This window comes from Pteronotus mesoamericanus, unplaced genomic scaffold, assembly GCF_021234165.1.
Source record: "Pteronotus mesoamericanus isolate MK-2021 breed Mesoamerican mustached bat unplaced genomic scaffold, CSHL_Meso_final contig_2, whole genome shotgun sequence".
Taxonomy (NCBI): Eukaryota; Metazoa; Chordata; class Mammalia; order Chiroptera; family Mormoopidae; genus Pteronotus; species Pteronotus mesoamericanus.
The window spans coordinates 18079562-18200519 of record NW_026555084.1 but is presented as its reverse complement, the minus strand read 5'-3'; the positions used below and the strand labels follow the sequence as shown (position 1 = coordinate 18200519).

At 39.4% G+C, this 120958-nt stretch overlaps 2 protein-coding genes across 5 annotated transcripts; both read left to right on the top strand.

Moving 5' to 3' along the window:
• Positions 1 to 10684: 10684 nt before the first annotated feature.
• RBM27 (RNA binding motif protein 27) lies at positions 10685 to 72683 on the top strand. 4 transcript variants are annotated; one of them, XM_054568232.1, is made up of 21 exons: positions 10685 to 10920; positions 21440 to 21558; positions 24689 to 24813; positions 29848 to 29939; positions 30641 to 30834; positions 31571 to 31831; positions 33316 to 33609; positions 34481 to 34615; positions 41946 to 42110; positions 43752 to 43901; positions 46500 to 46644; positions 47220 to 47373; positions 49571 to 49849; positions 51124 to 51264; positions 53981 to 54100; positions 55225 to 55299; positions 55446 to 55610; positions 56814 to 56918; positions 57041 to 57232; positions 70201 to 70311; positions 71589 to 72683. In XM_054568232.1, the coding sequence occupies exons 1-21, from the start codon at positions 10862 to 10864 to the stop codon at positions 71670 to 71672; spliced, it is 3165 nt and encodes a 1054-aa protein (XP_054424207.1). In that variant the 5' UTR covers positions 10685 to 10861; the 3' UTR covers positions 71673 to 72683. The 4 variants fall into 4 exon arrangements, with proteins under 4 accessions (XP_054424207.1, XP_054424206.1, XP_054424209.1 ...); XM_054568231.1 differs by having other exon boundaries at positions 31568 to 31831; XM_054568234.1 differs by lacking the exon at positions 41946 to 42110.
• A 45855-nt stretch (positions 72684 to 118538) lies between these two features.
• Positions 118539 to 119869, top strand: POU4F3 (POU class 4 homeobox 3). Its single transcript, XM_054568235.1, has 2 exons — positions 118539 to 118658; positions 118973 to 119869. Exons 1-2 carry the CDS (start codon positions 118539 to 118541, stop codon positions 119867 to 119869), a joined length of 1017 nt encoding a protein of 338 aa, XP_054424210.1.
• Positions 119870 to 120958: the final 1089 nt, after the last annotated feature.

Below are 120958 nucleotides of genomic sequence, written 5' to 3'. Positions count from 1 at the left end.
TAAATAAATATTAAAATTAATGGGAAAAATAAAATAAAAATTTTGGGTAAATTCTAGTCATGTTGGATTAAATTGCCACCTCTTTAAAAAAATTAAATTAAGCTCTTCAATCGCATTAGCCACTCTTCAAGTGCTCAATAGTTTATGTGCCTGGTGTTCACCGTACCATCCGTCAGCAAGGCAATAGAACAATTCTATCATCAAAGAAAGATCTATTGAAAAGTGGCAATCCAAGATTTTTACTTTCTGGTGGTCAAATTAGCTACTCTTAGTTCGTGTATTAATTCGGTACGCATTTATTAAGTATCTACAAAGCCCCTTGGGAGACAGGGCAGCCCGTAAGTGTGTGTTCCCAAAGGACTAAGGGGGAAATTTTTTACATGAAAATTTTTATAAAAATACATTTAAAATCATATGTAATATGTATACACATTGTCAAACGAACTCAGAAAGAGTCTGAATTCCCCACCACCTTGCACACAGCCTGCGGAGGCTGCTGGGAACAGGACTCCTGTAATGACAAATGTGTCTGGAAGGCTGTGGCCCAAGGCCATTTTTGGCGACTATAAGCAGGGACTCTGGAACCAGAGGGAGCACACAGCTTTCCTTAAAATTGAAGGTGTTTACATTCGAGATTAAATTGCATTCTACCTAGGCAAGAGAAGTGTTTCTGTGTACAAGGCAAAGAATAACACAGTGACACCTGCTGGCAAACTGAACAAAACCAGAGTCATGTGGAGAAAGGTAACGAGATCATGGAAACGGTGGCGTAGCTCCTGTCAAATTCCAAATCAACCCTTTGCTAAGGCCATTGGACACAGAATCCATGTAATGCTGTACCCCCTCAAGGACTTAGACTTATTGAAAAGTAAGTAAACACAATGGAATTTTTTCTCTAGTGAAAAAATAGTGCCTAGAGGTTTTGGCTAGAAATAAATGATGAAGGTTTATCTAAGGTTCACAAACCATAGACACAAGCAGACAATACCCAGAGTGGTCAGAAGAAGAAAGAAAAGCTAAGTGTTCTTCTAGTAAAAAGTACATTCTTGAAAAGAACCAATCCTGTATTCTTAGCTTCTGGGTTTGTCACATCCTCTAGATGATCAGGGGTCTAGATAATGGGTGTCAGGTGGCCTGATATGTGAACATTGTCTCCTTAGTCCTTCAGGGGCAATCAGAGGGTTATCTGGATGGAGGTCTTATGTGTATCCAGGTATTGATGCAGGACTGGAAAGTTCAAAATCTAAGCTCCCAAGGTAGTTCAAACAGGAATAGGACCATTTCCTCATGTCTCTGCCTATTTGATTTTAGTAATTTAGCAGCTTAACTATACTGATTTCACTGTATTTCTTCACTCTATTCATATATTCATTTTTCAGCACCTAATATTGAAATACAAATCTATTGATGGCCTAACACAATGCCTGGCACATAGTATGGGCTCAATAAAAATCCGTTGAATTAAATGAAGAAGGAACCTTAGGCTATGTAGAGAGCCTGCCAGTGGCATTCCTGCTCTGGGCTCATACACAAATAAGTGCTCTCCATCGCCTTCCACACCCTCTATCTTTAGCCACTAATCATTTAGATGGCACTTCTGACAGCCAAAGTTGGGGTTAAACATCCCCTCCTAGATGTTCCCTGAAGCACCCCCTTCCTGCCCTCCCCAGGGAAATATATCTCACTGAATATTAACTGCCTGTTTATTTATCACTAGACCATACGCTCCATGAACAGCAGAGGCTGCCTAGCACTGGGTCTGGCACATAGCAGGTGCCTTATAAATATTTACTCAGTGAATGAAAGAATCCTCATCCTCCACAGCTCTTATAATTATGATTATAGTTTCCTGTTCCAATTCTGCCCTAACCAGTACTATTTGTCATCTTTGATTCGTCAGCTTCCAATCCACATTGGTAATTAAAACTATTCATACAGCAAATATTTATTAAGCACCTCCAAGGAACCTGAGATAGATCTAGGATATAGTAGGGAGCAAGACATCATCCCTGTGCTCATGGAGCTTACAGTCTCAAGGGACATTAAAAAATAAACAAGTAATTAGGTAATTACAAATTATAAAAAACCTACTTCCATACCTCCAATGTCATCATTTTTAATTTTCCCATTTAAGAAACTAATGTTCTTCTCTTAAGCATCATTTGGATTCCACTCATTCAAGAAAAATTATTTACCTTTTGCTGTGTGCAAGGTACTGTCCTGGATGCTAGGATACAACACTTGAACAAGACAGGCGCAGTCACCTCCTTGCCATCTAGAGGAGGAGGCACACAGGGACACAATGGGAGTGACAGGAGGTCGTGGAAGCATTTTAGGCAAGGAAGGAACTTGGTTCTACTTGTGTTTTATAAAGGTCATTCTGAAGATGGATGGAAGGGAGCAAAAGTGGAAGTAGGAGGCTCTCGTAATTGTCCAGGTGAGAGGTGATGGTAGTTTAGACTATGGTGGTGGCAATCAGGGTGGAGAAAGGTGAACCGATTCAAGAGAGGTTTGGAAAATGAAATTTATTATAGTAATATGGCTTTTTAATTAGGACTTGTTGGTTATTTGCTAGTCTGTGTGGGATATCCTCTCTAGAGAAATGAAATTAGGAAGGTTACATAGTGAATAAGGGCTCAAGCTCTGAATCAGACAGACCAAGTTCATCATTTACTAGCTAGGTGACCTTGGGCAATACAAGTAACCACTCTGTAAAGTAAGGGTAATCATAGTAAATACTTCATAGGGTTGCTATGAGGGTTCAAGAACTCATATGGGTATAAATCACGTATATCTATCTGGCATATAGTAAGCACTTTAAAATGTCAGCTATTTTTATTACTATTCTAGGAAAATTGGTCTACAAACATTAGTCTCACTAAAATAGGACAAGCTTACCTGTGCTCCATAATAATCTCTTCCATGGCCTAACTGAGCTAGTTATCACAATATAGTTGTGTGCTATACCTTCCCCAACTGTCAGATCACATCACGATCATTTTTCAAAACTCCACAACGGAACTCACTTACTGGTGTTTTTTTTTTCCCCAAAACCCACCCGAAAGTAACTCTACACAGTTCAATTGAGTCAGCATTTCTAAATTTAAATCCATAAAGCTATAATTAGCTTTGGCTTGTCTTTGGGTACATTTGTATTTGTTTTTCATGCATATTTACCTAACTTCCCCACTCTTAGATGACACAGTCAGGGAAGAAATTGCAGGCACTTCTGGTACTTCTGTTCCATATGCACGGGGCACTCAATCAATGTGGGTGTCACTTCCCTAATCTATTAGACACCCTTTGTTTTTAAATTATTTTTTCTCCATTTGTGTTCTACCTTTATTTTCTATGTATCTTGAATGGTGAACAGATTTTTTTTTAATGATGCAAGAAATGAGTATAGAGAAGAAAGATGAATTCTTCCAGGACTTATGGGCTTAGCTGATCCCGGGGTTGCTCTGCGTGTAACCTCCAACAGTTAATGGGCCTTAGAGGAAGAGGGCATGCCGTGGCTGAGCTAGCACGTTTTGGAGTAGGAGGCTTGGGCCTGAATGAAACTGCCCCGTATTACAGCTCTTTTCCCTCAACTTGGGACTCTGAGTCCTCAGGTGTAAAAGGTACATGATCATAATACCTACCTCTTAGGCTCGCTGTGAGAAGATGAGCTACATCAAGCCAGGTGATTAGCCCAATTCCTGGTTCATGGTAAGTGCTCAGGAAATATTAAGCTAAAGAAAAAAGAAAGAAAAACAAAATGGAAGCCAGTGGAAGCCAGTTGGATCAGCTCTATGTTCTGACTGTTTTTGTCCCCTCAAAGTTCTATGTTGAAATCCTAATGGTCAATGTAATGGTATTAAGAGGAGGGGCCTTTGGCAGGTGCTCAGGTCAAAAGGATGGAGCCCATACAAAAGAGATTAGTGCCTTATAAAAGAAAGCCCGCATTTATGAACCAATGTTATCCCAGTAAAATTCAATAAAAATAAATAAATAAAAATTTAAAAAAGGGAACCCCCATACCTCCCGCCCCCTCACCTTGTGACAATACAAAGAGAAGTGTGTGACCCAGAACAGGGCTCTCACTTAGCCATGATGGCACCCAGATCTCAGACTTCCAGCCTCCAGAACTGTGAGAAATAAACTGCTGTTGGCTATAAGCCTCCCGTCTGTGATATACTCTGTTACAGCAGCTTGGACAGACTAAGTAAGACATTTAATGGAAATTCTAAATCTGACTGCTGTGAGCTAAGAACAAGCAGCCATGTTCATTAGGGAGACTTTTTTATATTTAGACAAATGTAACCAAATTAGAGAAATTGCACTTCTTAGGTACCAATATTTTGAGAAACCCTTGTTGCCTAGGTTTCTTCTAAAGTAGTAATAGTTGTCATGCTCAGGAATTAGAAATCACTCACCCCAACACTCCAGACTTAGGATCCACAAGCTTCAGCCAGCCACCTTGTCAACATTCCACAGAGCATTGCCAGCCCTCTCATAGGCTCATACGGAAAATGTGACACCTGAGTCATCAAAACACTGCTTGCCACCACCATTACCATCACTATTGTGAAACAGTCTAAGGGCTCCTTAAGAAATGGAAGGAAGGAAGGAAGAAGAGAAGGAAGGGAGGGAGGAAGGGGAAACAGGTAAAGACAACCAATGACGTTATTGAGATTCTAATTCCAGTGAGTATATTTATTAAATTTATTTTGCACATTTATGATGTTTACGATTCCCATTTTATAGTATCGATGAAATTAGAGAGGTCTAAGCTATATAAATTGGGGGCACAACCTTGGTTCTACCTTTTTTTTCCCTCTTAATTGGTCAGGTTCCCAATATCTCAGCAGCCAGAAGCCAGTAGCGTCCTGGATCTGTTGCTCCCTATAGTGCCTGAGAGTGTGGGCTCCAGCGTCAGGTTGCCAAATACCTTGGTGTCATCCCTGATTCCTCTTTGTGCTTCATAAGGACAATTAATATGTCAATAAAACTAATTGACTCTACCTTCAAAATATATCCAGAATCCAACTTTTTCTCATCCTCTCATTTATTGTGAGTCTAGTCCAAACTGCCATCCACCTTTGCTTGGCTTATTGCCTCCCAAGTGGTTTTCCTGCCTCTACTTTTGTCCCTTCCAGTCTGATGGCCATAAGGCAGCCATAATGATCCTGTTTGAAAAATTAAAAATGAGATCAGATAACTCTATTCCTCTGCTTGAAACCTCCATTGTCCTCCAGTCTCAGAATAAAAATTCAAAGCCCCCACCACGACCACCAAAGTCCTCTGTGAGCTGGCCTCTAACTACCTCTGTAACCTCTTGGACTGTCACTTTCCTCCTGGGCTCACTCTGTGCCAGCCCCATTTCTTCCCCCTCTTTCTTGAAACATACCAAGCTAGTTCCTGCCTCAGGGTCTCTGCATGTTCCTAGAAAGCTCTTCTCCCAGACCTCCACGTGAAGAACACCCTGCCTGTCTCCAAACCACTGCTCAGAGTCCTTTTTACTTCCCCCTCCCTATCTTCTCACTTTGCCTTATTTTTCTTTATAGAAGTATTCTCCCTGACATATTATAGTTATTTATCTGTTATCATTCTTCTCCTGTTAAAATCGATCTCCAAGAGAATGCCTGCGTTTTTTACTGCTATATCCCCAGGGCCTATAACAGTGCTTTGTCTATGATGAGTTTTTCAATCAATATTTCTTGAAAGAAAGGCTGAATGCACGCACTGAATAAGGCTGATCCTTGCAAAGTTGCTGGACAGAGTGCCTGGCACACAAGGAATATGAATTAGTATTTGATGTGTCCAAATCCCAAGGGGCTGTTCAATCCAAAGAAGAGAGGGCAGTTTTCCCCCTAATTATCAGAGAGATAACCAGGGAGAACTAGAGTCTGGTCAGTCCCCTACTGTTGCTGTTTCCTGCTGCACATAAAAATCATCACTACTGAAGTGGAGCTTTGCACATTCCTCCTGAATGCGTTTCTAATCTCGAGGATGTCAGACCTGGGTCCCCACACAGGTTCAGCAGGAACCCATGAAGGCCTAAGCGAACCGGGCAAGGACTGTTTCTGGTGTGTGCATGCCCAGATCTGCCACTTTGAACCTTTTCTTCCTGTTGACACTGCTCCCAGCTACGTAAAGCAACTTTTTTTTTTAATTGACATACTTCTAGGCATACGCAGTTGTAAGAAATAATGCAGAGAGAACTCTTCACACTTTTCCCAATTTCCCTAATGGGTAACTTATTTACAAAACTATAGTACAATATCATGGTCAGAATACTGACAATGATACAGGTTTTACTTGTATTCATTTGTGCATGTATAAACTTTTCTATACATTAAATTTTATGTATAAATTAAATTTTATACAATGTTATCACTACTGTGGTCCCTATATCTACCACCACAGAAAAGGTACAGAACAGTTCGAGCAGCACAGGTTGCCCTTTCATACCACACCCACTTTCCCTCCAACCCCCCCACCCCATCTCTCTCCTCTGCTCTTAAATTATGTCATTTTCAAAATGTTGTATAAATGGATATATATGCATACAATATGTAACATTTGGGGTTTAGTTTTTCTCCTCACTCATCATAATTTGTCCAAATTGTTGCATGTATCAATAGTTCCTTCCTTTTTGTTGCTGAGTAGCATGCTCTGCTACATATGTATCACAGTTTGTTTTACCACTCATCTGTTTAAAGTCATCTGGGTTGATTTCAGTTTTTGCCTATTACAGATAAAGCTGCTATAAACATTCACGCATAGGTTTTTCTATGTGAATATAAGTTTTCATTTCTTTGGGATAAATGGTCATGAGTGTAATTGTTGGGTCATATGGCAGTTGCAGGTTTAGTGCTTAGAGAAAATACCAAAAACATATGTTGTTTTTTCAGAGTAACTGTACTATTTTACATAATGCCAGCAAAGTATGCATGATCCAGTATCTTTGCATCTTTATCAACATTCAGTGTTGTCAGTTTTTTAAACATCAGCCATTTTTATAGTTATGGAGTATAAAGCAATTTTAAAAAAACCCTTATAACACAGTTCTTCTAGGAAAACAAACCTACATTTCCATAGCAAAGAGGGACTATCAGATTGACTCATTTGCAGGCCAACTCAGCTTGTCTTTGTATAACTAGGATTCAAGTGACTTTTATTGAGGTGACTTTTCTCTGAGCCAGTTGAACTGCTCCAGGAGACCCAGACTCAGGAGAGACTCATATTTGATCATTGTATTGTTTAATTAAATAATCATCTATAAATGTACAGGAAAGAGAGGGCCTGTTTATAAGTATGAGCTTTCTGGTTTGTAATTCTACCAAAACTTAGTTAAATTGCATGTAAGGGAAGCACATGGTGATTGTAAATTTCACAGAGAAAAACTGGAAAATGATTCTCAACCACTCTTACTGTACACCTGGAATAGCCCTTGACCTCAGGGTGGAGAATAAGGACAAACAAAACAGAAGAATTTGTGGGCACTATCTACTCTGATCCTGGAAAGGCCTATCTACTCCTGTCAACACTTGTGTGAAATTTCATTGTTGACAGTTGTTTACTGGCTGAGGCCCAGTTATCCTCAAACCAGGAAAGGGAGCTTGCTTTAATAAGGATGGTTTAGACACCTGTTCTTCTTGTAGTCAATCTCTTTTTAATGCCCCATATTAATAATCTCTCTCTTCTTAGGTAAATTGGTGTCTCTTTCTCTATCCTCTGGGAAGATAAACTGAGGAAAAAGTCAAGCTTTGTTAAGTATCCTCCTTAATTAAGCAAAGCACATTTATTTAAAATCAGTCTTACTCTCTATTAATCAAGAACAGTGCCTAAGAAATGGTGAAGGGCTCAATACATATTTCTTGAATGACTTTTGAATGAACCACATATTTCACATTTCACTGTGTGATAGCAAGATGGCTAAATAAAGGTTATGGCTGTGGGCTTTGTAGTCAAACACACATGGTCAAAGCTGGTTCTTTCCACAGATGATCTTCCTGGGATGCAATTTTCTTTTCTGTAAATATTGTTTACTACCCAGGGGTACTGTGAGGATGAAAGGCAATAATACACTAAAATTTTCAGCATAGGGCACATGCTCAACAACTTTGGCTATGCTTATTATTTCTGATACCTGACTATTTATTAAACCACCAGAAATCTGAGTGCCCAGAAGGCAGTGAATGAATGTAACTTCTCAAACTTTTGTCCCTGCCCCAGCCCAGAGCACAGAACCTGGCACATGGTAAGCAGCGCTCAATGTCAGTGTGTTGAATTAATATGTACATGTACGCATTGCATGCAGGGTAGTCCAATAACTATAGCTGAAATCAGTACCTCATTCACTCATGGACTGTGAATTAATGAATTCTGTGCATAGGACAGATGCTAGTGAATAAAATATATGGAAAATTCTGGGCCATGGCTATTGACCAAATATGAACCTGCTATTTAGCAAATGCAGTGAGTCAGGCATGGGAGTGGGATTGACTCTGTTGTACCCCCTCCCACTTCTGGAGAAGCGACTCTTCTACGTATGCTACTTTTTCATCTGTAGATATCATACTGGCATTCATATTGGGATTCAATATCTACATTCAAAGCAGTAGTCCTAATATGTATATAATGTATTCAACCTAGAAAAGTAATATACTAACATCACAATTTGGAAAATAAAGGAAAGAAAAAAGATTATCAGGGTCCCCAAGCCCAAAGATTACTTCTGTAACCATGTCTGTTCTACTCCCTGTAAGATGCTTGGTTAAATGATGCCCTTGGTCACTAGGAAACCAGTGTCACAACACCCTCACCTCTGAAATAAGGCCCTGCAAAATTTGTTCTATAAATATATCTGAAAAGTACTGTACTTTGAAATTATTGCAGGAGAGTGGTTTATTGTGATAAATGCAATTCCTTTTCCATATCTGTCATACTATCAAGTTCCCGTCTAGCTTTAGGCCTAATTTTCGCTTTTACATTTCTCTTTTAAATTTGTGTTATTTTGGTATAACATCTTATCTCCTTAGGGGAAATAAGTAAAGGAGAAATGTTGATAGGCATCAAGCAAGAAGGAGAGGAGGAGAGAGGGAAGAAGAGGCAACAGTAGGGTGTGAGAACGCTCTGGGCTTGTCAGAAAACCTGAATTGAATGCTACTCAGCTCCATTTACAGACGCTGTGATTCTGGGTACACCACTCAGTCTCTTTGTACTTTTTTCCCTCTTTTGCACATTTGGAGAGAGATGTCAGTGAAGGTGGTTTATTAGGTGATTTCTAAGTGAATTTTGTTTTTATTACTTTGTGTAATGGGGACACAAACTGAAGCCAGCAAGCCAAACCATGTGGCACTTGTCCTGTGGGGTAACGATGGCTTTTACACTTTTAAATGGTTGAAGAAAAAGATCAAGACAATAATATGTCATGTGGAAATTATCTAAAATTGAGATTTTCATGTAAATTTTATTGGAACAAAACCACAATAATTTGTTTACATACTATCTGTGGTCTGTTTCATGCTAAGAGGGCAGAGTTGAGTAGTTGCTAGAGACCTCAGGGCCCACAAAACTTAAAATATTTACTGTCTAGCCTTTTACAGAAAAGTTTGCCTACACCTGCTCAATATGCATATAGTGTATCTGCTTATTTTGGGTAGACCCACCTCTTTTATACGATATGTGTGCTCAGCAGATATTTTTCAAAATGTTATTATTATAATTCATAATCTCATAAACTGCTCAGCTCCCTAAGAAGAGGGACTCAGTTTGTTTTGATCAGAATTAGAATCCTAGTGCCTTACACACAGTGCAGGCATATAGCAGGTGCTCAGTATTTGTTGTTGAATAAACATTTTAACACCAGTGCCAAGCCAATTTCAAAACTCCAAAAGGAATTTCTCATCTAGTACAAACTAAGTTGCCTATTTCAGTAAGTGAGATCTTAAAAACAGTATTTTAAAAAACTTTTTTGCCGACCAAAATTCTTCCTGCAAAAAATCCCCAGTGAATTTTAGATATACAATGAAGAGAATTAAAAAAAAAAAATTGGAATAGTTTTTCCTGCCTAAATAAGCGTATACGAAAAATACTAGTAACGATCGAAATGGCCTCAGCTTTTTACATCCGTGCCACGTTTTAAAAATGACGATTATTGGAATCCAGGGCATGGTTGTCAGAAGCATTCTGCGTTATTTAAGCAGAGCGGCAAAAAAAAAAAAAAAAAAAATGCAAGCCATGTGCGCCTAGCAAAACGAGTGTGTAAAGAACAAGATAAAATTTTGCATTCCTTGTAGTGTGATCGTGTTGCATGTTGTTTTGCAGATTTATTACAGTTGAGTCATTACGGGACACTAGTGTCCAGAAAAAGAGAAAGGAACCAGGCTGAGGGGGTTCCCCCAGGCACTCGCAGCAGCAGACACCAGTATTCCACGGCGGGCGGCGGCATGGTCAAAAGAGGCGCAGCGGTCCCTTTAAGAGGCACAGCACCTACTCCAAGATACCATCTTGCACCAGGAGTTCACGTAAGCTCTCCACCTACCTTGCTATATCCCTTCTTAACTGGGCACGACTGACCGGCGGGGCGAGCGAGCCTTCTCATTGGCTTTGCGTGCACGGCCCTCTCTCTTCTATTGGCTCTTGCACCCGCCACTCGGCGCTGTCTCCCGCCTTCCTGAGCCGTTGTGCTAGGTTGAGTGAGGGCTCTTGGGTTAGTTCCTGTTAGGCCCCGGCCGGGGGAGTAGGTTGAAGTCTCGTAAGATGCCCGGTGGGCTGGGGCACCGGGAGCTGTGAAGAAGGTGTGAGGAGGCGATAAGGGGAGACCGCGGCAGGCCCAAACGAGAGCGGCGGCCGAGCCCGCCTTCCCTGCACCATGCTCATAGAGGATGTGGATGCCCTCAAGTCCTGGCTGGCCAAGTTATTGGAGCCGATGTGAGTGAGCCAGGCTCGGCCAGGGCCGGCGAACGTGGGGCGTTGGGGGCCTGCGGGGGTGTGGGGGAGGGGAGGCGGCGTGAGGGAGGGCGCAGCGGAGGGGCGGCCGTCGGGAGGTCCCCGCGTCGTCTTGCCTGTAGTACTATCACCATTGTGGGGGGGGAGGGGAGAGGAGCGAGAGCTAGGGGCACAGAGACCGTGTGGCTGTGGGGGCGGGGGGGCGAGGGCTTTTTAAGTATAAATCTTGGGGTGCTAGGAGCGGTGGCAGGATCAGTGAGGGAATTGAAAATATTGCTATTTGAGAACTGCGAGCGATATCAGGGCTATCGAGGGATTTAAAAATCTGAATATTGGGATCTTGAAAGGAATAGCAGGATATCGAGGGCTTTACAAACAATATTATTCCCGGGACTAAAAGATCTAGAAGCAGAGAGGATATCGAGGGCCTTCTCAAAACATGAGGGCAGGTAGGGGTAGTAGGGACATTGAGGGCCACATAGCGATTTTTGATGAGCTCGAAGAGTTCAGGAATATTAAAGTACTTGAAAAATATGGGGTAGTTGAAAGGGAGATGCAGGGAGTGAAGTATTTTAGGAGTTATTGAGAAGCTGATAAGTATGGTACGGAGGATTTTAAAGGACTTAAAAGTATTGAGTTAATAGTACCAGGAGAACTGATGCTTTTTAAATAATATTTGGGGTTGGGAAAACATTTAGATTTTGATATGTTTGATTGGGAGTTCTAAGGGCTGCCTTGGTATCTAATTATGTTATTGGAGGAGAGGCTGAAAGGGGTATACCTTGCAGCATCTTGAGATTTTTAGGTAGGGTGGAAAAAATAAGTTTTGTAAATATTGTTGAAAGATTGAGAGGGTAACTGAAGCTGTTGAGATGTAGGGTTATTGTTGAGGGGCTGAAAAGAATGAGGAGCTTGTTTTAAAATATTTTGGTTAGTATTAGGACCCCTGAAAGGGGGAGCCGAGGTATCAACTTTTGTTTGTTTTGTAACCATTATAAAGCGGTAGGAGTGTATATTTGGGACACGGATTTATATATAGCTGGTGTCTGAAACACATCTCTTAGAGGGAAGGCTGGAGATTGGGGTGGAGAGAGGTGATAACTTGAACCCTCTTGGGAAAGAAGGCTTGGAAAGGAAAGAGAAAGGATAATTTCCTGCCCCGCCCCCCCTTCTCTGCTGCTTATCTTCCTATTGGAGGTGAGTGCTTTCTGGCCTCCGGAGAAGGGGTAGAGGAGGAGGTGGGCAGGCTTTGATTCATTAAATCAGATCACGTTAGTGGAAAAATGGAGTTTTTCAGAGGTGGATAGGGAGGGGTAGTTTGGGAGGTGTGGAGGTTTGGGAAAGTTGGGGCTGTTGAGAAAGGTACTCTCCTGTTTACTTTTTGGTCCTCCTGAGAAATCTAGGTAACTAACTTCTGTTGTTTTGCGGTTGCTTGAGGTGGGATGGTAACACCTAGGAAAAAGTCACCTGTAGTCCCGTGTGTCGGCCTTGTGAAGGTAGGATGGGCCAGGGAGGCAGCGTTAGGGGAATTTTGATGTCTGAAGTGGTGTTTGCATTCTGAGGATGAGAAGCATGTGACAAGAGCACAGGAAAAATAAATGTACACTAAGGGCCTTGGAGTTTTACATTAGTGATGGTCTAAAGTGAAAATGACTTACTGACACACTTGAAGGTTGGTAGAAAAGTGTGAGCCTCTTGGATATACATCATACTCTTTCTACAGTAAAAGTTTTGGAGCACAAAGATGGAGGTGGATTGTGATGAAGGTGAGGAATAGTGAAATCGATCATGTATGGAAAAGACTGAAAACAGAAAGAAGTCTGTTTAAAAATTCTTTACCTTTATGTTAACTTTTAAAAAAAAAAAAGCTTACCTTCTACTTTTGTACACCTGCTATTCATGTTGCCTTCTGTGTGTGTGACAGTTTTTCATACAAACTCTGATTGTGTTTGTTGGTAGAGATCCTTTAAAAAGTATTGAATGTGTGTTTTATGTCTTGGGTAGAAGGTGACAAGTTTAATACTGTAGTTAATTGCTTTATTTTTAAAGGTCCCGAAAATGTTTTACTCTGGGTAATGTTTTTTGTTTTTTATTCCTTAATGTCACAATTTAGTTTGAGTAGGAACTTAAATCTTCTGAAGATCTTTTCACTCAGCTTTTTTGGCTACTTAAATGTTTTTGGATATTTAGTAATTTTTATGGGTAAAAGTTATCTTTCAAAATGATATTTTGAGTTTAGCATCCCCATTTGTTTTGAGTTTATGTTCAACTTAAAGCATACATTATGCTTCTTTCCTTTCTGTTTTTTTGGGTTTTTTTTTTAACTTTTTTAGGATTAAAAATGATCTAGAATTACTAAACAGACTTTAACAATATAGTTGCATTCATAGAATTAGGAAATAAACAGTTACTTTTAATTCATGTAAGTAGTAGTTTTGGATGGAAGTGTTAAGAAATAGTGAATGTAAATACAGATAGTACATGTATTTTCATTCTTAATATGTTGTCATGGGAGGTTATTTTTTGTTTGTTTAGACATCCTAAATGTAATAAATGATATGCTAAAGAGGGTTGTATTTGTAAATTTACTTTTTGCATATTCCAGATTCAAGAAAATTTTCATGGCTGATTGACATGTTGCTACAACATAACATTTCAGAGCAGTTGTTAGGCTTTCAGATAAATGTAGTTGCAGTGGATTTATTGGAATCATGTTGTGGTACATGATTTCTCACTGCACTTTCTTACTTAGCTTAATTTCCAGTTAACTAAATTTATAAACTTTTATTTTAGGGGTTTTTAAGCATGTTGTATCTTATCATTGGTGAAACAAAGACATGTAGGAGGTTATTTCTAAACCAATCCAGTTTACATATGATTATTCTCTATGGACAAGTTAGAAGTATCATGTGCTGTTAAGAGTTCACCTATTACCTACCTCTCCTTTTGTATGTAGACATCTCTATTATTTGTACTAGAGAAAAGACAGAAGCAGGGACCTTGGAAGAAATGACTCCTTAACTGGTGGGGGGAAACCCAGTACCATTTTTATTGGCAATGTAGTAAAGGAGAGAAAAACCATCTTAATTAAGAAGTTTCTATCTCTTTTCCATCTCTTTTCCTACTGCTGCATAAATAGACTGAACTCACTGATCTTTTGGGGGGGTTCTCATCTTTACTCATTTCAAAGTATCTTAGAAGCCTTGGCTGGGTAGTTCAGTTGATTAGAGCTTCATCCTGATACACTAAGGTTGTAGGTTCGATGCCTGATCAGGGCACATATAAGAATCAAACAATGAATGCATAAATAAGTAGAACAACAAACTGATGTTGTGCATACTCACGTGTCCTCGCTGGCGCGCATGCGCTCTTTCTCTGCCCCTTCTCTCCTCCCTCTCCCTTCCTCTCTTGCTCTAAAATCAATTTTTAAAAAAGTTCAAAACAGCCTAGATATCCTAGTTATAGAGGTTATGTAGAGATAATGCACAATTAGGAGATGTTATGGTTACATCCTATTAGAACTAACTTTATTTTAAGTATGGGAACCCCTTAAAAAGTAAGGTCCTAAGTAAATCTCCAGGATAAATGAATTACTGAAGAAATTTCTACCAGTTTAGAAAAAGTTAAGGCAAGCCTTTTCTTTTCTTTTTTTTTTTTTTATTTATTGATTTTAGAGAGAGAGGAAGGGAAAGAGAGAGAGAGAAACATTGATTTGTTGTTCCACTTATTTATGCATGCATTGTTTGACTCTTGTATGTGCCCTTACCAGGGATCAAACCCTCAACCTTGGTGTATCGGGACCATGTTCTAACCATCCAAACTACGTCGCCAGGGCCAAACATTTTTCAATAACATGCATTTCTACCCAAAATGCCTTTCATGGGGAATGTTTTAAGTTATTTATATTAAATATATAAACATACGCAATTTACTGCTGCTTGTTTGGCTTATTGTAAAAATTAGTCTTTTTTTAAAAAGTTTAATATTTTTTGGAGAGCTGTACTCATCTCTCCGTCCATCCTAGTTGAGCAGCATATGAATCAGGGCATTTAGTTTCTAGTTCTGTGTCTCCAATTCATCGTGCACCTTTGGAGAAATTGTCTAACCTCTTCCTGTTGAACAGAGTTAATTTTATTAGCCTTTTACCTACCTCACAAACATGGTTTGAATATCAATGATACAGACTTAATAGTGCTTTGTGTACCTCAGAATCATTAAATATAAATGACATTTTATGGTTTTGAAATATGAAAATATACTAAACTCTTTCTACAAAAGTATTTCACTTACTGATGTTAGGCACCACTGCCACTTACAAAATAATAATCGACCTTGTGCATGACAGACCTAGAGTCTCATAGTGAGCCGAATAGGTAGGAACAGGAATTGCTGGTGAAAGCCATAGACTTGATGTGCAGTTTTTGTGAGCACAGGCCATATCAAGGTCTTTGTAAGTATACTAGGAGATTGAATATTGTATTGTCATCTCTGATGGAAAAGGCAGCAGTAAGGTTCACAGACTGAGATTATTTTAGTGGTTGATATTTATTGGTTCAGTGGTCATGGGGGCTATACTTTGGTTTAAGTCTGTAGAGTTGACATGCTGCTCTAGGTTTGCACTTCTTACCAAGTTAAACTATGACTAGCTCAAATGGTAGGAAAAATGATCACCTTGCAGCTGTTAGACCTGACCTCTGTGATAAATACATTGCTAGGGTGAAATGAGCATTTTGGAGATATGTTTGTAAAGTTGAAAAGTCCTGATAATTTTCTAACAGGTACTTAGTGGCTTCAAAGAATCAGTGTGCCTTTAAAGAGCTATGGCACTTGTTTAAGGAAACCATTCAGTGTTTCATAGAAGAGGACTTATTTTGACCAGAAGACTTCTTGGCAAATTTTAGTGTACTAAGTTAAGAACATATTTGTTCTTATGTCTTCCAGTATGCCTCTTAAATATGTCTGACTTCATTCTTCCTGGCCCAATTACTATAAGTTAGAAGCCAGAAGTTGCTTTGATAGTTCTGTGTTTCCTACTGCTGTCTTTTCTTATCCTCTCATAGTGTTGTTACTTACTAATCACCCTCCCCCCCCCTTTTTTTTAAATCCTCACCTGAGGATATGTTTTTTGATTTTAGAGAGAAAGAGGAAGATATGTGAGAGAGAAACATCATTTGGTTGCCTCTTGTACATGCCCTGATTGGGCATCGAACCCGCAACCTTTTGATATTTGAGACAGTGCTCCAACCAGCAGAGCCAGCCACCTGGCCAAGGCATTAATCCCCTTTTTAACTATTTGTTATTTTGTATGGTAATTATTTGTTTTCACACATATCTCTTGGGCAGTGACTACAGGGCAAAGTCTGCCTTGCTCAAAGTAATTCCATTACCCAGAAAGATGGCTTGGCACTTGGTAAACTTTCAGTAAATGGTTAAATGAATCCATGTGCTCATATGTATATTTAGGTTGGTGGACAACTAAAAAAGTAAAAATTTTTTTAATTGTCCAATATTCTGGGTATGCTTAGTTGCTGACTTCTGCTCTAGGAGCCAGTCCGAATATCAAAATAATATTTGCAGCTGGCATATGTATGTATATATGTTTTTTCCCCAAAATATAGAGGTGTTTTATTTTATATCATGTTCATTCATGAAAGCCCCTAATTAATTAAAGGAAAGATGAAAACTTTTATTTGCAAAGAAGTAGAGGTACCAATATTTGTTTATCTTTAATATGTGTTAACAGGTTCTTAGAACTTAATAGTTACTTATATACTCTTTGATAAAATAAGCTCATATTTTACTTATTTTTCCAGTACTGTCTTATCAAAGGAATAATCTGAACACAGATCCCAGAGGCAGACTTTTTGTTCTTTTATTTACTGCTCTTTTTTATAAAGTAAAAACAATAGCATTATTGCATTACAACAAATATAGAAAGGAGAGAAAAGAGTAAATTCTTTTGTGTATATTTATTTCCAGTTTCTCTTCAGTGTATGAACTTCCTTGTAGCTGTAATCAGACTCAAATATACAGTTTTTTTAATCTTGATTTCTCCAGTTGGCATCACATCAGAATCATTTTTCATATTTGTGCATTGTTTTTATAACCATCACTTTGTTTTTTTTGTTGTTATTGTTAAAAAATATGTTCATTCATTTTACAGAGAGGAAGCGGGGAGAGAGAGAACATCAGTTGGTTGCCTCCCATACACATCTGACCTGGGATCAAACCCGCAACCTTTTGGTGTACTAGACAATGCTCCTACCACTGAACCACACCAGTCAGGGCTATAACCATCACTTTGGATGCCTAATGTTTCATAAACATTCAACAGTCAGAATGGTTACCTTGACTTTACCTTTTCTGTTTAAAAATAATGCTGTTTGTATGCAATAAAAATGTATATTTTTAGTGTCTCCTTAGGTACCAGTATTGTTTTCTATATTTGGCTTTATCCTGAGTCTAATTTCCCATAAGTACAACTACTATATAAGTCAAAGAATGTGAACATTGTTTTTAAAGATTTTATTTATTTATTTTTAGAGCAAGGGGAAGGGAGGGAGAAAGAGAGGGAGGGAAACATTGATCGGTTGCCTCTCGCACGTGCCCCGATGCATCCTGACCTGGGACCTAACTGCAACCCAGAGAACCAGCTACCTTTCACTTTGTGGTGACACAGCAACACTAGTCAGGGCTACGTTTTATTTTTTAAATAACTTAAAAAGATAGATAATTTAGACATGTTCTTAGAACATTATTATGCAAGATGTGAATTTTAAGGTCCTTACATTTGTAATTTCCATTAAACTTTAGGAACTTTATATTTTTTAAACTGAAAGATAACTGTTGGTTGAGACTTAAGATAAATTAATTTGACATGTAGATCTACATTAGAAAAGTGATGTGCTTTAAAATAGATTTTACTCTTGTGGAATTGCAGCTAATGTTTAATTGTATAGATGTGCTGTCTGGCTGATCTTGATTGGATTACTTAATTTGTCTAATATATGCAGTTTTAGTTATCTGTAAAATGAATAATAATTCATTGATTATACTGTTAAGGCCTTTTAAAGACTCTAGGAGAATAGTAATTTTAGATATGTATTATTATCTTTTAAAATCTCTGTTGTAATATAAGCCTCTTTTTGTCTAGAAACATGTATAACATGATCATGAAGCCAAAATTTTCAAATCTTTTTATTACAAAATATGCTTTGTAACCAAAGAAATGAATTTTCATAAACTTTGGTTACAAATAAATAGCTGAAAGGTTTTACTCGTCTTAGGTATTACTTCTTGAGTAAGAGAAATAAGAAGTGGCCCTGCATTTGTCTTGTACTCTATGAAGGATCTTAGTCTTTGATAGATTTTTATTGTGCAGATTTTTATGACCCACTTCTAAATGTCGTGTTGGGCTACTTTAGCATGCTACCATAGCTACTACAGAATTGTAATTGTTTTTCAAGGTTATGTAGTAGGGGGTGGTGAAAGAATAAGTAAGAACGAACTTAAAAGTAAAGAAAATTACAACAAAACTCCCCATTGTTTTTAAGTTTCACCATTCAATTGGTGCCAGTTTTCTCTTCTCTTCTCTTCTCTTCTCTTCTCCTTTCTTCTCTTCTCTTCTCTTCTCTTCTCTTCTCTTCTCTTCTCTTCTCTTCTCTTCTCTTCTCTTCTCTTCTCTTCTCTTCTCTTCTCGATGTTATTTATTTTGACAAGAGAGGAGAAGGGAAGGAGAAAGGGGGAGAGAAACATGGATGTGATGGAGAAACATCAGTCTGTCTTATTACCGCAGCTGCGGACCAGACCCTCAATCCAGGCACGTGCCCTGACCAGGAATCAAATCGGTGACCTCTCACTTTGCAGGACAAGGCCCTACCAGCTGAGCTACACTGGACAGGGCCTGGTGCCATCTTTTCAGACTGGCAGTTTCCCTCCTAGGGCTCGTTGTGGGTATGTATTAGGAGCTGTTAATTTAAATGGTCCTATTCCTTTGGCAATAAACATACTTTTATATTTGGTGCAGAATTCTATTAGTTACAATTAATTCACTCACACTAAATAAGTATTTAGAATCTATGACCACTTTCTTTTCTTGTTGTCTAGTATTCTTTTACTCTTGTACCTCCTGTAATTATTTATCTTGCGTTTTAACACCATCACATCAAAATGTATCAGGAGTAGCCTAACTCTGCATTTGTTTTTCAGAGTCTGAATACTTAAGAGTGTGTATAAGGTATCTGGATATGTTTAACCCATCTCATTTATCCAGTACTGTGAGTGTGTTGCTTCTTTTTCACCAAACCCCCGTACTCCCATATCCTTACACAGCATTGTATTGTTAGGTCATGAGTCTTCTTGAAGATTCTCATGACACCAGAAAAAACAGTATTACCTCTTTATGCCATTCTTACTTATTTTTTCAAAAAGATTTATTTATTTACTTTTTTAGAGAGGGGAAGGGAGGGAGAAAAAGAGGGAGAGAAACATTGATGTGCAAGAGGAACAGTTGCCTCTTGCACGCCCCCAACCAGGGACCTGGCCCCCAACCCAGGCATATACCCTTACTGGGAATCAAGCCAATGACTTTTTGGTTTGCAGGGGGATGTCCAAACCATTGAACCACTCCAGTCAGAGCATTCTTGCTTGTTTTTAAATATCCGCCCTCACTGGTATGGCTCAGTGGATTGAGCACCAGCCTGTGGACCAAAGGGTTGCCAGTTCAGTTCCTGGTCAGGGCACGTTCCTGGGTTGCTGGCCAGGTCCCTGGTTGGGGGCAGGTGAGAGGCAGCCAGTTGGTGTTTCTCTCATATATCAATGTTTCCTTCCCTTTCGTTCTCCCTACTTTCCCCTCTCTTTAAAAATAAATAAATAAAATCTTTTAAAAATCCTTTTCTATGTTTAGAATATTTTTCTTATCTAGGATCTGAACTTTCTAAGTAAAGATAGAAATGTAATTCCCTCCTCCATTTGAATGTTGATTAGAATTATGCTGATCAAATGTGTTCTCAGGAATGAAATTAAGTCTACCTACGTACCTCTATTTTGAGATAGTTACAGGATAGCTAAGGTGGACATGGCATGTGTAGCCTTTTTTTTTTTTTTTTGATGGTAGAAATGCTACATATCCATTTTAGAACTAAACACCTGGATCTACTAAGGTAATTTGTTCAAAATGCTCCAAGTTGTAATGTATATATTTTACTTAAGAAAAATCCTAGTTTTCTTTTAAATTGCATGTTTTTATTAATCTGTAACACATCATCTTTGACACGCCTCTCCTAGTGCATTTTGACCTCTGTCTATAATTTCTTTGTATTCTGAGTTTTGTAAAATTGACAGTCAGTGAAATTTGCTTTCTTAGAATTTGGTGCATATATGTGCACGGATGTTTTAAGAACCAGCCTTTCCCACAAAACATTAATATTGGCAATGAAAAAACTCTATTTTACTGAATTACGAACTTTAAAAACAGACTAAAAGGAAATAAAAGTGCTAGTGCTTGGTCTTTCTTTTATTTGCTAATCTCATAAAGTTGTTGGAAATGTGATTGATACCCTTGAGCTGAAACTAACTTTCTGGTTGATGGAGGGGACCCGAAGATTATATAGAACAAGGTTAGTTAGATTTGAGTAATGTTTGACAGGGATATAGTCACTTTGCGTTCATGTTGATTTTAATTACTGTCATCCTGAGATTTTTAATTTACCTTTACAACAATCTTATGAAACCTCAGAAGATGTTACTTAAATGTACATTCATGAGGAAAATAGCATATAAAAAATATGTATTTACAACATAAAACTTTCAGTTTCATGTAATGTAGATATAGTGTTAAGTCTGACAGATCACTGTATGTCAGGAGCTGACAACTTGAGGATCATGTGTTGCCCTGGCATAGGTGATAATTTTGGATGTCAAAGTTGGGTTACTACTGACTGGGAAAAAATCAGGAAGCAGGTCAAGGTTGTCTCTGCTGCCCTACCACTTTCCTTAACCTTTCTGTTCTAACTCCCAGATCTTTTCTCTCTTGCTTATAGCTACTAAAGTGATTGCCAGTAATAATTAAGGTACCATCCTTTTTGTGTTCTCACTTTTTAAAAAAGATCCTTAAGATACTCACTGAGAAGATGAGCAGTGTAGTTGATTGCCATTTTTGGATGCTGGTGCCGGGGATATAGGGAATGGGGAAAATTGTTCTGTCGCTTTTGCTCCTTCTTTCTCATTGGTCACATGGCTGCGGAAGACATTGAGATTTGGTTCAAAATTCTGGGTATAATTAGAACATTGAAAAGAGACGAACTATTTTATGAAAATAAGGAGAAAAGGATAAATCTTACTTGTACTACATGTATGCTGTTTGTTACAATAATTGCCTGTGTTTGCAGTCACTTTAAAATAAAGTTTTTCACCTTTAGCTTTTCAAAATAGGTGTGACTTCATTAAGGAGACCACATTTGGGAAAATAAAGTTTAACAATATTTATTTTCTCTCTAACTAGATGTGATGCTGACCCTTCAGCCTTAGCCAACTATGTTGTAGCACTGGTCAAGAAGGACAAACCTGAGAAAGAATTGAAAGCCTTTTGTGCTGATCAACTTGACGTCTTTTTACAAAAAGGTAATTATTATGGGCCTTCCTTCAAGTATTTAAGATTTTCGATTTAAAATTTCCTGATAAAATCTTGAAGATACAAGCTTGAAAGGAAAGAAATTGATCAGTGTCCTTTAATACTTGAATATACCCATCCGTGCTTAATTATTTATCATGTATTTTGGCAAATTGTTTTTCCCTTTCCTTCCCTGTTTCTTTCCTATATTAAAGCAGTGGTGGTAACTAATACTTTTTAGGTGAACAGGTCCTTTGCAGCTGGTAACAGAGCCTACTTGACTTGGGAAGGGGGGTTCAATTTAAGGATAATGAAGCTGCTTATACTTACTATTTATTAAGGCAATGAAGCTGTCTGATTTTCCCCCCTCTTGGCTGGGGCTTTTTGCTATCCAAGAGGAGATGGGCATAATCCTCTTCTCTTTGTGCCTTTAACGTCCCATCTTCTTACCGAAGCCCTTCCCGTGGTTCACAGAGATTCCTGGAGTTCTCTCCTGCTGCTTTTCTGACCACATTTCCTACCTGTCCCCCTAATGTTTGTTCTAGCCACATTGACTACTTGGCTGTTGTTTTCCACCATGGCAACATGTTCCCAGTTCAGGGCTTTTGAACTCTCTTTAATCTTCCTCGGAACATGGTTTCTCCCTTATGGTTTCTGTTTTCTTCTCAAATGTCACCACAGAGTAGCGATTTTCAACCTTTCTTCATCTCATAGCACATATAAACTAATTACTAAAATTCTGTGGCACACCAGAAAATACATTTTTTTGCTGATCTGACAAAAAAAATAGGTATAATTTTGATTCATTCACACCAGACGGCTATTGTGTTCGTCGTTGCCATTTTTTTAATTTCACAATCTAAGAGTAAAGAGGTCAGTGCCTTTAACTAAGTAGTCAGATATTGCATGTTTTAAAAATTCTTGGGGTACACCTGTTGAAAATCTGTTAGAGTAGTTTTCCCTGAGTGCCTCGTATACAGTATAATATACCTCATGCTTATAATTGCTCTCTCCTCTTTCCAGCCTTGCTTTATTTATTTTTTTCATGGCACTTGTCATTCCCTGTCATCGCATATGTTGATTTTCCTGTTTATATGTGTCTCTGTCCCCAGCCCCATTTTGTCTTTCCCTTTGTTGAGTGGAGACTTGGAACCTGCAGTACCTGGTACATAGAAGATTATTCAGTAAATGTTGCTGAATAGAAGAACAGGAATGTGGATTATGTACACTTACTGATTGATCTAGATATCGGTGGTGGGAAGACATCCTTTAACTCATATCTACTGAGAAAGAAAAGATAGTAATTGTGGCTTCTCAGTCTAAAACACAAGATTACTTTTTTGTGTGTGCATTTTAAGGTTTTCTGTAAAAAAAAAATTACTGATATTTAAAGAATTCCTCCCCAGTACAGATGACTATTTTCTTTCCTAAGTATAGTAATTTGTACTATTCAGTTTCCATTAAAGATGAGTCATGTAAAATGTAGAGCCATGAAAAAAAAATAAGTAAAACATTGGAGATAAGAGGCAAAAGTATGTTTAGGCATCTAAGAATTCCTTGTTATAAAGCTTTCCAAATTTTTAGTAACTTTTAAAAACGAACTACAAAAGCAATATACAAGAAGAAGAATTTTAAAGGAAAAGAAAACAAATTGCCATAAACTTCCCACCAGAGAGAAAATAACTGATCATAAAAATAAAGGCTTTTCAAGGGTTTAATTTACTTTCTTAAAGTTATCTGTAACAATTAAGATATAACAGTTTTATAATCATGAAAAATAAATTAATAGCATAAAGATGTTTTTCTGAAGGAAAATTAGACATTTTAGAAATAGCTGTTTATGTAAAATGTGTGATAATTACAATATAAACAGTCTGTTTTACTTTTAATATGCTCTTTGACTATTCCTTAGGATAGGACTGATGAAAGTTTTTAAAATTTGATTTGAATAACAAATATTTTGACATATTTTTAATAAATTCATCTGGTTTTCTCAGTCTGAAAGTGTTACATAATAGAGCTGCCTTTAAATAAAACACAAAAAGATACTTTCATATAATTCTCATGCCTGAAAATATTTTTAATTAAACTTTTGAGTAGGCAGTGCGTGTAATCCAGTAATATAAGAGTGTACTGTGAAAAGTGTCCCTCACCTGTTCTTTATCTGCTCTCTTCCCACCTCCAGTACACATTTTTTGTGTCTTGTCAGTTTTATGCAAATATAAATGTACAAATATTTATTATATCTTTGAGAACTGATATCAGTACTCATTCTTTTTACCTTTGCTATATATTGTTAAATGTTTGTCATGTAATTTATTTAACTAGTCTCTTATTCATGGAAATTTGGGTTTTTTCCAATTGCTTACTATTATGTACTCAAAAATATCCCTGGAATTATCTTCAGGAGGGTGGGCCCCTTGTAGTACAGGCTTCCCCTGCTAGTTGAGTGTTCTCGGACCCCATCTGTATCAGTGTGCCGGTTGTTGTGTGAGGCTGCGTTCAGCCTCAGCGAATTTTTTTTTAAGACTGTTTCAGTGCATTTGCTTATTTCATGATGGATGATTTATGAGCGCACCTGCCCACACCTTGCTGAGTGTTCAGCAGTTTTTGACCAGAAATGGCATGGACCCCCCTCACCCCATGCCCCAACCTCCCTATTCACCCCATCTCGCCCTGAGCAACTTTTTTAAATTTCCCTGGATGAAAAAAGTCCTCAAAGGGAAAGGTTATGCCAGTGTGGAAGAGGTGAAACAAAAACAGCACAAGTACCAAAAGGCATCAAAATCAACGAGTTCAAAACTGTTTTGAGCAGTGGGAAAAATGTCTCAGTAGGTCTGTTGCATCAAATGGAGAACACTTAGAAGGTGATTGAAGTTTTAAACATGTAAGAATAATTTTTTATAAATAAATTCCATTTTGGGGGGATGTCCCCCTGCATATATCATTTTGTACGTGTGCAGGTATGTGCAAAGGATATAAAAGCCCAGAAGTGGGATTCTGTCCCCAAAAGGTTAGACTCATTTTTAGTCCCATCAACAGTGTATGAGATATTTTGTTTTCCTCAGCTTTGCTAATAGGGTGTAGTCATATTTTTAGTTTTTGTTTATGTAACACTTAAATAGTACTTCTTTTCTTCAGAAACTTCAGGTTTTGTGGATAAACTATTTGAAAGTCTCTATACTAAGAACTACCTTTCACCTTTGGAACCAGTTAAGCCTGAGCCAAAACCATCAGTCCAAGAAAAAGAAGAAATTAAAGAAGAGGTAATGCAAAGTTTTTCTTTTGCTTTTGGGTCATTTTAGGTCCTATTAACTAATATCCTTAGTTGGTAGTTGACCCCTTCTGAAGCGACTATTTATTGATTGGAATTTGTGAGGCATGGGCATGGTGCAGAGTTGCTTTCAGGGCTTCTTAGTTCCATGGACTTGAAGAGTTGGAAGAATTTTCATTGCTTGTTTAGAGATCCAAGAAATATTTTAGTAACATTGAGGAATTCAGAGAAGTCTTATCCAGATTCAAAATTTGGATCCAGACTACCTGTTCCAGACATTTAGAAAAAGAAAACTTGGGTAAACATGGAACCTTAACTGGATGGTAGAGTAATAATGAAGTCTCAAGAGAACTCATTAGGTAAAACATGTTCATATGAATGGAGAAATCATTCCCTCTTTTTTAACCACAGAGTTTTTTTATAGTTAATGTAATTATGAATATCACTCATAGGAAAGAAAAAAAAGTTTTTACATTGTTTAAATATTAAAAGGTGCTTATAGGTGATTTGAAGTTTTTAATCAAAGAAGAAATTTTATAAAGTTCATTTGTAATTCTTTTTGTATATATGAAATAGTGTTATGATAAGACTATAAGTTATGAAATCAAGCTGCATGAGTTAAAAGTATTAGGTTGGCCACAAAGTTCATTTGTTGTTTTTTTTTTGTAAGATGGCTCTAGTAGCACTTGATTGTCCTAATTTCATTCAAAACAGTTTTGTTAGATTGTATTGTGACAGTTGTCATATCAGCATACATTTTTTTAAAAACTTATGAAAATGGTGAATTTTTGTGTAGCCATTTTAATATTGAAGATGGAAGAAAATAAGCAACCTTTTCTGCATATTATGCTTTATTATTTCAAGAAAGATTAAAATGCAACTGAAATGCAAAAAATGATTTATGCAATGTATGGAAAAGGTGCTGTGACTGATCAGACATACCAAAAGTGGTTTGCAAAGTTTCATGCTGGAGATTTCTCACTGGATGATGCTCCATGGTCAGGTAGACCAGCTAAAGTTGATAGTGATCAAATCAAGACGTTAATTGAGAACAATCAATGTTGTACCATTCAGGAGATAGCCAACATACTCAAAATATCCTTATCAATAAGGTTATTAGAAAATGATAAATGTGTCTTTTATTTTACCGAAGAAACCATATGGGCCTTTTGGCCAACCCAACAGTCGCTCTAAACTAAGTTACTTAGCTGTTTTATTTGCACATCAGCAAAATGATGATCATAGTAGTACTTATCTCATTAAGGATTAAATGAAATATTCCACACATACACACACACATCCTAGTCCAGGGGTTGGCACAGAAATGCTGGTTATTATACAGAGATATTTTTCAACTTTTGTTTTAATTTTTTGTTTTTTATATTTTTTTCCCTTTTCATTGAATTTATTGGGGTGACACTAATTAACAAAATTATACAGGTTTCAGGTGCACAATTCTACAATACATCATCTGTACACTGTATCGTGTTCACCATCCCAAATCAAGTCTCTGTCCAACTTTTGTTTTTATTAATTATTTAATAAACTTACTTGGGAATAATTTTTAATGTATAAAAATTACAAGAGTAGTACCACAGACACCTATATTCCATCTACCTAGATTCACCAATTGAAAATTTGCCCCATTGCTCTCTTTATGCATACTCAATTATTTTTTTCTGAATCATTTGGGAGTAAGTCAGATCATCACGATCCTTGACGTCTAAATATTCTATGTGTGTTTCATAAGAAGAAGGATATTCTCTTACTAGTTGTAGTACCATTATTAGTTTCAGGAAATTGAACTTTTGATAAAATACTTTAATCTATCTGTATTCCAGTTTTGTCAGTCGACCAGCAATGTCCATTCATTTATTATTGCCTGGGTTTTTTTCCCTCTTTATTCTAAGGATCTCATGTTGCACTTAGTTATCATTTTTGATACATTTTTTTAAATGCCAGGATGATAGAACTGAGTCAACATTAAAAGAAAACAAAATGTGACTATCCTTAATTAAGATCGGTTGAAACCACTATCACTTTTTTTGTTTTGGCTCATGCCCTTTATCTCATATAGTCTTTAAAATTAAAAAAAGGCTCCCTATATGTTTTTTTCAAGTAATAGAAATAGGAAGACAATTTTCTTTCATACTTGATAGTGTGTAATTTTGGTCTGTGGCATATAGGTTAAATCTTTTATAGTAAGTGAAAATTTTTGTCCATTTATATTGTCCTTGAAGGTCAGGGGATTAGAAATGTCTATTTGAAAGATGGCTGGTTTGAATATAAGAGAAAAATTGCATTATCTTGAGTTTTAAAAGAAGTTATTTTTTAAATATAATCATTTTTTATTGGCATTTAGACCCCTTATACCTTCCACCCCCTTGTAGTCACCACATGGTTGTCCATGTCCATGATTGAAAGAAATTTTTTTTAAAAAGTTGCTTTATTTCGTTTTGTATCTTTGTAGTAAATCCAAATTTTGAAAATTAAGCAAAATGGATATCAGCTTCTTTGTTTTGCTACATCAAATGACGCTGTCTGGCATTTCTAAAATTTTATATGTAATTTAATTTTCATTACTGACATAAATAATAGCTCCTATGGTAGTATAAAAATATAATAGTTTGTAGTAATTCTGCTGGAAAATGTGGAAGGAAGGAGGTTTGAGGTAGCACATACCTTTGGCTAATTGTCTCTTTTTTGTTCTGCACTCAGTTATGTAGTTGTTCTGAGCTGGGTACAGAGGAATAAACCCATGTAAAGACTAGGCATTTTGACTCTCTCTGACTCTCTCCCTTGGTCCCCAGCTATGTTATAACATCAGTTAGTTGTTTTACAGTTAGACTGTTAGTCACGGGGGAACCAGGTGAGAGAATATGGATCATTGGAGCAATTCATCCTGATGCTAGAAAAACACTTGGTAGATACGTGCCATGGTTTATGAGGAACAATGCATTTTATATGTAGTTGGAAAATTACTTATACATTTGCTGTAGTTATATTTTGTTATTAAACCCTTTACCCTGAGTTCATGAACATGCAAAGGAGCAGTCCAAGAAGATAATAGATTAAAATTCCTTATTTACACTCTACCATGATCATTTTCTTTGATCTAACACATGGACTTAGGACTGGAGATATGACAGCCTCTGGCACAGTTCTCCCCCTCCCCCTTTTCTTTTTTCTGGAAATACCTTTATTTAATTTTTAACTTTTTTAAAAAACCTATTACAGAAAACTTTCAGCAGACATCAAAAAGAGACAGCGTATCATAGTGAATTCCCATGTATTCATCACCCTACCCTCAACCCATCAACCCAAGGTCAGCCCTACCCCATCCATGTAACTGTTTAGTACACTTTTATATCTAAAATGATGCCATGGAGGGGGCTGTCAGAATTGTGTAGCATGGTAGACTAAGAAATTAAATAATAAAAACTTCTTAAATATGTGTATAATGATCAGACTACTAATAGATATGAGGTAGAAAAATTTAAGTCAGGTGGATAACAAAGAATAAGTTAAAATTAGCATGCCTGGTTATAATCTGACTCTATAAAGAAATCTACTTTTCATGTTCTTAGAATAGTAGAATGAAAGCAGGTAAGAGGTTTCGGTATACGAAGTCTACATACATATATTATGAATTCAAGAACTCTAAGTCATTATAATGCCATATAACTCATTTCAGAATAGAAGTTTAAAATAATTTGGGAAAACATCCTTATCACAGGAAGTTGTGTATAAATGCGATGGCTTTTATTGTACTCAGAGTTGTGCAGTTACCACAACGATCCATTTTAGAACATTGTCATTATCCAAAAAAGAAACACCGTTCCTGTTAGACATCACTCTCCAAGGCCCCCTTCCCACCACCCCAGCCCTAGGTAACCATTAATACTTCCTGTCTTTATGGATTTGCCTATTCTGTACATTTCATATAAATGGAATCATGCAATATATAATTTTTTTGACTGGCTTCTTTCAGCTATTTAGCATACTGCTTTCAAGCTTCATCCAAATAGTAGTGTATATCAGTACACCATTTTTTTTCTTTTTATGGCTGTATGGTTAGTGTATAGATTTATCACATTTTCTTTGCCCAGCCATCATTGATGGATATTTGGGTTGATAGACAAGGGGTTGTTAATTTAACACTTTTGGACTGTTATGAGGAATGCTGCTGTGGACATTTTATTCAAAAGTTTTTATTTCTCCTTGATTCTTTGACTTTTTAAGAATAGTTTTTCCCATTAGGAATTAATGCATGTTCATCAAAAAAGTCTGTGAGGAATGCCGAAGAGCAAAAAGATTTCCAAGTTGATGTCTTTTAAGTTTCAGTCTTTAAATTTTCATACCTACCTATGTATCTCTTGTTCTTTTCCTTACCCTCTTTTTAAAAAAATTTTTATTTTGTTGAAGAAATTTAGTCATTTGTCTTAGAGAGTTTTTCACTGTCTGGATTTTTCCGATTGCATCCCAATGGAGTAATATATCCTTTGTATTCCCTGTAAATTGGTAGAGAGAATGATTTTCAAACCTAATCTGAGGATTGGGTAGTGTTTTTGCCAGCACCATATGGTTGCCATATTGTGGTTGCCATTTTATAGCATTCGTTAACTTTTTCTTCCTCAGACCTTTTCTATGAAATAAATCTAAAGTTCTCCACAAATGAGTTATATGTATACGAGTGTATTTTATAATTAGGAAAATAGCTCCTTTTATTAGATGATGCTTAGAAACAGAGCTTTGCTATTTCTGCTGTTTGAATTTAAAGGATGAATTGTGTTTTCCTCCTACACTGCTATTTTTTATCTTAAATTAACATTTAAAAATTAATGTATTGCTAGTAATTTCAGCATATTTTTTATTTCTCCATTTCTAAACTTTTTTGGATATGATTTAACTTTAGTATATCAGTTTATTTATTTGTGCCCTCTTTGTGCCAGAAGGGTTATCATCAGGTGGATGTGTTTTGTAATTTGTAGGACTATTCTTGTTTCTAATAAGTGTTTTCATATAGGTATTTCAGGAGCCAGTAGAGGAAGAACGAGAAGGCAGAAAAAAGAAATATCCTAGTCCCCAGAAGACTCGTTCAGAATCTAGTGAACGAAGGTTTGTGTATATTTTTAATTAAGAGGACATTGGTAACTTACTTTTCAGCTACATTACAAGGGCACTAAAGGGATTTTGATCCCTTTGAACTGACTTCTCTCTCTCTCTCTCTCTCTCTGAACTGATTAAAGAAAGAGAAAGTTACCTTTCTTCCTTCTAGTCTCTTTTTTTTTTGTCTTTTGTCATCTTTTATAAACAATCATTATTATGTGCTTTCCCCAAGAGCTCAGAGGTGGGAGCAGTCTCCTTAGAGAATAATAATGAAATGTTCCATTTGGTTAGGGGTGCTTACTATTAAAATAATCCATAGCATTTTTATATTTCAATTAGTGCATTTTATATTTTGAATAATCAGCCTACCATCAAAAAATTAGTCTTTGCTTAGGAAAACTTTGTTTTGAGACTTTTTTTCTTTTCTAGTTTTAAATGATCTCTTTTCCCCCCACCCCTCCCCATACTTTGGATTCACCTCTTTTTTTTTTTTTTTTTTTTTTTCATTTCTCCCCTTCCAGTGTACACGAGAGAATGTTGTTTCTTTCTATGTAGTGGATTCGAGAAATTATGTAGTGGTTTTACGGCTTTCTAAAAAAGTATAGATGTTACAAGTTTTGATGCATCAAGGAGGGCATTTCATACCACTAATGTGTTTACAGCCTTGGTTTTTATAGTGTGCATATGGCTTTTATATCTGTGTATTATAGAACACGTGAGAAGAAAAGAGAAGATGGCAAGTGGAGAGACTACGACAGGTACTTTGAGCGAAATGAACTGTACCGTGAAAAGTATGATTGGAGAAGAGGCAGGAGTAAGAGCCGGAGTAAGAGCCGAGGCCTGAGTCGAAGTCGGAGCCGCAGTAGGGGGCGCAGCAAAGACCGGGATCCAAATAGGAATGTTGGTGAGTAGATGAAGTTTCCCCTTAAAGGCTCCCATAGTTGCTTCTCTTCTTATATCACAAGAGTACCAGAACTTCTCTTAAAGGCAAGTATACCTTTAATATGTCTGAGCAGTGTAAAATCTGTAATTGTCTCTAAAAACTTAATATTGATTTTGTTACAAAGACAGGGCTCTATTCTCGGAATAGTGTCAAAGGAGTTGAATTCAAAAGAAGTGATTCATAAGTGTATCATAGTGTGTACATGTCTAGATAAATATCCTTTAATCAACAAAACTACCTCTGGAGGAAGAGGATTGCTGGTCCTGGCCCCTTATCCCTGCAAAAAAGAATTGATTTGCTTTTAGGTTGTCTAGAGTTTATAAAAATTAAAAAGAAAAAATTTAAGTAGATTACTGGGATCCCAACCCCTGATCTGGGATGTCAGGTTGGAGGTCAGTTCTCAGGTAGCATTTTTATTAAATATGAGAGAAGAAACTGGCCTTTCTTCATTATGTATTGATGTTGGTGTTATAGAAGATGATTTTACCCAAGTCATTGGTCAAGAGATGTCACTCTGTTGATGTTCCTGCTTTAGGATATGTTAATAATGAAAGCATTTTGAAATATTGATAACTCAGTAAGTTTATTGCTCTTCAATATTCTCATCATTCCTATTTTTTAAGTGAAAAAAATAAACATTTTAAGAATACATGTCCAGTCTAACTTATTTTTTTCTTCTGTTTTGTTTCTGAAGCAGAGCACAGGGAAAGATCCAAGTTTAAGAGCGAGAGGAATGACTTGGAGAGTTCATATGTGCCCGTGTCTGCACCGCCTCCCAGCTCTTCTGAGCAGTACTCCTCTGGGGCACAGACGATCCCCAGCACTGTTACTGTGATTGCACCTGCGCACCATTCTGAAAACACAACGGAGAGCTGGTCTAATTACTATAACAATCATAGCTCTTCCAATTCTTTTGGTCGAAACCCACCACCAAAGAGGCGATGCAGAGATTATGATGGTAAAAATTATCTTTTATGCTGTACCCAAAAATACTAGTAAAGTAGATGTTGCCAACCTTGCATACCTTTTTGTTGTAGTTCAGATTTTATTAAAAGGGATGAGTGAGGGGGTGAATCTCTTTTGGCATATGCTTATTGTTTAATATTGTTTAATTTGGCTCTTGTTAAGAGAATGTTCAAATTGGACCTTTTGTTTTTTGTTCTTGTTACTCCAAACACTCTTCAGTATACCACAGAATTTGGTAGGATTATAACCTCTTTGTATGGTGTTGGGTTCTGGGACTTTGTTATTTTGCTGACATTCCATTTGAATGAATGAAATGGTGTGTATTTGTTTTAACTTTTTATTAAGAAAATATTTATTTATTTAAGTACACAAAATAATATAATTAACCCTAGTGTGTCCATAACCTCACATCAACAGTGACTAACTTATTTTCATCTATATCCCATCACTTCTCACCGACCTGTACTATTTGAAGCAAATCACAGACGTTAGTAACTTTTTTCTATAAATACAGAATATATATGGTTTTACATTTTATTTATTTTAAAGAACAGAATAAACTCATAATTCGAGCATGACCTTACTTTCATCCTAGTCTGCCCCAGCCACAGAGCTTCCTTCCCAAGACCTATTTGTTATTAATTTCTTGTGCATCATTCCAAACATAGTCTCTTCATATGTACATAAACAAATATGTATCTTCTCTCCCCTTTTTTTACACAAATGTTAGTATACTATTCACATTCTTTTTTTAAAAAGATTTTTAAATTTATTTGATGTCCACTTGAATATTCTTTTTTTAAGATTTTATTTATTTTTTACAGAGGGGAAGGGAGGGAGAGAAACACAAATGTGTGAAAGAAACATCAGTCAGTTGCCTCTCACATTCCCCTAACTGGGAACCTGGCCCACAACCCAGGCATGTGCCCTGGGTGGGAATCGAACCAGCCAGCTTTCTTTTTGCAGGCTGGCATTCACAGGCTGGCACTTAACCCACTGAGCCACACCAGCCAGGGCTGACTATTTTAAACTAAAGTCTCAGCTTGCAAATATAGCAAGAATGGTTGCTCTAGAATAATAATCATGAAAATAGTAGTGAAAATTAGATCATCTAATTCAAGCCTTTTATTTCCCTCCACCACGCTCCCAGCCTTTGTTAAATTAATACTTGTTTAAAATATCTGTTTTTATTATGAAAAGTTCATAGCAAGTGGGTTAATAGTGACTAGTAGTCTGTTCTTGACTCTGTTATTTGCTGACTCAACAAATCATAGTTTCATGGTGTAGAAAGCAGAGTACACCGCCTTGACCTCAGGGATATGTGATGATTAACAGAATAACACTCAAGGAGGGTTTAGACTCCTTGGAGTAAAAAAAAACCCTATAAATCAGATTGGTGGGTTTTTCAGGGACTGACTTTGTTTGTTTTGGAACGCTTAAGTAGATCATAGTAAGATTCTTCTTTTACTCTTACAGAGAGAGGATTTTGTGTGCTTGGCGACCTTTGTCAGTTTGATCATGGAAATGATCCCCTGGTTGTTGATGAAGTTGCTCTGCCGAGCATGATTCCTTTCCCTCCACCTCCTCCTGGGCTTCCTCCTCCACCACCTCCTGGAATGTTAATGCCTCCAATGCCAGGGCCAGGCCCTGGCCCTGGCCCTGGTCCAGGCCCTGGCCCGGGTCCGGGTCCGGGTCCTGGTCACAATATGAGACTTCCTGTTCCCCAAGGACATGGCCAGCCTCCACCTTCTGTTGTGCTTCCCATACCAAGTAAGTATATGTTCATTGACTATTTCTTTCTTTAGTGCAGTATTATATTTCAAAGAACCCATTTCTTTCAGCTAACTTGATACTACAGTTAAAGTTTTTGAAAATAAATTAATAGAATTTAGATGCTGTTTCCCTTTTTTCATCGATTTTTGCATTGCATTACTTGTAGTATCTCCAAAGTGTAAATTTTATCAGTAGTGGCCTTTTTAAAAGTTAAATCCTAGACTATCATTTCCCCCTAACATTTTTATGTGAAATATTTTAAGCAAACAGAAAAGTTGAAAAAACCACACACTGAACACCCATATACTCACCATCTAGGTTTTACAATGAACATTCTATTATGTTTGTATTATCACGTATCTTTTCATCTCTCCATTTTTATATTTTATTTATTTCACAGTATGTTGTATTCAGTCATTAACATATTAAACCATGTTTATCGTTATCTTAAGAGTTCTATAGAACATCAGGTGGGGTGGGATGGGTGGAGAAGGGCTAAAGGGGGAAAAATTGAGACAACTCTAATAGAACAAACATGACTTAAAAATAAAAATTTAAAAAACATTTAAAAAGAAAAAGAGTTCTATAGAACATCACCATCACCCCAGAATGTTTGTTCAAGCCTCTTCCCAGCCATTTTCCACTCTGACCCCCTACCCCCGAGGCAACCAATACTGCCTTTTTTCACCCTTGATCAGTTTTGTCTATTGTAGAACTAAAATGTCATTTTAATTAGGTAACTTCACAGTACTTTAGTCTTCATATGTATAATTCCTTAATTCTGTTCTAAGCCAAAGTAGGTATTTTAATATGAATATCCAAATTGGTACCTGTATGTTAATGTTCTTTCACTTTTTGTTATCTGAAGGACCACCCATAACACAGTCAAGCTTAATAAACAACCGTGACCAGCCTGGGACAAGTGCAGTGCCCAGTCTGGCACCCGTGGGAGCAAGACTACCTCCTCCTTTACCCCAGAACCTCCTTTATACAGTTTCAGAACGTAAGTAAATGTTTGACTTGAACTTGCTAGAGTATAGAGAAGCCAAGTATTTTCATATCAGTATTATACTTTTAAAAAATATATTTAATTTATATTCTTATGGATTGTGATTTATAGAGTTGTATTTGTATTTACAGAGTAGTTTATTGTGTAGTTATGCTAAATAGCTGGGTTTTAATTTAGTGTGATAATGGGAGAGAAAAGCAAGGCCTTGTGTTTTGGAGAAGTCTACTTGACTGTAGAGTAATAACATCTAGTTTTTTTCTAAAATTTATTTTGAAGGCTTCTGTTAAAAAATTGGTTCTCTGATTGAATTTCCAAAACATAAGGCTTATCTCCTAAGAAGATACAAAAGATAGCATAGTATATGCCTAGTAATTATTTAACTTGTATGCTGAAATGAAGATAGCATAATTTAAACTATAATATTTAGTGGATAGGCTATTTGTGGTATTTATGTATAACTGTAGTAATGTTTTTGTTGAATCCTGTTTCTTTTTATTTATCAGGTGCTTTTTTTGTTGTTTTTAGTTTACTGGGGCTTTTAAAAAACTCCTTTCTCTAAAAACATAAAAATAAGGTAGTTGGTAACTTTATGAATACATTTATTTTTTATGTAACTCTGTTTATCATAAGCATTTTTTCATTTCTGTCACGTTATGGACAAGCAGTTCAGCAAAGTAATTAAGCCCAGGTTCAAATCCTGGTTTCATCTCTTCACTGTTGCTGTGACATTCGGCAAGTTACTTGTCTGTATCTCAATTTCCTGTTCTCTAAAATGGAGATCATCATAACATTACTCACGTCATTAAGGTTGTTTTGAGGAATAAATGAATTAATACCTATAAAGCAGCTATAACAGTACTTGACATCTAGTAAGCTGTATATAAAGATGCGTTTTATACTGTTGTAGTTATTATTGCTCCTAAGTTTCAGCCTCACTGAAATCAAACCTGTTATCATTTCCTTAAGTCTCTACCTCCGCCATCCTTGTTTTTATAGTCTGTGGAAATGCCACCCACGTAATCACTTGGAATTGAAACTTTGACATGACTTTCTCATTGCTTTGCTTTTGTATATCTAGTTATTCAAAAATGTTTTTCTTTCTTTGTTTGAAGTAGCACTTTCTCTCTGTTCCTACTATGGCTTCTACCCTCAGCCACCCTTGAATCACCTCACATTTGGATTACTGCTACGGGTTCTCTTCACTAAGTTACGTCACATAATGTTGCTAAACTAATTTTCCTGAGAAAACCAACAATGAGTTCTCCATGAGAACTTGTCAGTGGCCACTTATTTCCTTCGAAATCATAGATGAAGCTCTCTCTCTGTGGCTTCTAACTCTTTCTATAATTTACCTCCCCCTTTTTGGTAATGAGTTTTCACTCTTCCCTGCATCTTCTCTGGTCAGGCTGGTTATGCCCTTGTATGGGTCAACTTTGTTTTCCTATCTTCATTCCTAGTAATATCCTCTCCTATCATTTTAATGGCCAAATCTCTTACATGCATGGGGAACATGATTGTTCTGTTCTAAACTGTAATTTCAAAAAGCCCTTATTACATAATGATAAACAGTTTCATATAGGCCTTTTGTTTGATTTCTTTTCACATATATAATAAATCTTACATTCAGTGGAGCTTCAGAACAGAAACCGTACCTGATTCTTAAGTAATTGTTCTTTCTGTTTCACACTTAGCATCTCACGTGAGAAGAGAAGTTACTCTTCTAATTACTTTAGTGTCTTTTTACAGTGCATGTTTGTTTTACTATGTCCCTCATTTTTTAATTATGGAAAACTTCAAACTTATATAAAAATAAAGAAGATAGTATAATTCATCCAGCTTCAACAGTTATGAATCATTTTCCCATCTTTTCCCCCTGAATCAGATCTTAACATTATTTCTTAATGCCTTTGAACTTGTAAATATGAACATGGATTATTTATCTGAGAGTTTAATCTGTTGTATGTAGCACATCTTCATACTATTAATTTAGCATTGTGACTCCTGATAAAAATTCCATTTGTGTTTTAATTTTTTTAAAAAATCTGGTAATTATTATTTTAATATTGTTTAACATTGGGACTTACTGTATAAAAATTTCATTTTCATTTTTAAAAACCTAGAAGTTACCATTTCATTGACTCAACTTAATATTCATTAATTCAGCATTTATTGAGGGCCTACTATGTGGCAGGCATAGTGCTAGACACTAAAGGGCCAAGATAAGCAAGATAGCTGAACTCATGTTTTTTGAAGACTATTTTTCTCTTGTTTTTTAAAGCACGACTATCTTGTAGTGTATCAGTAGAGGCATTTTAGAACAGAAATTTTAAACTTCTGTTTTACAGAGGCTGGAAACATTTCTAAGAATATTTGGGGGACCAGTATAATTAGCATCTTCTTATTTTGCTATGTTAAGGACTTTAGATGAAAACATCTAATATTTCAATTTTAAAAATACATTTTTATACCCCTAAAAGACAGTATCAAAATAAAGGACAATTTTTATATCAATTTTATGAAATATTAATTATATTTTTTCCTATTTTGTCTCAGACTAGTAAAAGGTGATAACTTCCCATTGGCATTTATGAATTATTGCTTTAAAGGGCAGTTAATATATCCTGTGTCAATGTCTATAAAGAGATTTAGTTTGTTGGCAAATGAATATTTTGAAAGAAAATATTTATATTGAACAATTTAAATCTCTTTCTACTATGCAAACTACTTTTTTTCCTTCTTGAAAGTTAAAATTTGATTCTGGTAACAATCTAAACATTGAAAGTTCTTTTTTCGGTGTAGCTTTTCATTCATACACTTTTTTTATCTTTTTATTCAGTTGACTTAAAAATAATTTTTGTGTTTTAAAAAGATTGCCTTTGAGAATTAAGTATACTTCTCAAAAAAAATTAGCACTTAAGTTCAAATGAAGTAAAAAAGCTGTATGTATGTTTGCATTGTAATAGAGAACTTGCGCTATGCTCAAACTTTAACAAATTGAAGAATTTAAAATTATGGATATTTTATTATTAAAATTACCATTAAAATTCACAGCACAGAAAATGGTGTAAGTGAAGAACAGTGTATCAAGTGGTATTTAGTAGTGAAAATTATGTCAACAGGGGCCTAAGTAAACATGGAAAAATGAAATCTGGATTTCTGGAGGTAAAAGTAGGACTGCTCAGTGCCAGCTATGTACTGAGAATATACAGATAAACAAGGAATACTTTTTCTCTTATGAAGCAAAATATTTAATAGTGGGAAAGAAATATACAAAAACAACAAAACCCAAAACCAATTATAATGTATTAAATCTATGTGAACAGAGTGCCTAAGGAACACAAATGGCAAAGGGGCTAATTCTGCCAAAACTGAAACCTTCATCTAGTCTATACTTATCAGTTGTTCTAGAAGAGGAAAATTGAATTTTAAAAAGGAAAAAACAATTAACCCACTGGAAAACTCGGTAGGATGTATGCTATTTAAAAGTTAATGTTAAATGGTTCTGGTTTAGGAGAAAAACCTTTGAAATTTTGTTATTTTTTAAAAAAATGTCACAGATACTCTGAAAAGGACTTAAATAATGAAATGTAATAGGAATTGTCTGGAAAGACAGCAGTGTCATACACCTATTAAAATGAACTATTTCTTCTGAGATATTTAAATGTTTTACTCAAATTTGAAGTCATCAACTCGGTGCCTGTTATTTTGGTTTTCACGGAAGCATTTTTGAATTGACCCTTTTCTGTCTTAAATTGGGTCTGTCTCTTTGGCCTTTTTGAAGAAGACAGAGTAGAAATATTGTATAACTGCTAAGCTTACTGTAATAGGTGTGTGGAAAAGTAAGAGTATAATATAACATGGTAGATTCTAGAGACTGATTCTTAGGTTGAAGGCAGTTATCCATAGTCAAATAAATTTACATAAATTATCTTTGTCTTTCCAAAAATGCATTTTCTGTTATCAACAATGTAAGGTTATTCAAACACTATATTCATAAACTCGAGATTTCTGATTTAATTTTCTGGAGTGTATATTATTTCTCTGTGCAGAATCATGGATTTTAAAGTTTAGCGGAGTGAATCAGTGTCCTGCAGAATCATTGTATATTGTCTAGAATTTTTCTCCCTTTGTGCATTACTTGGATTTGTTTGCATTAGTTGTCATTTTGCCCATTTCAACATAGCAATATTCATCCAAAGAAATAATTGTCATTGAGATACATCTAATAAATAAGCTCTTGTTTTTTTAAATGACTCTTAATATTGAGTTCCTACTACACACTAGGCCTGGTGTAGGCCCTAGAACTTCAGAAGGTACAGCAGGCACCTTGGGTTCACTAATAGAGAAGACACATGATAGATTTGGCCAACAATTGGAAGGTATAGCTTTATATTTTTTCTAATTGGGTTTTTAGTTTAAAACTTATTTTAGAATTTTTTCCCCTGTGAATATGCTAAAAGACAAAATGAGGAAAATTACAAAGAATAGCTAAGTTTTTAGTTTGAATAAAGACTATCTTCATCTCACTAGAATTAATAATAATAATGTGAAAATGTTCTTATCAGGCATATAAGATATGAACAACTTAAGATAGGAACATGACCTTGGCATATTTGACATTTGGAATTATTCAGTTACACTGTGCACTGATTAAAACTAAATTGATTTTAATATACATTGTGCATGGCTCATCTTCACCATTATTATAACCTATTTGATTTTTTTAAAACTTTTTATTATGGAAAATTTCAAATATACACAGGATAGCAAATGCTATATGGTAGTCTTTATGCACTCATTTACCAGCTTCAGTGTTAATCACCATATGGTTAATCTTGCTTTATCTGTAAATCACCCCTGACCTGATTATTCTGGAACAAGCCCCAGACATAACACTGTATCTGTAAAAAGTTAATTATGTTTCTTTGAAAGAAATAAGGATTAAACACATACAATCACAGTACTCTATGAAAAAGTTTGTGACCATTATCCCTTGTCAAATATTCATTGAGTTCGATGTTCATATTTCCCAATTGTATCATAAATGTCCTTTTACAACTGATGCATTTGAAGGTGGATCCAAATAAGGTTACACATTATATTTAGTGGATATGTTTCTTAAGTTTTTAAATCTATAACAATTTCTGGTATCTTTTCTCCCCCCCCCCCCTTGCTATTTATTTGTCCAAGAAACAGATCATTTGTTCTCAAGAATTCTTTTCACATTCTGGTCTTGGGACATTGTATCTCCTGGTGTCATTTAAAACATTCCTCTATTCCCTGTATTTCCTGAAAATTGGTTAGATCTAGAGACTTAATAGGTTCACATTTGGCTTTCTCTATTTTTGTCATGAATATTTTATTGATGGGGTTATATACTTCCTACTGCAGTACATTATTATATACATAATAACCCAGTTGTCTCCTTTCTATTATAAATATTCATCAGTGTGTACGTGTTTTCCTCCCAATCCATCCATTTTAAAGGTTGCTCATGGTTTTGGCAGCCATTGTGATTATTGCCTAGATCTCTTGTTTCATTAGCATGAATTTCATCTTTGACCATTGGGATCTTCTTCACGTTGGCTCCTGTGGGTGGTTTTGTTTTTGGCATGCTAGTTTTTGATAGCCATCTTGCTTCTGAAAGGACAAGGTATATACGGAGGTGCATCACCAGGCTCATCTAACAACTTGTCTACCCAGACCTAGAATCAGTCTTTTATCAAAGGAACTGTTTATTCTTGAAATAGTATTTAGGGACCTCAGTAGGTGTTGAAGAAATTTAGGCTTCATCCAAATAAATGGCTGTCTTTCTAAAGTGTTTGAACACATGTTCTTCATCAGTTGTTTTTAAAAAAGACTGTGCAAACTAGCCTTTTAGTTTCCAATTTACTTTGAGATAATTAATTAAGTATACTTGGTACATTGAGTACTCTTTCATAAATTTAAACTAGTCACATGGACTAAGATTGTACCTCTTGTTTTTTCTCTTTAACACACTACTTCATTCTGCAGGGAATTCTCTGCAGTAGGTCATCCTCACAACTATTTTTAGATCATTGAGGGTATGTTAAATTGTTTTTGCAGTGTAATGATTGATCCTTTTCAAATGTAAATTTTGAAAATATTGGTGCTGAGCACACAGTATGTATTTTGCTATACTACATATGTATCACCTCCTTTTTTCCATATATAGGAAGAGAAGGTAATAAAAGTTTAGCACATCCATCTTCCCTCTACATTTACTATGAGATCAAATGGTTGCTTTGTGGCTTGTCCTACTAAGTGTATTAAAAATCCTTTGGAATTTTACAAGTTTTGAGGTCATTTCATCAGGTGTTTGAAAAGATTCTAAATTCACTTTATTTTTTCTTGTGTCATGTAGTGAATGTCTAACTTTAGATATAAAATACTGAGTAAATCTTATAAATAGGTCTCATATGGGATAGTCTGTGAAAAAGACACTACTAAGTAACCAACCAAAGGGAGATTTCGCTCCTTGAGACCTTGTCTTTTTTTAATCTTGTTTTACAAAATTTGGCTTCCTTGAGTCAGACATTCTTGCATCTGTATATAAGACCTAAATGTGCTTTCTTTCATAAAATGGTTCTTAATATCTGAGATAATTTCATATAGACAGTGGCTTGTCTGTGTATCTGGGGGTTTGTCCTTTTTTTCTTTCGCTATATTTTTTATCCACCTGCTAATGGGATAACAAATTTTCACTATCTTAATTTTTTCTTTTGAACATTCCTTATTATCTGAGGTTTTGCTTGTGGTGGTCTGGTCTTGTCTTTTCTTTCTCTCTTTCTTTCTTTCTTTCTAGTTCTTTTATTACTGTTTCTTTTTTCTACTCCCAGATATGGGAGTATGTTTTGTGCCAACCTGAAATTATGTGAATTTGAGGAGGAGTATTTTTTTGTTTGTTTTTTAATGGGTGTGACAGCCTTTATCTCCACATACCTCATTGTATACAATACTCTACATGAATAATAACTCAGGGTTCCTTTGTCTAATAACTTGATATGGTTGATCAGTTTTGGGTAAAATTAGCACATAGTTATTCCACTTAAGCTTATAAAAGATGAAAATTATGCAGTCATACTACCTAATTCTTACTCTTTTTTTTATACCTCAGTGCATCCTAAGCAGTTTACATATCTGTTTCTTGAGTTAGAAAGAAATCTCAGCAATCTCTCTCTCAAATACTGTTCCTATTGGTGTACTTTCTCTGTTCTTGGCGTGAGTCTCAGGAAGTACATCACTACCTAAGAGAAGCTTGTGACTCTCAATCCCAGCTGCCCTCCTATTCTTTCCTCTGTAGGACAGCCCATGTACTCTCGTGAACATGGTGCTGCTGCATCTGAGCGACTTCAATTGGGGACACCGCCTCCTCTGTTGGCAGCTCGTTTGGTGCCACCTCGAAACCTCATGGGATCCTCCATTGGGTACCATACCTCAGTGTCCAGCCCCACCCCTCTGGTCCCAGGTAAGCTTTGCTACAGATGGCCACCCACCTCTCTGATCTTTTGTACCATAAGCTGGCCAGCCTAAGAGATGACCTGGCATCCCGATCTGCTGTCACTAATTCCCATTAAAGCTCTCAGGTGTTTTTTTTTCCCCAATTCTTCTGCTTCTTTGGTTTGTCCCTAGTGGCTGCTAGATGATTAGGCCTCGTGTGTGTCTATCATCTCTGGTGTCTTCTGTATTTACTTTCAGTGCCTCGGTAACAAAAGTTATGCTTGTTGCTTAAACTAGTTTCTAATCTGACAGATAGGAATAGAGTATCTACTTGTATGTTTTCTAATCAGTTATGTATTACAAGAAAAACTAGGTTATTTTTTTTTTAAACAAAATAAAAACATCTGGTTTCTTGCTGGTTGTGGATAAATGTGGTTTCCCCCCCTCCCCCCGTGCCCTTTGTTGTATGGACTGGCCGTATAATTTAGTGATATCTTGAAAACTCATTTCTCCTATTGACATGTACATTTTGAAGACCTGTGCAGTGCTTTGTGAGTGTGTCATGAAGTTTTTAATATTTCTCACTTTGCCTTTACATTTCAGTTTATTATAATTAACTAAAGGGCTTTTAGGTTTCTTGGGTTCTTTGGGTTCCCAGGAATTACAGAACAAAGTCATTTGATTATGTAACTTCTTTAAAACTTTCTGTAGCCTTAACAGTAGATTTTTTTTTTTTTTTTTTTTTTTTGTCAAGAGAACCAAATGGTAACTGAAAACTTTATTGTAATTTGATGGCCTTACATCCTGAATCATAGAACTGATTGGTCAATACTAAAGATCTTGTAGCTGAAAATTAATATGAATGACATAAAGAATTTTTCCATCAAGGGGAAAAAAATAGAAATGCAAGGACTTCTAAATCACATTTGCAAAAATCAGTGTCTTCACTCCATCTTAACCCTTTCATTTTATGTGGGATGAAGAAGATATATTCCAGTTGGAGATGAACATAGTTAAGAACAGTAACAAAATATTTAGTATTGGAATTTTAAAAGTTAAATTTTTAGTTGTAGAGAAAACAAAAGGGATGTGATGAAAGTGGCATTGATGAGGTTAATGGCAGTAAGATAATAACGATTACATCAATAAATGTAAAATTTATCTTATTTCTCTTTTTGAAATAAAACATTTAAAATATTATATATGAAACCAACTATTATCTCCCCAGTTTAAAGTGCAGATAACTTAATTAATAGACCTGTTTTCCTTTGAATTAAAAGAGTACCTAGAAATTGGTGAGACATAATAAAAGAGGAAACTCAACCAGTTTTTTATATAAGGTATTCCATGTATGTGAAAATTTCTCTTAAAAATGTGCATTGAAGTTGGAATGAGGTGATTAATATATAGGATAAAAATGACTAGTTAAATGAATCTGGAAATAGATCAATAATTAAGAATGGATCTGTGTGTCTACATTTTGTGACAAAGCACTTGTATTTCTTTTACTTCCAGTAGGTATATCTGTATACCATAGTTTAGAAATATATGTGGATTGATAAAATTATATTTATTGAAGAAAATTTATTTTTCCCAGTTTTATAGTTATGAGAAAGTATTTAAATACACTCTGACTTGTTACGTGTTTTGTTGTTTTATTTTTCCTCAGATACATATGAACCAGATGGTTATAATCCAGAAGCTCCTAGTATTACCAGTTCTGGTAGGTCTCAGTATAGACAGTTCTTTTCAAGAACACAGACACAGCGCCCAAACCTGATTGGCCTAACATCTGGAGATATGGATGCAAATCCAAGAGGTGAGAGCACCTTCAACTTTTTCCAATGCTAAGTGTTGTACAAGAGTTGAATATAACGTTTCTGACCTCACTGATGGTCTAAAAGTACTTACACACTATCTTTGAAGGGTGCTGTGTAATCGCCTCAAATAAATGTTTTTGAATAACTTTATCTCCATAGTTTATTTTAAAAGTATAATCAGAAAGTATTTTTAAATAAAAATAATACTAGTGATATTTAATTGCTTTTTTGTAGGACTTTAGATTGTTTAGCTATATACCAGGCACTGTGCTAGATATTAAGCATAGAAAGATGAAATGACATGGTTTCTTGTCCTCGAAGAACAAACTGATCATTTAAGGGCCTACTTTGTATCATCAGAGCTATACTCTGCACTGATAACAACTGAGAACCTAAAATCTTGCAATAAAATTATTTGATCATTTTTAGTGTTTGATTGTAAGGTCCATATGTGAGGACCTTTAGAAAGCTTAGTCACAAACCTTAAAAGACAAATTCAAGCATTTACCTTCAGTGTGGGTTGATACCTTCCTTTTTCCTTCTCAGAAAAGTTTGGGTGAAGAATATGATGAGATTTCAATTTTTTTATTATTATAGTTAGATTTTCAGTATTTAATTTTAATTTGAATGACTGGCCGTAGGCCAACCTAACAATATTTTTCTGCTTTAGTTATACACTGAACATTTTCCTAGTCTTTCCTATCTTGATTTTTTTAACTTTTCCTTACTGACACTTATAACACCACGGTAGGTCAACAGTTTGGTGTCTACTAAATCAAATACTTTTATGTGTATTACTATCTTTTCTATTCCTTACCAACAGATCCTTAAAAGAGGTACTATTTTATTCTCTTTTTACAGTTAAAGACACTCAGGCTTAGAGAGGTTAAAGAACTCAGCCCAGGTCACACAGCTATTAATGGCAGAACTGGAATTTGAACCCAGGTCTAATTCCAAAGAATATGCGCTTACTTTTTATGCTATAGTAAAGTATATAGTTTTTACCAAATTATTAAAATTAGTGTCAAGATCATATTCTCAGAATTTCAAGACTTTGTCATTGGACTCTGTCTGTATACTTATATACAGCAATCCATTAATCTTTCTCAGTGTAGACGTATGGTTTTTACACAGCGGGCTTTCTTTTGTCATCTTGGGCAAGCTGTGTCTCTTTTTTATACACTTCAGTCAAGCAAAGCATTAGGGACAACGTAGCGGTATCTTACATTCTAGAATGCTTTATGTCATCACAATTGTTTTCCATTATTCTCTGAAAACACAGGCCTAGAAGGGCAGCGATCATATTTATTTTATTCACTAATTTATATCCAAGGTGTAATACAATTGTTGAGCTATAGCAGATGCTTAAGAAATACATGAATTAATTTGCATAGTAATTTTCCTGTCACAAAAATGAAATGGAAAATACCATCAGCAACCCCCATTCTTACCCCAGTATTTAGTCCTATGTATGTCATTCTTTGCTGTTGATCTTTCTTTCGATGTAGTTGCAAAGGTAAGGGAGAATACTCAGAGTATACCAGGCATAGTTTTGTATTAATTTACAATTTTGTTCATCACCCTCTTCCCCCCACAAAATAATTGATTGTAAGGTCAGTTTCTTATAGTGTTTTAGTCTTAACTATTGTGGTTGAAATGTGCTGGTTTTTATTGGTTTTGGACTTTTCTTGTCAACTTTTAAGTTAAAAAACTTTTAAACCTATAGAAAATCAAAGAAGTGCATTGAATACCTAAATACCTTCACTTAGATTCAGCAGTTGTTGATGTTTTGTCATCCTGGGCACAAATGCTTGCTTGTGTGCCTGTACTCTGACTTCTCTCCTCTTCCCTCACATTGTTTTCTTTTTTAAAAGTTAAATTAAATTTATTGGGTGACATTGGTTAATACATTATGTAGTTTGCAAGTGTATGGTTCTATAATACATCATCTTTATATTGCACTGTGCAAAGTTCTCCTGTCACCTTGTATTTGACCCTGTTTATCCTCTTCATCCTCCCACTTTTTTTTCTCGAAACACTTGAAATTGTAGATTGTGACACGTTTGTATACACCTAAGAATAAGACATAGTCCTTTAGAAACAATATTGTCACACATAAGAAAATTAAAATTCCGTAGTAGTAGCCTATCCAGGTGCACTTTTTGTTTAATTACATCAGGAGCCAAATAATATTACTGTATTTATGGTGCTGAATTTGATTGTTTGCCTGAGTTGATAGTTGTTCAATCTCTCCATTGTAAATAATTTGTAGAATGATACTTTGGCACCAGATAAATATCTTGTTCTCTAATAACCTTTCACTAATTTTGTGTTTTTCGCATTCATTAATGATCCTTGACTGAATTATTTGTTACATTGGGGTTGCCTGTTTTTAAACTCAGATGTTGTGTTTTTTAAAAAGGTAGGAAAAAGAGGCAGTTGATGTTTTTCCTATTGCTTAGGTTTTTCTGAAAATGAAATGGTAGTGGTTGGGTGCTATTCATAGTCATTCTTAGTTTTTGGACTAAATATGTTAATCATCTGAAACTCCCGAAATGTAATGCATTGTCAGTAATGTTAGTTTTTGTTTCCAACAGCTGCTAACATCGTCATCCAGACTGAACCTCCAGTTCCTGTTTCAATTAATAGCAACATAACCAGAGTAGTTCTTGAACCGGATAGCCGAAAAAGAGCTGTGGGTGGTTTGGAAGGGCCACTCACAAAGAAACCATGGCTGGGAAAGTAAGATAATTTGCTAATTAGTAACATCTAATTGGTGTGTTTTTTTTGTTTGCATTAGTAAATTTGTATAATTAAGAATTGTCATTAATCAATAATTATCATACTATATGTCTCAAAGTTAGGGTTCCCAGAGATATCCTTAGAATGTGTTAAAAATTGAAAGGCTAACAGGATATTTATAACATTGTAGATATTAATAATTTATATTTACTTATTTCTAGGCTTAACCCAATATTAAGAATTGAGACTCGGGAAATGAATAAAAAAGAAAAAACTGTACTTTTGCAGAAGTTGAAAAATGTACCATAAAAAATATCTATTCTTGTTTTAATATTAGATTCCTTGATTATTGTGGTCGATCTTGTTAGCATGATTTTTAATCGTAGTTGGGCTTCTTCTTTTTGTGTTCTCCATTTAATAAGGAGGTGAAAATTTTTTAGTACTTTCTGAAGAATTTTGAGTGCTTACGAAAAATACTCTTAATAAATGTAACCTTACATTCTTTGCTGACATACCTTCTCTGGGCTAGGCATAAGGTGAGAGAATTAACCAAGATTTGTTATTTTTCCTTTCAGGCAAGGGAATAACAGTCAGAGTAAACCAGGATTCTTAAGAAAGAATCAGTATACGAATACCAAATTAGAAGTCAAGAAAATCCCTCAGGAATTGAACAACATCACCAAGCTCAATGAACACTTCAGCAAATTTGGAACTATTGTTAACATCCAGGTACATGTGGCTATGTTGGTGACAGAATCCATGTATTTTAGCATTTTTGAAAATATTCCTACCAGCTTACCTGCTTAAATGAGCCAGTGATTAGTCTGATCATCTCTGCTAACACTACATATCTTCACGTCTAATTTAATGATGAAATTGTTAAGCTGAATTTGTTCTTTTAAATTGATTTGGTTCTTCTCTTCAACCTCTTCCTGAAAGACAGTGGGCTAGTTACTGAGTTTTTATAGTTCTGTCTCTGGACAAATGACTATATTGCCTGCTTTAGTATTCTAACTAGGTAAGTGAGATTTTTGGTGATTTCTGATTGTAATTTTGTCTATTGACTGACTTTTATTTTGTGGTGAAGTAGTTATTAGTTAAGGATCATCCTCACCTTGGGAATTTTAAGCAGCACAACATGTTTTCTAACATCCAATTGTAGCTTTTGTATTTTGCTGTCTACTTATTAGATATTTGAAATTAGGAATTTGTGGTTGGGTGTTATGCTGTAATTGAGGGTACTTGAGAGCCTTCTTAAGTTGGAATTTCAGTCAGTTACCTCTGATATTTAGTGTTGCCATCAAATTAAAATACAATTTATATAACTGAGTTTAAGAAGGTAGTATTGGGGGACTTGGTATTTCAAAGAGTTGAGCCACACTATTCTTTTTGAGAGATTGTTAAGGAAGTTTTCCCCGTGAGTGTAGAAGTATTTCATATTTTATTTTACAGATAATTGGGAATACATTAAATAAAAGTAAATAAACAAATCGCCCAAATCTCACCCCTTAGCAATAACAATTATTAATCTTTTGATGAAATGACATACTGTATTATAATGGAAGAATACGTACATACACAGACACTCTTTCTCTTTTTGAAAATGCTTCACACACTTACAAAAATACAAAAGATATAATCATGCCAAAAGTCTCTAACTACCTTTTTTCTCCTAAATTTTTCCTAGGTCATTATTCTTTTATGGCATTTAGAAAAATTAGATAGCGTAGTGTAAATGGGTGTATTGGTCTACTTCAGTTGCCAGTAACAAATCCCATAAACTAGGTGACTTAAATAACAAAAATTTATTTTGAGGGAATCTAAGAATAAGATGCTGGCCAAAATGGTTTTTGGTGAGGACTGTCTTTGCGGCTTGTAGATGCCACCTTCTTGCTATGTCTTCACATGCTAGAGGGAAGATATCTCTTCCTGTAAGGCCACCAATCCTACCTGATTAGGGCCCCACCATTATGATTCCATTTAACCTGTATCTTAAAACTGTATTTTTGAATAGTCAACATTTGGGATTAGGGCTTCAACATAGGAACTTTGGAGTGGTCATTATTCAGTCTGTAGCAATAGGCTGTAATTTATTGAACTATTCCCTGTGGTGGGGAATTTATGTTGTTTCTATTATTTTATATAAAAACAGTGCCCTGGTGAGCCTCTGTGTGGATAAAGCTTTTGTTATTTTTTATGCTGCATTGCTGAATTAAAGGGAGTAAGACCTTGTATTTAAACTACCAAATTGTTCTCCAAAAGGGTTGTACCAGTTGATACTCCCAGATGCAATGTCTAAAACCTCATAAATGCTAGAATATGCATCCATTAAATTTTAAAAATTAGTTTCTTAAGGGAAAAATTCTTTAATTCATCTTTTTTTATTGCTATGTAAACTCTATATAGACCACTTACAGATCTTTTGGATTTATCTACCCATTTTTTATGAAGATATTTATAATAATGCTTTTTCAGGCCTTCGTCATATTTATTAAAAATACTTTTTCCATTTGTCTGTCATTTTGTTTATGGCATGTTTGGACTGACAGGTTTAAAATTTTATGTTGCTAAATCTGCTGTTTGTTTTTATGTATCCTACCCTTATAGATATGCTTACAAGAGCTTTTCAAACAGATTATACAAATACCTTTTTTCCTCTGGGTTTGTATGGGATGTTTCGTTTGTTATTGTACAGTACTTTCTCTCGAGTTAATTTGAGTGTGTAATATTATGGAAGGATCTAACATTCTTCCATATATAATTTTGAAATAGGCATATCCTTTAGGGGATAGAGAACTTTATTTACAGAGGAGTCACAACAGATTTCAGCGGGCTCTTTTCTACTTCTGAATTCTTAATTTATTTCTATTTAACTATTTGTTAATATCTGTGTTTCTGGTTTTGTTGCTTTTGTTTTTTCTTACAGGTTGCTTTTAAGGGAGATCCGGAAGCAGCCCTCATCCAATATCTTACCAACGAGGAGGCCAGGAAAGCCATTTCCAGCACTGAAGCAGTTCTAAACAACCGATTCATTCGAGTCCTGTGGTATAGAGAGAATAATGAGCAACCAGCACTACAGTCCCCAGCACAGCTGCTCCTGCAGCAGCAGCAAACACTTAGTCACCTGTCCCAGCAGCACCATCACCTGCCACAGCACCTTCATCAGCAGTCTTCTCCTGCAACGGTACATGGAGGTATCCAGAAGGTAACCTACTGTTCACAAAAAATCAGGGGTCTTCTAGTCCCACCCTCTAGATCAATGTTTCTCAGTATGTGGTCCTTCGGTCTTCTATGTCAGAGGCCTTCAGTTTGATCTGCAGACCAGCAGCATCTAATCTCCTGGGAGCAATTTCTTGGGCCTCACCCCAACATATTGAATCAGAATCCCTATGGGTAGGACCCAAGACCCTGTATTTTAAACAGGCTCTCCAGGTGATTCTTTTGTACCCTAAAATTTGAGAATCACTTACTGGGGTACAAATTCCTGGGCCTTATCTTTCCAAACCTATAGTTTTCTTTAGATATATGGCCCCTAAATCTTCATGTTTAAGAAATACCCTTAGTGGTTGTTCTCATTATTAAAAGTATAATGACTGTCGACCACTGAACAAATCTGAACCTAGAACTTATGAGTTTTGGTGTTAGAATCAATCACCCTTGTATCCAGCCTTTTTTCTACTTTTTTTCCATGTAGAAGAATTCTTTTCATTTTAAAACTGAAATGGAAGCTGCAAGGAATGGGATTTTTATCTGTCAGATTCATTCTATCCCTAGTTCCTAAAACAACGCCTAGCACATACTGCTCAAAATACATGCATTAAAGCATTTAGATATTGGTGATGGTAATTATTTCCTTCTAGGTGTTGTTTTGTTTGGATTGAATGCATACAGATTTTTTTTTTTAAAGTATTCCTTACATAGCCTTCCTGCTTCATTCACCATCCTGCTTATTTGCACCTATCTCTGCTTTTATTCTAGGTTCCATTTCATGTTAGGCCCCAAAGGTGAATGCTCCCCTAGACTTTGGCTAAATGGTATATAAAAGAGTAATTTCATCACCTCTGTGATCATTAGACCCTGTTACGTTAATGCAGTCTTAAGATTATATTATGTTTTCGGAGTGGCCATATGTTATTATTTATAGTAAGCTGCTGTCAGTTAAAACCCTTATATCTGTCAAAGCATTACATATTGAAGGGAACATAAAAAAATTATTACAAGTTTTTTTCTGTATGAGTATATACACTTGCATGCATGCATTTTGTTATGACGTATTTCAGACATCCAGAAAAGTATGAATAATAACAATCATTGGTGTATTTACACTTAAAAAATAAAATCTTAACAGATAATTAAAGTGCCTTTCCTTTCCATATTCTTTCTTAACTTTCCAGGGTAATCATTATCTTGCATTTGTAGCATTCTTGAGCATTTAAAAAACTTTTACCACATACCTATGTGTCTATTTTATATATACAGATGATGAGTAAACCACAGACACCGGGTGCATATGTTCTTAACAAAGTTCCTGTGAAACATCGTCTTGGACATGCAAGTACTAACCAGAGTGATACAGCACACTTATTGAATCAGTCAGGTGGTGCTGGAGAGGATTGCCAGGTATGTGTTTCTGTGGACATCAGATATGTTTAGAGTTGTTCAGTGACACAAAGAAATTAACAAATTGATTATCATCCAGATTTGTAATGTCTTGTTTCTCTCAGATTAGTGACAGCTAACATAAGTGTGGCAGATATACTTTCCTGATTTCCATGATTCAGCCAGAAATTTGCTAAAGCTTTTTTTTTTCTACTTGAAGCTAAGTAGGAATTTGAAATTTTTAGCCATTTATTAATAGGGTAGATGTCTTTATTAATTCATATTTTTTATAATTTTTCTCTTTAGTATAATTAACATCGTAAAGGGGATTCTGTTAAAATTAAAAGTCTAACATTGAAATATATTTTAAGTAGTTTCTTTTACTTTTAGGAATATACTTATAAATAGTGACTCTTCATCCAGCATAGTGATTATTTCAAATAGAGCTAGGAAAACTCTGAAAAAGAATAACAACAAGGAGGGATAACTGTACTATGCATTAAAAATACTCTGAAGTCTTTATAACTAAAACAGTTTGATACTGGCACAGGAAGAGACAGATCAGTGGACCAGAATAGAAGATCAGAAAAAAAAGATTCGCTTGCAAATAGGAATTTATTGTTTGCCAACACCGTATCTCAGATCAGTGGGGGAAATGTGGACTTTATGATAGTGGTGTTGGGGTAATTGGATAGCCATATAGAAAGATAGAATTAGATCCATTTTTAAAATGACATAATAAACTAGGATAATTTCCACAAGGATCTGAGATTTAGATGCTGGTAGAAATGCTAAATGGTACAGCCCCTGTGAAAGGAAATTTGGTAGTATCTGGCAGAATTGTGTATGCATTTACTCTAAATCAGTAATCTTCCTTCGAATAATCTATACCAAAGGAATGCTAGTCCATCTATGAAAAGACATGTTCAAGACCTGTAGAGTCTTTGTAATAACAAAAGATTGGAAACAATTCAAATATTCATCAGTAGGGGACTGGTTACTTAACATGTAATACATCTACATAACAGTGTATGTGCAGTTTTACAAAGGAGTGTATGTGTGTGTGTTGTCTATCTTCATTCCGTATGGTGATCATCGGGATGTATTAAGTTAAAAAGGCAAAATGGAACAGAAACATAGAATCAGCCACTTTTGGTATAAGAAGGGGTCAATGTAGTAGTTGTTTGTAATATGAAAAAAACCCAAAAAATTCATATAAATTTAATTTAGAGCTAGCTGGCCAGGGCTATCATTTTTGTGTTAATAAATAATAATAGTAACATGAACATTAGCTGTGCAGGATTTGTAATGACTTTCCTGTGTAGTTAAAGTAGCTCAGTTTTGAAGATAATTAAGTATTGCATGATTGAGAGTAGTTTTGTATTTGGATATAGTATTTACATGGTTGAGTTTTCGATGAATTTCTTATTATATCCTGTGTCCCTTACATCTTGTATTCATAGTTAATTTAAAAATACAGAGCAGGCTGTGTTAGCAAAGACTTGAACCAGAGAGAATGTAGTGTAACTTGGTAGCTAGCTAGCTCTGCTGTGCCTTAACGAAGGGAAGTTTAACTGGAGGGTCATCTGTTCAGAAGAGAAAAGGAATCTAAATACCAAAACTGGCACTGTAAAGGTGGCTGCCACTTTGCTTGCAAAGTCAGATCTGTGAGCTCTCATAAAGCATTTGATTAAATATAATAAGATTATGATTACCAAGTACCTTAATCCTTAGGATTGCAGTTATTAGAAACATGAGTTCTTATTTGGCATTTCACATTGTGGTACCCTTCAGCCAAAGACCACCAGGAACACACCTGTAGTAGAACAGGTTGAGTTTATTCAGCAAGAAAAAGTACACAATGAAACCACAGGGCACTTTCGCTAAAAGGTGTTAAAAAGGACTTATTTTAGTCCTGACCAGTGTGGCTAAGTGGATTGGATGTCGTCTTGCAAAGTGAAAGGTTGCTGGTTCAATTCCTGGTCAGGGCACATGCATGGGTTGTGGGCCCAGTCCCGCGAGAGGCAACCGATCAATTTTCCTCTTCCACTCTTTCTCCCTGCCTTCCCCTCTCTGTAAAAATGAATAAATATGTATTTTTTAAAGAACTTATTTTAGGTTTATTCTATGTTACATGATTTGGGTCAGGATTTAAGAAAACAGGAGTAAATCTTTGATCAGATAGCTTAATAAGTCTAGCTAGAAGGAGGGAAGATTTTATGAAGCTAAAATGTAATTGGTAAAAAAGCTGTGGTCATTTCTCTTAGCCAGGAGAGAGGTGTTTAGTCACTGTTACGGTTTGGATAACATTCATGTTTCTTTCTGTGTTCTGTTATGGTTATGGAGTGATCTTGTTATTGTCATGGTCCATCATGGTCACAGAGTGACCTTGTCTGAGGTTGATACTCTGTCAAACTGTTTATGTTTAATAGGAGGACCTAGCTGTGAGTGGCAGGCCAGCTCCTAGATGTCACAGCTTCTTGTTGTTTTTATCACAATTGAAAAAGAGAAGAAAAATATGTGATTGCATTCAGAAACAACATTATTGCTAAAAATTAATTTTTCTTTTAGTATTTGAGTGCCAATTGAATTAAGTATAAAGAACTAGTTTTATAAATGTAGTTTTTCAATGTAAAGTATAAATTAAACTGCAAAAAAGAGAAGTAAATGCAGTCTTTATTAGAAATGACTTTGAAGCATGTCTAAGATTTAATTTTATCATATTTGTGTTTTGCAGATATTTTCATCTTCAGGCCATCCAAAAATGATTTACAGCTCCTCAAACTTAAAGACTCCTTCAAAGCTTTGTCCGGGGTCTAAATCTCATGATGTTCAAGAAGTTCTTAAAAAGAAGCAGGTAACAGCTTTGATTCTTTTTTCCTTAAAGAGGAAAGGGACCCAGTGTATTCTTAAGTGATTATGTTAATAACCTTTGACAGTTGATGTTATGGAACTCCATCATCATGTTTATTTAGCTGCTGCTAGATGCAATGTCCATTTGAACAAAAGGCAAACAAAAATGTTTTATAATTACTTTTTGGTGGCTATATCAAGCACAATGAAAGACTTTTGTGTATAAAAGTGAAAAACTAAGCTGTGATGTTTTTTCATTCTCCAAGGGATAGAAGCAGACATTTTATTTCATTATTTATTGCCTTTTTTTCTTTCTGGCTTTGTAAGTTAGATAATGTTTCACATAAAATGTGATCTTTATGCCCTGGCTGGTGTGGCTCAGTGGATTGAGCACTGGTCTGGAAACCAAAAGGTTACTGGTTTGATTCCCAGTCATGGCACATGCCTGGCTTGCAGGCCAGGTCCCCGGTGGGGGTAGTGCAAGAGGCAACTATTCAACATATATCAATCACAATGATGTCTCTTTCCCTCTCTTTCTTCCTTCTCTTCTCTCTAAAAGTAAATAAAACCTTAAGAAATATATATATATATATATATAACCTTTATGTAGTTTGTATTCATGACTCAATTCTAAGTTTCATATTATTTTCGATTTAACTTTAGAGTTTTTCAAATAAAATATATTATTTCAGTATAATTTGAGATTTAATCAACAGAGGGGTGGGAGGCAGTTTTTTCCTGGCAAAAACCATAGATTTTGCTGTTGTTTTTAACCTGTAGCTCATCTCATATTTTTAAACTTCAAAAATAAGGATTTGGTTAATTACATGGGCAAGTGAGACCAGGTCTTGTTTTTCCTAAGAGATAACATTGAAGTCATTCAACTGAATAAACCTCACAGATACAGCTAGTGTTCAGCATTTTAAATACTTTTTAAAGTACAGTTATAAAAGTAACTCTTTTATATTGGAAGTGTTGGGAAAATATATTTAAAGGTTTTATTTCTGGTTTCCGATATTTTTTGATTAATGAGGAGGAATATCCTATTATAGGGATGGCCCAGAAGAAATGGGTTAGCAAATTTTGTTAATCCATTACTATTTTTTTTTTTTTTACCTGTTCATATAGGAAGCAATGAAGCTACAACAAGATATGAGGAAAAAAAGGCAGGAAGTATTAGAAAAACAAATAGAATGCCAGAAGGTAAGACAGAGACTCATTATTTGCACTTTGGAATTGATGTATAGAATGGATTTTACAAAGATACCCCCAGTGGTTAAAAACTTTTAAGTGTTGTTTGTTTTAAACTTTACTAAGCATAGTTTTACTTTTTTCTGTTTGCTTTATAGATGCTAATATCCAAGCTAGAAAAAAACAAAAACATGAAACCAGAAGAAAGAGCAAATATAATGAAGACTTTGAAAGAGCTTGGTGAAAAGATTTCACAACTGAAAGATGAGTTAAAAACATCTTCTGCAGTCTCCACACCATCTAAAGTAAAGACCAAAACGGAGGTATATGTTTGCATTTTGAATTCAATATAGGGTTATCAAACATCTATTATATGCTTGGCATTTTGAAAGTACAGTGGAACCCTAGGTGGCTAATAGTCTAATGGGGAGACGATTATAAGAACAAGTTTTAAAATATTTCTGTAAATGCTGTGTACTCTCTTTGAAAGAGGTGATCAAACCCTACTTGACTAAAGGTGTGTTTTTTTCATTGAAATTTTTGGTTTTCTGTGCTGAAGATGAAACTGCTAGAGTGATGGTGAGCAAACAAGTTACTTCCTGTCTCAGCAGTTTTTTTGTAATTTTTTAATGTAATAAAACAATTCATTTTAATAATCAAAAAGTATCACTTGCTTTATTATGTGCAAAAATGTGGCATTCTGTTGGAATGAATAATTGAAAGTTCGAGATCTATCAAAGTCTAATTGTGTTAATACCCGTTTGTTTTCTTATTGTAGGTATTTGCTTTACACAGTGGTTCCTTTATACTACAGCTCTGTAGTTGGATTTTAGATTAATTTTAAGTGCTTTGAAAACTGATGATAAATTTGTCAGATATATAGAACAAAAATTTTTATGTGCAATATTACTTTTGAAGTTGTGGTTCTCAGTATAGGAATGTAAACTGTTTTATTAAGATTTCTTTTTAAAAATATAATTAATAAGTTTTTATTGAAGTTTTTTACAATTATAGAGGAACATGTGCACATTTTGAAAATTAAAAAGAATATATATGGGAGAAAAATAATCTCTTACAGTTATGTACCTAAAGACTGATTATTTGTCTCACAGAAAAAAAAATGGCAATAGTTATACAGTTCATATCTGAAAGCAGTTATGTAACTGTTATGTTTGTACTATTAATGACTTTTTACTACATAATTTATTTTACCCCATTGTGTTTTATTTATGATGTTTTATTATGTGAAAATTATTCCCATCTTCCTCATCTTAGATGACTGTTTTCAAGGTCTGAATTTTAGGCCATCTTCAGCAGTAATACCATCTTCAGCAGTTTTTACTGATACCATTGCACTCTCTACACGTTGTCAGTATTACATCTGTAGAGAGACTTTCTCTAACATACCCACGTTTATCCTCTCATTCTCATTTTTTTCAAAAGAAATGTGTGTCATTCTGTGGGTATAATACTCTGAGTAAGATTTTGTAAATAATCTAAAAAATACACTTTTAATTTTTCCAAAGGCCCAGAAAGAACTATTAGATACTGAGCTGGACCTTCACAAGAGGCTGTCCTCAGGAGAAGACACGACAGAGTTACGGAAAAAACTCAGTCAGTTACAGGTCGAGGTGAGACTTAAGAGGAATTACTGACTCACTACATTTAACATCTCAAAAAATAGCTTTCTCTATTTCTATTTCCCAAGGTTTAGTCTAACAGTGTATATTTACCTTTGATTGTTGTTGTTCAGGCTGCACGATTAGGTATCTTACCAGTGGGTCGAGGAAAGACAATGTCCTCCCAAGGTCGAGGAAGAGGCCGAGGTCGTGGAGGAAGAGGAAGGGGCTCACTAAATCACATGGTGGTGGACCACCGGCCCAAAACACTATCAGTTGGGGGACTCATTGAAGAGGAAAAAGATGACTTGCTTCAGCATTTCTCAGTAAGTTTTTAAAGTAGCAAATACTAACTCTAAAAACACTGTATCCACCATTCCCTGGCTGCATCCTGTATAAATGTCAGAAGTTTTATAAGTTAGAAAAGAAGTTATAAAAATATGGGTTGAGTATTAGCAAATTTTTTAAATATATTTGAGGGTCAAGAAGTAACTCATGTTCTTTAATTTTATAATAGTCCTCATAAGTGCATTTGTAGTGACAAGTTGTTCCAAAGCTATCTTTGATTTTTGTTTAGTTATTACATGGTTTACTAGGTGTTTGTAGTTAATAAGTAAAAATAATCCGGGATGGAGGCAGAATTCAAAGGGAAAATTTGTTAGGATAAGAGACATGTTTAATTGTGTTCAGTATATATGTGCAACATTTACTTTAAACAAACATGCAAACAGATCTAATATAGGTAAATGTCTGATTTTGCACATAAACACTATATTCTCTTTCCAACCACTCATCCATTCAGTAAATATTTACTGAGTGTTATTTGTGCTAGAGCATTTGCATACACGATCTCATTTAATCTTAAAAAACTGTATAAAGTGCATGTGAAATCCCACGTGTACAGGTGGAAAATCTGAAGCTTAAGTGTAAGTTAACGAAGATCTAACAGTTAAAGTAATAGAACCAAGACACAGGTGGCTGTTAGCATCAGGACCCCTATTTCTCAGACAACCTTTTAAGATTTTATTTATTTTTAGAGAGACGGGATGGATGCGGGGAGGGGGAGAGAAACGTGGACATAGTAAAGAAATACTGATTGGTTTCCTATCATGTGCATCCTGACTGGGGACTGAATTCAAAACCCAGGCGTGTTAACCTGACCAGGAATCAAACCAGCGACCTTTTGCTGGGATGACACCCAGTCACTTGAGCCACGCTGGTAATGGCTCAGACAACTTTTTAAAGAGAAAACATTTTCAGCCTTATTACTGTATTTTGCCATGTATAATGCACTCCCATGCATAATGTATACCGACGTTTTAATACTAATTCTCATGTATAATCCGAATTATACATGGGAAATAGTACTACTCATGTATAATGCACATTCTTATTTTTCCCTCAAAAGTTTGAGCAGAAAGTGTACATTATACATGGCAAATTACAGTATGTTCAAGTTTCTTACTAGTTTGGTGCCCAGTAATCCTGTTTCACCGTGACTATTGGAGAATGGTGGGTTGTAAAGTGTCCAGATTTTAGAATCTTTGGGCTGTGGTCTGTTCACTGTTAAGCTAGTTCTTTGACTAGTCTGCCCCTTGTTTTCTCTTTTTGTAAAGTAGAGATTAGCTTTAAGTGACTTCTTTGAGGAATAAAGAAGGTAATAATAAGTGGAGCACTATACATGGGCAGGATATTCTGTGGAAGCTGAGTGAATGTTAATTTTTGTCTTTTCATGTTGAGTGTATAAAATTAAAACCTCCATGCCAAGTAAGTTGGGCATTTAGACTCAGTTCTGGCGAGGTGATACTGGGTGATGTAAAGCACAATTTTTATAAATTTGTTTCTGTAGAAAATTCTAGTTACCAAAAGTAGGTAATCATAGGAAACTGCATACTCTGTCCTGGGGGTCACTGGAGACTATATAGATGTTTAAGTTTTAACTGAAAAGTCACGCTCATATGGCTCTCTTTCCTTCTCTTAAGTAGAATCATTTCATAGCATCTAAGGGCAATCAGTTTTTACATATCTGCATTTGATAAGTCTGAAATACGACATTTGGTTTGTGGAGAGAGGCATGGCCAGGCTTTTAGGGAAGGAGCAAAGCGGAGGCGATGAGGAAACTCCCAAGAAGGAGACACTGCCATTGCTTTTGACGGTTTCGTGTGTTTTTTTGGTTTGTTTGTTTTGTTTTGATGAAGTACTTATCAGGCAGTCTGAAGCACTAGAAACACATTTACCCTAATAACAGATACTTAGCCAGTATAGTATGCTTTCTTTGAAAGAGATAGAGAAATATATATGCCTAGGCATTAGTGTAAATAGATGTAGCAGGCTTAAAGGATAAGTATTCTTTGAAGTCTTTTATATTCCATACAAGATAAGGTAAAACTGTATATTTTCAATATCTTTTTACTGTCCTTAGTAATTGTGAAAGGATCATGGAAGATTCCTATCTGTGTGTGAGATGATGGATGGGTTTTGGTGAAGATATTCTGAAGAGTGAGGACCTAATTCTGGGGTCCTTCACTTTATTTTTGTATCCAGCAATCCACTTCTAAAAACTTATCACAAGGGAAATTTGGGGTTGTATGTAAACGATATCTGTAAGTATGCTCAATGTAGCATGCTTTATATTTAGTGAAAAATAAAAACAATCTAAATGCTCACGAGTACATTGTTGCTATTAAAAAACATTTTTAAAGAAAGATGACATGAGAAAATTCTTGGGGTTGACTTTTTGATTAAAAAAAAAAAAAGTGGGATGCTCCCTAGCAGTGTGGCTCAGTTGGTTGGGCGTCATCCCATGAACTGAAGTGTCGCAGTTCAGTTCCAGGTCAGGGTACATGCTTAGGTTGCGGGTTTGGTAGTCGGGCAGGGCACGTGTGAGAGGCGACCGATCAGTGATTCTCACATCAGTGTTTCCCTCCCTCTCTTTCTCCCTCCCTTCTGCTCTCTGTAGGGGGAAAAAAGTGGGATACAAGATTAAACATAAACCGAAAAATGAAGGTACATTAAATTGTTAGTTCTGGGTGGCAGAATTCAAGTTAATTTTACATTTGTTTTCCTTCTAAGCACTTATTTTCCCAGCTCTCCAACTGAACATGTATTACCTTTTAAATCAGACTTTTTAACCTCACATTTACTTTTAGATGAAGTGTCAGCATTTTTACAGTATATTTTAAAACCAAATTTGAGGATATATATTAATCTTGGGCTTTTAGGTCCCAGATATCTATATAAAAGTATGTGTAAAATAGAAGTGTACACAAATTTAAAATATATAAAATATTTAATATACAGTGCAAGCTATATATAACAACTTAAAAGATATGTAATCATATATAAGTATTTTAATATATCAGAGGTCAGCAGACTTTTTCTTTTTTAAATCCTCACCCAAGGACACATTTATTGATTTTAGAGAGACGGAAAGCAGGGGGTCGGGGGGTGGGGAGAGAGAAACATCTATGTGAGAGTGAGACATCAATTAGTTGCATCCTTCACACACCCCAAACAGGGATCAAACTTTCAGTCTAGAACCCCTGATTTGGGATCGAACCATGAACTTTTGGTTGTGCAGGATGATGCCCAAACCAACTGAGCCACCTGGCCAGGGCAGCAGACTTTTTCTGTAAAGGAGCAGATTGCTCCCACCTCTCCCTTTTTCCTTCTTGTTCTTTTTTTTTCTTTTAAAAATATAAAAGTTATTCTTAGGTCACAGCTATTGAAAAAAAGGTGCCAGGCCACATTTGGCCTGGAGGCTGTGGTTTGCAGACCCCTGATTATTGTATTACTTTGTATGTTAAATATTTAAGTTTAAAAATATGAAACATTATATAATATATAAATAGAACTTTATTTATACATTGAAATCAGTCTAGAAATAACTTTATGAAAGTATTTTTATTTATGTATCTTTCATTTGACAGAGTCTGAGGATATTAAAGACTTTACTGAATAATTATCTTTAAATATTTTAATAATTAAAGTTTAGGTCAGAAGTTAAACATTTTAAGTGATAAAGCCTTACTTAAGGTCACAGGCAGGATAAGAGCTAAGGTGGAATTTTTTACTCCTGTTTAAAGAGATGTTCATCTAATTTCAACAGGGAAAGCTATACTAAATGTTTGGAAAACTTAACCTGTACTTTGGTATTTTTCAAGCAGTATGCATCAGTTTAACTACAAGACTTTTGAACTGTGGTAGTGTGGTTTAGCTGTTATATTCAGTGATAATAGAGTGAAACTTGATTTATTTTAATTCCTGATTATGAAAGTAATACATGCTTCTCAAGATGCACTTGGCTGCAAGTAACAGGGCACTTGCAAAATAGGGTTATTTATTTATTTATTTATTTAGAAAGAGTTGAGGGTAGGGAATTTCAAGATTGATAATTCAGAAACTCAGCCACACGGGTTCTTTTCATATTTTTCCTCTGCTCTTGTAAGATGTTGGCTTTTGTTCTTAGGCCTTTCTCTTCATGGTGTAAGGATGGCTTCAGCAGTAACAAACATCATGGCCTCTAATAAGAATGTTTAAGAGCCGATAAGAAAGGGTACCTTTCTTACGACATTTTTAAAAATAGTGAGATACGCCTTTCCAGAAAGTATTTATTTTCCCTTTTATTCCCCCAAAACAGCTCCTATTTTGTGAACTACTGATATTTACTGCCTACTGATGGCTTGTTAGGATGTTTTTCTCTCATTCTCTCTCTCTTTTTTTTTTTAATATTGTGAACAATGTTACGTATGTCTTAACTGGATTTGCCCCTCAAGTCAAGAAATAGAACACACTCAACACTCCAAAAACCCACTCCTGCGCCCCCCCCAAATCACTCTCTTCTTTCTTTCTTTATATAGTTAATCCTCATTATTCGCGGATTCCCTGTTTTCAGATTCAGCTATCCATTAACATTTATTTGTAATCTCAAAATCAATACTTGAAGTACTTTGTGGTATTTTCAGACATGTGCAGTGCTGTAAAAAATTTGAGTCAGGGCATACTTTCCCAGCTGAGGTCAAATAAGGCAACACTCTCAACACTCTGCCTGCTTTCAAGTTCTTGCACTGTAAATGTGCTCTCTTCACAGTCTACTTAGTGCCATGTTTATCTCATTTTTGTGCTTTTCATTATTGATTTCACTATTTAAAATAGCCCTAACTGTATCTCTGAAGTGTTATATGTGTTCCTAAGTTCAAAAAGGCTGAGAAGTGCCTAATGGTGAGGATACATGTTAGATAATCTTTGCTTAGGCATGAGTTATCCTGCTTTTTTGGCCAAGAGTGCAATGTTAATGAATCAGTAGTATATATTAAATAAGGTATCTTTAAACGCAAAGTTAACGTATTGATCATTTGAGGAAAATGTTTTGAGCAGAGGCTTACAGGAACCTGTCCCTCTATTTTCCCTAGAAACGATGTTTCGGTATTTCCTAATTCAGTGCTTGCTGTGAACTTTATATGATTACTACAAATAACAATAAACAACTGAGCTTTCATCAGCTAAATGTGTATTTCTAAATGATAATAGTATTATTTTGCTTATTTTAAAAAACTTACATGACTGGATTGTGCAGCATGGTTTTTTCCTTTGGCCTGCTTTTGATTTAATTTAATTTTTTTTCTTTTATTGATACCAGAGAGAGGGGGAGGGAGGGAGAAAGAAAGGGAGAGAAATATCAATATGAGAGAGAAACACCTATCGGTTGCCTCTTCTGTGCAACTGATTGGGACCCAACCTGTAACCCAGCTATATGCCCTGATTGGGAATTGAACCTGTGACCCTTTGGTTTGCAGGATGACCCCCAACTAACTGACATACACCAGCCAGGCCTATTTTTTTGTTTAAGATTATATTTTTGAGATTCATTCATGTTGTTACATGTAATACTAGTTTGCTATTTTTATTGGTGCATAATTTTTACTTGTATAAATATACAACGATTTTCCCTTTCTCCTATTGAGAGATATTTGGGTTTTCATATTTATTTATGTATTATTGAATTTATTGGGATGACATTGGTTCATAAAATTATGTAGGTTTCAGGTGTACAATTCTATAGTCATCTGTATATTGTATTGTGTGTGTACCATCCCAGGTCTCCTTCTATCACCATTTATCTCTCCTTTACTGTCTTAAACCTCTCCCCACCTCCTTGTCCCTCTGGTAATCACCGCAGTGTTGTATGTGTGTGTGTGAGTGGTTTTGTTTTGGGTTTTTGTTTTCTTAATCTCTACATGTTTTTCACCTAGCTGCCCTCCCTCTGACAGCTGTCAGTCCATTCTCTATGAGTCTGTTTCTATTTTGTTAGTTTATTTTGTTCATTAGATTCCACATATAAGTGAAATCATATGGTATTTGTCTTTCTCTGATATTCCCACCAGCAGTGCGTGAGGGTTCTCTTTTCCCCACATCCAGACCAACACTTGTTTGTTGATTTATTGATGGTAGCCATTCTGACAGGTATGATATCTCATTGTGGTTTTAATGTGCCTTTCTCTAATGATTAGTGACACTACACATCTTTTCATGTGTCTATTGGCCATCTCTGTGTCCTCTTTGGAGAAATGTCTATTCAGGACTTTTCCCATTTTTTAATTGGATTGTTTGGGTTTTATTGGTGTTGAGTTATGTAAGTCTTATAAAGTTTAGATATTAACCCCTCATCCGATCTGTCCTTGGTGAACATTTTCTTCCATTCCGTGAGTTGTCTTCTCATTTTGTCGATGGTTTCCTTTGCTGTGCAAAAACCCTTTTTAATTTGATGTAGTTCCATTTGTTTATTTTTACTTTTGTTTCCCTTGTCTGAAGAATATATCAGAAAATATACTACTATGAAAGGTGTTTGAGATTTTACTGCCTATCTTTTTTATTAGGATTTTTATGGTTTTGAGTTTAACAATTAAGTCTTTCATCCATTTTGAGTTTATTCTTGTATATGGTGTAAGAAGGTGGTCTAGTTCCCTTTTTTTTGCATGTATCTGTCCAATTTCCCGAGATCCATTTACTGAATAGGCTATATTTATCTCATTGTATGTTCTTGCCTTCTCTTTTTTTAACTTTATTTATTAATTTCATAGAAAGAGAGGGAGGGAGGAAGAGGGAAAGAAACATCAGTTGGTTGCCTCTCGCACATACCCCTACCTGGGACTGAACCTATAACCTAGGCATGTGCCCTGACTGGCAATTAAAATGATGACTCTTCACTTTGCAAGATGATGCTTAACCAACTAAGTCACACCAGCCAGAGCTGTTCTCGCCTTCTTTATCAACTGTTAATTGGTCATAAAGGCATGGGTTTATTGCTGGGCCCTCTATTTTGTTCCATTCATCTATATGTCTGTTTTTATGCTGATACCATGCAGTTTTGATTACTGTGGCCTTGTAGTATAGTTTGATATCAGGTAGCATGATTCCTCCAACTTTGTTGTTCTTTCTCAAGATTGATGTGGCTGTTCTGGGTCTCTTGTGGTTCCATATAAATTTTTGGAATATTTGTTCTACTTCTGTGAAATGTGCCATTGGTATCTTCATAGGAATTGTGCTGGATCTATAGATTACTTTGAGTATAGTATGGATTTTTAATGATGTTATTCTTCCTCCCCATGAACACAGTATATTTTTCCACTTATTTGTATCTTCTTTAGTTTCTTCCTTCAGTGTTTTATAATTACCCAAGAACAGGTCTTTTACATCCTCAATTAAATTTATTCCTCGATTTTTTGGCGCAGTTGTAAATGAGATTGTTTTCTTAGGTTCTCATGTAGTTCATTATTGCTATATAAAAATGCAGCTGACTTCAGAATATTTATTTTGTATCCTTCTACATTACTAAAATTCACATATCAATTTTAATTTTTTTGGTGGAATCTTCAGGCTTCCCTATATACAGTATCGTCATTTGCAAATAATGACAGTTTTACTTTTTCCTTTTCAATTTGAATTCCTTTTATTTCTTCTTCTTATCTGATCACTTTGGCTAAAACGTCCAGTACTATGTGAATAAGAGTGGGGAAAGCAGACATCCCTGTCTTGTTTCTGATGTTAGGGGAAATGCTTTTAATTTTTGCTCCTTGAGTATGATGTTAGTTGTGGGTTTGTCATATATAACCTTCATTACATTGACGTATGTTCCCTCTGTTCCCACTTTGTTGACGGTTTTCATCATAAATGGATGCTGGATTTTACCAAATGCTTTTTCTGCATCTATTGATATGATCATGTGATTTTTATTCTTCATTTTCTTTATGTGGTATATCACACTTATTGATTTACAGATATTGTACCAGCTTTGCATCCCTGTAAATCACTTGATCATGGTATATGGTTTTTCTAATGTGCTAGATCTGGCTCACTAATATTTTGTTGAGAATATCAGCATCTATGTTCATCAGGGATACTGGCCTTGTAAAATAAATTTGGGAGTCTCTTCTCTTGAATGTTTTGGAATAGTTTGAGAAGGATGGGTTTTAGTTCTTCTCTGAATGTTAGGTTAAGTTCATCTGTGAAGTCATCTGGTCCTGGACGTTTATTTTTTGGGAGTTTTTTCATTACTGCTTTCATTCCACTAGTTGTAATCTGTCTGTTCAGTTTTTCTGTTTTTTCCTGATTTGGATTTATATGATTGATTGTTTCTAGGAATTTATCTGTTTCATTCAGATTTGTAATTTGGCATATAATTGTACAATTTTCATACAATCCTTTGTATTTCTATAGTGTCAGTCCTCATTCATTTCTGATTTTATTTGGGCCCTCTCTTTTTTTTCCTTGATGATTCCTCATTTCAGATACATTTAAAAAACTTTTTATTGTTGTTTCCATTTCAGATATTACTGTTTCCCCCCCCATGGGTTTCATGTTTATTTGATTGTTTGTTTCCATGCTGCTGCTGTTCTCATTAGGTTCCTTGAGCACCCTTGTAACTATTTCTTTGAGCTCAGTATCTGATAAATTGCTTGCCTCCATTCATTTAGCTCTTTTTCTGGAGATTTGTCCTTTAAGTTAGGGAATGTTTCTTTGTCACCCTATTTCGTCTTCCTCTTTGTGTTTATTGCTATGTATTAATTACATCTGCTATGACTTCTGGTCTTGGTAGGGTGGCCTTATATAGTAGGTGTCCTGTGGGACCCAATGACACAGTCTCCTCGATCACCTGAGCTGGGTGCTCCAGGAATGTTCCTTGTGTGGGTTCTATAGGCCTTCTTGTTGTAATTGAGTCTTTACTACTCTTGGCCCGTTCCTGTGTGGTTTCAACCCTTAGACCGGCTGACTGTGAGGATCAACCCTGACTACAATCTGTGAGCTGCTCTGCAGGTGCAGAGTACATGAAGCAGAATTTGCCTTAGCAGGGTCTGGTGCCTTTACCTTTAGGTAATGCTGCTTTTGAAGCTAATTGGATCTTACTCTGATGTTGTCTGAAGCTGGCCACTAAGTGTATTGGTTCTAGAACCTCTTGGGAGGAACTCTGGTGCATACCAATGTCAGACACTGCTTGTGACTGGCCCTGGGCAACCAGTTTCGAGCTACAAACCGATTCACAGTTTGTGGCTGCCTCTGCTGGGCCTGGTGTGTGTGGGAAGGACCAAGCTGCACACCAGCGCCAGCTTTTACCAGTGCCAGGCCCAGAGGCAGTCAGCAAAAGTCCCAAAGCACCCGTTGAAAGAGCCTGTGGTGGTACTTGAGTTGCATGAGGTAGGTTCTCAGTGAATCACCAGGAAGGGGCGATGGATGTTCAGATTGATATAGGTTTGAACTCGGTTTCAGTGTTGTGTCTGAGGCCATTTCTCAAATGTCTTAGAGTATACCAAATCTAGGTGCCACCTGCTGGGTGCTCACATATCTTTGTGGTAGGGTGGACTATCAAGGAGTTGTCACGTGAGGCCAGCAGCGTTGATCAGGCCCAAACATACCAAGCTTTGCCTATATGAGGGGAGGGCTCTGCGCAGGTCAAGCGTGTGAAGGAAAAATTGCCCCCATCCTAGAGCCCTGCAGCTCTGTCCCAGATTCTCACAGGAGCCAGGTCTCAGCGGGGTGGAGCCACCTGGAGTTGAGAGGATATGGTTAGTGGATCTGCTGGGAGTTGGGGTGTCAGTCAGGTTTGTAGGAAATTGGGGGGAATGGTCCCCTCCCCAAAACCATACCTCAGTCATTGGCACCTCTGGAGTCTGCCCAGACCTCTACAGCCCGGCCCAGCAGCTGACACATCAGTAGGTAGCAAACTCTGCATGGTGGGGCAATGGGGAGTTGGGAGCATAGGGCTACTGCATCCCCCCTGGCTGACGCTGAATGGGGGCAGTGCTCCACCCAAGGAAAGTGGTGTCTGCAGTGTGAGAGAGGGACTGTAAGCACAGTGATCCTGGTGGCTGTCCCTTCAGCACTCTCCCCAGAGCCACAAACCCCAGTCTGTCCTCATGCAACTCTAGTCAGCTCCAGTTTCTCTCCACCAGAGCCCTGGGTGAGCGGCTGCCAATGAGATTTTGTGTGTTGGCCCTTTAAGAGGGTGCCTTTGTTTCTAGAATCCCTGCTGCTTTTCACAGCCCGATACTATGTGGGGGTGCCTCTTCCCAGATCTGGTGTTCTGGGCTCTCGAGCCAGCTTGGGGTTGAGACCTCACGCTTCTCAGGGGGGATGTTTGCCGCTGAGATATCCCTCTGGAATCTCAGCTGCTTTCCGTGGGAGTGGGGCCGGCCCTTTTCATGTCTGTGCCCTTCCTCACGGCTTCCATGTGGCTGCTTCTGTAAATTCCTGGTTATGAGACTTCTCTCCAGCTAGTCATCATCAGCTGGTTATTCCAGTTGATTGTTCAGTATTTTAGTTGTAATTCCAGTTCAGTCCTGGGAGGAGGTGAATGTAACATCCTCCTACTCTGCCACCATTTTAGATCTGATCTTACTTTATAAACAGTGTTGCTGTGAACATTTCTCTAGATATCTTTTAGTACCTATGTATATACATTTCTGTTGAATATATGTGGAATTGTTGAGTGAACTGCATGAATTGTATTAGTTTAGATTCCCACCAGTAGTGGTTGAGAGTTCCTGAGTTGGCATTATTAAAATACAGTTGACTCTTGAACAACACCAGAGTTAAGGGCGCTAACTGCCCACACAGTTGAAAAATCCTCATATGATTTAGATAGGCCTTCTGAGTGCTTGGATTCCCAGCCATGGATTGAAAATAAAGTTGACCCTTGAAATCTGCGTACAAGTGGACAGTGCATTTCAAACCCATTGTTGTTCAAGGGTCAGCTGTACATCTTTATTGTAATTACTAGACTAATTTGTTATAAATTACACAGTGGGATTTTATATTTTTAGTTTCTGGTTGCATACAAATTAAATTTTTAATTCTTTATTAATATACAGGGCAGGGAAAAAGTAGGTTTACAATTGTGGGTGCATGAAACAGTTTATTCTTGTATTATTTATTTGTGTTACAATTGTAAATCTACTTTTGCCCACTCTGTATATGCAGTGTATTTAATGTCATAAAGTTCCTTTTGGAGAACAGGACTACTTACTCTCTTCGGAGGGACACACAGTTAATATAGGTTAAAAATCTATGTATTATTCTGATTACAAATGTAAAAAATAACAGGTAAGTTCTAAGTAATGTATTACATGACAGTGATAGTTAATAACATTGTATCGTATAATTGAAATTGGTTAAGAGAAAACTTAAATGTTCTCACAAAAACAACAGTTTAAAAAAAACAGGTAAATATACAAGGTGATGCATGTGTAATTAACTTTATGGGGGGAACCCTTTCCCAGTTCATCAGGTCATCGTCATGTACACTTCAGATACCTCAATAAACCTGGAAAGAACTCAAATAATACAAAAATGAATAAAACAAACTGAAACAGTCTACTGTTGGGCCATTTGTTAAAGGTTAGAGTAAGGACAACGGTTGTCTGTCACACCCATTACCTCATGTTTTTCCTCAGGTTTATTGAGATATAATCGTCATATTATTAATTTGTATGTATTTAAAATGTACAAAGTAATGATCTGATATATGTATAATTGTGAAGTGATTACTAAAATACATTTAGTTAACATCCATCACCTCACATCGTTATTTCTCGTGATGAGAATTTTTAAGGTCTACTCTCTCAGCAACTACCCGATTTTTAAGAGGTGGTAGATGTTTATTTGGATAGGGCTGTTTTGATACATCAGTTTAGTATGTCCCACAAGTCAAATGTTTGGTGTCAGATTATAAACAGTCAGCTCCCAATAGGCATAATGGGAATTTTTCCTTAGATCACAGGCCAGTATCTATGCAGACAGTAACTAACTGGTTGTGGGTCTGGCCTAATGTACACTATCACAATGCAGTGCTCTTGAGTGTTCTGTGGACACATTTGTCAAATGCTTCATGAGGCTTAGCAACATTTATTTTAGAAAAGCTAGAGTGAAACGCCAAATTTAAAACAACCCCTTCTATCACATTTTTCAGGACTGAACGAAGAGTTTGGGGGTATTCTACAATCCAGCACGGTGAATAGGAAAGCTGTAGGAATGACCACGCTTCCCTTTCATGATGAAACTTTGGACCACTATTCTTTTTGGTCTCTGTTGCTCTGTCTTTAAAATTAAACTTTTACTTTCTCTTATTATTGAAATTTGCTGGGAAGGGGAAAAAAATGTTAATACATTGAATACCGAGGAGTAATTCAAAGCTGAGCAGGTTTACCTTGAGTTAGGATAGTAGGTGTTGAACATTCGTTGAATGTGTAGGTGAGCTGGGGAGTTCTCGTGGTAGTTGTATGGCATTTCAGTACAGGAAATGGGAATAGCTTTTTAAGAGATAGGTGGGGCTATAAGAGATGCCATATGATGAATAAGTAACTATTTTTAAGAAATAATGTATTTTAAAAAAATAATTACTTAAATGTTTAAGGTTTCAGTCTAAATAATGTAGATTGTCAAAGCCAAAGGCCGATAATTGTATTGACAGTATTTGTTGTCCTTATGATCACTTCTCTAAGTAATTTATCATCCAACCAAGACAGATTATATTTACAATTGTAAACCTACTTTGTTTTGTAGGTTTACAAAAATTAAAGCTAAGCAAAGAAATAAATCATGGATTATCCTGGGAAAATCAGAACATATGGTCCACTAATTAAAAGGGACTTCGTTTTTATTAGCTCACAGTGGAGATTGCTTGTAGATCTACTTTAACAGAGTTTTCTCCCTGTCAATTACTCTTTTTAAGTATCACACAGTTTGAAGGAATAATTACTAAATGTGAGTACAAACTTTTTTGTTTTTCTAAAATCTATTTTAGGCTGCAAACCAAGGGTCAAAATTCAAAGACCGTCGGCTACAAATATCATGGCACAAGGCCAAGGTGCCTTCTGTATCCACTGAGACCGAGGAAGAAGAAGTTAAGGAGGAGGTAAATTTAACAGTTGGTTGAGAAAAGAAAAGAAAGAAACATTGAAGTAGATTGTTTCCCAGTTCTGTATTTTTCTTGACATTAAATGATATAAAAAATACTGAATTCTTTCATGAATGCAGTTTAGTAAGACTCATCTAGAAGTTTATTAAAGGAGCAACTGGTACAGAAATATAAAAAGCTCTTGGGTGATTATTTTCTGGTGCAGGAGAGACTGTTCGTTTCTTATTTGCATTTGTTTGGGCTCTGGATATTTTTATTCTGGTAAATGAGGGCATGGATTATATGAACAAGTTAAATTTTAGCTGGTGGTTTTAGCTTTTCATTTTTTCAGGTTGTGTAAGTAGTAGTTTTCAGTTTCTTTCCATCTATGTATAATTGGTTAAAATAACAGTGTTAAGAAAGTTAGACATACATAGAAGGGAAGACAAGGAAATTCAAGGACTTAAATACTATAAGTATTAAATAATCAGCCTCTTAAAATATATGAGAATTGATTTTGCTCTCTTACTCCCATATTTCTCATTAGTTTATTAAAATAGACACTAGCCAGCATTACAGATTATTCCTGATTCATCACAATTTTGGTTTAAAAGATATCTAGCATTTATGGTTGATCAAGAGTCTTTTAGCCACATGGTTAATTTTATGTAACAAAAGTGGAAACATTTCCTGTGTTAAAAAAAAATCTGGGTATTTTGGGAATACAGGTAACATTTTACTTTTTTATATAAGATTTGGAATGTCATTGTCATGGGGAAGTTAGTATATTCTCCCTCGTACATAATCAGATATTAAAGGAAAGATTTAAGGGGTTTGAATGGTCATTTACTTGCCTCATTTTTAAGTTATTGGAATAAAATTAAATTAGTTTATCAAAAACATTTTATAGGCATTTTTTACCCCTACTAAATGTTCATACATTATTTTTCTTTCTGATGGTATTAGAATGAAAATCTTTTCCTATTAAAACTAAGCAAAGATTGCAGGAGAGAATACAGGGTGGGTGGGGCAAAGTAGCTTTACAGTTGTGAGTACGTGAAACAGTTTATTCTTGTATTATTAATTATTGTATTATTTTTCATATGAACAACTGTACATCTACTCTTGCCCCACCGTGTACATTTAAAAAAATGTTTCGGGGTTTTTGTTTGCTCTGAAAGATATTTGTAAATCCTGCGTGAGCTTTATATTTAGTCTATTTGTCCTTTGTTCTAAAACATATTTTATTTAACTTGCTTGTACCACTAAGCAGGTTTTCCCCTTTCTTTCTTCAGGAAACAGAAACCTCAGATTTGTTTTTGCCTGATGATGACGATGAAGATGAAGATGAATATGAGTCTCGTTCATGGCGAAGATGAAATCTGAAGCAAGCTGTATAATTTTTAGGAATATTGTTTAGAAGAACAACTTTTTAAATTTATTTAAAGAAGTCAATGAGCCAAAAAATTTTTTTTATTTTTCTTTTCAAAACAGTAGATTTAAGGACAGCAAGTTTGCTATTTAAACACATCTCATAACTGTTCATGATATTACAGCACCAAAGGCCTAGTGACTTTTACACAGTTGTGAAGATCCACAGAAATGACATGGATAATCTCTAGAGCCTTATTTTCCACACCACCTGTTTTTGTTGCTATTGGTGTTGGATTATAATGTAAATGACAGGGTGTTCAGAAATCTTATTTTGGATTATAATCTGCTGATAAAATTTCATTAAATGTCGAAGTTGCCTGGAATCTCTTAACTCTTACCTATTACGGATGGGTCGTCAGACAATAGGAGACATTTGTAATTAAAATACCCTTTTGCTTTCAAGAGATGTCTTGAAAGAAAAGTAAATTTATTTTATTTTATTTTTTACTGAGGAGGAGCCCAGTTCGTATCCAATCTAAATTTTGGTGGGGGGAGGTTGTGTGCAGTAGTAGTACGTACTGTTTTAGTGTGAACCATAACAAACTCTGTGTTCTTGAACGCTCTAAGGTAACGATAGTCAGCTCCATGGTGTTTTCCTTCTGTCCTCATAGTAGCTCTCCTGGACTTCGGTCTTTGCTGATCCTTTATTAGTGAGCATTGGTTCATTTTTTTTTAACATTTTTCAGAATATAAAATGTTTTCACCTATTGCCCCTTTCTGTTTACCGTTTTCTTTCTCCTACCTTTTTATTAATAGGCCTGACTTACCCATTATTGAGATAAGTGATTCTTTTAGGCCACCAAAAGTCAACCCCCACTAAAAAGTTTAAACCAGCACCTTGATAAATAAGAATTTTGATGAGAATAATGAAAGGATTTACGGGGGAGAGTCAGTTACAGCTTTTTCTTTTCTTTTCTTTTTTTTTTAATGCTTTAGTTTAGTTAATAGTTAATACAAAGGGGTTAAAAAGTATCTGAAATTCTTTTCCTAAGTTTAAACCATGATGGTGAGGTGATGGGGTGGGTTGGGGTAGGGTAGGGGGATGGGTATGCTAGTAATAAAGGGGAGTCATAACTTGACTTTGATCAGATGACCTTATTTTTTTTTATAATTTTGTAGCTTGTTGCTATCCAGGAACATGTGCATCCTTCAGTAGACAGTTTCCTTCACCGTGTGCATTTTTACTGTACACTATATAGAGTATCTGTTAAGTAAAATCTATGTAAATTTATGTCCTTGTGTTCTGAATGTTAGAGGGAAAAGCAGAGGAGCAACACTACACTGTATTGACCCCTGGGGAAAGAAATGATTAATGTACATAGGATGTCACTTTTTCAAGGATATACACATTTATGTTTTTATATGTGTGTGGTGTGAAAATTTGAAACTTCCTGTTGGCTTCAGAAGGTTCTTGGTGATCACTAAGTTATCAAGGATTTTGTTTCTTGAGGTAAAGACTTTCTCAAAATAGAAACTATTCATTAAGAAACTTAAAACCATCAGGACTCTAGATTTACTTAGCTACAAGAAGTCTCACGTTCTGATTATCTTTTCTCTTCTACTTATTTTCCTGGAATGACGTGTCAAACCAGGATTATTTTTATGTTCCTGTAACTTCCCCTTCATATTGTAATAATAAGGACTTCCTCTTCCTAGGTTGTTGTTATATTTCTGATAACACTGAAACTACAATAAGCTTAAAAAAGAATGGAAACCATTACAATGGTGTGCCTAGAATAAGCAGTCTTGCTCCTTCCTCCTCCATCATCTCTAATGAAATTTTCTTGATGTCTGTGGCTCAGTGGGTATATATTTTGAGAGATGCATTGTGGTGAATATTTTGAGTCCTGACAGTTTAAACGTGATAGAGGGAACAAAGGATTTATATATTTTTTGTACAAAGTTTTTTCTTAAACTGTATAATTTTGTAAATAATTTGTTTGTTTTTTTTGTGTACTAAAACTACCAGCGTATAGATTTCAATAAGAATTGTTGTATTTTTGTATTTGGAAACTGAAAATTACAGTAAATTAATGGAGCTGTAAGAAAATTTTCAGTAGACTGACAGTTCAACAGAATGAGATTCCTTTTCATATGATTTTTTTTACCTCAAAATTGACATCTTATTACACTCTGTTACAGGAAGAATTGAGGGTTTGTTGCCTTTTTAGTTCTTGGGAGAGGGGGTGAAAGAGAAGGGTTTTCAAGTGAAGAATAGATACATACTTCTTCCAGTAAGATTTGAGACCCTTTGTATAAAACTTCTTTTTCAATATACCTTATATAGGACTAAAATACTTTGAAAATGTTCTAAGAATTCTAAAACATCCTTGACCCTTAAAAATGAATTCAAAATATGTGTTAAATATATTTAAAAATTTCAGTTAATGTTAGCATAAAGTAAGTTGAATATATATTTTTTTCCTTTAGCATCCCTGACCTCAAATCTTCATCTGTTAGAATTTCTCTTAAAAGTGACTATGACTTGTTTTTCTGGCATCTTCAGTTACAGAGATAACATATACCATCTGAGGCAGTCTTTATTCTTTTTAAAGTGTATGACATCTTTCTAAGTAGCTAAGGCCCAGTCCACATAGGCCAGCCTGATTTACTAACGGATTGCTGCCCAGGTTTAAAAAGGTAACCCCAGGGAATGCAGAATTTCCCTCAATTTCTTCAGGTTCTAACAGTGGGAAAACAATGTCACTAGCTAAGATGATAAGTTGGAAAACAGCCTTGTTAGGGTGAAAAAGGTCCTGGTGACAGATCATTTATACAAAAAGAAGGGAAAAAAAATCATGTGAAAAGGAATAATGGTTCCTCTTTATGTATAGTATGCCTGTATTATAGTTTTTACAAAATTGTGAACTTGTGTAATAGTATAATAGGAGATATTGTTGAATTTCTAACTGTTTATACATTTAAATTCATATATGTAATGTTTGTTTTATCAATTACAATCTGAATTTCTAAGAAGCATGTTGACTTTTGCAATAAAGATGCAATATGGAATGGTTCACAATTGGAAAAAAAAGAAAAGAAAAAAGATAAAAGTATTACGAATTTAAAAGAATTCGGAAAATCTTATGAACCATTCCAAAAATTATAACAATCACCAAAAGAGCTGTAATTCTGGCTTGTTCTGGAAAGAAAGAAAATGTGTGTGTGTGTGCTTGCTTGTGTGTGAGTGTGAGTGAGTAATGGATATGTGTGTGTTTTATGTTGGGTCCGTGTACATGAAAGAATGCCACTGTATGAATTTGGGTGCTGAAGTCTCTGGCTATGAAATATTCAATAGAATAACTCCCTCATCAGGGTGGTTTTGGAAATGAAAGAGAATGGGATTAAAAGTATTACTTTAAGCTTTGATAGCCATATTTCTTTGTTCATGATGGGTCTTGGTATCCCAGGTATAAAGCACAAGCAGATTTATAAAAGCCATTTGCTATCTTGAGGATATTCAATATGCCTGCCAACAACAGGAAGGACGTTTTTCTGAAGCAGAAATTGAGAGATCAGAAAAGAACACCTTGAAGAGATGACCTCTAATTGTGATGGATATTTGTAAGGAATGACAGAAGGAAGTGGTCTGACACTCCAAAGACTGGGAGGTGATGAGAAAGGAAAGTGTATCACTTGGGCTCATAGTTTCTCATTTTAAAAACTACTTTCCTTAAAAAATTTCCCTTAAAATGATTATTGTCTAAGAAGAGTCATTCAGTCTCAGCTTACCCAGGAAAATACTAAAGAATGGGGATAGATTTCATTTTCAGTCTTTTCAAATAAATTTGATCCTTTTTTTATGAATTAGGTAAATAGTAAATAAGCTGTGTGATCATGTTTTGAATAGATGATAATTTATCCTATATATGTTTATAATAAACATTCTGGGAATTTTAGTAGGGACAAGCATAATTCTGAACATAGTTTTGTCTATTTAATATTAAGTCAAATATTTTACTAAAATGGACCCTTCATTTACATTACTGGTTTTATGTGATTTTTTTTATACCGATTTTGATGTAATTCTAAAGCCAGGGGTAAATTTCGAATCATGAGCCCCAGTATACTGTCTAGTCTGGATCTAATTATGTTACAGTGAACAGGAGATAGAGGAGCATTTATGTCAACACTTGGGATCGTTTTAGATGACAGAGTCGGGGTTGCTTTCAACAAATGGAGCAGCATTATCTTGCAGGGCACACCAACACATACTGTATCTTTTTTGAAGGGGCCAATGAACACCAACTCAAAAATACAAGACTATCAACTGCTGTTGCATGTGATGAATCACCTTCATTTATGCTAAGTTGATTTTACTGCCAAGTGATCTTTCTACAGGATCATCTACCATTTGGCCTCCTACCTGGTCCTGCAATCGACCTTAGGTTAACTAAACCATCCCAGCATTCTGATAGGTGACCTGATACGGGTGAAATTAAGGTCAGAATAGTATTTGGTGACTTGCAAGGTATTTGCAGTTTTAGTGTACACTTTTCTTAGGCTTCTTCCACAAACAGATTTCCCAGTTTGGTGGTGGTGGTCATTAAGCATGATAAACTTGGCTGTTTTTGTTTTTTTATTTGTTATTTTAATTTTTGTGAAAGAAGAGCGAAAGAAGAAGGCCCTGCCTAATCTCAGAGCCTGTTAGCTTGTTGTCCATGAAAATAAGCCTGTGTTTCCTATATCAACTCATATAATTCTAATAGTTTGGTATAGTGGTCCATTAGTAATTAAAATAATAGAGTTACTTTTTTATATAGGGCTACTGGTTTAGTATTGATTGCTCCAAATTGTTCTTTGTCAGGGAGTCTAGGTGTGAAAACAAGTCATCTTAGTTGCCTAGCCCTGCTCCTGTTGAAAACCTCATAAAAGTGAATGTCTTGTTAACAGTTTCCTAAAGTCCTTGTGATTCCATGTTTTCCAAGTTTGCCCCAGAGAGCTGGTAGTGTGAGATAATGATACTTCTTCCAATTTTAAGTTAAATAAGGGCTAATAGAGACCTTGCCCAGTTCTTTTGGTTTCTTGAGCATGATTTGGCTTCAAGGTTGAGGCTGTGCACATGATTAATTTGAGTTCTTAGACCAAACACTGCCTATTTACCTGTGTAAACATCTGTTCCTGTATAAACTATTGAGTTGTAGTTCTGAACCACCCTCCAACAAAAGGTTTATTGTAGGGCTCAAGTTGTTAGCATTTAGAGCCTGTAGGGGGCTCTAGGAGGCAAAATATAGTTGGCCTGAGAGCTGTGACAATCTTTCACAGCAACTCACAGTGAAAAAAACGTTGCATTGTGATCCAACATACACACCCCACCCCCAAAACAAAAGCTTACCAAACAATACCCTGATTACTCAATGTGCACCTGATTATTTATTAATAAATTCTTGTCAGGACCCACTGCAGTTTGGAAAACACTAGCCTATTAAGGTACAGGGTGAAAATCAGATTTTTAAATCACACTCTTGCTTTGGTATTGTCAACACTTTTGAATATAAAATACAAGTTAACATTCTGTATTTTTCTTGGAAAAGCAGTCAAGTCTGAAAAGTGAAGATGTAAACATCAATGTCTATTGATTGCTTCATGTTCTTGAAGGTATTTTTTAGATTTTTAATTATTAAGACAGATAACAGTGACTTTTTAAACATGCCTGCGCTTTTATATTTTTGTTGTTTGTCCTGGGAAGGGAGTAGAATGAGTATATTGGTGCTACTTTTTATGAAATTCACATCACTTTCCAGAATTTTTTTTTAAAGACCTGCTTGTGAAGTCTGTACATTTACAGCTCTTTAGTGTCTTAGCTGATAAAAGATTATTTGGCTTTGAGTTTTGCATTTAGAGTCACCTTAGCCGTCAGCCATCAAAACAAACCAAGTATGATACCTCTGTGAGAAAATAGTACACATTCCAACCTTGTACCATTGAATTTCACCCTTTTCACTTTCTCTTGCAGATTTATAAGAAATAGATATGGATAGACCGCCTATATAAAAAGTAATTACCTAATCCTTGCCACTTTCCTTAATCTTGGACAAGTGTGTCATTTGTATCTTTACATGTTTGAACTTTTACAGTTTCTAAAATGTAAAGAGAAAGGAAATATAAAAAGAAAGATTAGGAACATGTTGATGAGAATGTTACCGTATCTTAAGGAATCCACGGAAGGAAACCCATTAAGGTGCAAAGTAATGAAATCAGTCCTAATCATGGAAATGTAAGTTAATTGTACATTTCAATATTTGTCCTCTGTCCATGTACATTCCTTTTGGGATTCCTTAAGCAATAAAACCTGACTTTCCTATAATACCTTGGTGCTGAGTAAATACTTTCAACTGAACTGGTTGAGAATTTTAAACTATTCACTTAATAATACCTGGCATGTTTTGAATGCAGACAGTGTACCAGGAATGGGTCAGTAGTTTGCATCCATCCTGTGTTCGCAGCAGCCCCTTGAGGATGCTTGTTCTTCCCTTGTTTAGCTTTGAACTTAGTTTTGGAGAGATTAAGTGGTTCCTGGAGGTCGCACAAATTGTCATGGTGGGACTAGGATTTGAACACAGCTCTGACTCCAGAGCGCATGCTCTTAACCTTTGTGCTCTGCTGCTTCTCTTAAAATGGAATATTGCAAGTCCGTAGAATGTCACTGGCCTTTTTTATTAGTGTCTGTCAAACACTGCCATTCTGGCTCCGTCTATCTCATCTGCCTTGGATTGGAACCAGGCTCCCGTGGGGAGCAGCACTGCTTTTAGGTAGTATATTGGAAACCATAGCAAACAGTGTTTATATATGCTAATTTGTGGGGAGACATTTTAAAGTAATTTTCTGTGACCTCCGTAAGGTACAGCCAGCCAATTTGACACATTTTACAATAATTTGGCTATATCATAACGTATGTTTATTTTATTTTCAATTTCATCTTAAATATTTTCCCTGTGGCAAACTGAATTATGATAATCTTGCAGTATTTCTACCTTGTTTCTTTGTGTTTTTCAATATTTCTGGTGCCTTCTTCCTTTTAACCTTGGCATGAAAAAAATCATATTGTACATAAATAAGTTACATGCTTTAATTTAATGATGTTTTCATATAGTATACTGAATTTCCTAGGAAGAAAGTGCTGAGAATAGCAGTGTTCATTTATAGTTATGTTTATGCCATAGATTTTTTAAAAAGAATATATTCTCAGTGAATAGAACTGACGTTCATATTCTATTGTTTGTGAATTATTTGGCTTTTACATGTTCAACTTTTCTATTTTAGTAATGTCATTCTAAATCCTTGTGGATTTCTAATTTTAACTATTTTGGCAACTATAAAATCTCTATTGACTACTAATGCTGTGGTAGTAATTGTCATCCCCCCCCCAAAAAAAAAGCAAAGATATAAGCACCCTTGGGAGAAAGGGGACTTTTATTCTTTGACACACCATGAGAAAACTAGGGATGTTCTAATACATTCAACAGAAAGAGATTTTTATTCTTGACTAATGGCCACTGGGATATTTCCAGTAAGGTGAATATGTCAGCAAAATTGCTGAGACAAAATGACTATAACATTCTTCTAGTAATGGTACATGTTAATTGTTCACCCCTAAAATTTGGATTGTGTCATTGAAAAATATTTTGCTGTTGTCAAATGCTTAAAAAGCATGTGTGTTGTTTTTAAAGCATTACCAACATGTTTTTCTTTGCAATATTAAAGAGGGGGAAGAATTTTATACATTGAATGTAATTTCTTAGAATCATATTTTTTATTTTTTGAAAATTTTCTACCAATGACTTTGAAGCACTGCTCTCTTTGTGATTTCTTTAAATCCTAATAATACTTTAGCCATTCACATGAAAATTATTTAAAGTCATTGCAATAGAAGCATGCTGTGTGGTCTCCTGAGGCCCCCACATATAAGAAGTTTGTTTTCAAATGACTACTATTAATAAATCAGATAAAGCTGAAGAAAAGTCTTTAAAGATTGAAATGAATGATTAAAATCTACTTAGAAGTGAGAACTTACTTATACAAGGACTCTTCTTTTTTTATGGCAAACTTCTGTGCTGAGTTCCTAATATTTTTTGGAAAGCTATCTGTGCAGTTGTAGACACCTATCTTTTCTCAGAAATGGCCATGTTTTGGGGGGGGCGAAAAACCTAACTGGTACATTCAAATGTTCAGAAAACTTGGAACATTGTACAAACAGTACATGGTATATTTTGCTTCTCCTGTTTTACAACCCAGGAGGACTGGCTTTTTATTCACCTTGAGGTTTGATTATCTTCACTGGTGGCAGTTTTATGCTTCATAGACATAGGGTGGGAGAAAGTGTTACATAGGTGGTTTCATTTTTCTTCTTTGTGGCTACATGAATCAGAATTCACAGAAAAATAGGAAGTACAGCGTTTTGATTCTGTTCAACATTTTAGTCGGGCTATCATTGGCCATTTTGGCCCAGAAATGAGATGTTTGTGTGTGTGTGTGCACCATAAATAAGAAATTAACAGATTAGACAGAATAAAACATTCTGCACACAGAAGCCCTTGAATAACGTGAGAAAATGTCTTGAATAGCCAACAGAGGTAATAAAAAACAGTATCTCCACCTTTTATTTGGTTAATTTTTATTTCATTCATCACAATTTTAATGGTGCTAAGAAATGATTGTAAACTTGGAAAAGGCATTGTGAAGACTTATCATTATTATTTAACGATTTTATTTATTTTTAGAGTGGGTGGGAGGGACAGAGAAAAACGTAGAGGAACATCAGTGTGCGAGAGAAACATCGCTGCTGTGCCCCTGCAGCCCAGCCGTGGGCCCTGACTGGGAATCCGACCGATGACCTTTTGGTTGACAGGCTAGCGCTCCATCCACTGAGCCACACCAGCCAGGGCAAGACTATTATTTCTCAATGTGTTCACGATGAGTTTTTGTTTTGCTTTGTTTTTTTAATTTTTAGTCTTGCCTTCCTTAAGCATGGGACCATTTTTGCGTATGCTTTTAATATCAGCATTCCCAGCCTGAAGGGAGGAGGGCAAGCAGAACGCTGTGGTCAAACGCGCAGGTCTGCTGCAGGTAACTCATCTCCCGCCACTGAGCGGTCAGCAAAGCCCCAGCCTTCGGGGCAAAATAGCATGGTCTCCCATTTCAGGGCTCTTTATATGGCCCGCTGCGCTGCGTGTTTCCAAACATGTTTAGTCCTTCCAACGACTCTACAAGGTATACTCAGAGCTTTCCCTTTTTGTACGAGGGAAACCGAGGCACAGCCAGGTGTGTCGCTCCCAGTCTCAAAACAAAGCCAATGATGGAAGTCCCCTTCTAGCTGACTTCAAAGTAAGGCTTTTAACCATTGCTTGATGCTGTGTTCACGTCCCCGTTCTTGCTGCCTGGGTGAGCTGAGGTTAATTTGTCTTTTGAATGTTCAGTTTACTCATATAAAATGGGTATTTGTTCACAGGATCGCAATAAACAAATAAGTTAATGTTTCTGAAAGTACTCTTGTGAAACGTAATCCACTATTAGCAGACCTTCTCATCTTCATTGAATTGTCTGAGTGGGGTTATTCATACCTACAGTTGAATCTTCTACATCGGATATTAAATCTCTTGGAACTGCCTAAATGTGTTTATCAGTGTTGGAAAAAAGAGAAAGGAATACTTCAACCTGAGTGTGCACTTTTATATTTCTTTACTATGCCACATGAATCAACTAGATACAGACAACTAGGCTGTATGCAATGACATTTTCTAATCCTTAGCAATTTAAAGTGTATATCCCATCTAGCCATGAAGTGAGTCAAGGCACTTGGCAAGTCAGTCACCGCAGATGGTTGAAGCAGTCTCCTTCCTGGCCAGGACCCCCTTACCAGTCTTCCACAGAAGAACGTAAGTATATTTTTACTTATGTAATACACTCCAGGAAAGCATAAATATTTCCTCAAAGTCTCAGAGCCTTTGACCTGGGAATTTATTTAACTGTCGTATTTCAGAATCACCCTCCCTGGCTATTCTGTTGTTTGCCACAGGATCTGCGCTAATCTGATAAACCCTTCAGTGTGAATGTCTTAGTTGTGTAAAATCAGATTTCTCCTTTAACAATTCCATACAGTGCATATTCATGTATATAAACTGGCGGTCCATGAACTATGCTTTAGAGTATGACCATCGGGAAACAGTAAAATTGATGACACTATTTTGCATCTAGGATAGATTTGGGGGACACTGGAATTAGCTATTAAGTAGATATATCATTAGTAACATATATGTGAAGTAACTGCACAACTTGTGCATGGATTTTGTGTTTCTAGATAAAAGCCCCCAAAAAATACTTAAAAGCAAGTTGTCATTTTCTTCATCTCTTCCTAAAAGTATTAAAGATACACACTATCTGATCTAAAAATGATTAAGCATTTCTTTAGTCGGTTCTATTGTAACCATTTAAGTAAACGTATTGATTTATTGAACATTCTGGAAAATAAAAAATGTTTTAAACACTCAAAAATAGACGCGTACTTTGTCTGGAAAGACTGCACCTTTCCTGTGCTTGCTTCTCCTCCTCATTCCTGATTTACCCCACAGTTAGAGTGACCACAGGGAAGCTTTTCCTGAGACTGTTTTTATATCTCTATTTTACACTTTCTCAGGACTGCAGGGCTTTCCCCTTTTTAAACCCGTTCCCTGTGCCAAAGATTCCCCTGCAGAGGGAAAGGAGGCTGTGCGCCCTGACCCCCTCAGAGACGGCCAGCCGCACTAGGCTCAATTCACTGGGCCTCTTTGTATTCTGCCTTATGCTTTCTTATTGTTGGAGTGATTAACTTAATGTGACTACCCAGAAGCCAGAGGCAAGGTTGCACTTCAAATTTAAAATCAAAACCAGAATAGCAGGTGTGAAATTTTTGATAATGGCTTTATCTTGGCTAGATCTGGAACAGGACGTGAAGGGGCCTTTTCCACTGTAATGAATATTACCTGTGGATTCCATTCTAACACTATACAGTAGCCCAAAAGGGTAAGCACAAAGCCGGTCTTCTAACCAACACAGTGCTTTCTTCAGGTGACAAACCTAAGAATCATGGAATCATTCAAACCTTTACAATGTTACAGTCCTTTCCACCTTGGGTCATGGATTACATGAGAGTTTGGTGCTTTCGTGTAGGAAAAGATCATTCGCTCTTGTCACTCTGCATTGGTAGTAACATGGAACATCTTTATGAAGAGTTTATCTACTGCATTGCATCAGAAACAAATGAGTGTCATCTGCCCGTTTGTTTCAGGGGTATGTTAAATTATATGATAAACATAGAAGAGACATCCTTGCCCTGTTCCCCCACAAGACTTGGTTTTCCGCTGCCTAATGAGGCTAATAAGCTCGGGTTTTTAATAAAAATTATCTCTGCCTTCTGAGCAATAAGGAGCTGGCAACACTGCAAAGAAGAAACATTCTGGAATAGCTGTTTAATTGTCTTCCTTTCTCGCACTAGCTGCTTTAATTGTTACTGTAATGCACTCTACAGATATTTTAGTAATGGGTACAATTACAGAGCTTGCTTTTTAAAGATGATAATACAATCTGTCCTAAAGCAAAAATGCCTGAGCAGAAGTTTGTGCAGATCGGTTAAATAAAAGAGTGGTCTGGGAATTGTAACTTTGAATACCTTCATAGGCACATTGGAAAATTTGCTGCAATGTGGTACAAAACATACAACCAGTTGGGTAATCAGCAACCTATCTCTTCACTCCCCACCACCAAATGTTTTGGTTTATAAAGTGTTTGTGATTCTACTTCATATTAATTGCATTCTGCTCTGTGAGAGTTTATGTATTTTTACAGATCACATAGCAAATCAGCATGGCCTTCAGGTCAGAAATGTGTGGAGAGGGACATAGAAACATGACCAGTGTGAATAGAAAGACCTAAATAGGCTGCTGCCATGCACCAGAGTGGCTCTTTGAATTCATTTGGCCTCTGTACAGAAAGCAGTGCCAGTTACATGGCCTGACAGGTTGTGTTGTTTCATAGAACACGGAAGAGACACAGAAAGCTTCGGCTGCACATTGGGTTGATTTTGTTGGTACAGCTGATGGCATGGACATATTGCTCAGCCCCTGCCTATTCCCCGCCCCCCCACCATTTGGACAAATGAGCTACTTCCAGAGGGCTTAGTTTTAGGTAATAGGCTCTCTTTCCTTTGTGGAATTTCTATTTTAGTTTCACACTCTAACAAATGGTCCAGGGATCACTGATGCAAAGGTGGTATTGCAGGGGGTGGTGGAAAGCAAGGGAGGATGGAGATACCAAAGGAATTTATTGTTCTTCTGTTGCACGTCTCTTTCCTCTTCCATCTCCTGTGGGTCCTTCGCAGAAGCCATCCCAGCTGAGCAGACACAGAGGAAAACCTACAGAGGCACTGAAGAGAGCTCAGCGGCGGAGTGTGAGTGGGTTCATGCCAGTGAGAGGTTCTTGCTTCAAAGGTAAGATGGTCCTGTGGCTCATAGGAGAAGCACATCTTTGGTCCACTCCAGGCTTCCACTTGGAGTGTAATGCATATCTCGTGAGTGTATTATACGAGTTACCGAAAATAGCCCCCTCCCCCTGATTATTTTGTGGTAAGTAAAGCAATATTTCAACCACACGGACTATCGGCCCATCAGCTGGCACTCACGCATTCCAGATGGCCGCAGAGATTAGACAGGACGCCGGTTTCTGCGCTAGCAATATAGCCCCCTCTTCTCACCATGCAAGGAAGCATTAGAGTGAGGGAGAGGAACTTTATTATGGGGCGTAACCTCAAATCCACCCTAATTTATGGTAGCGGATCTTTCTTAAACATCGATACTCTTTTTAAATCATAGCAAATGATGTGAGACAGACACATCGTGACACAGGATGCTGAGAATCCCTGCCTTTGAACAGTAGCTCCAAAGTCTAACTGCACACCAGGAGATTTCTAGGGAATTTTCAAAATTACAATGTCCCAGCTGTGAAGATTCTAATTCAGTAGTCCTGTAGAGAGACTTGAGTGTACACACACACACACACACACATGCATACACACACGTGATATAAACATAAATATGCACGCACGTACGTACGCATGCACGTGCATGTGTGTGTGTGTGCAATGTAAAAAAATTTCCCCAAGTCGTTCTGGCACGTAACATGAGAAGTGCTTCTGAGGATCATTCCCTATATTGATGACATGTCACCCAGCAGGCTGGACATTGGTAGCTTCCCCAAAGATGAGAGAGTCATTCCCTGTGCCCCAAGTGCCTTTGAAAGGATCTCCTTCTCAGCCTCCAGCATGGGTCAGGAGAGAGCACTGGGTCGGCAAACCAGTCCCCGATAGCTCCCATCTGAGTCAATGCGTCGATTCCAGCCATCCTGTAAGCCTTCCTTGGCACATGCAGGGAACTGTGTTCTGTTTGGAGGATTAGGGGAAACATCATCATGCCTGAGAATATGAGTTAGGAGGCAGGATGGAGCCTGTCACTGTCATTCTGTCACGCAAGCTGTGGCTGTACAGAATGTGAATTCTATATAACATGTCCAGCACGGTCATTCATGTAAACTGACCACAAGAAAGCTGTCTTGGAAATGACAATAACACAAAAACTGAGCACATGTTTTGGGTTGTCCTAAGAGCTCATTTATAGCCTTTTAAGATGGGTTCTCTTATTATACCATTTTGCCAATGAAGAAATTGAGGTTCTAGGAAGTGAGATTGCTCATGTTACAAAGTTAGTAAGTAGTCGAGCCGAGATTTCAATCCAGATGGTCCAGCTCTCAGAAATGGCCTCACTTTAATGGCTACCCCATCCTACAGATCCCAGAGCTCAACCTTTGCAACTAAAAAAGGAACCAACAGACCCTGTTCTGGCCAAGTTTGAATGAGGCAAAAATGAAGGTTTCAATCATTTCAGATTTGTAGAGGATGATTTCAAAATTTACAGCCTTACCACTCATTTCACATCCAGGAAAGAAGCTGAGTTTACGGTGCTTATGGAAACGGGGCAGCTTTCTAAATGCTGTTTTAAAGATTAGCCGTCTCGCTCTTTTCATTCTCTAACATTAGTTTTAGCCTTCGGATGTTTAGCTCCTGTTCTTATTGCTGAATATGATACTTCAGCATTGGAAAATGGGAGCAGAACGTGCTCTGACAGTTTTCCTGTGCCTTGCAGTTCAGACAAATATTGTCTTGGGGGCAGGGACCCACCCACTGTTATCATTTCCTGTCATCACTGCACATGCACGTATTTTTTTTTTTCTGTTTGTGCCTCCTTTATACTCATTCTATTCCTCAAGGTTGTCTTTATGAAGATACATCTGTTTAGCTTTGGTGATTAGCAGAAACATTAGCAGACCTACTGTTTCAGAGCATAAATAATTTATGGATGCTCCTCATTAATTTCTTCTGAAACTGACTCTTGTTAGACTACAGTTAGATATATTTCTTGAATTAAGAGCAGATATAAGGAGCAGGGACTCTCCGCCCGTTTTGAAAATAGGCCATTACTTTTTGGGAAAATGATGACTTCAGAGTCCACCAATGGCAATGAAAGGAAACCCCTTTAATACGAGGCAACACATGTTTGCAGAGGGCCTTCCATCACAGGGTGTCTGTTCTGGGATCTTTTTCTCTAATCTTCCACACAAACCTGCCATTTTTTTCCCCAGTTAACGCAAGTAGTGACTATTTATTGTATGGACATATTTACAAAAAATTACAACACACCAGTCTTTTAATCAGACAAATCCAAGGCACAAGGATTCCTCTTGCCTCTCTGCACTTGACTCCTTCCCTCTCTCTGCTTTGTAAAACAGCCCTGTTTCATTACCTACGGGGAGTTTCCTCTAAGCTCATATACATACTGGGAAATCCTTGCCCCAGTTTCGTTTTTTTAGTTCCCTCCCTTGCTGTTGATTAATGCACATCCCCTTTAAATAATCTGTTCAAATTAATGGGCAAACAATAAAACATATAGGTTCCTAGGCAAATGGCCCAGTGAAATGCTTCGCTAAGAGCTTTAGCCTAATTAATAGATTTCCTCCTATGAAAAAAATTAAATGCACATTAGTATTTGCCTGGTTCTGACGCCCAGAGTAGGCAAAGTTTACCCCCCCACCGCCCCCAAATGTCAACAAAATACCCCCTTGGACTTCCAGAGGGTCTCAGGAAATTTACAGCCTGGCTTGACCCTGGACTACGTTTCGCCCAACCAAAGGAAAATTGTCGTAGATTTGAAAATAAAACAACAAAATTAGTAGAATAAGTTTATAATACAGAAATAAATGCCTCCAAAGTAGTGATATATTTTGTCTTCTGCATGGCTGTGCTAAAATTCTAAGTAATGGCAACCATTACAAAGGGAAGCTGTATTTCTTAGATATTTTCTTAGCCATGCTGGTTCCTGAAGATCTATCCCAAGCTAATAATGTCAGGTATTAATGAGAAATGTTGGTATCAACCTGAAAGACCTGTATTAGTAGACTGAGTTAATAAATTATGGTTTGGCAATACAGCTGAAGCGATCCCACCCATTACAAATAATACCGTCATAATAAAAATGGCTAACTTTTTGAACATGTGAAGCATAGTGCTAAGTGTTAAATAATAGTTTTACACAATGTCTTTAAAAATGTCTGATTTAGTTCTATAATAATCTTTAAGGTGCATATTATTATCCCCATTTTACAGATGATAAACTAACGTGCAGAGAGATTAAGTAACTTGTCCAGGGTCACACAGTGAAGGAAAGGCAGAACTCGGCTGTAAATCCAGGTGAGAGGAAATTTTAAAGTTGTCCAAATTGATTGCTAAAGGAGAAAAGGACATTATGAAACTGATTATCCAGTGTGCTGCCATTGTAACTTTTAAAAGGCAGTTTTTATCATTTTTTTTCTTCCACTAGAGATCCTTTATCACTTTCACATTTTTGTAGTTGGAGAAAAAACTTTTATATTTGAGATAAAATATGTGGGGTTCTATTTGACATAAAAGTGTGTTCGCTTACTAGGACTACGCTCTGTGTCTATTTCATGTTGGCCCAAAGACCTTAGGACGACTTCCTTTCCTTGAGAGTTTGGTGTCTAACTTCAGAAAACAGCATGCCACATGTAAACAAACAAACAAACAAACAAAAAAACAAAAAAACCTCTGGAAAAAAGCATAAAGCCCTAGTTTGTTGTAAGATTTATTTCCACTATAATTTAAAATGGGTGCATAAAGAAAAATTAGGCAATGACTCTCCCGTGTCTAACCATCGGCCGTGTACCCCGCAGGCTGTTCTGAGAGCCCACATGGCGAGAGTTCGGTGAAGGTACATGTGGAAAAGTGCACACCAGCGCACTCACAACTCAATCTCAATATTGGTTTCTTTAATAAATGGTGCCATAAAGTTGTATTGAAGTGAATATACATTATTAGTATCGCTTACCATGTTTATGATCCACTCCACATCAAAGTGACATAAAAAGCAGAGTTAGTACCAATTAATAACCAATTGCTCATAAAACTTTAATTTGGACTTTCTTTCTCTTGATGGATACATCTTTTATCACTGAAAGGCTCCATCTCTTTATAACATATCCTATCATTCAAGGCCACTTGTTTTGATCACTCCGCAACCCAGCACGAAATTGTCTCATAATTCACCTAGGCTTTGTCACAAGTGCCTGAAGTTACCGCAGTCTTTCAGAAGCAGCAGCAGGCCTTCTCAGAACATTCAGAATTATTAAAACAGCAGATCAGATCTCTGTCTAGGAAGCAATCTTATCCAATGATTGATGGATGAAATGTGGGTTTTTTCAGGGCATAAAGTTCTTTTTTTCTTTCCTTTTTTTCCACCCACGTGTTTGGATTTGGGTAGCACAGCTGCAGAATGGCAGTAATGGCTGTGGGACTGTTGGAGCAGGTTTCAGGAGAAGATTGCAGGTGAGGGAGCTGTCACCTGTCAGCTTGGTTCTACAATAGGAATTGGCAATAACTACTCATCCACAGCCAGTGCTAATTTGGATTGGGCCTATGGTAAAAACACACGAACAAACAAACAAAACCCGATCTCTTTCATATTGCCTTTATTAGGCCTGCCACAGATAGTGACTACAGAAACGCCTTCATTTTGTCTGGCTGTTGCAACAGCTTGAGAGTTCTCCAGTGCACCAGAGGGAATTCCCAGCACCCGGGGGGCGGGGGTGGGGGGCAGCGGCGGCAGGGATGACCTGCAAGACCCTGGCCCCTCCCCTCCTGCCAGAGCACAAGCAAGACTTCTTAGTAGTCCAGGCTACTGCCAGGTTTTAAAGGCTCCTGATACATATATCTATTCATTCTAATGAACAAACTAAATTAGCAAGTGAAACAGAGACAGACTCGCAGATAGAGAACAGGCTTTGGGGGAAACCAGGGTGGGGGTGGAGGGATTGAGCAAAACAGAAAAAAAACAAAAAGGACTCATGAGCATGGACAACAGGGTGGTGGTTGTGAGGGAGGGGTGTGGGTGGAAGTGAGGGAGGGGGGATACATGGTGATGGAAAATATAAATTAAAATACAAGAAATACTATTTCCACTTAAGATCTAGATCTTTCCTAAGATGACAACATGCCGCTGTCTAGTGGAGATGACTTGGCTGTGTAATCTTAACAGCAATATACAAACTTTATTTTGAGATCCATTTCAGAATCATAAGTCTCATACTCATATACATAAATATATATATCTAATAATTGTATGTATGATCTATTATATAGACATGCCTAAGTGCAAATTAAAGATTACTCTTTGAAGAGCAGATACCCATGAAACTGGTTCCTGAACTTTCCTGAATGTTATGGCCTGAATTCTCACCCACTTTATATGTTGACGCTATGACTGTATTCAGTGACAGAACCTATAAGGAGATAAATTAAGTTTAAATGAGGTCAAAAGGATGAGGTGCTAAGTCAATATGACCAGTGTTTATATCAGAAAAAGACGTGGGAGACGTGTGCTCAGAGCCAAGGCCCGGTGAGAACACTCGGAGAAGACAGCCGCCTGCAGGCCCAGGAAAGAGGCCTCAGGAAAACCCAGTCTGTCGACACCTTGATCTTGGACTTCCAGCCTCCAGAACTGTGAGAAAATAAAATTTTTATTGCCACTCCCCACCCCCCAAAAATCAAAGAAACAGCAAAATGAGAGGATGAAAGCAGCATATTTTAAATCTTCACATTAAATATAAATGATTTTAGCATTTAAAGAAGAGGAGGAAGAAGGGAGAAGAGAGGGAAGAAAAATTACAATGACTTTGGGTATAATAACCTCATTTGGAGAAAAACCTCGGTCTAAAGGTCCCACCCGAAAGAGCCTCCTGGCCAGCCCCGTGGTATGCCAGGAGCCTTCGCCTGGAGCCAGACCCGGGGCCAGTGCCCTGTGCGGCGGAAGCGCGGATGGGGCAGTATCGGGGCCTTTGACCCATTTTAAAATGTAGTTCAAACCACTTTAAGGCGTGTTTTCTTCCCAGTTACTCTAGTGAAGAAGGGGTTGGGAGGTGTCTGGATTAGAGGATCTGGTGGAGGGGACTGGCAGACTGAGTGTTCAGACCAAGCCGAAGGCGTGCCCCCCTGCCCGCCCCGCCCCCGGCTGTGGCAGAACAGGGCAGAGCGTGGAGGACAGTCGTTCTGGTGTCAGGCCCGCTTTCAAACACGGCCCCGCCCCCCTCCCCCCGCCCCCCTCAGCCGTCAGCTATCAGCCGTGTTAGCAAACTCGTGAGCTTTAGCTTTCTCAGCTGTAATTGCAGGCTGACCGGGACACCCCGCTCTGTGGAGTGGTATTATGACGACTGAAGGAGATCACTCTCTCACAGCACTTGGCGCGGGGCCTGGCACAGAATAAATGTTCAGCGAACACAACTAGGTACTAGTACAAAAGTGTTAGTTGCTGAGCTCAAGCCTATGGAGCCAGGAACGTGGACGAGCTGCACTCTGCTGCCTACCAGGACCGCCGAGTGTTGCAGGAAGCATTCATGATATGTCTAGAAAACTCTGAAAGACAGCACTTGCTTTAGTTTTTAAATCATGATATTTCAGACTTCCTATGGAGTTTAGAAAAAGGATCTAACAAACACCAAAGGTATCCCCACCACTCAGCCTAAGAAATACAGCATTATGGGCAACAAAGTGCAGCGCAGCTATTCAAATGAAGGAGCTCGAGCGATGTAGATAAATTCCAGAAGCGTAATGCTGATCACCTAAAGCCAATGGCCATGAGATGCATGCAATATGATGCCATTTATATCCAGTTTATAAACGTGCACAGCGCTGCTGCTTATAATCGTTTAGTGATGCCTACATAGGTAGCAAGTGTCAGGATGTGCCCGGGATGACAATTCTTAGGCGCCTTTGAAGGAGGGAGAGCCTTTTAATTCCCAGGTATCCTGGCTTTGTTCTCAGCAGGGCCTAGGCCGGGAGCCCCTCTCCCTGCTGCCTCACACAGATGTTAGCCCCTGTGGAGACGGCTCTCTAGGCAAACAGTGGTAAATACACTGAAAGGAAAATTCTTCCTTTGAATGTACTTGGCTCCCATTAAAGTCCAGGGGCGCTCTTGGCAGGCCCCCTGCGTACAGTGGCGTGACATGCTCAACCTGAATTCTGAAGGTTGGATGTAACATAAAAGCAGCCAACCAACAGCATAAATATATATGAAATGAAATCAATAAAAAGCGTATTTTTTCTCCTCTATTGAAGATAGTCCTGGGAGGGCACATCACAGGAGCTGGGACAATGCTGGGGAGATGCTAACAGGAAGGATGAACCGGGGGGAGCGGGGAGGGCGTAAAGGGGGCTGGGGGGAGAGGCGGTCAGTGTTAAAATTCACTGTGTGAACCAGGGCTTAGTGACTAATGTTCTTCTTCTTCTCTCACCACTTAAAAAAAACAAACCCCTGTCAATTAGCAATGCTTTTATGATAAAAGAGCAATTTTTGTTTTGTTTGTTCCACTTTATCCTAAGAGATCATCTATAATAAGGAATTATTTCTGAGATCAGATTGGTATCACAAAAGGCTGATACCAGGTTATGATGGATTCAAAACTGAAATTAGGCAGAGAAAGAAAAATGCTTTCATTCAGACCTTTTTTTTTTTTTTTTTTTGCTGTAACAACAGTGGAACTTTTATGTCTCATAAAAATAAAATACCAGGCATCGCAATGAGTCCTTTGCCTCAGTTGTTTCATGTATCCCTCATGACAGGCACACAAGGAGGCATTGGAGAGCTTCTGTGCAGTGGGAGGGACACTGAGAGCCAGGACTGAACACAGGGAGCCCCACTCCCAAATCTACTCTCTATCACTACGCAATAGACCTACCCCCTTGAAACTTATGCATCAAGAAGCATTCTTTGTTTACTAACAGAGTCATCTTCAAATTGCACTTGAACTTTACCACGGTGCTCAATTGTGGGCAGGCTCTGGAAATCAGCTAACATGACCCTCTCTATCATAAAGCTTGTATTCTAAGTGCAATGGGATCTGGTGGTTAAAACCCTGGCCTGGGAACTACGGTCCTGTTTTCTAATCCCGTATTGTGCTAAAATTACCCTGCTGTGGGAGACTTTCCCAGCTTTGCTCCTGCCTCTCATACCTGTCCCCTCCTCCCCAGGGCTGGGCTTCTGGTCAGGGCAGTTTTCCTTTTTCAGATGGCATGAGCTTGTCCTTCTGTGTCCCCTCTGGTGATGGAACCAGGGGTGGACACCTACCTTAGGGAAAAGCAGCCATTGGTGGGCAGAATCAGCCAGAATGTCTTCTGGGAATTTGGACAGAGAGAAGGTCAAGGAATAATGCTGTCTCCTTTCTAGATCTGAACGATGTCACTTAGAAATGCCTGGACTCCTTGGCTTTGTAACTGCTTCCTAAAGCCAAGCTCTTTTGATTCTCAGCCTAGAGCAATTTGTTACATTGTCCCAACTTTGCTTCTTGTATCCCCCTCTCCCTTTTCAGAACTCTTTCCCTGGGGGGCACTAAAACTTTTGCTGTTACATCATCATTGCTTTGGGTTCTGTTTCCCAGGATTTCAAGTTATTTTGCATTAGTTATAGTTGAGAAAGTTTTTCTTATTACAGCAGATGGTTGTCATGGGGACTCACCTCAATCTCAAAAATGTGCTATTTTCAGACCACTGTATTATTATATTTATGTTGGTTTGTATTCTTTTTATTTCCGGGGAATAATAGACATTTTCTGTCCTCTTGGCACCAGACTCCAGGCAGTATTGTCTTGTAACTTTGCAGAGACTCGGGGACTGAATGTGAATATGGCCCATGAAAAGGGGGCGTTATAGGTCTTTGGGCTCCTTAGCTGAGAGCAATAAAAACTAAACCTGGCTAATTTAAACAAAAAAATTTAATGGAAATACAGAGAAGCATACAGAATCGGAGAAAAGACTGAAAATCTCAAGGAGTGACAAGAACCAGGCAGTTCTAAGGCAACAGGAATGAAGGGACCATACTTTCAGGTGTTGCTATTGTTGTGAACAAGCTCCTGTAGCCCTTTTCAGTCAATTCTGGTTCAGGGTCCATATCAAGAACACATGCCTTGCCTACCTTGAGTCATATACTGAACCATCACCCAGAAGAGGGTAGGACTCTTGATTGACAGTCCCACCAAGGTTGCATCCACCGAGGAAGGACTAGTTCCCCAAAGCAAAATTGGAGTGTATAACAGTAGAAGGGGGAATTGATGATGGTCATGTTAAAAAATAGTTGTTCATTCTATGCCTTTAACATTTCATTTGATCCCTCCCCAAGAATGGGAATCAGTCTCTAAGAAGAGCTGCCATATGTAGACTTGTTGTCATGATAGTCACGGATCAACCCCGCCTAGCTCTGTGTTGCTTAGCACAGTAGGCTTCTACTTGGTGTACGTGGACACGTGTGATGGGCCATGAGAACCCTCCAGACTTACGTGAGGCTGCATGGTGCTAGGTGTTGGGTGGAGACTGCTGGCATTACGATGTGATGATTGGCTCTGTGTGACTGAAGTCTCCATCATCTGCAGAAAACGAGGAGAATCTGCTCTGTAACAGCATTTACAGACAGAGTTTTCTAAATGGTGATACAGAAGTCAATAACTCTTCCTAATCAGGTCCCTGATTGTGTCTACTTCAAGTCAGGAAATGCCTCCTCCCTCTGATTTACTTACTTCTTTCCAATGAAAACAAATATTTCATCCTACTCATTTTTGGATCATGTCCATGTATATACTATGAGAGCTTCCCGGTTTATTCTCTATTTAGGTTCATGAAGATCATTGTCTTCTAAAATATTCATCACTTACTTTAAAGTAATTTTTAGCATGCAAGTAATTTATGTTCATTGTAGAAAAATCAGAAAATAGAGATTGGCCAAGTGGAAGATAATAGAAATCCACAACCACATGATAAGTTTTCATGTGTATACCTCTCGATTTTTTTCTCTCTGCATTTAAAGTAATTACATATGCAGTATATGTGCTCACAATTTCTAAAAAATGAAACCGTGTTGATCATATTGCTTTTATTATCCGTTCACCCAACAGTAAGTTATCTTCCAAAATTATAAAAATATTTCTTTACATTGTTTTAATACTTCCAGCAAGCTTCATAGCTAATATCATTTTTGCTCACTGAGTCTTTGCAGAAACACAAACAATTCACCACATTTCTTTTTTTTCTCCAAAATTTTCAATTACAGCTGACATTCAATATTATTTTATATTAGCTTCAGGTATACAGCATAGCGGCAAATAATTATGTATTATAAAAAGTTATCTCTGCCCGCTCCCATGAATCTATTACCCACATTTTGCCACATTCCTTATTTCTCCTTAGTGCCTTCATTTTGATTTGCCCTCTTAAAGTGACCACAAAACTTTCCGAAGTAATATAACAAAATCTGTGACACAATGGTGTTTGGACAACAAAGTTTCCTTTATGGTTGCCCAGAAGTGTTAAGAGTCTTTACGCACTTGGATGTGTACTTTATAAGGAGGAGGGTAGCGGCGCTGTCTCCGTTTGCCACTGAGAAAAGGGAGGCAGACAGGAGGGAGGCCGCGGGAGAAGCCATCGACAGAGCCCCAGAGCGGACTTGGAGTCCTAATGGCCCAGTCCTCTAAGCGAACCACAAAGCCACACTGCTTCCCCTTCCGCTGCTTCGGGGCTGGGCTTGGAAAGCAAAGTGCTGCCTCCGCCCGGGGCTGAATGGTGATTTGCCATTCACGGGCCGGGTTGCTCCGTCCAGAGAGGCACAGACTCCCCTGCTCTCAATTGCGGGTGAAAGCTTGTTATCGCGCGCGGCACCCATTGATCTGTTTCGACAATGACTCCTGAATTATATGGCCCCTAAATGTTTGCTGCCAGAGAGATCTATACTGTGGATACGGTGATGGGTACTTACTGGAAACTGTTGCCTGATAGATGAGTTTTGCTGTTTTGTCTCAATGAAATATCCCTGCGCACGCGGAGGTCTCTTTCCTCCCAACTCTTTCCGTAGATTCGGGTATAATGTGTTGTGCCAGAAAATAGTGAAATGAAATCACTTTGAGATGCCTTAAGGTTTAAAGTAAAGCCATATTGGTTGTGTGAGTACAGAAGCTTTTCAGAGGATGACTTGTCAATTCATTTTAAAAAAAAAAGAAAAAGAAAAGCTTTAAAAAAATGTGCATACCAATTTACTCAGCAGTTGTGCTTAGAGTAATTTATCCAAAGTGAATAATGGTGGAAGAAGGCAAAGACTGAATGATAAGGGTCTCTTCTGTTTATGGTGGTTTAAAAGAAAAAAAGGAAGCCATTTCAAAGCTAAACAATGGGAGGTTGGTTAAATGAATTATGATTTAGTTATATAATGGTATTCTAGGCTCTCATTAAAAATAAGTTGTGTTAGTGTTTATAAGGGGAAGGGAAGTTGTTCGTGATATAATGATCACGTTAGAAAAAAATAGGCTATAAAACAATTTGAGTTTGATATTGGCTTTGTAAAAATAACACGTGTGTGCATACCCTTACCCACTCTCAAATGCGCACAGAGCCCTGGTCTTACCTTGCCTCTCTGGCTCTGCTTCCAACGAGCTTCCCCGTTGACTCCTCTACCACAAACCCTTTATCCATACGTTCTTCAGATCTCAGCTTGGACATCATTTCCAACAAAGAGGGGTCCCCCTCCTCTTTGACGTTCTCAGTGTCATGATAGATGAGAAAGACATTTTCTATACAGCACAGTGAGAGTGAATAGTGTTATTGACCAAACACAGGGTATTCAAAAGTCTGGGAACAAGAAAATACAATCCTGTCCTGACCGGTGTGGCTCGGTGGGTTGGGCATCATCCTGCAAACTGAAAGGTTGCCTATTCTATTCCTGGTTGGGGCACATGCCTAGGTTGCAGGCCAGGTTCCCAGTCGGGGGCATCCAAGAGGCAGCTGATTGATATTTCTCTCTCACATCTATGTTTTTCTCCCTCTCTTCCTCCCTTCCCCTCTCTCTAAAAAATAAGTAAATAAAACCTTAAAAGTAAAAAGAAAATATAATCCTGTCATGAGTTACATGTCAACAAACTGTTCATTATGCATTCTCCTACATTTTTTAGAATTTGTGGACACCGTGTACTTCTGATTCCCCTCTGTGGAGGCACATGATTGGATCATGCATCCCTGGTCTCCATGGAGGTAAGGACGACCATGTGACTTCCTTGGGTCCAAGAAATGAGAACAGAAACAACATGCATCAATTCCCTATTGAAGTCTTTAAGAAACAATCCAATTTGCTCTAATCTCTTCTCTGTGCCATGGACTTGCAGCTGTCCAGTGACAGAGATTCGGTCAGCCTTCATCGCTGAGTGCAGGTGGCCTGGGCAGAGACCACCTCTCATCCGCACTGACATATGATGGACATGATGAGAGAGAAACAATTCTTCTTATTCAAGACTGAGATATGGGAGTTGTTTGTTACTGCAGCATAACCTGGCCTACCCTGACTAGAACACTCACTTGTCACAGTTGTAGTTTTACATTTGCTCGTGTAATTTGTAATCTCATGCATCTCCCTTAGCTTCTAGACACAGTACTAGAATGTGGGTAAACAGTGAATGAGGTAAACAGAGTTCCCTGCTCTCATGGAGTTCATCCTGGTAAGGGAGACAGAGCGTAAACAAAAAAAGCCAAGATGTACATGAAAACAAGTCATGTGCACAGCTTGGGAGCAGAGGGTTCCAGATAGAGAGGTAAGTTTAGAGTGGGGTCCTGCTATTCCAGACGCTGGGGTTCAGGAAGCAGGGCGGGCAGTTGGAAGTGGTAGAGAAGATAAGGTGCGGAGGCAGTCGGGGAGTGGAGTCGATTGAATAGGACTTTGTGGGCCTGGGAAAGTCCTGGGACTTTATTCTGAGTGTGGTAGGAGGCTATGGGAAGGTTTTGAGCAGGGGTATGATATGATAAAACTCTCTTAAAAAGGATCACTTGGCTGTTGTTTTGAGACTTGACAAGAGAGACAGGAGAAAAAGGCCAGGAGGCCCGTGAGAAGGCCATAGGTGCCGGAGGCCGCGTCTTTAAAGGGGCAGCCTCTGAAGTCACCCAGACCTGGGGTCAAGTTCAAGTTTAGATACTTCTTAGCTCCATTATTATAGCTCCCTAAGAATCTGTGCCTCTTGTTTTCACTCTGGTAAGTGGGGATGCAAATAATAACATGCTGTCTTGGCTTGTGTTAGGATGAAATTCAATAGTGCCCATGAAAGCTTAGTACAACGCCTGCCTATGGTGAATGCTTGGTACACGTTGGCTACAATTACTGCTGTCATTATATTTTACCATGTGTGTTGCTGTCATTGTTTTCATCATGTGTGATTTGGGGAGAGCATGACTAGTGATAGAATAGCCTCTGTGTACAGGGATTCGCTTATTTGTCTTCACCAATTATAATAATCACTGATTCCTAACCCTGGGAAGTAGGTAATAATGGTCTCCCTATTTTACACATAAGAAAACTAAAGCTCAGAGTGGTTAATTCATTCGCCCCAGGTCACAGAGCTTGGGAAGAGGCAAAGCAGGGATTCCAGCTCCTGTCCCTCGGATTCTAAAACTGGCGCTCTAAAGCCGCATCTCACACTGTCTCCCCGCAGCCAGCGTCGCCTCTGTACGCTGTGTCTTCTGCATGCACCCACTGGGAGAGGCAGGCTTCTTGCTGCCCGCCTGCCATTCTGATTATTGCGAACACATCCTGATGTGCTGTGCCCTGACCTCAAGATCGTCGAGCAGAGCCTGACAGAAAAGCTCACTGTCACCTGCACCCACAGTTGGGCTAGGCAGGGAGGAGGGGGGTGTCCCCAGGGAACCAGCTCCAACTGCTGAGAGCAGTTCATCCAACACTGTTTTCCAAGTCTGTGGAGGTAAAGACTTTAGAAGGTTATTAGCATATCGCAAGCTCCTTTCAGGAGTTAGATACATCAATTCTCTCTCATCCTGTTCTTCAAGGAGCAGACCGGAGCCTCGCCACACAGGACTGCCACGTCACGGCACAGACAGAGCTAAGTCATGCTCACAGTTTCACAGACAGAAGCCTAACGTGCCACCAGCCAAGTGTTATGCACACTTTCATTCAGAAAAGGGTAGAACCGATCCCTTGGGGAAGGGCTGTGAGGGGGCCTCCTGGGTTTCACAAACCCCTCCACTGGCCGCACGGCCCCTCAGGGGACTGAAATGGTCCTTTGCAGTGACGGTTGGTTGCCCGGTAAACCAGCTCCCGCCTCCAACCCTGCCTTCCAGAAGCCTGGGGGCAACCATGTATTTAGAACAAGGCAAAGAGCACAGCGGAAGGAACGGGAGGGCATTACAAAATGTATAGCAAAGCTGTGACTTAGTCACACAGTTAGAAGAGAAAGTTATCCTTGTCCCAGTTACAGTGATTTTTGGAGAAAGCCTTCAAACCTCCATAAAAAAGTAAAGGCTTTTGCTTTATTTTTGGAATCAGCTATGTAATACATTTCATTTGTCTTAAAAAATATATACATATACACACATACATACATACCTACATATATATATATATGGAGAGAGAGAAGAAAGATCCATTATAGTAAGTCTGAAATTGTTCTATGCCTTTAAAAATTTTGCGCTATTGTGAATGTGTGTTCATTTAAATGTGCACATTCAAAGTACAAGGAACTTGTACTTCAGTGCCCTCACAGTTCCCAAAATGAAGATGGCACATAGTTGTACTTATTTATGGTGTTGTGTGGGGATTCTTTTCTAAAAAAAGATTTTATTTTTATTTATCCTTAGAGAGAAGGAAAGGGAAGGAGAAAGAGAAAGAGAGAAAAACATCAACGTGAGAGAGAAATACTGATCGCTTGCCTCTCAAACGCTCCCTGACTGGGACCAAACCCACAACCCAGGCACGTGCCCTGCCTGGAAATCAAACTGGTGACCCTTTGCTTTGCAGGACGACACCCAACCAACTGAGTCACAATGCAGGGCTATGTGTGGATTCTTAACCAGCCCCCCTTGCCTAATCCAGTTTAATAGAAGGAGACACTGCTGAGGACCATGCTTGTATAAAGATCGGGGATAAATCTGATGTTCCAGCTCCCAGTGAAATTAGTTAACCGCCTGCCATAACATTAGTGTTTGCAGTCTGAATCCTGCTAAAAACACTGCAAAGAATAAACAAGGAGACGAGATTCTCTCAGTTCAGAGAGGTGTCACCATGCACTAGGTTTCTCTGGGAAACCTAATTCTCTTACTCAGTAATAATATGGGGAAGCTTGAGTTTGTTATTTAAAGATCAGCTACGTGAGAATTTCTTCAACAATCCTAAAATATTACTTCATTTACATCTATAAGTGTGTGCGTTCAATGAACACTTCATATCTGATCATTTAGTCGCAAGGACAAGTGACTGAAAGTATCAGTGTTTAAGAATATTTTTCTTATTACTTATGTGATACATTATAATCACTCTAGGAAATTCAGAAAATACAGCTGAATAAAGGAATCATGTATAGTCCTCGCAATGGAATACTATGCAATCCTGAAAAAGGCTGAGCTGGAGATTTATATATTGATATGGAAAAATGGATATGGTAACCACCCCAGCAATTGTTAACAACTACCATTAATGAGGGCCTACGAGCTGACACTGAGAGCTGGGCACACATTAATTTATTTTTACCCTTTGAAACAATTCTATATTTAGATACCAAATATTATACTCTAAATGCAGATTAATTACTCTCTGAAACTTTCCTACCCAAGAGTAGGACTTTTGACCCCTAAACTTGACCTGAATGTGAGACTGAACAGCTGAGCTCCATCTGGTCCCACTGTCCCTGTAAACTGTGAGTCCCTATGATCACTTTGTGGGCAAAATGGATACTATTTAAGATGTGAAATTTCAACAGGATATTTTGAAATCGGTGAATATAAGGAGGCTGTCAATTCTACAAAATCTACCTGATGGTCTATGGCAGGATAGTTCCTTTGGTGGTCTAGACAGGCCCAAATATTTGCACTATATATAGACTTTAGCTAGTTCTTAAGAAGCATATGATGGGAACTTCTTAAAATTAATGTTATTTACCTGCTAGGATGTAAATGGTAAAAGGATGTGGTCTATCTACATTATGGACAAGGGCTCTGTAAAATGTGATATTAGAAAATGGAAATTTTACGAGTTCTGGGAACAGAAACAGGTAATGTGTATGAAATGGGAGAAAAATCTAATTTTTGCTGCATTGCTAGAAGTTAATCCGAACTACTTCTTTTAAAAAATTATGAGTAATAGAACTACAACACTTCTGAGTTAATTTTGCCCACTTTGGCTTCATCAAGTTACCTGTTCCTGAAAAATAACTGTTCTACTTCAGACAAGGGTTCTTGCCACTGGTGTGCATGGGGCTAAGTCCCAGAACTCCCAGCTGCTGAGGACTCAAGGCCGTTCACCCACCTCCTAGCCTGGGGCACGAGTTACTCTTGGTTAGGGGGTTATAGCCTCTCTCTCTGAGACTCCTAGGATGGGTGATAGTAGAGTATAGTCAATGAGACCTCAGCAGATTTTGCCATCAGATGGTCCTCACTGGCTTTGTGACCTTGGGTATTATTTGTCCTCTTAAGGTTTTGTTCAGCTCATCTCTACAATGAGAATGCCTCATGGACTGTTGGAAGGATTAAATGTAGAAATCTCAGGAAGGCCTTTGATCGAGTGCCTGACACAGCAGCAATAACTGCCTTCATCTCCATCATCATTATTGTCACCAGCATCACACAGAGGAGTAAGTAACCAAGAGAGTGTTGTCACAACGGGGAGACCGGACTCCTGCTGCTGAGAGAGGGAGGGGATACTAGGGCTACATCTGATCAAGAACTACCCCCTTATCTTGAATTGGTGACCAGTCTCCATAAAGCCCCGCTATGCCTGGGTTTTTGTGAGATTTCTGTTCCCCTCATTTTAAAGGAAATCTTTTATTACTCTTTTCCTGTTTTGAATGTTCCTTCAAAAAGCCCTACTTCACACAAGTGTGGACAGACCAAAAAAACAAAATTAATTCCATAAAAAAGAGCTGATTGGTTCTTCTTTCCCCTCGCATTAAAACCTACCCAATTCCTTGAGTACACTATTAACCTATGATATAATCGTAAGGATATGGTGATAAGTACTTTCTTATATTTTATTTCACTCAATTCTTTTTAGCAAACTCGGGAGGAAGATAAAGCCAGCATATATTATCATCCTGGTTCTGTAGCTAAGGGAACTGAGAGAGAGAAGCAACTACCTTGCCTACAATACAGTTTTTGATAGATGTAAAATCAGAATCTCTATGTACAAGGTTCTAGCCGATCGCTTTTCACTGTACCAGAGAAAGCAAATATGTGCTACCACTCCTTCTCTTGTAACAGACATCACCGATCAATCACAGGATCCTTCCCCACCACCTGACCTGCTCAGAATCATTCTTATCCCAGTGTTACAGACAGCCGTGACCAGTTAAGTAGAAGTGACACAGGGATGCAACGAGCTCATTGGCTGTTCCTGGCCAAGGCTATCCAGCTGTCACCATTGATCTCATCATCAAATTCACTTGGCAGATCAAAGCCAGAGCGAGGATGTTTTCCTTACAAATCTTATGCCAGGTCCTATTTCCCATGGGCATGTGGTAAACCTTGACTGGATGCTCCTCCAAGCCAGAATCCTGGTCATTTTCCTATCCCATAACCTGGAATGGAACCTGACACAGGGAGACATTGAGCCACGATTTGATGGATGGATGGATTTAGCAACTGAATAGGCCTGAAGCAGCGGGTCCAGGGTGGAAAAGAGCCTCCACTGCTGATGGCTGTGTAGACTTTCATTTTGGACGATGGCTTGACGCCTTTGTGTCCCTTAGGACTGGCCTGTCAATCTAGAGAGCACCGTCCACCTTCCAAACACTATTTATCTCCATTTATCAGAGGATATTATTAGACATCATGCTGCTGAGGTAGCAAATTGGTCAGGGCTTTTAGTTCTGGGTCCGTGATAAAGATTTGGGGAAATGTATTCTGCCAGGGGAGGGCAGGTACATGGTCTCTCTCTTACTCTGGCCTGATGACAACCGCTAGCACTCTGCTGAGTGATCAATAACTGGCTGCCAGTCCAGTTACTCCTCGCTGGCTATTTTAAGGACCGCCCCAGAGACCCACCATGGGCTCATGAGAAAATATTTGGAAGTAGGAAGCCCATTGTTCCTCCTCTGTGCCAGCTTTGACCTTGGTCACAGAGCCCAGCGATGCGTGGAAGTCCCGGAGTCCCTTCACAGGGGACCACTGGAAGCCATTAATGATGGAGCAGAGAATCAGCCAATCCCATGCACTTAGCCATCGATCAGGGTGCTGTCCCGCTGGTGCCTAGACTTTGGCATTGCTGTTGAGAATTTGAGATTTCAGCCGCTTCTGCCTTCCCTGGCTTGCTTTTCTTTTTACTTGCCTCTTCCCCCAATAAAGATAGAGAATTTGCAAAAAGTTTAGCCAGTCACCAGAGAGTCCGAGTTTATAAGAAGAGTTGGTTTTACTAGAACAGATTTTTTTAAAAAAGAAAGAAAAAAGGAACAGCATTTCTTTACTTCCTTTTTGTTTTATATACAGAGTTTCTGGGAAGAACTTACAGGACCGGGGAAAGTTTTTAATCTAATAAAATTTTTATGGGCTTGGAGTTTACCCTGCAGTATGTGAAAGAATTGGTACTGCATATGTGTTTCCATTTCCTGTATGCTCTTGGAGAACAGATGTGTTATAATCTCTTTAATGGTAATAATGACTAATAAAAAATACTTAGTATAGACTTCTGTTGACTTTATTTTTTAAAAAGTGAAATACTTCCAAAATAAGAAAAGATACAGAGAATAAAATTAGCCCATGTATCTATCTCCAGCTTAGAAATAAAACATGAATACAGTTCAGCCACCCCAGTGGTACCCTCTATTCCAATTGCCCCCCACCTCCCAGGGAACCGCAATACTTACTCTGGTGACATTGGTTCCATGCATGTGTCTATACTATATGTTTGCATCAATAGACAAAAATGATATTTTTATGCTTCAAAATATTATATAAACAGCATCAAATCCAATGTATCTTTCTGGGAATGGACCTCTTGCACTCATGAGTATATGACGTCTGTCTGGAAAAAGTCCAGCCATTGTTAATATAACGAGAATGGTTTGCACGACATTGATGTAACCTGGCAGCCAAGGAGAGTGGACTAGAATGTGCCTGCGTGAATAATGACAACTTCACTGTACTAGTCAGTGGGGGCAGTGGATGCTGTTGAGTGAGCATGTGCACTGTGTGGTCATCACATTCAAAATGACTGAGTGAGTAGAGCAATGACTCTGCATCAAATTTTGCATGAAGCTTAAACATTCCTCTGTGGAAACTATTTGGATGATTCAGAAGGACGCAGCTCTGGACAACTGGCGATGGGCAGCTTCATCACGACAATGCGCCCACTCACACATCACATCTCATGCAGAGTTTTTTGGTGAAACATCAAATCACCCAGGTAACTCAGCCCCTGTACAGCCCAGATTTGGTGCCCTGCAACTTCTGGCTCTTCCCAAAACTCAGATCACTTTTGAAAGGAAAGAGATTTCAGACCATTGATGAGATTCAGGAAAATACCAAGGGGTAGCTAATGCTGATTAGGAAAACTATATGAGGTCCCAAGGTGTCATTGGGACTGAAGGGGACTGAGGTGTCATTGTCCTATGTATGAGATGTTTCTTGTATTTTGTATCTTCCTCAATAAATGTCTCTACTTTTCATAGTCCATGGCTGGATACCTTCTGGACAAACTATCTGCCAAAAAATATGTGAGATTTTTTTTTCCCCCATTGGTACATGCAGTATAAGTTAATTCTCGACATCAAGCAATGGATTTTTCCAGGGTCAATTTGAGAGTCAGAGAGGGGAGGCTTCTTCAATCACTAGACCAGGTTAGACTCCCTGGGAAGGGCTCTCCTACCCTGCTCTTCTCTGTAACGTTTAATTACAATGCTTTTAATTATTTTTGTAATGGATAAATAGTGAATCATTATGTTTGTAGGTCATGTTTGTCTTCCCTGCTGGACGGTAAGCTCCCTGAGGGCAGGCATCATGTATGACTTGCTCACTGCTGTATCCACTACCCCTAGTTCAGGGCCTGGCGCAGAGCAGGTAGGCAAATAGAGCGCGCTTCACTGCCTGCAGGAGAGGAAACTCCTTCTCCTTGGAATCACATGCAATGTCGTTAGTGATCTGGTTTCCAATTAAGTTTCTGGCCCTGCTTCCTGGCCTCCTGCGCCCTGCCTTGTTGCACTAAAACACTTGCAGTCCCTGAAGTCTCGGGCCGCTTGCTTTTGCACATGCTGTTTCCTCCCACTGGCGTATCTCCCCACCTTGTTTGCCTGTCACACTATCTCTCCTCCCTCCAGACTCCCCTGACGGGGCACCTTCTCCGGGAAGCCATCGGCAACAATTTCAGGCAGAACACAGTGCTTCTCCTTTATGCTCCCACGGCACCATCAGATTTCTCTAGTACATTACTCATTAGATTATTGAAAAATATTTACTGTGCACCCTGGCCAGGTGGCTCAGTTGGTTGGAGTGTCATCCCATGCACCAAAAGGTTGCAAGTTCAATCCCCGGTTGGGGTGCATTCAGGAGCAAGCTGATCTATGTTTCTCTCACGTTGATATCTTTTTCTCCCCCCACCCTCTAAAATCACTAAACATATCCTCAGGTGAGGATTAAAAAAAAATTATTTACTGTGCTTCTACTATGAGCCAGGCCTTTCTCTGTGTTCTAGAGAGAGAGAGAATGAACAAGACATGGTTCCTGTTGTTTACATATAAGCCAACAGGATCTATACAGGAAGTAAATGGGGCGGTGGGATGGAGTTATTGGCATCTTCTTGAAGCAGGGTAGTGGAGGAAGGCCTGTCTGAGGAACTGGCATTTGAGCTGAGACCTAAAAAGATGTGACCCAATCAGTCACATGAAGGACTGTGGCAGTATTTTCCAGAATGTGTGTCCTCATGCCTTCTCCTCCACCCTGATGCCAGGAATTGCTTATAATTTTCTGCTTCCCTATTGCCAGCAAATGACCATCAAGGTATTTCCTGAATGAATGAATGAATGAGCCAAGTTATGTTGGCTCAGAATGAACCTCAGTTATCAAACTTGCAGCAGGCTCACCTCACATGAAATATTCACATCAACCCAAATCAGGTCCTACTCAGGGGCTAATAGCTGTGGGAAGAAAGGAATTCCATTGAACCCTGAGCCCAGGTGATACCCAAGTGCGGAGAGAAAGTGGTTCGCCTTGTTTTTGGAGTTCGCCTGCTTGTGTAACGCTACCCCCTGCAGACACTTAGCACCAGCCTGGAGTAGCCCGTTCCATTGTCACGAAGTTGTCATTAACATTTCCACAGCAGGAAAGATAATTATCCCCCACGGAATGGTTAGCATGTGCCAGACATGGTCTCCTTCTGCTCACATGGTCTCCTTCTGCTCACTGAGGCCTTACATCTTGTAAAGGTTAAGCCAGGGCTCACACCATAGTCAGTCTCATGCGAAGCCTGTGCTCTTAGCCCTGAATCCAGGGAGCAGCTTCCTCAGTGTGTCATCTGTGCAGTGAATGGCACAAGGCCCAGCGCTTAGAAGGGGTGCTTGGTTTAATGCTCTGCTAGTGCCACCTGGAAATTCTTGTAATTTTTGAACAAGGGGACCCACATTTTCATTTTGGACTGGCCCTTTGCAAATTATTGGGTTGGCCAAAAAGTCCTCATGGTTTTTTCTGTAAAATAAAAGACACATGTTTCATTTTCACCAATAACTTTATTGATTTGGATATTTTGAGTAGGTCAGCTCTCCCCTGCTATTGGCTTCTAGTGGGAAGAGGCCAGGGGGGCTGCTAAACATCTTCCAGTGCATAAGAGAGCCCCACAGCAAAGAGTTATTTGGCTAAAATGTCAATAATACCAAAAAACTTTGAAAACCGCCTTTGACACATTTGATCAGTCACAGCACCTTCTCCATACACTGTACAAATCTTTTTGTGTGTGTGTTTCAGTTATGTTTTTACCTTTCTTGAAATAATAAAGCATAATATGCTAAAAATGGTGTGTCTCTTTTTCCATCTTCAATATTTAAATGGCTGCACAAAAATTCACCAATTTTGATAAGTTTTTTTTTAAATACACACTGATGTGACACCTGTCACAATACACTCTAAAAAAATTGTTTCAAATGAAGTTAAAGACAACTAAGCACTACTAGAGCCATTATATGAAAAACCCTATACAAACTTTTTGGCCAACCCAATATGTAACGGATCCTGCCTACGTCACACGATGCCCCATAACAATACATTGGATATCGTGAGCATCCTATTTTTTGCTGTGTCCACTGAAGCCCAAAATACAAACTCCTTTCCTAGAGATCTGTATGTTCAAATCTGAAAATATTTTTCTGATTATAAAAATAATACCGACATGTACTGAAAGTGATAGTCAAGGAGGTTATTGTTTCATATATAGCAGAACCAGCTTTTATAAGGAGAAAGTTATGTCAAGTTTGTAAAATTCTGGGTCCTCTTTATACACACTTTATCCTATTTGTAAATTTCCCTGTCCTTAGAGTGGTTTTTAGGCTTACTCTCAGATGGATGCCTCAAGAGAAAAATCCAAGGATTTGTATCACCCAGGGGAATTTTTGTTAGACTTGTAGTTCACTTTTGCTCGATCATATACCAGATAATCATCTTTGATTTTTATTTAAAATATTTACTAATATGTGTTGTGAAATATTCATATTCCTTATGGTAACCACCCTTCCCCCCTCTTTTAGAAAAGGTTTAGCTTGTATCTTGTCCGTTTTTTCTGCTCTCTGTAAATCCAGACCCTCTGCCCTCAGCCCCCTTCCCTTTGCTGATGTTGAAACCAGCCCCAGTGGGGTTTACCACTTGATCTGTCCTGCTGGTGATCCCTGGGCCCTCTCCTGCCATGAAAGGACTCATATTGTGGAGGTTGCAGTGTTGTGGGCTGGTCAGGTAACTTCTGTTACTTAGCAACTTTCTCCTGCTTTGTTAAGTTGGGCTGTTCAATCTCCTTAATGAATAAGAGCATCAAGCCAGGTAATTGATGCCTGGACGTTTAGCTCATGAATAATTGACTGTCTGGGTAATCCTAGATACATTTCCTCGATCAGATTGTACAGTGGAACAGTCATGTCATAGCCAGTGTTGAGTTTTTTTGTTTTTTTGGTTTTTGTTTTTGTCTTCATCAGTTTTATGATGTCAGAAATCTGCTTTCTTGACCCAAAGGCTCAGGTGAACAATGGAAGCAGTGATCCTCCCAGAGCTGGAACATGCTTCCTCTTTCCTCCGCAGGAGCTCAGCATTTCCCCTGTAGTCTGGGGTTAGAAAGTTTCAGCTCTTCTTGTTTATCTTTTCGGGTATCTTTTCCCACATACATCGGGAAGGCAATGTGGTCTAAAGGGGAGGAGGGAGCTGGGAATTGGATTTCCTGAGCAATGCCAATCACTTACTTTGCAGCTCCAGGCCAACCTTAGCTTGTTTGACTTATTTATTCATTTATGCATTCATTCAGCACCCCTTTGGAACACCCACTGCGTTCTAGGCCCTGGAGATTTCACGAAAAGCAAGGTTGGCCTTGTCTGCTTTCATGGAGTTTATATTCTAGTGAAAGCACGTGAGTGATAACCACCTAAGCAAGGAAAGGAGCGAATAATTTTCAAATAGGGGTAAGTACTAGGTAGAAAAATTAGAATGTAGTAATGGGATAGAAAGTGACCAGTAGGGGGGTGGGGTAGATGGGAATAATTCTGATCGGGTGGTCAGGGAGGGTCAGTCAGGGACATCGTCTCTGATGAGCTGACATTTGAGCTAAGAACTGAAAGTCAAGAGCGAGCTAGCAGATGAGGAAATGAGGGGAGAAAACTCCAGAAAGGGGAACAGGAAGGCCAAGGTGCTGAAATGGGAACAGGCTTAGCACATTTGAGGGCCGTGGGACAAGATCAGAATGATGGGGAACGCTGTGCAAGGTGAGGCTGATGACCGCATTGGGTGCTCACCTTTGATATCTTCCAAGACCCGCCCGCCCCACACACAAACTGTGTGGCCTCCCCTTGGTCATGGGGGTCTGAATGAGGGAATATAGGTGGAGCTGAACGTCTCTCAAAATATATTCCAAATCAATAGTACAAGTGGTGTCACTCTTAGCATTCGAAAATCAGATGTCAAAACCCAGCTCAGGCTAATTCTTTCTTATTCCATACATATTTATTGAGCTCCAGGCAGTGATACTAAGTGTATGGAAGGGTCTAAAACCAAGTCCCTGCCCTCATCAAACTCACATTCTGTTAGCAAAATAGACAAACTAATAAGTAAAATACAACTGTAAGGTATATAAAATGATGAGTGTTATGGAGCTAAATAAAGCAGAAGACGGGAATAAGAATGGGGGTACAGGCGAGAGAGTTGACCTTTGTATGGTCCAGTCTGGGTAGGCTTCACTGACCCTGAGCTGACCCCCTGAAGGACGTGTCAAAGCGAGCCACGTGACCCTCAGGGGGAGGGGCATTCCAGCCAGAGAGAACAGCAAGAGTACCATGTTTTTTGTTTTTTGTTTTTTAAACCTCCCTGCCAACAGCCTACCTTCAGCCTAGGCTGTTGTCTTCTTTTATGAGACTTTTATCAAAATATCATGCTCCTGCTTAAAATTTTCCACTGCACTTAGAATAAAGCGTGAGTTTCTTACTAGGGCTTATAAGGTCCTATTGGATCCCTTCACCTGTCCGACCTCATCTCTCTTTCCTCTTGTTTCATTGGCTCCAGACACAGTAGCCTTGTTCCTGGTCTTTGATTCCCACCTTGGAGAACAGCAGTTACTACTCTCCCTGCCCAGGAACTCTTCCCAGAGGTTGCCCTGTGGCTGGTTCCTCATTTGGGTCTTAGCAACTCAGAGAAGGCTCCTCGGCTTCCCTGAAGCCCTCTGGCCGTTCCTTATCGCAGAGCCCCTAGCGGTTAACAAAGACTCACCAATCAGGAACACTTGCCACTGGTTCAGAAAGGATGCAGCGATTTCCTTCTGCACCGAAACTGGCCCATTTCCCTTTGGAGAAAAAGCTGATTTTAAATGTGAAATGAAATGGAACAGAGCACCCACCTACCGCATCTTGCGGCTTATAGCCTTTTACAATGTGACATGCATTTCCAGGTCTCCCTGTTTACCACCAGACCTGATTTTAAGTTTTAAAAGACTCTGTTGCAAATGCATGCACTACTCTCTACACTGTGCAGGAAGGAGGAGGCAAGAGCGGGAGAAATGGGTACACTGCCCTTCTCACAGGAAGCATACGACGTCTGAAAACACAGTGGAAGAACTTCCAGGATGTTTCTATTTCTAACCAACTAGAACTTGAATGATGACCCCAATGATTGGGCCAGACCCTCACGTCCTAGTTGTTATATTTAAAAAGTGTTTGATAAATATAATAACTATAGATAAATATACATGGGAAGAAATGGAATGGGATAGTGTTGTCTATAGCAGTTGGTTTGGTTTATAAAATGATGAATTTTAGTAAAGAGAAGGCACTGTCTGTAAAATTCTTCCGGACTAATGTATTAAAATATGTTAAAGGCAAGGCCAAATTTATGTCAGAACCTGAAATAGTCTTTTAGCTCAGTTCACCCAAATGGGTTGGGTCAGACAGAAGGCGTGGGTATTGGAAAACAAGGTCTCCGCCACCACCACCAACAGCACCAATATCACTCCCCTTCCAGCCCACTAGGGGTCCCATAAATTAGCCCACTAGGTCAAAAGTCAAAGTGTCTGGGTGCCCCAGGATGACAGCTTTATCAGTAGTGCTGTATTTGGGGCCATGGGACAAGTTTACACACACACACACACACACACACACACACACACACACAGAGTCTCACCCACACATTTACCCTCCAGCTCCAATTTAATGGTGGAGTAAATAGGGGACCATGTGAGCCTCTTTTAAACCCGCTTTTTGGTGGTACGTTATCAGAACATGGGAAATTAAAGAGCTTTAAAAAGGGAGCTGGGTAGTTTCTCCTCCGTAAGAAATGCATGCCTTAGGTCCCCCAAGGAGGGGAAGCAGTGGGTTTGGATGCGGAAGGCTCGCCTGTCCCAGATCCTGGCAGGAAGCCGCTCGGTGTGGCTGCCCTGCAAGGGGCCCAGTGGAGGAAGAGGGCCAGGGCCGCGGCCACCGCCTCGTGTGCCCCAGCCTGCCGCCCTCAGCTGCGGGGTAAGCGCGCCCTCTCCCCGTTTCCAAAGCGTCACCCCCAGTGAGTCGTCACGGTTATTTCCAGTTTGGTGGACTTTTTCCTTTTCAAATGCCGGAGACCCATCAATTATTTAGGGCTGGGTGACGATCTCAGGCAGCGCCCCCCCTGTAGGTCTGTATGGCCTTCCGAAGGGAGACCATCTGGCCTTCCTTACCTCGTTCATCCCTGGGCCTCCCTCCCTGCCTGAAAGGTGTGGCGGCCACGGAGAGAGCCAAAACCATCAATATTTCACAGCTTTAATTAAAGTAAGCCGAGAGCCGCTGGCCTCTCAGCTGGTTCCTTTTCCAAAACAAGCGCCCGGCATGGGCACCGTCAGCAGGGGCGCAGAGGAAGAAAGGGGAATTTGGCTAAACTGGGGTGGCGGAGTGAGGGAGCCCAGGGCTGCCCTGGTGAGAACCTCTCCGAGCTCCAAACCGGCCGGAGCCGAGCGGTAAATCCCCCGCCGTTGGCTGCCGGCAGGAGAGAGCGAAGGGGACACCGCCCCTGGAGCCCTCTGTGGACCTCCCCTGAAAGAGGCTAGAAGCTGGGCAGCCGGGAACCGCGGCCGGGCTTCTCGGGCGCACCCACTAGTCTGTTATCAGTTCCATCCTGCGTCCCAGCAAACGCTTCGCAAACCACCGGGCCTGGGCGGAGTGGGGGCTGGGGAGGGCGGGGCCCCGCGCGGGTCTCTCTAGTGGTGCCGCCCCTTCCCGAACGGGCCCTGCGTGCCCCGGCCCGCGCCGCCATCCAGCCCTGCGGGCAGGAGAGCCGGTAGCCCTGCGATTTACACATCTATTAATTACCTCCAGCATGGAAGCACTGCCTATAAATACAGTGGCACTTTAGATAAAACTTTCATGCAGCTATTTAGATCCTTTAAAATATAAATGATTTCCTCTAAATTTTTTATCATAAATCAGGGCATGGAGCTAGGCGACAAGACGCCGATTTCCCCCCTGATGGGAGCAGAGCCTTCACTAGTTTTCCCTCTTCCTTTTTCTTTTCTACCTTTCTTTTCTTCGTGTTTTTTTGTTTTGTTTTGTTTTGTTTTGTTTTTCCAGAGGCTGGTTAAGGGCCCTATTTCTCTTTGCTGCTCCAGAGCTTAAGGGGGAAGTGAACAGGTGTCGGGGAGCTTCAGCCCCTCTTCCCGGGGCCTGCCTGGGGTGCGTATGCGTTGCGGGGGGGGGGGGGGGGGGGGGGGGAGCCTGTGGTCTCCAGTATCAGATCGGAATTCAAATCTTATCCCTGCCAGTCATTCCTGTGTGGCCTCAAGGAGCACACTTAACTTCTCTGAGCCTTAGTGCTCCCACCTGTGAAACAGAAGGGGAACTATTTGTAGTATCAGCCTCATAGGTAGGGCAGTGGTGCCGATGCACAGAGCCAGGCAGAGTAAGAGCTCAGGAAACAGTGAGCTGTGCACTGGTGGACAAATTACCTCAGCTCTCTGAGCCTCAGTTTCCTTCTCTGTCTGTAAAGAAAAGATGGAGGGATAATGGTCCCTTCTAGGGAGTCATTGTGAAGCCTGAATAAGACAACACAGACTCTCAGCCTCTTGAAGCAGGAACCATGAAGCCCTGGTGCATTCTTGTATCCTCAGACCTAGCATGTGCCTGGCCTGGAGGAAGGGCTCAGCAAGCAGGAAGCAGCAGAGTCCCCTGCGGAAGCCACCAGAACTTGGTTTCCATTTATGGTGATGGATTTGGCCCCTACCCTTTTCCCAACATTTGCACTTAGAACCTTGACATATCCACACTGAAAGGGCCTGTGGAGCCTGTCTACGTTGTAGTGATGAGAAAGCTGAGGCCCACAGTCCCTGAGTGACTTGTCCAGGGTCACACAGCAGGTTAGCTACGTGTCCATGTTGGATTCCACTCCTCCTGTGCTCTGCCCACTACCCCTTGCTGCCTCTTTCCAACCAAGCTGGCTGGGTAAGAGAAATAGCCTAATCCTTTGGCCATGGAAGAAATGACAACCAACCAGGCCACATGGGGGTTGACTTTATCACTATGAACGGGAGCAGAAGGCGGCAAAATCAGTCCTCATATTCCAGAAATAGGACCATGCATTAACTGAGTCCAGATTACTGAGGATAAGCAAAGAGCTGGCCATGCTATGGATGAAGCAGGTATTCTAAAGCCTAGAGCTCAGAGATGAAGACACGGGGTGGGGGGAACTAACGGAGGGTGGAGTGGGGAGGATGAGAGAGCCCAGCACTGACTGGGAGGTTATTGCGACGTCTCCTGGACGGTGGCACCTCGAATCCAATCTGTTGACCACAATTCTCCATGAAGCAGTAGACTAAACCCAGAACATTTGCGGTCTTTCTCTTCCACTCTGGACCACTGCAAGCCAAATCCCGCACTGTCACCAGAAGTAGACCTCGCATCTTATTACTGTGCTGGTTAAACACTACACTATGGTGGCTCCGCGCCCCACGCCCACCCCACCCCAGGCCTGCCCTTTGACTGTCACTTCTCACATTCAGTTGCTCACCATGCTCCCACCTCTCTGGTCTCCCTGCTCTGCTCTGACCGCCCCACGCGCGCTCCCTCCCCGGGGCTTGCGCGCTATCGCTCCCCTGTCTTCCATGTTCTCCTTCAGACCTGGACTCCGCCAAGGTCACTCCTTCCTTTTCTGCCCACACCTTCTCTGTTCCGTCCGTCCCCCTGGCTTATTTCCTCTGTATCAGCTGTCCCTACTGGACGGTATCTCTGTCTTTAGGGCCCCCTGTTTGCTGAAGCATCAGTTGGGGTGGGTGCATTGTGGGGAGTGGAGGTGGTTGGGGGTAAGTGGGAGTAAGGGGATGTCTGCCTTGTTTGCAACTGAATGCCTGCCTCCTAACATTCTGGCTGTCACATAAGAGGCGCTCAATAAACGTGTTCAATGAATAGGCATGATGGAGAAAAAGCTCTAGGGGATTCCCTTGCCTTGGTCCCCTCATTTTCCAGGTCAGGAAACAGGGGCTATGAGGGGTCAGGGGCCTGCGTGGAGCCCTATTGCCTGAGTGACTGTGTTCGGTCCTGGGTGGGGAAACCTCGGGGGAAGGGGGGCTCCTGGCGCGTGCCATCCCCCATGCATGTTCGGCCTCCTCCGGCCCCTGAGTCCCTCTGGGCATCTCGGATCCTCTGGGTCCTCGCAGACAATGCAAAGCAAGCGGCCGACAGGCGAGTCCGGCAGCAGCTGCGCAGGCGGCTGGTACATGTGAGAAGTTTGTGAAAGGAGACGAGAGAAAGGGAGAGGAAGGCGAGGCTGGCGGCTGCGAACACCTGGCCCGGCAGCCCCGCCAGCTGCCTCCCCGCGATGGCATCTTGAGTTCGGCCGTCCTATCATCCTATCAGGCCCATCTCCCATTCCACCCCCCTTCCCCTCCCCAACTCTCCGAGGTGGAGCTTGGCCAGGGGTAGAGGTGGGAGGGGGTAGTTGCTGGCTTCTCCAAGTGGCCTCCCCGGAAGCATGCCTGGAGCAAGGCCAGCCTCTGAGCCCCTGAAAGCGGGGCCTTCTGGGAGAGAAGTGAACCCCAGGTCACCCCACTTCCTTAGCCCCTGAGCTTGGGGGGCCTTGGAATTGATGTTAGCCCAGGGTGTGAATTAAGATAAACCTGGGTTCCTGTCCTCACTCTGCCACACTTAATTGCGTGGCCTGAGGCGGTTCAGTCTCTCTGTGCCTCAGTTTTCTCATCTGTAAAATGGAGATAATATCAACCTCACAGGCTTGAGGTAGGGATTCAGTGGACAATACTTCTAACGCACACAGCCCAGAGCCTCGTTCTCGGGAACCACTCCCTAAATGGCTCTTCTTATTGTCACTACGCCATAGATCAGAATCCCCGGGGAGGATATTATTCATGCATGCATTCATTCAACACAAATTATTGGATTAAGCTCCTACATGATGCCTCACCTGTAGACATGGCATTAGAGACACAGGGGCTGATAAAACTCATCCTCAAAGAAGTCCCAGGGGCCTTTGAGGAGCAGAGACCATAAAACAGCACATTCTTACTAAGGGATAAGAGAGACTGATGCAAAAACTCAAAGAAGGAAAACTGTCTCTTTGAGTCCAAATCACCTGCATGCTCATCATGGATGTCTATTAAAAATCACCTTTGTCCTTGCGGTCAGAATCTCTGTGGCCCTGTGATGCTGTATTTGAGGAGGCTGCGGATGATTCCCACCTTCAATAAAGGTGGGATCCACTGCCCCTGGGAACTGCCTCCACCCTCTGCGCCAGCACCCCTACAGGGCTAAGTCCTTCCGGAGGACACAGTGCTTTCTGTCCTGATTTCGACTTACATGGGGCAACTTTATATCCCCGCTAGACTGCGGGCCCCTGAAACAGTATGCGCCGCACCTACAGAACTGACCACAAGACCCAGAGGTCCGTGGTCTTCAGATATTCTGAAATGATTGTAGAATGAAAAAAATGTCCCCGTAGTGCCACTTGCATACGTGCTCATGTGGTGCTCACTTGGTCCTGCAGACAGACTTCGCTTGGCCTCTACGGTGTGTGAGTGTCTCTGTGTTGTAACTGTAGTTTAATTAGGATTAAATCCCTTCATTTAAGGAGAGGGCGGGGCACATGCTCTCCAGTTTACCACAATCCCAATCGTCTGTTTTACACACCCAGCTAATTTAATTTTACTAGTTTGCCCCAAACAGAATTTAACCTTGCAAATCCTGTAAAGTGTGGAGAATGCTACCGACGGTGTTCTAGGGCTTTCCTTTCCGTTGCTGTCTGCATGGTGTTTTTCTCCTTTCTTCTCCAGCCCGCTATCTCCCGGGCCTTCTCACAAAGACTGGTCCCTAAGGATGGGTGTCATCTTACTTCTGGCTGCCCAGAGCGGCTAGGAGTCCTTCTTAAAAGGAAGAATGGGGAAAACCCAGGGAACACAGGTTGCCAGATGCAAGCCTGGGCTGTGATTTGTGATCCTAATGCCTTGGGATGCTGGAGTGGAGGCTGGTGAGCCGAAGGTCAGCACTGGAGGCCTAAGGGGGCTGGTTGGTTTTGCTCTGTGTCTGACCCCTGCCTGACCTCAACCCTGGCTGGCCTCTCTCAGGCCCCTGAGGGGACAAAGCAGGGAAGGATGGATATGGATGGGCCTTCCCCTCTTTCTGGAGGTTCAGCTTCACAAACAACTAAGGTATTACAAAGTGAGTGTGGGTCTCAGGGCACCCTGGCCAGGCTAGTTACGGATTCTTCTCCCTGGAGGATGCAGTATCCTCAGCTTCCCGTCCCCTTTTCTCTTTTGACTTGAGGTGGAAAACAAGAGTGAGGGGTCCTTATCACTGGTGAGTGATAAAATAGCACTGCATGCAGCTTCCGGGGAGTTGAGCATCCCTGGAAAGAAGCTCTGATTTGCTCAAAAGGTGTTTCACTTAAATTAACCAGAATGATAGTCTTTTGCTAAGGCTGAAGCACTGAGCAACCGTCTAGTGCAGCCCTCGCCTTGTGGGATAGGCGTCGTGTTAGAAGGCCATCCAGAACCCCGCCGACCTGAGGCCCGTGATTCTGGTGCACGGTCCGTATTTCAAGCATCCCACCAGCCTGGCTCTACGTCTGGTGCATGAACTGACATCCCTCCGCTGTGGTGCAGTTTCCAGTCAATTTCCCTGTTGGGGGGGGGGCGGCTTTAGACTGGTGACTCTGTGGGAGTGGGGAAGGAGTCTGACCCACAGCTGTGTCCCAGCCTCCCGCATGGGGTCTGACACCAAGCTGGTGCTAAATGAATGGTGGAGACCAAGGATCCCGTTGGCACATGCAGACCAGCCGTTTTCCAGGGAGATGACCCAGGCCGGTCCCACCCTCAAGTGCATTCTCTTTAAATTGAAGGAGGAAGAAGAGAGGAACAGCTATCCCATGATTTCAGTGTGCCAGGCACTGCGCCAACTGCTTATCTCGGGGTATATTCTTCACAACCATCAGTGGAGGAAAAACTATTATCTCCACTTAACAGATGAGGAAACTGTAGTACAGAGACGTTGAGGTGGCTCATGGCCTCTCAGCCAGCAAGACCCAGAGGTGGCTTTTTAATCCGAGGGCAGGGCCTGTGCCCCAAAGCACCAGGTTGAGAGGAGGTTTACTGAGCAATGAGGATCCATGCTCAATGCTTTCCTTTCTAGTTTAGCGCAAAACGTTTTCACTGGAACCCAAGAAAGCAAGCACTAGTGCAAGTGCCATTGTAGAGCCCAGGTAACCGAGACTCAGAGAGGTTCAGTGAAGGGGCCTTGCTTGACCTCCCGCGCCTAGGCTGGGCTATTTTATGTAGTTGCCGGGCAAAACGGCCCTCCCTCGCCCACCCGCAAGGGCTCGGACCTGAGAAGGATTAGCGAGGCTCGAGGACCGGAAGCCCCCGGGATTTAGGCAGGGCTTCCTCTTAGGCCCAGGGGTGGTCCCTCCAACACCCCGCCCCCCACCATACAGCACCCGGGAAACCCGGCCCGCACCTGCGGCGCGCGAGGCTCCGCTCCAGGTTGGGCAGGTCTTTGAAACCCGGAGGCCTCTTTCGGGGTGGAGGCGACGTGGGTTCAGCTGGGCGCTCAGGGCTCCTCTGCGAACCCGGTTTCGCTCTCTTCGGAGGGCGGCGCGGCCACAGTCCCAGGATTCCCCATCCATTATTCACGATGTTTACTAGCGCAGGGAAAGGAGAGGAGAGGAGGAAAGAAGAGGGGATGAGAGCAGAGCGGGGCGGAGCGGGGCAGCCCGAACTCCGGAGCAATTCGGTCCCGAAACTTCAGGGAGGAGGACAAAGTAGCTAAGTGGTTAAGAGCGTCGGGACGCTGGCGCCCGGCGCACAGTAGGCCACCGGCGCATATTCGTGGAACAGATAACGAAACGAGCGAGGGAATGAACTGTCAGTCCCTTAACCCCTCTGGCCCTTGTTTTCCTGTTTTGTAAAACGGAATGACAGTACCTGCTCCATAGGGCGTGGGGACACCACGAGCCATCTCTCTAAGTTGCCCAGCACGTATGAGGAGCTCAAGCACGGTAGCCATTGTCACGGGGCATGGGGTCTGTAGGCGCTGGCGGCCCAGCAGCGGGGCCCCGGCTGACTCCCGAGGTCGCCGGGCAGTCCTGAACACATGGTTCTGAAAAGTCCTTAGCAAGCTCCCTTAGGCCGACGGGTGAGGAGGGGGAGGGGGCCCCGTCGTCTTAAGCAAAAGCAGGAAAGGTAAGCGTGGGGAGGAAGCCACAGGCCTCCCGCGCTGGGCAGGCAGTTACTTGCCCCACCTCCATCAGGCCGGGCAGTTGAGGGGTGGGGGTCACCTGGGGCTCATTATGGCAGCCCCTCACTCTTCCCGGAGCCCGTCTGGGTGATTGGAGGCGCCTCTTCGCTGCGCCGCGGGGCCGGACTCTAGTGGACGGCTCGGGCGTGGGGCCAGGAGCGCCCTGGAAATGGGCAGTTTGGCGGCAGCCGGTCCGACAAGGAGCGTGCGCGGGTGTGCGTGTGTGTGTGTGTCTGTGTCCGTGTGTGTGTGTGTCCGTGTGTGAGTGATGGGGAGCTGGAGTAGGGTCAGCTTCTGGGCCCCGCTCAAGCCGGGGCTGCCCTTCGATCTGGGCAGTGCGAGTTGGGACAGGGCGGAGAGGTTTGGGACTTTGTTGGCGGGGGGAGTCCACGAAGAGGAAGAAAGAATCCGGAAGGTCGGCAGGGCTGGAGCCTGGCGGGGCGGGGCAGACCGGGAGAGGCCCGGCCGGCCGGGGTATAAATGCCGTGGCGGGGGCGCCGCGGCCGGCGGGCGCAGGAGGCGCGCTGAGAGCGGCTGCTGGCCTGGCCTCCCGGGCGGCCCCTGCGAGTCCCGGCGGGCGCGGGAGCACGCCTGCGCGCGCCCGGGCCCTTCCTGGCAGGCTGCTTGTAAGATGAGTGAAGAAGCAGGTGGGGGAGAGGGGAGGCTGCGAGTGAGAGGGCGAGGGGAGCGCGGGCGCTGAGCGGCGCTCACTTGGAGCGCGGCGAGCGAGCGAGACGAGCCTGATCCATGTCCCTCGCTGCCTCCCTGCCAGACGCGCGAAGATGATGACCATGAACACCAAGCAGCCTTTCGGCATGCACCCGGTGCTGCAAGAACCCAAATTCTCCAGCCTGCACTCCGGCTCCGAGGCCATGCGCCGAGTCTGTCTCCCAGCCCCGCAGGTACGTAGTGGAGCATAATTAGCGCTCTAAGGCACATTTTTTGACAGGCACTTGCTTCATGTTTTTTTCATGTCTCCCAGAACAATCGCCGCTGTCTGAACCCCTCTCCTGTCTCCCCTGCGCTCTCTCCCGGCGCCCTCTCTCTCTCATTCATGTCTCTGATCCGCACGTCTGTTCCAGCAGAGCCTCTGTCTCCGTATTAATTTTTATGACCTGGGCTTTGAGGAGAGGCATCTCGGTTGCTTGAAAATGTGTTTTAATCCGGAGTTGACAGTATTCCCCACTGACCGTGCTGTGCGCCTTCTCGCTTGCAGCTGCAGGGTAATATATTTGGAAGCTTTGATGAGAGCCTGCTGGCACGCGCCGAAGCTCTGGCGGCAGTGGACATCGTCTCCCACGGCAAGAACCATCCGTTCAAGCCCGACGCCACTTACCATACCATGAGTAGCGTGCCCTGCACGTCCACTTCGTCCACCGTGCCCATCTCCCACCCGGCTGCGCTTACCTCGCACCCGCACCACGCGGTGCACCAGGGCCTCGAGGGCGACCTGCTAGAGCATATCTCGCCCACGCTGAGCGTCAGCGGCCTGGGCGCCCCCGAGCACTCGGTGATGCCTGCGCAGATCCATCCGCATCACCTGGGCGCCATGGGCCACCTGCACCAGGCCATGGGCATGAGTCACCCTCACGCCGTGGCGCCTCACAGCGCTATGCCCGCATGCCTCAGCGATGTGGAGTCGGACCCACGAGAGCTGGAGGCCTTCGCGGAGCGCTTCAAGCAGCGGCGCATCAAGCTGGGGGTGACTCAGGCGGACGTGGGCGCGGCTCTAGCCAACCTCAAGATCCCAGGCGTGGGCTCCCTCAGCCAGAGCACCATCTGCAGGTTCGAGTCTCTCACTCTTTCGCACAACAACATGATCGCGCTCAAGCCAGTGCTCCAGGCCTGGCTGGAGGAAGCCGAGGCCGCCTACCGAGAGAAAAACAGCAAGCCGGAGCTCTTCAATGGTAGTGAGCGAAAGCGCAAACGCACGTCCATCGCGGCGCCCGAGAAGCGCTCGCTCGAGGCCTACTTCGCCATTCAGCCGCGGCCCTCATCCGAGAAGATCGCGGCCATTGCGGAGAAACTGGACCTTAAAAAGAACGTGGTGAGAGTCTGGTTCTGCAACCAGAGACAGAAACAGAAACGAATGAAGTACTCGGCTGTCCACTGACTGCGGCGGGGCGCAGCGTCCGGGGCCGGGAAAGCTGAGTGCACCTCCTGGGGGGACGGTTATGGGGGACTCCAAGACGTTTTCTGGCAGGTCAGGCTCTCTTCCCCGAAGCCACAGGCTTCCCCCTTTCTCCCTCCTGGTTGTCTCCCGGCCTTCTCTTTCTCTTTTTCCCGTTCTATTTCCACTAGGCAGGCGCTGGAGCTAAGGAAAAAGTCACGAAGGGTAGGCCTGGCGGGACTTTTGCTGTCCGTGGTGCTGAAAATCTCCCTGGCGCGCTGGACTGCGCGACCTCAGGGCAGGAGCCCAAAGGAAGGGGATAGTGAACTGGCCCCGCCACACGACCGCGGTGAAGGGGCCACTTTGCTAAGCACGCTTCGGCAAGGGATGGAAGGTGGGAGGGAAGTGACAAGTAATAATGCAAAGTCTAACTGGGGAACAAACAGGTACTGGAGATTTATTTACGATATATAAAATCATGTATGTTTCCAAAGGATAGCCTTATACTACTCCCTTCCCCGCCGAAATTTTACCCATCGCATTCTTTGGTTTGCTGTAGATTCTCTAAGGTAGCATGGATTAAGTTCAGGGAACGTGTGCGGGGAGTTGCGGGCTCTAAGACGTTGGACTCCAGAAAAGGGCCCACAGGCTGGGATCGCCTGGCTGTTCGCAGGCCGCAGCGGACACCTGCCGCGGCCTATCCTCTGCTATCTGCTGGCATTGAAGTGGTAATTACTGCCTGCTGGAGGGCGAGGGATTGACAGTGTCCGGACGGACTGAGAACTCCCGGACCCCGGTTCGCTGCTCCAGCCAGACTCCCACCGCGCTGCAGAGGCGGCTTCTCGAAAGTAATCATAACTTCTCCGAATCATATGCAAGTCCTTCCAACACGTCTAACCTCGTCGCTCTTTTATTGTTATTGTTAGCACCGTTGTTTCCTGTTATTTATTTAACCGTCGCTTCTTTCCATCCCCCTTATATGGTGCCTCTGGGCGGAGGCTCACTTATAGTTTTTGGGTGGAAAGAGGGGCCAGACCGCTGGCCTGGATCCTTCTCACCTCATTCCCATAGCCCCATCACATTTTATTTTTT

Bases quoted from the DNA above. Each gene is read 5' to 3' on its own strand.
- POU4F3 (XM_054568235.1), top strand. From the start codon at position 118,539: ATGATGACCATGAACACCAAGCAGCCTTTCGGCATGCACCCGGTGCTG. The intron at 118,659-118,972 runs GTACGTAGTGGA...TCTCGCTTGCAG, and splicing joins TCTGTCTCCCAGCCCCGCAG to CTGCAGGGTAATATATTTGG.
- RBM27 (XM_054568231.1), top strand. From the start codon at position 10,862: ATGCTCATAGAGGATGTGGATGCCCTCAAGTCCTGGCTGGCCAAGTTA. The intron at 33,610-34,480 runs GTAAGTATATGT...TGTTATCTGAAG, and splicing joins TGTTGTGCTTCCCATACCAA to GACCACCCATAACACAGTCA. The intron at 49,850-51,123 runs GTAACCTACTGT...TTATATATACAG, and splicing joins TACATGGAGGTATCCAGAAG to ATGATGAGTAAACCACAGAC.